This window comes from Daucus carota, chromosome 9, assembly GCF_001625215.2.
Source record: "Daucus carota subsp. sativus chromosome 9, DH1 v3.0, whole genome shotgun sequence".
NCBI classification, from domain to species: domain Eukaryota; kingdom Viridiplantae; phylum Streptophyta; class Magnoliopsida; order Apiales; family Apiaceae; genus Daucus; species Daucus carota.
In genome coordinates, this window is record NC_030389.2 from 27226542 (window position 1) to 27368916 (window position 142375).

The 142375-nt window shown below is 35.7% G+C and overlaps 16 protein-coding genes across 26 annotated transcripts; 6 read left to right on the plus strand and 10 right to left on the minus strand.

Annotated features, from left to right (window-relative positions):
• Positions 1-4034: 4034 nt before the first annotated feature.
• LOC108200583 (FT-interacting protein 3) lies at positions 4035-7161 on the plus strand. The gene is made up of 2 exons (XM_017368790.2): positions 4035-6846; positions 6999-7161. Exon 1 carries the CDS (start codon positions 4505-4507, stop codon positions 6809-6811), a length of 2307 nt encoding a protein of 768 aa, XP_017224279.1. The 5' UTR covers positions 4035-4504; the 3' UTR covers positions 6812-6846; positions 6999-7161.
• A 1941-nt stretch (positions 7162-9102) lies between these two features.
• On the plus strand, positions 9103-13054 carry LOC108200811 (serine carboxypeptidase-like 2). The gene is made up of 13 exons (XM_064083965.1): positions 9103-9343; positions 9446-9591; positions 9813-9889; positions 10082-10198; positions 10449-10551; positions 10645-10688; positions 10969-11070; positions 11162-11248; positions 11341-11481; positions 12021-12092; positions 12244-12362; positions 12534-12647; positions 12789-13054. The coding sequence occupies exons 1-13, from the start codon at positions 9210-9212 to the stop codon at positions 12937-12939; spliced, it is 1407 nt and encodes a 468-aa protein (XP_063940035.1). The 5' UTR covers positions 9103-9209; the 3' UTR covers positions 12940-13054.
• Positions 13055-14548: 1494 nt separating this feature from the next.
• Positions 14549-18042, minus strand: LOC108200321 (ETHYLENE INSENSITIVE 3-like 3 protein). 2 transcript variants are annotated; one of them, XM_017368433.2, is made up of 3 exons: positions 17877-18025; positions 15723-17663; positions 14549-14824 (listed from the first exon to the last, which is right to left on the minus strand). In XM_017368433.2, exons 1-2 carry the CDS (start codon positions 17903-17905, stop codon positions 15746-15748), a joined length of 1947 nt encoding a protein of 648 aa, XP_017223922.1. In that variant the 5' UTR covers positions 17906-18025; the 3' UTR covers positions 14549-14824; positions 15723-15745. The 2 variants fall into 2 exon arrangements, with proteins under 2 accessions (XP_017223922.1, XP_063940764.1); XM_064084694.1 differs by lacking the exon at positions 14549-14824 and having other exon boundaries at positions 15560-17663; positions 17877-18042.
• Positions 18043-30210: 12168 nt separating this feature from the next.
• LOC108203041 (putative pentatricopeptide repeat-containing protein At3g01580) lies at positions 30211-32708 on the plus strand. Its single transcript, XM_017371735.2, has one exon. It carries the CDS (start codon positions 30348-30350, stop codon positions 32397-32399), a length of 2052 nt encoding a protein of 683 aa, XP_017227224.1. The 5' UTR covers positions 30211-30347; the 3' UTR covers positions 32400-32708.
• Positions 32709-32823: 115 nt separating this feature from the next.
• On the minus strand, positions 32824-37352 carry LOC108203042 (uncharacterized). Its single transcript, XM_064084660.1, has 5 exons — positions 36830-37352; positions 34429-34712; positions 33676-33903; positions 33327-33423; positions 32824-33226 (listed from the first exon to the last, which is right to left on the minus strand). Exons 1-5 carry the CDS (start codon positions 37287-37289, stop codon positions 33144-33146), a joined length of 1152 nt encoding a protein of 383 aa, XP_063940730.1. The 5' UTR covers positions 37290-37352; the 3' UTR covers positions 32824-33143.
• A 4464-nt stretch (positions 37353-41816) lies between these two features.
• Positions 41817-43228, plus strand: LOC108201950 (DNA damage-repair/toleration protein DRT100). The gene has a single exon (XM_017370295.2). The coding sequence runs from the start codon at positions 41956-41958 to the stop codon at positions 43048-43050; it is 1095 nt and encodes a 364-aa protein (XP_017225784.1). The 5' UTR covers positions 41817-41955; the 3' UTR covers positions 43051-43228.
• Positions 43229-43555: 327 nt separating this feature from the next.
• On the minus strand, positions 43556-50303 carry LOC108202951 (uncharacterized). Of its 2 annotated transcripts, none has more exons than XM_017371591.2 (12): positions 49591-50303; positions 48767-48969; positions 48492-48689; positions 48085-48156; positions 47317-47412; positions 46846-46925; positions 46617-46692; positions 46105-46315; positions 45480-45676; positions 44850-44955; positions 44575-44664; positions 43556-44451 (listed from the first exon to the last, which is right to left on the minus strand). In XM_017371591.2, the coding sequence occupies exons 1-12, from the start codon at positions 50111-50113 to the stop codon at positions 43727-43729; spliced, it is 2577 nt and encodes an 858-aa protein (XP_017227080.1). In that variant the 5' UTR covers positions 50114-50303; the 3' UTR covers positions 43556-43726. The 2 variants fall into 2 exon arrangements, with proteins under 2 accessions (XP_017227080.1, XP_017227079.1); XM_017371590.2 differs by having other exon boundaries at positions 44850-44958; positions 49591-50243.
• Positions 50304-53433: 3130 nt separating this feature from the next.
• LOC108202475 (uncharacterized) lies at positions 53434-57977 on the minus strand. The gene is made up of 11 exons (XM_017370871.2): positions 57279-57977; positions 56799-57001; positions 56520-56717; positions 56331-56402; positions 56129-56224; positions 55970-56049; positions 55574-55860; positions 55111-55307; positions 54550-54655; positions 54312-54401; positions 53434-54197 (listed from the first exon to the last, which is right to left on the minus strand). The coding sequence occupies exons 1-11, from the start codon at positions 57829-57831 to the stop codon at positions 53467-53469; spliced, it is 2613 nt and encodes an 870-aa protein (XP_017226360.1). The 5' UTR covers positions 57832-57977; the 3' UTR covers positions 53434-53466.
• Positions 57978-59467: 1490 nt separating this feature from the next.
• LOC108202476 (pentatricopeptide repeat-containing protein At2g22410, mitochondrial) lies at positions 59468-63985 on the minus strand. Of its 6 annotated transcripts, XM_064085026.1 has the most exons (6): positions 61667-63984; positions 61446-61564; positions 61264-61366; positions 60665-60744; positions 60344-60578; positions 59468-60042 (listed from the first exon to the last, which is right to left on the minus strand). In XM_064085026.1, the coding sequence occupies exon 1, from the start codon at positions 63743-63745 to the stop codon at positions 61679-61681; it is 2067 nt and encodes a 688-aa protein (XP_063941096.1). In that variant the 5' UTR covers positions 63746-63984; the 3' UTR covers positions 59468-60042; positions 60344-60578; positions 60665-60744; positions 61264-61366; positions 61446-61564; positions 61667-61678. The 6 variants fall into 6 exon arrangements, with proteins under 6 accessions (XP_063941096.1, XP_063941097.1, XP_017226362.1 ...); XM_064085027.1 differs by lacking the exon at positions 60665-60744; XM_017370873.2 differs by having other exon boundaries at positions 60344-60744.
• A 267-nt stretch (positions 63986-64252) lies between these two features.
• Positions 64253-66122, minus strand: LOC108202479 (zinc transporter 5-like). The gene is made up of 3 exons (XM_017370881.2): positions 65159-66122; positions 64915-65064; positions 64253-64799 (listed from the first exon to the last, which is right to left on the minus strand). The coding sequence occupies exons 1-3, from the start codon at positions 65720-65722 to the stop codon at positions 64494-64496; spliced, it is 1020 nt and encodes a 339-aa protein (XP_017226370.1). The 5' UTR covers positions 65723-66122; the 3' UTR covers positions 64253-64493.
• A 1255-nt stretch (positions 66123-67377) lies between these two features.
• LOC108202477 (proline-rich extensin-like protein EPR1) lies at positions 67378-70954 on the minus strand. Its single transcript, XM_017370879.2, has one exon. The coding sequence runs from the start codon at positions 70639-70641 to the stop codon at positions 68755-68757; it is 1887 nt and encodes a 628-aa protein (XP_017226368.1). The 5' UTR covers positions 70642-70954; the 3' UTR covers positions 67378-68754.
• Positions 70955-71253: 299 nt separating this feature from the next.
• Positions 71254-78400, minus strand: LOC108202478 (1-acyl-sn-glycerol-3-phosphate acyltransferase 2). Of its 3 annotated transcripts, none has more exons than XM_064085029.1 (11): positions 78204-78398; positions 77401-77523; positions 76571-76610; positions 76397-76470; positions 76024-76083; positions 75376-75453; positions 75127-75285; positions 74137-74262; positions 72719-72811; positions 72052-72138; positions 71254-71908 (listed from the first exon to the last, which is right to left on the minus strand). In XM_064085029.1, the coding sequence occupies exons 1-11, from the start codon at positions 78276-78278 to the stop codon at positions 71747-71749; spliced, it is 1077 nt and encodes a 358-aa protein (XP_063941099.1). In that variant the 5' UTR covers positions 78279-78398; the 3' UTR covers positions 71254-71746. The 3 variants fall into 3 exon arrangements, with proteins under 3 accessions (XP_063941099.1, XP_017226369.1, XP_063941101.1); XM_017370880.2 differs by having other exon boundaries at positions 71254-71962; positions 78204-78392; XM_064085031.1 differs by having other exon boundaries at positions 71822-71967; positions 78204-78400.
• An 838-nt stretch (positions 78401-79238) lies between these two features.
• Positions 79239-85921, plus strand: LOC108202824 (polyadenylate-binding protein RBP47B'). 2 transcript variants are annotated; one of them, XM_017371375.2, is made up of 7 exons: positions 79239-80012; positions 80783-80862; positions 80929-81059; positions 82968-83064; positions 84184-84342; positions 85274-85365; positions 85594-85921. In XM_017371375.2, exons 1-7 carry the CDS (start codon positions 79328-79330, stop codon positions 85694-85696), a joined length of 1347 nt encoding a protein of 448 aa, XP_017226864.1. In that variant the 5' UTR covers positions 79239-79327; the 3' UTR covers positions 85697-85921. The 2 variants fall into 2 exon arrangements, with proteins under 2 accessions (XP_017226864.1, XP_017226865.1); XM_017371376.2 differs by having other exon boundaries at positions 80786-80862.
• A 3026-nt stretch (positions 85922-88947) lies between these two features.
• Positions 88948-100076, minus strand: LOC108202807 (uncharacterized). Its single transcript, XM_017371343.2, has 12 exons — positions 99646-100076; positions 97877-97947; positions 96831-96914; positions 96411-96704; positions 94902-95041; positions 93736-93823; positions 92868-93050; positions 91897-92058; positions 91327-91520; positions 90748-90898; positions 89980-90145; positions 88948-89459 (listed from the first exon to the last, which is right to left on the minus strand). Exons 1-12 carry the CDS (start codon positions 99980-99982, stop codon positions 89389-89391), a joined length of 1941 nt encoding a protein of 646 aa, XP_017226832.1. The 5' UTR covers positions 99983-100076; the 3' UTR covers positions 88948-89388.
• Positions 100077-105700: 5624 nt separating this feature from the next.
• LOC108201362 (PKS-NRPS hybrid synthetase cheA-like) lies at positions 105701-108004 on the plus strand. Its single transcript, XM_017369654.2, has 3 exons — positions 105701-106554; positions 106640-107783; positions 107873-108004. The coding sequence occupies exons 1-3, from the start codon at positions 105701-105703 to the stop codon at positions 108002-108004; spliced, it is 2130 nt and encodes a 709-aa protein (XP_017225143.2).
• Positions 108005-129011: 21007 nt separating this feature from the next.
• On the minus strand, positions 129012-136843 carry LOC135149543 (uncharacterized). The gene is made up of 3 exons (XM_064085286.1): positions 135388-136843; positions 134941-135060; positions 129012-129130 (listed from the first exon to the last, which is right to left on the minus strand). Exons 1-3 carry the CDS (start codon positions 136841-136843, stop codon positions 129012-129014), a joined length of 1695 nt encoding a protein of 564 aa, XP_063941356.1.
• Positions 136844-142375: the final 5532 nt, after the last annotated feature.

A 142375-nucleotide genomic window follows, 5' to 3' on the forward strand; every position in this document is an offset into this window, starting at 1 on the left:
CACAAGTGATGGGTTTACCTCTGTTGTGTAGGGTCATGGGGTTCAACCCTGATTCACCTACACAAGTATATAGATATACTCATTTGTAACGTATATAAGCTCAAATCATGAAAAAATATTAGAATTTACTTCCTGTTTATTAAAATATCATTTTTAAATGAATTAGGCAGTAAGGATTTTTCTAGTCCCTCTGCCAATTTCATTTCTTAATTTCGACTCGGTCTGATTTTTATTATTGCTTTTAATTAAAAAGGTTTCAAAACTAATGCTTCATTTATAAATGTCATTTAAAATTATTGTGATGTGGGAATAAGTGCATGTAAAGAAGGTGATATTTCAAAAACCGGAACCTTTTATTAATATTTTTATATTATGAGATATAATATAAAAAATAATATTTTTAGTGGGCATTTAAAAACGGTTTTCCCCCCTAAAAATATAAGCGATATAAAAATGCTTTTATCAATTGTGTACAAATAATTAGATCAAATATTTACTTAATTTTCAACGACAAAAACGTGGTCTTGTCACAAATATCAAAATTGTACAAATTGTTCTCAGAAATATGCTACAATCTTAATTATAACATTTGCTTTATCTGAAAACCAGGAGACTGCAATCTCATTTGTAATTTCGATTGTATATTCACAAATAATTATGAAATTATGAAATCATGAATATTACTCCCTCCATCCTTTTTTATCTGTCCATTTTGGAAAAAAAAAAAACATATACCAAAGAATAATTGATGGTATAAACTTTTTCATTAAATATCTCTAATTAATATCATCTTCGAACCAGGCACATATATATACACAAATCGAACCAAAACAAAAAACTAATTAAAAAAACACAAAACAAAAATCAATAAATCACAAAGAAGCAGCAGCAAGAGAGCGATAAAAGTCAAAAGAGCAACCACAAGAGAACAAGAACAAGAGCAAGAAAGTAATTAATTACTTGAGGAGAGAACTAGGGCTTCTTCGAAGCAACAAAAAGAGGTCGAGAATTAGGGCTTCGAGAGTAGTTTTTGGGATTCGACTACAGTGATTAGACTTTAAGAGCTTCAATTGAATAGGGTTTGAACAACTTCGGTTGATTAGGGTTTTAGCAGCTTTGATTGTGAGAAGTAAGAGAAAAGCGGGGAGAAGGGAGTGAGGGAGAGTTTAAATTTGAAGTGAATATTTGTCTGAATATTCAAGAACAGTGTGTTTAATTTGTCTGATTTTGGGGTTAAAAATATGGGGGGAATGAAAATTTGACTAAGGGGGGAAATATACGGGAAATATTTGGGGAGGGGGATAGAATAGGGTTGCCGCGCACTTTTTGTTTTTAATTCAAATAAGTTAGACATCGGATGTGATACTAAGTGATGTCAAAACTAACATCTACATCGGTGATTTTTGAACCGATGTTAATACACACTTTTACATCAGGGCCTAACTCGACCGATGTCTATACCCTGATGTCTATTCTACTAATTCTAGTAGTGAATACCCCTACTTTATGTCTTCAAAACATGAATTCAACCAAGTTTTAAATAAGTCAAGCCTTGAAAATTGAAATTATGGAGATATATTTGAAAAACTATCATTAAATAAGTTTTGAAAGTATAAACGGACAGATAAATAGGGACAAATTTTTACTTCCAAAGTGGACAGATAAATTGAAACGGAGGGAGTACTATATTAGTGCATTTTCCAAAACTTATTACTGTTGTTTGGAACAATGCCAAATACTGCATACTTCATCCAAACATGCCATATATACTTCAATTAAATTGATTAGCTAGAGCACAAACTTATATCTTGATCATCTCACATGATTCAAATAAATTTGAACCTAAGAACTTAGATATGTACTTTCACTAAAAAAAAAGAAGAAGATAAAACCGACACGTAATATTGATCGACAGTAGTGGCACGAGCTGGTAATGTAGGTCTCGGTTATGTACTACGCCAGTTAAAACCGACCAATGAGATGGTCGATTTTATACGTTAAACATGATCGATATGCCTAAATCCACTAAGACCAATTTTTTATGGATGTAATCGATCATTTCGTGGCTCGTGCGGTCCATTTAAAAAATGACTGCAGATCTCATAAATTCGGGAAGAATGCCCAGAACAACACAGGTCGAAGAAATGATCACAAAAATATTTTCAGTCTTAAACATCAGTTATTAACGCCTGAGATTTAAATCCCAGTTTATACCTGCCGATCTGTCGATTCTAGTTGGAGTTGATTGATTTTAAAAGATGGAAGAAAGTTCAGGTAATATATTTTTATTTAAAAAAAAAATACTCAATCGCTAATATTTTAATCGATTATAAGAAACTGAAGTATGAGTTAATTAAAACATGTGGACGGATCATAAAGATATATCTTAAAATTACATGAAAGTATCTTCAGTTGAAATAGAAATACTATAAAAGAAATACTATTGGGCACTTTGCATTTACGCTGGTTATCTATTAATTTTCAAACCAACCACACCAAACATCGTTCGTCCTCATTTATTTTCAATTTTCTTTGAAACCTAATTTAAAGATTTATAGAATGATGATAAATATGAACTGTAGGGATGTGTATTCAATACTACAAGTAAATGTGATGAGCCTAGTAGTTAGCTTTGGACCCATGAAAATCGAAAGACTAAAAATTGCTCGTTTATATATTTACCCTATACAAAATAATACAACACTTTGAGAGAAAGTAAACCATTCCCTCTCTTTACTTCACCCCCATTATTATTTTTGTCTTATTTTAAATTTCACAAGTTAAATTAATATTAATTTGACTCCGAATAAGATTTGTTTAATTTTAGTTTATAATTCATAAATAAAGTCCTAACTCCTAACATAAATGAACTCAAAACTATAGTATTTAATTAAAAAATTTATTGATTATTCCTATGGTTATATTCCCATAGACCTTTGCCGTATCTAAAAATCACATCTATTTACTAAAATTGATCATATAATTTTTAATTTACTTATATTAAATATAATTAGTGATACACATTATCACAAAAGCTAGATAAGTTTAGCATAATATTTTCTCCATCCCTCTCATTTCCTTATTCAAATTAATGAATTTGAGTGAAGGTGTGTAATTACTGAATACTGATTACATTCCAATCCTGCTCAGAGGCACCAGAATTGTTCAGAACCTGAAACATTCTGTACTTGGACTTATCTCTGACTAGCCAGTAGCTCAGAAACAGCATTCTCAACTTAATAAACAAGCAGTTACTTCCGAAAACAAGAAAGATCTTGGGATCTTGCTGCTCAAGTTATATTCATTGGCTAAATTATTGTTTGGTGGGTTGGACTCACCTAATCAAGCAAATTGCCACTGGAACTTGTCTATTCTTTGGGTCCAGTCCTGTTTTGCAGAGGAGATTGCTGCAACAAATATAAAACTTATAGTATTTCTTTATATTGACTTGAATAAGTGATGAAATTGACATGATTCAAATGTGTGGCTTTTAACAATTTTGCATTAACCCACTTAGGTAACATCTATGAAGGTGGTTGTAAAATTCTGGAAGAGGGCTCTCCTGTGGACCCTTTTCCCATGCTGAATGCTACTATGGCTTGGCTACAGAACAAAAATACTCTAATAGTAGAATTTAATGTAAAATACACTTACTACTGACTTCACATTTTGTTCTCTCATTACCCTTCTATAATTTGTGTGAGATCACCTCCATATTTGATGATCTTTTACGGCAGCTCGTCCAGAACATACGAATGCGGAAAAAAAGCGCTAGACGTGAAATATCCTAGGATAAAGCAATTTTCCGATGAATGATGCTATAGCACCCCATGATTTTTTCCGCTGAATGTATGTTACTGACACACGTATGTCAGGGACCATGACTCATCTTTTAGTTATATATCATGTACATGTATGGCAGAGTTTCTCTGATGTGAAGAACAAGTCCAAACCAAACTAAACAGTAAAATGAAGATAAAACCGGGTTAGGTTCATAACTTGTGCATGTGAATTTCCCCATAGATTCACAAAATCAAGACTATTTCTACTACTACTATAACCATGCAACTTCTTCAATAAATCTTCTAACATCCATCCTTTCCTCTCTACCTTTCCTTTTCTTCTCATAATTCAAACCAACTAACAACTACTCTATCTTCTCTCCTTTCACCTCACATTGTTTCTCTGTTTCTCTTTGCTTGTCTTTTGCTGTATTCTCATACATATTATTCGTAAAGGTTTCGCTGATATTTCATTGCTACTGTGATCACACAATCCTGTTAGAACCTCAGAGAGACCAAGCATAACATTTAAGACCATGTATAATTGAGAGATCAGTTTGAACCAGGACATAATTTGTTGATATTTTGAATTTTGTTTCTTCTTACAAATTGTTGCTGCAGACTAGCATTTCAGTGAAGTTGGAGTGATTTTTCTCTGACTCTTCTATTTCAATCTCTTTCGTTTTTAATTTTGTTTTGTGCTTAATTCAGTAATAAAGAAAATGCAGCGTCCTCCACAAAATGCTGAATTTGATCTCAAGGAGACCTCGCCAAAAATTGCTGGATCAGGGGTGATCACTGGTGATAAGCTCACATGTGCCTATGACCTTGTTGAGCAGATGCAATACCTCTATGTCCGTGTCGTGAAGGCCAAGGATCTACCAGGAAAAGATGTCACTGGTAGTTGTGATCCATATGTTGAAGTAAAGCTGGGAAACTACAAAGGAGTGACAAAGCATTTTGAAAAGAAACCAAACCCCGAGTGGGATTATGTGTTTGCCTTTTCGCAGGACAGGCTCCAGTCTTCGTTTGTTGAAGTAGTGGTGAAAGACAAGGATGTTGTTATAGATGACTTCATTGGGAGGATTCTGTTTGATCTTGTTGATGTTCCTAAGCGCGTGCCACCAGATAGTCCACTCGCGCCCCAATGGTATAGATTGGAAGATAAAAGAGGGCAAAAGATGAAGCATGGGGAGATCATGGTTGCTGTTTGGAAAGGAACTCAGGCTGATGAGGCCTTTCCTGATGCTTGGCATTCAGATGCAGCTAGTGTAGGTAGAGAAGGGATCACCAAGATTCGAGGGAAGGTTTATTTATCTCCTCGCCTTTGGTATGTACGCGTAAATGTTATTGAATGCCAAGATTTGCTTCCTAGTGACAAGGGTAAAGCCCCCGAGGCATCAGTTAAAGTCATTCTTGGAAATCAGGCTTTGAAGACCAGAATTTCTCCAGTCAAGGGTGTTAATCCAATGTGGAATGAGGACTTGGTTTTTGTAGCTGCAGAACCATTTGAGGAACCTTTGGTCATAACTGTGGAAGATAAGGCTAACAAAGACGATTTCATGGGGAAATGTGTGCTTCCTTTGACAAGTCTCCACAGGAGGCTTGACAATAAGGCTGTGCCTTCTAGGTGGCATAATCTTGAAAAATATGCAGTTGTTGAAGGTGAAAAGAAGGAGCTGAAATTCGCCAGTAGGATTCATCTGAGGCTGAGTTTGGATGGCGGATATCACGTTCTGGAAGAGTCCACTCACTATTGTAGTGACCTGAGGCCAACTTCAAAGCTGTTGTGGAAGTCCAGCATTGGCCTTTTAGAGCTGGGAATCATAAGTGCTACTGGACTTTCTCCTATGAAGACGAGGGATGGCAGAGCAACAACGGATGCCTTTTGTGTGGCTAAATATGGTCCGAAATGGGTAAGGACAAGGACTATTATAGACAGCTTTGGTCCAAAATGGAACGAGCAATACACATGGGAAGTTTTTGATCCATGTACTATGATCACAATTGGTGTGTTTGATAACGGACAATTACATGGAGGGGGAAAGGATTCAAGAATTGGGAAGGTCAGGATTCGGTTGTCAACTCTGGAGACAGAACGAGTCTATACACATTCTTATCCGCTTATTGTGTTGCAGCCCTCAGGAGTTAAGAAAATGGGAGAAGTTCAGTTGGCTGTGAGATTTTCATGCACTTCATATGTTAACATGTTGAGCAAATATTCACAGCCAATGCTGCCAAAAATGCACTATGTCCATCCCTTATCCGTCATCCAAATGGATATTTTGAGGCACCAAGCTACTCAAATAGTTTCAGTCAGGCTCAGTCGCGCTGAGCCTGCACTTAAAAAAGAAGTTGTAGAGTTTATGCTTGACGTGGGCTCACATATTTGGAGTGTCAGAAGAAGCAAAGCCAACTTCTTCAGGGTCATGAATGTCTTGAGCAGTGCTGTTGCAATTGGCAAATGGTTTGACAAGATTTGCAACTGGAAAAATCCTATAACAACGGTCTTGATTCACGTACTATTTGTAATTCTAGTTCTTTTTCCTGAACTGATACTCCCAACAACTTTTTTGTACCTTTTCTTCATCGGCTTGTGGAGGTACAGATGGAAGCCGAGGCATCCTCCCCATATGGATATACGTCTGTCACACGCTGATGCAGTTGGTTCTGATGAATTAGACGAAGAGTTTGACACGTTCCCTACTTCCAAAGGCTCAGATACGGTTAGAATGAGGTATGATCGGCTGAGGAGCATTGGAGGGAGGATTCAGACTGTGGTGGGAGACTTGGCAGCCCAGGGAGAGAGGCTGCAGGCTCTGCTGAATTGGAGAGATCCGAGGGCTTCTGCGTTGTTTGTTACGTTCTGTTTGATGGCTGCAATAGTGCTCTATGTTACGCCTTTCCAAGTGGTGGCGCTTCTGATGGGATTCTACGTGTTGAGGCATCCGAGATTTCGACAGAAGCTTCCTGCATTGCCTGCTAATTTCTTCCGGAGGCTGCCTGCGAAAACAGACTGCATGATATGAAGCAGAGTGGAATTCTGGTTTGTTTTACCCAAAATGTAACTCCCATTGTTGATTTTAATCTAATCAATTCGTGTACTCATTCTCATGATTTATTGTATTGTCTTATTTCTAGTCCATCCAGCTTTATTGTAGAGATATAATAATCATTTCTAGTCATCTTATGATTTTTCCTTTTCTTCTGCAACAGCAACCTTGAAGGCATGCAGCTCGAACCTTCCAAGAATTGTATTATATGAGGACACAACCTTGATGAAAAATAATATAAGCATATATGTGTAGCCTCTACGACGCCATTCATTGTTCTTCTTCTTTTTTCTTGGTTTGAATGCCATTCAATTCATAGATTGTCATGCTCCAAGAGTCAATTCAGTCATTTCTCATCTTTATTAGTGAGTTTATTATCAGAGGCAGGGACCTGTGCAGTCAGCCGCCCCAAAATTTCATTATTTTTTAAATATAAATCATTAAAATAAGAATAAAATATAAACTAATGTAATTAAGGATAATGACAATGGTTCAAGGCTCGGAATGGATCCCGCGATAAGTCTACTGGGGGCCATAGTATGTTCGAAAAAAGTTCCAATACGACTGAGGTGCGGTCAAGTTTGAGCTCTTAAACTAAGTGGAGCCTGTTCAAGACATGTATGAAGTCTTGACGAAATTCTAGCTAAGTGATGCCATAAACAATACGAGCATGGTTTATATTGAACAATTTACTCCTATTTTATTATATATATAATATATAATATTTAAACAATTAATTATAATATTATATATATATATATATATATCAGAATATAATATTCAAAATATTTCATAATTTCTCACATAATTGCTATTTTAAACTCCTTTCGTCCCTCTTAGTTTTCCATCAATCAAATTACAGGTTTTATTCAATCATCTTAAACACGTGGATAGTTAACAAAAAATATTATTTTATAAATAAATCAATATAATTAACATATTTTTTCCTATATAAACTAAATTTGACCATGAGATGAATAATATTAAAATAAGATAGAGTGAATATTAAGATTTTTTTTAAGAAAAATAGCTTACAGGTGCTCTCAGACTCCCACATCCTACTCTTATGAAGGATATCACGAAATAGAAATAATTGTGTATAAATTCTCGATTAACTATCAATTGATGATAATACAACACAAGGAAGGAATACAACGAAAAAAATCTGAACATTATTGTATTCCCATATGCGTTGAAGCAAAATGACGACATATATTTATCTTACACATGGAAAAGTTGAGTCATAAAATAAAAATACTCATATTTATACAAAATATACTTAATCAAACAATGAAAATTTAAATTAGAGCGTATAATCCAGGCTGTGGGTTTATTCTCGTTCGTCCTGCGGCACCAGATTTGATTCTGGTCATCCTGATAAATATTAGAACAAATACATATTCGTAAAGCATATAACCCTGAATTGTTAAAAAAATAAAATTATAGTAGAATATATTTTATACTTTTTCATTATAAGGAATTCTCATTTACCTTTCCAAAAAAGTTATTCAAATATTATACCACTTGTCATGTGTCCAAATAGGCATGTCAATGGATCGGGTTCGGATCGGATCAGCCTAAATCCATATCCATATCCATTTATTTTATCGGATTCGGATCGGATCGGGACCGGATTTTTTATAGGCCGATCCATATCCGGATCCATTAGGATCACGGATCACGGATCGGATATCCGGATCCATTTAGTTTTTTTACTTAGATTTAAAAATATTTTTTAAAAAAATCATGTAAGTGATTCTTAAAGGAAGGATAGGATGAAATGAGACGCCGTGATCGAAGTAGCTTCTTACATTTTTATTCTATTAATAATCACAAATTAAGAGGCAAAATACACAAAATAATAGAATTTTCAAGATACCAATACTATTTGTTATAACTTTACAACTTATTCATACTAGTTAATTAAACAATTAATCAAACACAATCACAACCCACGACTCACATAAATAATATCCATGGACTACTATAACTAAAAATAACTACTACAACTAAAAAAATATAATCATTTATTTATATTTATTATATATATTCTATCGGATCGGGTCATTAACGGATCCCATCACCTTAAATCCATATCCGCTCCATATATAATCGGATTTTTCTTATCGGATCAAATTTCGGATCGGATTTTTTTCTGATTAATCCATATCCGCTAAAAAGGCTCCGGATCGGATCGGATCGGGTCGGAGCTCCGCTCCGTTGACAGGCCTAGTCCAAACAATACGAACTTTTCGCACTTTTGTCCGCATATGATTCATTGTATGAAGCATCTGAGTCTGTGTGTTTGACTTGTGTCAGAAAAACAACTTACAAATACCAGAACATTATAGCACACTAGATTCTTGACAAAGTTATGGCGCTAAAACCTGGTTTTCAACTAGTAATGGCCCTGTTCACTACATATAACATCGTTGCTTCAGCCTCAAAATCAATAGTCAACGAACTTCCTGGTTTCCCTGCTCCCCTGCCCTTCAATCTTGAAACTGGGTATTTTTCTTTTGTGTTGTGTTTGCGAACCAGGATTCTGAAATAGTCGGGACCGGATGAATCATGTATAAATTTATAATTGTATGCTATATAATTTTGCAGATACGTCAAAGTTGACGGATTGAATGATGTGAATCTGTTCTACTATTTCATAGAGTCTGAAAATGATCCTTCTAAGGACCCTCTTGTGCTTTGGCTTAGTGGAGGCCCTGGTTGCTCTGGTTTTTCAGGCCTAGTTTATGAAATTGGTAATCAATTCTACCTATTGCAGTATTGCTCCATACTCTACTTTCTTTTTTCTATAATAATTATCTGTAATTTTAGAATTTAATTGAAATATAAGTCATTCTGGGAAAATTTTGTTTAGGATAGTAACAAATGTTCTGTAATTCGAAAGCAAATGATTATATTTTTGTCGAATAAGTGAACATATAGTATGTGTGTGATGTGTAGTTTCTAACGTTTGCAGGTCCACTACAATATGATTTTTCGAGTTTTGATGGAGGCTTACCATCACTCACCCTAAACCCGTACTCATGGACCAAGGTGCTATTGCTACCTGGTCTTCTTCTGTTTTACATTTTGGGTTACTAATTACTATAGAGCTTTCTCCAAAATTCAGATTGTGGGTTATGTATTGGATTATAAAGAGACATGCCCTATGTAATATGTTAATTTTATTGTAATGATGCTGTTAGTATAATAGGTTTTGTATTACCTGATTTGTTGATTATGCAGATTGCAAACATGCTCTTTTTAGATGCACCAGCAGGCACGGGATTTTCTTATGCAACTTCAGAGCCCTACAACTCTGATTCAAAGACAGCACAGGATACTGTCAAATTTCTGATAGAGGCAAGCTAGAATTTACAGATAAGAACGATATATTATCATAATTTCAGTGGAACAATTTAAAGAACTGGATGTATGTGTGTTCTAACAAGAAAGTTCGGATGTTCCTATCTTTTATTGACCAGTAACGTAGGCTACTGTTTGATGATTTGATGTCCATGTGAGAATAATATAATATATTTAAAAACCTGGGTTTGTGCAAATGTTTGAGATTGTTTTATGCATAAATGTGGAAAGTCTGTAATGTTTGCAGTGGTTACTGGATCACCCAAGATTTTCCAGAAACCCCCTTTATGTTGCCGGTGACTCCTATGCTGGAAAACTTGTGCCACTCGTTGTTCATGAAATAGCAAAAGGTGTTTTAATCTATCTAGTGATTGAGGATAGTAAATATCTTAAAATTTAGCTGTGTGATAAGTTATTAAAATTCCATAATGCTCATACTGCAGGTGATGAAGCATGTGATACACCATACCAGTCTCTACAGCTCCAAGTACTTTCTCTATTTCCTTGTATATTAATAGGATTCTGCAATAAGGGTATTGACAAGTAAAAAAATTTTAGCTTTTTCATTTATTGATGTTACAAGGAGTTGCATTCTGAGGGAATAACTCAATGCAGAAGTAGGAATGTGTAGTATTGCAGATATGCATGCTCCATATGCCTACTGTGTTGCACTTCTTTTTTTGTCAAATTCTAAGTCCAGATTTGCTAAACTGATATCTTTTGTGTTTTAAACTGTGAGCACTTGTATCATGAATTTTTGACAACAGGGATACATACTTGGCAACCCATTAGTTAATTATCAAACAGCAGTAAATTCAAAATTCATTTTTGTCCATCGAATGGGACTGATTTCAGATGAATACTACGAGGTAACAAAACCTTTATCTTTGTACATTTAGAACTATTTGATTGAACCATTTCTCAAACACTTAATGCAATGGTGAATTTTTGTGCCTGCAGTTGGCCAGAAAAAATTGCAATGGTGAATTTTTTTATGTGGACCCCGACAATGTTCCCTGTCTTAATGCAATTCAGCGTATCAAAGAGGTACCTAGGACAACAAAAAACTTTTCAATATTAGGCAAAAACGATTCTGATTTTTATTGCTAGCTGTGATCTTACTGTTTCTGATACTTTAGTGCATTTCAAAACTTGATCCTGAACATATTTTGGAAGTGAACTGTGGTGGTGATCAACCAGAGTCAGATGAGGTGCAATCAGATTACAGATTCAACGGAGACGTGCTCTTCCCATCATGGCATGATAAACCGTGGTGTCGAGTAATTTGCTTCTCCTTTTGTCTGTTTATTGCTTCTTTTCAACTCCCATAATGATTGAGTCTTGTCGGTATATAAATTTTTTGTCTTAATGTTTTTCATTTTCTGCAACGAGAAGGTTTTATCAAAATCTTGAGAAGATACTGAACGCACAAGAATTGATTGTGGAAGATTAATTAAAATGCATACTCGTATTACATGACACTAAAACACCAATTGTAGAACCATTTCATGCAATCTTACATTATTTCAACAGTTGAACCTTTAAAATGATCGGTCAAAACAATCTCTTCCCATTTTGCATTTGCAGACAAATGACATAAGTTTTCATGTTCCTGACCTTGGTCCTTAATATATTTCCTCTCTTCGGTTCCTGAAAGCTTCAGTAGAAAATTTTATTGTTTGATGGTGGAAAACGAAAACATTGCCATCATTATTTGTTGGCGACAAGTGCTATAGACAAGCATTGTTTGAAGTCCATTATACGACAGAATCTGACCTTGTAAGATATTTTAATATGGTAAATGCATATTTGTCTGCAGAAATACAGTTACCTGCTATCTTATGCTTGGGCAAATAATCCACATGTTCAAGAAGCCCTTCATGTTCGAAATGTAAGTTATACTTTACAGCATAATATTTTCCCCGGCTAAACAATTAGGCACTTCTCTTGTCGTGAATGTTTCAGTAAATGAAATAATAATTTGTTGCCTGCAGAGTATATTTCTATGTTTTAATTAAAGCATTATCTATTTGGAGTTTCAGGGCACAATAAGTAAATGGAAGAGGTGCTACAGGAACATACCTTATGTCAAAGATGTAACAGATGTATTAGAGTATCATTATGTCCTTACTAAGGAGAAATATCGAGTTCTAGCATACAGGTATGACCGAAAATTCCTATCTTCATTTAGTGAATTTACACTATATAAGTGCAGTCCGAATGCTTTGTTATCTGGCTAGTCAGAATGCTTCATTTGTTAGAGGCAAATTTTATTCAAGTTTCATAAGACTATTATCAAGTTCTTGTTAACGATGTAGTACAATTACTGCAGTGGTGATCATGACATGGTGATTCCATATATTGGTACAATAGGATGGATAAGATCTCTCAACCTGACTATGGATGAGAACTGGAGACCATGGTTTGTCGACGATGAAATTGCAGGGTAAGTTGTCCGAATTCCCATTTTCCATCTCTTCCTGCATCATTTATCAATTTGCTGAAAACAACTAGGGGCATGGCTTAATCGATTTTTCTTCATCCTAACTTCTGAGTTAATACAACAATTGTTCTCTGTGTTATGCAGATACACGGAGAAATATAAGCAACATGGATACAACATCACTTTCGCAACAGTTAAGGCGAGTACATTTTGTAATGAACCCGGAAAAAAAAAAAGGCTTGAAGATGACTCTATTTCAAAATTTAACTTATACTTGCTTCCCCTGCTTAATTAACTGCAGTAACAATATCAGCTTATATTATTGAAGTTTTCTTAACATATTTGATCCAACTAGTTTTCGCATTTGGTTATTTATAGGGAGGAGGTCACACAGCTCCGATGTACAGACCAAAGGAATGTCTGGCTATGGCTGCAAGGTGGCTATCCAACGTTCCATTGTAACTCATTCTATGCATACATGGCCATACCAGAATGCCCCCTTGGATACATTCTTCTCTGCTATGTGGAGCAGAGCACAGAAAACTTGCCATCTTCCCACAGAAATGATAAAGTGACCAAAATGGCAACATCCATGTGTTATGAGTTTCTTTGTACTACAAATAAAGCAATTGCTTAATTTTTTTTATTTTTCTTTGAGGGATGGTTGATTAATATAATACCCTGGATACAAAGACAAAGTTATTTTCCAGAGACTATTGGCTCACTTCTCCACAATTAGTACCACAAGAAATTAGTAGCTTTCAACGATATTATGTTTTAAATATAATATTATGAGAAAGATCAGAGAAGGGGTTAAATATTTTTTATATTTTTAAAATTTTTCTGATTGTATTTAAAAGTGGTGAATAGAATTACAGAAATATGAAACGAGAGCTTTTAAAAATTTCAGATGAATTTATTTTTCCACATCAGAGATTTTTATATTGAAAAACTCTTTTATATTTGAATAACACAGCTGTTTACTCTCTCCAGATGAATGGATACTTTCAAATGAACTACAGTACTTATATATCCTAAGTTTACAACCTTTTTTTGACATAAAATAAACTAGCTTTCTATCCTAAAAAAAAGGTGCATCCGTATTCTATTCTTTGTTTGCACATTCTTGAAAATATTTGTCTTGTTGACAGATTTTCTTTGTTAGACACGGCTATATTGTGTTCCTAAAAATGGCAGCCTTTGAGTTGTTTAATACTCCCTCCGTCCCAAAATCGTTGTCACATTTCTATTTTTATTGGTCAAATTGACTAAATTTTGACCAAAGATTATAAGTTAATCACTTATTATTTTAAAAAACTGAAAATTACATCTTAAAGTAGATTAAAAGTTATTTCCGATGACATAATTTTTTTATTTTACCAATTGATAAAATATTAATAAATTTCAGTCAAACTTTAGTCAATTTGACCAGCACAAAACCAAATGTGACAACTATTTTGGGACGGAGAGAGTATTACATTAAGTTAATAGATTATACTGACAACATGTGACAGTTATCTTTTTTTATTACATTAAGTTAATAGATTGTACACACAACTCATGTGACAGTGTGTCTTTTTTTCTTTGTTGTAGTTATCAACGATAAAACATACTATATTTAACAATTGATAAGTCAAAGTGATAGCCGCTAATATTCCATGACTTAGCTGTTGACAATAAAATATAAATTGTAAATAAATTTTGATAAAATCAAAATATATTATTATAAATACCAGAAATCATAACCTTGTGATCAATTTGCGACTGTTTTGAGTTCGGTGACATATATTGCTATATTGAGCCCACTTTAATGACTCACTTTTATTAACCCAAATGATATTAGTCATTCCAAATGGCGTAATAGTAAATTATAATCACTCCAATAATTTAGAAAATAATTCGAATATCTGGAGATAGTAATATTATTATTTCTTTTGGAGCTCACACATATAGCATGATTTAACAGTACATACAGGAAAATCAAACTGTATAAACTAGAACTGAGTCAATTTGGACAAGGTAATTACAGTGGACAGCAATAAGCCAGTAATTATCATTCACAAGCATATTTACCTAGAAGGCTTCAAACAGATATAAAATCTCTAGTATTCCGCACAGAGCTTGAAAATCAATAGAAAAATTGATGGAGATGCAACAGCCAGAAAACACCATTGTTGGTTCTGTAGAACCGCAAAACAAAACTTAAGTTATTCCTCCATTAATGTTCCTCCATGCAGTTTGGCATCCAACAAGAACAAGGTAACACCAAAAAACAGACCACTTTCCAAGTCAAAAGTCATTAAAATTCTAAGAGCATCTCCACCCATTGTACTCAAATTAATCAATTCTTGCATCAACTATTTTAATATTTCCAATCATCATTGATTAATGACATAAATTAACGAATTGATAGACTTTTACATTTTGCAATCAGCAGGTAAATGTCATTGCTCCATCAATCAAATTGATGACCAACGATATCACCAATACACAATTTTCTATGGAGTGTTTGACAAATTAAAGCCTTCAACATTACTCGAGGTATAAACAATCCCCGTTGCATGCATTCCCAAGTCCATCCATCCATTGATTTGTTTAATAAATCATTTTTTTGTCCATTGGTGCATAAACTCTAATGTAGTAAAAAGATAATCGTGTTCAAGATGACATATCAACTCAGTTGTTATGGATCTTGGGAATTTCCAGCATTTACCATAAATTACAGTCTTTCAATATATAAACAATATGTGAGACTAACAAAAAAACCAAAAAGAAAGGGTGAAAAACTATACATTCACCAAATTCTCATCAAGAGGTTCTCATTTTTTAGAACTTCCTGCAGTATACTGACAAAATAAATAACAGTTCATCCAACAGTTGGAAAGGGTTCAAGTCTCAGTCTCAGAAGGCATGTGTGTGTCAGTAATAAAAGTTTTTTAGTTAACAAAATGATAAATAACATAATCAATTTATTTATAGTTTTTTCAGAATAAAATAATTACAAAAACCAGTACAAGCTATTTTTTTAAAAAAATCAAAAAAAAAAGAAAAGAAAAGAAAAGGAGAGACAGTCTATACCATATAGGCAGATGCAGCAGCAATTAGGCCCCAAAGCAGTGCATAATTTCATCATCCAGTAAAAAGTCAAAATCTGGGTCATCTAAAGGATCCGTGTCTCCAATTCCAAGATTATATGTACTGTCGAATTCTGTAAAATCTAACGACAACGGGGGAGATCCATAATCACTCTGAACAGATCGACCTTGCTCATTGTCAAATGTATTATTTATATAATTGCTAAAATCATGTCCAGGTAATGCACCTCTACTTTCCTGTGATACTGGCATATTGACTCCAGAACTATTTGGCCTAGTATGAAATTCATTATATAGCATACGGGACTGCTGTTCAGCATTCCTAGCAGGAAGAGTGACTTGTGCATTTAGAAAATCATATGGTCGACCTTGAAGGAACACATTATTTTCAGCCTCAGGATGCAAAGAAGAATGAGGAGAGCCATAATGCAAATTATAACTCTGAGGCACATTAGGTAAAACAGATTCCTGACGTACTACATGCAATACGGATTCTTGAGGTCCTCGAGTGAATCGTTGATTATTAAGCTTCTGCCGTTGCATAACTGGATCCGGAACAGACCTGTCACTTGAAAATGTGTTTAATGTTGTTACATTAGCAGAAGTATGAACAAAGTGATTATTGTTCAACTCTAGCACTGGCAACCTGAACTCTCGACAAGTATCCTTGTTAGGAAGAATCAATTCTGCAACCATATTACTCTTTTGATGACTTGCATGCATATTTTGGGAAGCCAACTGTGCATCAGACTGATTCATGTCGGGTAAAGGGCTTTGATGCTCATCATCAGGCTCAGTTACTGGTAGCACAGGTTGTTGTACTGAAACATTTGGTTTTAAACGTCGTCTTTTTTTCTTAGGTTGCTCATCTGCTTGCTCTTTTCCCTGGAGTGGCGGGGAAATAATATGACAAGGAAGAGATGTTTCCACAATCATCAGCTGCTTTCTGCTTCCATCCTTGGATGAAACGGACCCTAAACAATCTTCAACACCCTCAACATCATAGTCGCTGTCACTACTGTTGGAAGGTCTATTCTTCTGACCACGACCACCTGAAGGTGTCTCACTGGTTGCAGATCCCCCATACTCACTACTAAGCTGGAGGATAAGGGATTCTTCTCTACTCAACACCCCCAACCAAATCGAGCTCTCCTTAGCAGTCATCTTATCCTGCAAACATTTTGACTGTCTGATGAGTCTCCTGATCTTTGCAAAATTAGGTGAGATATGCTTTATGACAGAGGTGAGCACCGCTACTTTCCACATCTTTTTCAAATCATGTGGCTTCTTATAAGGGGGTCTCTGACCCTTTGTCAACCCTAACCGCAGCCACCAATCTTCATTTCCAGATGGCCACCATGGTGGCGGTATGCCCTTCTCTAGTGGATACTTCCTCTGAGGCGGATCACAATGCTGCATCAAAGACGATAGAAGCGACCCCAAAGTGGCATCTTGCAAATCCTGTAAAACAGTTTTCGTATTTCCATTTTCAGAACCTACACCCTCAGCTTTTGCAAAACACTCGGCCTCATACTTAACTATAGCCGCAGGTCCATTCTTGTCAAACTTGACCTTCTCCTTCCACCAAGCTCTAATATTATCCGAAGCTCCGCTGACAGCCTTACCCTTCTCTGGAACAATCCCGTAAACAAACCCTCTCGCTTTGCAAACCTCCATAAGCTTCAACATATACTTCAAAATCCCATCTTGCGCTCTCGCCATTTTCTTACGTCGAGCCTGATCAGTGATCTGCTTATCCTTTCGGTGGTCCACAGCCTGCTGGGCCGCAAATTTGTGTCTCTGCTTGATCCTATCGAGCTTAATCCGGTCTTTCCACATCCGTCTCTCCAAATCTTCCGCTTCAATTTCTTCATCACTAACATCTTTATCCGCTATATTTGGACACCTCAACTCATCATCCCAACTGCATAAAGCATTAACCAAATTCGAATAAACTAGAAACCCATTTCAAGTCAACAAAATCCATGAAAACCCATATCCCCTTTAATTAAACAAGAATCTATAAAGCTTATATCAATCTAAGACCACATACACTGAATAAATAGGTATCAACTGAATTATTAGATACAAAATCAGTATATACATACAGAGAATTGTTAATAAGAGAGATAGGAACCTGATATCTGCAACAATTTCTTCTTCCATGAATTCGATTAGATGTAAACCCTAACTCAAAAAGAATAAACTAATTGCAGCAGCGACGGCCAGCGTATGCATATGCGTATGTTCGGAAACAAACACAAGAGGATACTGATAAAAAAGGAGATTTTGGGGCCGTTTCGCGTAACTTAAAAGAAGTTACTTATTGCTTTTAACTGATTTCTTGATTAAAAGTGATAAGTAATTCTATACTTATAAGTTGTTTAAGTGTTTGGATAAATTCATTGAAATTCACAACTTATTAGGTATAAAAATTGCTAAAATAATAATAAAATATTATAAACTATCTTTGAGAATGATCCTACACATCGTTGTGAAGTTAAATTTTAAAAAAAAAATAAGTCAAAAAAAAAAAGCTAGCATTTCTAACTTCCAAAACTCCAGCTTATAAGTCGCCAGAAGTGCTTATAATTTCTTTACCCAAACACTACGAAATAAGTAGAAGTTGACTTATAACCTAAAAGCTGGGCTTAAAAGCCCAGCCAAACACCCCCAAATATATTCAAACTTAAACTTTTTGTTTTAATTTTACCTAACAAATTCAAATACTAGCTCTCACAAGTCACAGCCTTCTAATTTGTATCAAAAATCTAAAATTATTCAGAATTTTTTTTTTGAAGAAAATTTTTTCAGTATTGTAAATTTTTTTGATATATTGAAAAATTTTGATTTGTTTTATATTTCATTAGTATATTGATAATTTAGGTTTTATTAAAAAAAATTCAATAAGTCATGGGTCGATAGTTTAATTAATTAATTTTGATTCCTGATTTTTTTCATCATTTTTTTTCTTAAAATAATGTTATTTATTTTTTAATAACTTTTTCATGTTTATAAAAATATAAAACTTAAATACAATTAATAATATTTAATCCCGCAACGTGTATATTTTTTTTAAAAACTTATTCTTAAAGATATAGTTGTGATAATATAAAATTTTTGTTTTTTGTTATTTTAAATGATGGTTAAAAGAGTATACTCTTAAAGATCACAAAATTTGAAATAAAATTATAGTTATGCATTATACAGTCGATAGCTCAAACTGGTTTTGATAAATTTTTGATGAAAGTTATATATATATTATATATATCAATTTCAACAAATCGCTTGTCTTTATAAAAATTAGATTAATCAGCGATATGATCTATTTTATATTTATTCGACTCAACTGTTTTTTAGATGACGTATAGTTTTTCATTAGTGAATTAATTTTTTTTCATAAAAAAAAAATACTACCCATAGTCTATGTGAATAATTTTTCTATACATGATGTTGCATATTTAGTAATACTCCTCCATCCAATTTTAAGTGTCATGTTTAACTTTTGAATGGTCAAACTAACCAAATTTAGCTGATATTTACACATATAATATAATTTTTAAAAATGAAAAATTTATATCATTATAAAGTACATACAATATACTATAAAATATAATTTTTAGGTTTTTAAAATAATAACGAATTTATTATAGGGATCTTTTTAAAAATACCCATCTGTAAAATTATTTTTTTAAAAATACTACCATCTTTTTCATTGTTTTTAAAAATACCTTTTCATAAAATTTTTTTTTCAAAAATACGATTTGCAACTTTTGCAACCTCATTTGCAACCTTGGGCGGCGCAGCCGTAAAAGTTGCAAATGAGTTTGCAAAAGTTGCAAATGAGGTTGCAAAAGTTGCAAATAAAAATGGAAAGTTGCAACTGTTGCAACTGCAATTGCAACTAGTTCAACTGAAAACTGTAAGTTGCAAAAGTTGCAAATGAGGTTGCAAAAGTTGCAAATGAGGTTGCAAAAGTTGCAAATGAGGTTGCAAATGAAGTTGCAATTGCAGTTGCAACTTTTGCAACTGCAGTTGCAACTTCATTTGCAACCTCAGTTGCAACTAAATGCAACTGAAAACTATATATAGTTGTAAATGAGGTTGCAAAAGTTGCAAATGAGGTTGCAACTGCAGTTGCAACTTTTGCAACCTCAGTTGCAACTAAATGCAACTGAGAACTGTAAGTAACTACAGATGTATGGTGTTCCCCTGACGGGGCCATTAGATTATAATAGAATCAACTGAATGCAACCATATGCAACTGAATACAACCATATGCAACCATATATGTAATTACAAATCCTGATTTCAAGTTCCAGTTTTCAAATGTCATTTTCGACCTCATTTTCGGAATCGAATATATATATATATATATATATATATATATATATATATATATATATATATATATATATATATATATATATATATATATATATATATATATAAACTAAATAGATATATAAACAGAATAAGCAAAATATAAATAGCATATCTCAACAAAAACCAGCCATGAAGGCGAATATAACTAACAAGATTTATATTTACTAAAATATTTTTCAATATATTTGGAAGTTACTTACAAGATTAGCAGAGCATATCTTGCTTGACAGGGTTCTCACTATTACAAATGTATTGTTCAAACTAAATACAAATGTAAGCTCTGTACTGGTTTCTCTCTTCCGACGCTTCAGACGCTTCAGCAAAGATGTGTTTACAGAACGAAAATATGAAAACTCTCTTACCAAATACAATCTGCCTTCTTCTGAAGTTCAGACCTCTTTAAATAACCAAAACTAGATCACTGTGGACACAAGCGTCCAAAATTGAATTATTACAAAGTAAATAGAAAATTATTTTTACAAAAGTAAAAATCACTTTTACTGTTCATGAATAGTAGAATTGCCTTTTCACTGTTTGTCTTCTTCTGCATTATCATATGGCAAAAGGATCTTGTGAATCTTGAAATAACTCGCTGTTATATGGATCATTATTGTTTATTGAATTTTGACTGGAGCCTGTCTCTTCTTTGTCGGAGGCATCTTCTTCAATATTGCTTACTCTCGCATTAATTACTTGAATCAAAGATTTCAATTCATCATTAGATAATTTACTGACTGAATCAAAATCCAAAGATGTTGAAGGACCAGAAGGACTACTACAATGTTCCTTTTCTTTGGAGATAGCTTTACTGATTTGAATTGGAGGGAATTCCTTCTGAACTTGACCAACAATTCGATTTACATCAAACTTATCCCACCATTTAATGAAAAATGTTCTGGAGACATGACTAATCTGACTATGTTGACTGATTATTGCTTCCGACTGCATTGTGGAAACAATTGTTGACTGAACTGGAGTCTTCAGGTTATATTGCCATTTTAAAATCCAAGGGATTTTATATTTGCTACAAAATTGAAGCAATATTGGGATACCTTCAGATTTAGGGTTTACTTTTTGTTTACTAAAATGGGTTATTTGGGCTTTAAGCTGATCTGGAATAATGGCATCTGAAGGGCCAAATCTAGACCACCAAAGGGTAAACCATAGAGGAATCTGACTTTTGAATTTATGATCAAATTGGATAAACCAGGAATGACTAAAAGTCTGATTCTGGTATAAGAATACTTTACTCCATGCTTCAATGTAGTCATAATAACAGAAATGGTTATTTTCTATTAAATGAAGATCTGAAGGATGATCACAGAATTCTGATTGAGAAATAATCTGTTTAATATACAGAGAATGATACAAAACTTTGGTATCATCTTTTCTGTCTAAAATGGGCTTGATTACTATGGAATCAGTTTGAATTAAAATGTCTTTATAATAGGATAATGACTTATATGGAGCAAATGGAATAAAATGCCAACCCTTAGGAAAGAACTGGGCAGCAAGTTTTACTGGATTATTTTTTGGTTCCATGAAATGTTCCACAAAAAATAAGTTTACTTCAAAATTAACAATGTAGTCTGAAGTAGAACTATATTGACTAAATATGGGTTTTTGGGATATTTTACTAGCAGCATTTGAAGGCCCAAAAGGGTCAAAAGCTGGAGGTTTACTAGCTAAGACTGAATTAAAAGGCCTGGGGACTTGGCCCAAAACCTGATATCTGTTTACTATGTCCACGGCTTGGACTGAGTTTACTGGATGGGGAACAATCGCTCCTCTGATAGAACTAGCATAACTAATTGGAGAAGATTTTCCTCTCCCTCTTGAATTACTGCCACCTCTAACACTCATTTTGACTCTCCTGTTTGTAAAAACTCTCTGGTTAGGAAATCAGGGATAGAATTTTCACTTCCTTTAATATACTCAATATCAAAATCAAAAATACTCAATAAAGCTTGCCATCGAGCAAAAATTTGTTTAGAAGCTATATTTTCAACATCTTTTTCTAAAATATATTTTGCTGACTTACAGTCTATTCTTACTAAGAATTTTTGATTTAAAATATCATTTTGGAATTTATTAATACATAAAACTAAACTTAAAATCTCTTTTTTAATAGTTGAATAACTTTTCTGAGTAATATTCCAAGCACCTGAGTGAAAACAAACAATTTGTTCACGGGAAGTAGGAGTTAATTTTTGTTTGAGGATTCCTCCAAATCCAATTTCAGAGGCATCTGTTTCAACAATTTTGAAAGCTAGAGGATTTGAAATACCAAGACAGGGTAAAGTTTTAACATATTTTTTAATATCTTGGACTATAGAAGTATGAATTGAAGTCCAAGGGGAAGGGTTACTTTGTAGACGTTCAAATAAGGGTTTGCATTGTTTCCTCAAATCTTTATAAAATTCTCCTATGTAATTAAGAGACCCTAAAAACCTTTGGAGTTGGGTTTTGTCTAGAATTTCATCTGGGAATTTATCTGCAAACTCAATAGCTCTGTCAATGGGTTTAATATGACCATATTGAATATTATGACCAAGAAATCTAACTTTGGTTTGGAATAGCGAGCATTTACTAGGAGAAAGAACTAACCCATTGGTTTTGATTGTTTTGAAAAAAGAATTCAAGTGTTTCCAATGTTCTTCAATTGAATTCGAATAAATAAGAACATCATCAATATAAACAATTGTGAAATGGCTGAACTGGTTTAGAATATCATTCATAATATTTTGGAACTCACTAGGGGCATTCTTAAGACCAAATGGCATAACACACCATTCAAAATGACCAAAAGGGGTGGTAAATGCTGTTTTATACCTATCTTCCTCAGCTATTTGAATTTGCCAAAATCCGCTTTTTAGATCAAATTTACTAAAGACTACTGCTTGACTTAACCTATTAATTAAATCTTTCTTTATAGGTAATGGATATCTAATCCATTCAATGACTTTGTTTAATGGCTTATAATTAATTACTAATCTAGGGACACCTCTTTCTTTTTCAGCATTTTTGTTAACATAAAATGCTGCACAAGACCAAGGGGACTTACTTTTCGTGATTAATCCTTTTTTTAATAAATCATTTATTTCTTGTTTACATAGTTCCATCTGTTCATGACTCATCTGGATAGGTCTAGCTTTAGTTGGTATTAAATGTTCTTTAAATTCTTTAGCATAAGGAATTTTAACAACATGCTTTTTTCTATGCCAAAAAGCATGGGGAACATCAGAACATACTTCTTTAATTAATATGTCATTAAAGATTTTTATTTTCTTTTGTAAATAATTATCTTTTAATTGTTCTTCAATTCTCTTATATCTAATTTCAGTTTTTAAATATTTTAAATGGTTTCTTTTATTATTTAATATATTAAGGGTTTTAGAAATTGATTGTTCTTGAATAATTTTTAAATCTCTTTCTCTAGGTTCAGTAGTAAATTTAAACGTTACTTTTTGTCCTAAATGACTACTTATTAGTCCTTTAGTAGTGGTTGTAAATGGGTATAATAAATATATAAACGGTCATCCTAAAATCAACTTATCAGTCATATTTTTTATTAAAACAAAGGACGTTTTGAAACATACGTTGTCTTGACAAATATGTACTTTAGATAATTTATATTTAATATCCATTTGACTACCATTAGCAGAGCTTAATCTTTCATTAGTTTTTTCATAATAACTAGTTGGGATTAACCCTTCTTGGATACAATTTAAATCAGCACCAGAATCAATTAAAGCTGGGAGTTCTATGGTGAATGATTTATTAATAACTAATTTAACATTGATATACCATTTTTGGATAGTGATATCCTTTAATCTTTTTAAAGAATGTCCTAGGCTTACTAGATTGTTTTCTGTATCATTTTTAGAAGCTTCCTCTCTTTCTTCTTCTGACGAAGAATCATGGATCTTTAAATTTGGTTTAATATCTTCAATTTCCTGTCTTAATTTAGGAATTTCTTGTTTTAAATTAAATATTTCTTTCTTTATATTATTAACTTCTTGATTTAAAATGGCTAAAGTAACTTCTTTAATAGGACTTTTAAATCTTTCAAGAGTTTTATTAAGACTAACCATTGGTTTTTCTAATTTTTTTATTATCTTTAAACTCTTTATTATCTATTAATAATATTTTGAGTTTATTTATGTATTGAGTCTTTAGTTCAGGATCTGTTATTTTACTAATTAACTCAATTAATAAACTTTGTTCTTCTTCTTCTTTAGTTAAAACATTTAATGTTTTATTTTTTGTTAAAACATTTACTGTTTTATTACAACAATCTTTATTGCAATTATCTTTACATCCTATGGTTATATTTGGTTCACTATTACTATTATCATCAGTATCACTAGTGTTGTGGGAAGGTATTCCAGAATAATTATCAGAACTATAATTATTCTCAATTCGCATTAAATTTAAAATTATATCAGTGTTCTCATCTGATATATTTAATTGGTTAAGTTTTTCTTTAACTCTACATTCATTTTTATAATGACCAAGTTTACCACAACCATGACATACTACTTTACTTTTGTCAAATTTTTTATTAAATTTAGGATGACTCTTAAAGTTTCTTTTCTTAAAAGTTTTTGGTTTTTTATAATACTCTAGATTATTTCTTTTATGACTTCTTGTTTTAATATGGTGCTTAGTTTTTCTAGAAGGTGCTATTGGTGGTAAGCCATATTGTTTACAAAAGGTTCCTAACTCATATTTAGCTTTATCCTTATCTTTATTAATTTGTTTATTGATCTTGGAATCAATGCACATTTTTAATCCTGTCTTTTGAATTTGACTTATTATATCACCATATGTTAAATTATCATAGTCAATGAATCCTAAGTTTTTACTTAATTCTTCTCTAATTTTGTGTGCAAAAAGATTTGGTAATCCATTAACAAATTTTTCTTTCCAGAAAGAATTATTACTGTCATCTCTCATCATTACTCTTGAGGTAAAAACATCTTTATACCATCTAAAATCACTTAAAGTAGGACAAGTTAAATTGCTTAACTGATCATGAATTCTTTCTGTGATATTACTAGGTGTTCCTATAAAATGTTTTATTATAGTGTATATTAATGTATTTATTCCATCAGGCGGTCCCATTCCTATATCTATGTCGAATATAGGATTCCCTTCATCATCTTTCTGAATAGCATATATAATACTATCTCTAGTTTCTGTAGTAAGATGCTTATCCCACCATGCTCTAATAGTTCCAGTAAATCCTCCGGCTAGGATTGCTACTATTTCTGGTTGTCCTAGGTTATTAAAAGATGTCAAATAACTATTAGCTACCATGGACATGTGATTTAGTTTTATTAATAATTCGTGTTCGCTAAGACCATCTATATTCCATTCGTAAGTTTGACTAGAGGAAACAGAAAATTGATTATCTAAATTTCTTTCTTCAAACTGTAGATCTGGGGGAGTTGGTCTAGAGTACCAATTTTTTGTTAAACTAGTTAGATTAGGATTTTTAAAACTTAATTTTTTAAATTGATTTTCAATGTTACTGATAATAGACTCATCACTATCACTACTATCTTCATTTCTTCCTAAAACCGCTACGATTTTAGTTTCTGGTTTATCTAATTTTTTAATTAACCTATCAATAGATTTTACCAGTTCTTGGTCTTTGTTGGGTAATCCCTTACCATATCTATTATTTGTTAAATTTAATAGAGGTTTTTCTAGTTTAATTTCTTGGTTTTGGATTAAAGTTTTATCTTCAAATTTTTCTTCAATTTTATCTAATTGTTTTCCTATGGTTATTAAACATTGATTAGTATAATTATTTTGTTCAATGATTTTCTTTTCTTCACTATTATTCCCATTAGATATTTTAAAGGGGGAAGCAGTAACAAAGTCATTTTTTACTGGAATAATTATGTTTTCTACAGGTGGATGGCTAGAAGTTACTTTTGATCTATCTTCTTTATTCCATTGAGTTTTAGTAATTACATTACACTTACCATAATATTTTTCATACCATATATAAAATGTAATATTTATTTTTTCTTTTATTATAAATTTTTTTCATTTATTAACTATTTTTTTCTCTGTCGTTATGATTGTGGTTATTCCTAAATTGGTGTCTTTTTTCTTTATTATTTTTTGAATTAAAATCTTCATTTAAATTTTCCCAATTAACAGTAAATTCTTTATTAATAACAAGAAGTTGGTTATTAGTTGGTTTTGGTTCAAAATCTGAATGTGTAGGAGATAAATTTTGTTCATCTTCTTCTATTACTTGACTGTTGGTAGAATAAAAAGGACAACTTGTTTGACCTTCATTTATTATACCTTTTGTTCTTATTTCTCTAAGTTTATGTTTACTTAATAGTTCTGAATCTTTCCTGGAGGCTGTTGATGAATCAACTAACTCTTCTAAGATTAGAGGTCTATTTGGATTATCAAAACTTATTCTAACTGTACCATCTAAATATTGTATAACATTTTCTAAATTCATTATATTATTATTTATTGGTCTTTGGGGTGTTTCATTTTCTAAAATCCATTGACTGGGGAGATTAATATCTTTCCAAAGGATTGTTTTTGGAACTTGAATATTAGCTTCACTAGTACTTCCTTGAATTAAAACAGTTTTATCTTTAGGACTTTTGTTTAAAGAATGAATATTTAAATCTGTTTTCATAGTTTTATAATGGATATTATATATTAAAGCTAAAGGTTGTGACCCTTCAATCATTTGGGTTATCTCTCCTGCAGTTTTAATATTTAGTGTTAAAGCTTTTAATAAATGGGGATCATTAAGACTTAAGGTAAAGTCAGGAAAGCAATTAAAGTGGATTGGTCCATTATGAATGCTAGATTCCATTATTCCTAATATACTAGGAACATAGTTTAAAAATCTCGCATCTCTTAAGCATAATAATATACTAGAATTAATACCTTTAATAGTTAATGGTTTTACTGCAACTTGAATTAATCCTATGTGAATATAATTGTAACCTTTTTTTCTATATTTTTTAATTATTTCTTTATCTAAGAGAGAACAATTTTCATGTTCTTTGTTAATAGCATAAATTCTTTCAACAGTTTTAACATTATAGTTTGTTTTAAAGTTATCAGTAAATGTTGACTCATAAATTTGTTTTGGATTAACACTAGGAATATTCCAATTTCCTAATTCTTGACTAATATTTTCATAACTATGTTCTTCCTGATTAATAAAATCTGGGATAGGAGGGATCGAAGACATAGATGACCTTGAGCTTACTGAAGAACTAGTTCTAAAAAGTTTATTCATTAAAATCTAGACTGAGCTTATTATCTTCTAATTTCAGTTTTTAAATGCATACCCTCTTACCTTAAGTAGGCTCATACCTATGTTTTAAATGCCCTTACCTAAACTGCTCACTCTCTTGAGACTTACAAAGGCTCCTGGCTATGACAAACAAGGTGGACTACAGCAAGATAGGTGACTAAAACTGGATTATAAGGATAATGAGATAGATCTGAAAATGACATTTGAAAACTGGAATTTGAAATCAGGTTGCAACACGGCTGGCGCCGCCTGTAGTTGCAAATGAGATTGCAAAAGTTGCAAACAGTATTTTCGAAATTTTTTTTTATGAAAAGGTATTTTTAAAAATAATTCTGGAAGGTAGTATTTTTGAAAACAATAAAAGAAAAGGTAGGTAGTTTTGTAGATTTTGGGATCTTTTTAAAAATACCCATCTGTAAAATTATTTTTTTAAAAATACTACCATCTTTTTCATTGTTTTTAAAAATACCTTTTCATAAAAAATTTTTTTCAAAAATACGATTTGCAACTTTTGCAACCTCATTTGCAACCTTGGGCGGCGCAGCCGTAAAAGTTGCAAATGAGGTTGCAAAAGTTGCAAATGAGGTTGCAAAAGTTGCAAATAAAAAGAGCTATTAACCAAAAAACCCAATCAACTTTTCATATTTTTGCTAAAAAAACCTTTAAACTTTTCTTTTCCCTAACAACCCTAATAAACTTTACTAAATTTATGAAAAAATTTAATCAGAGTTACTTATGGCTTACGTGGACTAATCATGATTAACACATCTTATGTAGCAACATGACTAAAATTAATCAAAAAACTAAAAAAAAGATATTTTTCTGAAGATTTAACTACAAGATCTAAGATAAATATAACTTAAGATTTTGATACAGACTTTCGTGGCCATGAATTTTAACAAGTAATCATGATGATTAAATAGCTTACTTGACAAATTATAACAATTCAAATTAATATATTAGAAGAAAAAACAAGGAGAAAAAAAATCAGACACCTGACAAGCACATCTTCACTTATTTTCATATTATTTTTTAAATCAAAATTATAATATATCATGCTATAAAATCATAATCCGCCAATTATCCTTAAGTAGAATATATATATATATATATATATATATATATATATATATATATATATATATATATATATATATATATATATATATATACACACATATGACTAGCTCGTAGAAGTTAGACAATATAAATTAAGTGTAAATAAATTATAAAACGGTCAAAATAATATATTCTTTGGTATAAACGATGAAAACACTTAGATCTTCCTTATAGCGTGGGTTTATGAAATTATAATATTATAAAATATTAAAGAAAAAATTATATTTATTAATGAATAGACAATATGTGGCACATATGTGTATAAAGAAATGCAAATTAAGGAAAGATACTTAACAATTAAGATTGATAAATTTAACCATGGTTTATTTTATATATTTTTATATAATTTAATAAAATTTATTGGGGTTGTTAATTAAATAAAAAGTTCAAAGGTTTTTTTGCCAAAAAAGGATAAGTTGATTGGGTTTTTTGGTGAATAGCTCCAAATAAAAATGGAAAGTTGCAACTGTTGCAACTAGTTCAACTGAAAACTGTAAGTTGCAAAAGTTGCAAATGAGGTTGCAAATGAAGTTGCAACTGCAGTTGCAACTTTTGCAACTGCAGTTGCAACTTCATTTGCAACCTCAGTTGCAACTAAATGCAACTGAAAATTATATATAGTTGTAAATGAGGTTGCAAAAGTCGCAAATGAGGTTGCAACTGCAGTTGCAACTTTTGCAACCTCAGTTGCAACTAAATGCAACTGAGAACTGTAAGTAACAACAGATGTATGGTGTGCCCCTGACGGGGCCATTAGATTATAATAGAATCAACTGAATGCAACCATATGCAACTGAATACAACCATATGCAACCATATATGCAATTACAAATCCTGATTTCAAGTTCCAGTTTTCAAATGTCATTTTCGACCTCATTTTCGGAATCGAATATATATATCCGAAAATGAGGTCGAAAATGACATTTGAAAACTGGAACTTGAAATCAGGTTGCAACACGGCTGGCGCCGCCTGTAGTTGCAAATGAGGTTGCAAAAGTTGCAAACAGTATTTTCGAAATTTTTTTTTTATGAAAAGGTATTTTTAAAAATAATTCTGGAAGGTAGTATTTTTGAAAACAATAAAAGAAAAGGTAGGTAGTTTTGTAGATTTCCCTTTATTCTTTATACTTGGTCAAAAATTAATCAATTTGACCATTAAAAATCAAAACAGGACACTTAAAATGAGATGGAGGGAGTATATATTTATTCATGGATTAAGCTATATATCCAACTTCAATTTTGTACCACTCTAAATAAAATTTTGTCATGGTCCACGAAGTATCCAAGCAGAAACGGATTTTTAGATTATGGCTAAAATTTTGACGTAATTCTCACGGATTTATACTATAGTCAAAGTTATTACTCCCTCCGTCCCACCCATTTCTTATCAAATGGGTTGGGCACGGAGGTTAAGAAATATGTATAAAGTAGTGGAAAAGAGGAAGAAAAGTGGGTAAAGTGGTGGGATCTATTGATTTTTAATGTATAAAATGAAGATAGTGAAGTAAAAGTAGTGTGAAAAAGAAAGAAAAGTGGAGAAGTGGCGGGACCCATTGACTATTTTTGGTAAGTTTTGAAATGTAAAGAATTGGATAGGACAACCAAAAAAGAAAGTGTAAAGAAACGGGTGGGACGGAGGGAGTAACAACTTATCCGTTAGGTGGTCCACTTCTCATCTAATTCAATTAATTTAAATCCTGTCAATCGTTTAATTTAACCATTTTTCATTTCAATGCAAAATATATTTTAAATTTGCCTGCCGCTTACAAATCCATTTTGTTGCAATAACATATGAAAGGATGTAGCAACCCCAGTTTCCTCACCAACTTGCATTCATTTATCATCAAAACTGGTTATCTTCACAGTTTCTATGCTGCGAGCAAGTTCACCGCATTTGATATGTTTGATGAATTGCCTCAGCCAACCTCAATTACATGGACCTCTATTTTAAGATGCTGTAACCGTGACAGACGCTTTAGACACACTTTATGTCTTTTCTCAATCATGGGCTTTTATCAAAAACCTCATCCTCTTGCAATTCTGTTGGCGTTGAAGGCTTGTGTTGGGTTGAATTCACTTAAGTTTGGCAAAATGATTCATGGGTTTGTCAAAAAAGATGATATTATTGATTCAAACTTGTTTGTTGGTTCGGGTTTGATTGATTTGTATTCGAAATTTGGAGTAATGACTGATGCTGTTAGAGTGTTTGAGGGATACCCGCAACCTGATGTTGTATTGTGGACGATGATTGTTACGGGGTATGAGCATAATGGTTGTCCACAGGAAGCTTTGGCATTTTTTGCCAGAATGGTGAATGTGGCGGGTGTTAGTCCAGACCAAGTCACGCTTATTAGCGTTCTTTCAGCCTGTGCTAAATTATTGTATTTGAAGGACGGAAGTAGTGTTCATGGAATGTTGATTAAAATGGGATTGGGTAATAGGTTATCGTTGGTTAATGCATTGTTAAATTTATATGCAAAGACTGGATCTTTGGATGATGCGGCTAGTTTATTTAGAATAATGGAAGAAAAGGATGTGATTTCATGGGGGGCTATGATTTCTTGTTATGCTCATAATGGTGCTGCTAAAGAAGCAGTGGATCTTTTTAATAGGATGATTTTTGAAAAGGTTGAACCAAATGAAGTCACTGTTATAAGTGCTTTACAGGCATGCGAAGCCAGTTGTAATTTGGAAGAGGGTAAGAAGATCCATCAGCTTGCTATTCAGAAAGGGTTGGAATTGGATATCTTAGTATCTACTGCATTGATTGATATGTACATGAATTGTTCTTCCCCTGATGAAGCAGTTGAACTTTTCTATAGAATGCCGGAAAAAGATGAGGTTGTATGGTCTGCATTGTTAAGTGGTTGTGTTCAAAATGGAAAGGCACACAAGTCGGTGGCTACCTTCCGCAATATGCTATCAGGTGGAGTTCAACCAGATGGTAATGTTATCGTGAAGATTCTTACAGCTTATTCCGAGTTGGGAATAATTCAGCAAACTTTATGCCTGCATGGCTATGTCATTAGAGCTGGCTATGAAAATAATTCTTTTGTTGAGGCTTCACTCATTGAATCCTACTCTAAGTGCGGTTCCCTGGACAATGCAATCAAGATTTTTGATAAAACAACCAGGAAAGATGTTGTTATATGGAGTTCGATGATTGCAGGTTACGGAGTTCATGGGCAAGGGAGGGAAGCACTAGATTTGTTTTATTTGATGGTCAATAACTCGTTAGTGAAACCTAATAATGTCACTTTCCTTTCAGTTCTATCTGCCTGTAGTCATGCAGGCTTAGTTGAAGAAGGGATTTGCTTATTTAATGCAATGGTTAATGAACATCAACTTACACCTGATTCAAATCATTATGCAATAGTTGTTGATCTTTTAGGCCGTACTGGAGAGTTGGAAAAGGCAATGGAAATTATTAACCTAATGCCAAAAGTTGAACCACATGTTTGGGGAGCTTTCCTTGGTGCTTGTACTATTCATCAGAAGACGGTATTGGGAGAGGTTGCTACAAGGAATCTCTTACAATTAGACTTTGAACATGCAGGGTATTACATTCTTATGTCAAATATATATGCTGCTGATGGAAAATGGGATAATGTGGCAGAAATTAGAAATTTGGTTAAACAAAAGAAAATGAAGAAGGTATCAGCTGTAAGTATAATTGAGGCTAACAGTGAGGTCCACAGTTTTGTCGCTGGAGATAGATCTCATCCCATGACCACGAATATATACATGTTGCTGAAAAAGTTGGAGTTAAATATGGGAGCAGAGGGCTATGTGCCTGATGCAGGAGTTTCAGTGCACCATACAGAGGATTTTGCATCATCTTGAAAGATAGGCACCCTTAACTATGAATAATTTTTCTATCTCGAGGTCCAGGGAATTGTCGTGTTGATATGAAGAACCTTTAGCTTATTTTTGAGGTGTACAACTAATGGCAATAGACTTGCTCAGATATCCTCAGTCATGGTATATACTAGATCACATGACAGCCTTTGTTTGAAGGGAGGATTCCAGAAGGTAAAAAACTCTTTCTAAAAGAATTTATTTGATGGTTCTAAGTTATTAAAAGATTGCTTGTGAATTCTATTTTTAGCATGCTTCAGCTAAGGGTTTTGTAGATTGGAAATGCTCTTAACTGTACGACATTGGACATTGAGCAGTTGTACCGATTTATCAGAGTTTAAGCAAATTTTTTAATGAATAAAAATTTGGAGTTTGATGGGATGTTAAACTTATTACTACCGATGCAATATAGAAAATAAATAGAACTCTTTTTATTTCAAGAGCAAACTCACGACTAGGCGGACTATACTACAAAGTACAAATTGATGCGTATCTACATACTGATGGAGAAAAGCACATGAAGAAACGCAAAAACCTTATACTTTCCAACTACAAAATCTTGAAACTGGAAGGAGTTATCTGCTGCCGTGTTTCTCTAAGGTCTGAGCTCCAGTCCATCCTTGCTACGGATACTGCTGTGACTGCTCTCGTTTGATTCGTCATATCTGAAAGGTGTTGCCTGTTTATCATCTGCACATTCGGTTGGAGGCATCAAGCTGAAGCCCTTAATTAGGGAACCAACTCCTTGATCCCATGAGAAGATGTGAATGTATATAGAAACCCTTGCATGGCGGTGTAATGAGAGCTTCTGGCTGAGGGAAACAGTATCATAGCATCGAATTGCTCCTGTTTGAGAAACTATCCACGGAAGGACTTTCTGATTAGATACTCTTGAAATCACTAGGAGTTTACCTGATCTGTTTGCTTCTTTGTACAGACTGCAGAGGCCTGACCGTGTTGAAGGGGCATCATCATCATCTTCAGCTACAGAAGATATGTATATAAAACCCTGTGGAACAAAACAAGCAAAGACAGTAAATTGCTGAGGTAAGATATATATATGTTCTATTGCAAGTACAGAAATAGGTTCACAAAGAAAACATAATAATGTGAGGAATAATTTATCAAGCAAAATATGATGATATGTGACAGTGGAAAGAGGAAATGTCCATGTTACATACTTGAATCTACTTTATCACTTGATTTGAATTTTGAGCATTACTAGGAGTTTGTGAAGGAAGATGGAAAAACAGTTACCGACCTCCTCCGTGCGACTGATTGCAAAGCCAAGCTTTGTGTCACTTTCTTTTATTTTGATTTCAATAGGCACTTCTCCTTCTTGAGGAGAATACCATAACCTAACTGCTCTAACTACACCGATGTCCACCCCGTGGTAATCCTCAAAGCCATACAAACTTGCATTAGCAAGGTTGGCTAGATCTGACAACGATCCAGTATTTACTGTAGAAGAAGCAGTCTCTCCAGAGATCTGTTTTTTAAAAAAAAATAGAAGACTACATAAGCATGATGACAAAAAATACTACAGTTAACTCCTTTGCACATTAAGATTTAGATTTGGCAGTTCTGCACAGGATAAAGATATACTTTCCTTTCATACTCTAGCTGTAACATAGAGACAGATTCTAACAGTAACGGTAAGCTTATTACACATTAGAGTTTTAATGTGAGTCAACTTTCAGCTATAGTTTCAAAGAGTCAAGCCAAAGTCAACTTGCTGATGGAACAAATGTTTATTGAGTAGAGCTGAATCACGTTTGGGTTGAGTTTGAGATTTTTTATGTATTATTATAATCAAGCACATTTTTGTAGTCAATATTATCGAGTTTCAGTCTAGCTCAAAAAAACTTTCTGAAATGTTGTTTACTGTAACATTTATGCAGCATACTCAGCTTAAAATGACAATATGCGTACGAAGTTTTTCATTCTCACTCATTCATTCATTTACTATTATTATCAAGGAATTTTTATGCAGGTTCCTAAATCGAAATTATACCTTTGTAAGTAGTGATTCAGTCTGGATGTTCATGAAAACAATAGGTACCCCTGAAGCCTGAGAGGAGGTTAGCCATGCATTTGATCTAGCAAGAGTGTCCTCCAAATCATTGTAGCGCGAAGGATTTCTATCTGAGGTTCTAGGAAGGAAGAGCATTGAAAGAAAAAAGCTCGAGTTTGGAACTTGTAGCTGCTCCAGCATTTTCCTTCCCCAAGGGTAAGCAACATGTCCATCTTGAAGTGGAGTCTTAGCTAATGCATCCACCATCCTAGAGTTCCTTGAAGCTGCATGAAATTTACTAGAGTAACATTGGTATATGTATGGAAGAATAGTTAACACGAAATATAAAACATTATAATATAGATATTTCAACCTTACAATATAAGTTACAAATTTAGTAAAGTTGGTTTTGAAGTGAAAATTCTGCAGGCGAGACTACAAACAACTAAAACAAAATAACATTACCGCAGGATCATCTTATATACTTATGGTTTATATCAAGGCTAAATGCTCTTTTAACTCTCCATGTTTGGGGTGTGTACCGATACGGTCTCAATATTTTAACTCGGCCGATTCAACCCTCCAAGTATGCGATATATTCCTATTAGCCTCCATACCAAAAAACAGTATATAACGAATAGACAACCATGACATTTCACACTCGTGAGAGTTAAAAGGACATTAAACATTGAGAGTTAAAAGGAACATCTAATATATTTTTTAGGGGTTAAAAGGAACATCTAATGTATTCTTTATGGGTTAAAAGAAACTAGCAAATTTCATCTTTAATAGTAATTGTCAAGTTTACCCTCCGTTATATACCGTTTTTTGGCTTCATCCCGGGATGAGAGCTAATCTGAACATATCGAATACTTGGAGGGTTGAATCGGCCGAGTTAAAATATTGAGAGCGAATTGGTACACACCTCCAAACATTGAGGGTTAAAAGGACATTAAGCCTTATATCAATCTTTGTTACTTCTATACTATGTTCTAAAACTCCCCGATTTATTGAAAAATTCCCGATTAGTTTCAATTACTTATTTCTACAACCATGCTTTTATATGAATACAGAATAGGATTTATCTTATCTTATCTGGATGCTTATCATCCAGAGATGCAGTTATATGATAATATGAATATTCATGGCAATAATATATGCAAGGGGAGGCAAGTGGGTGAGTGGTCAATTAGCATAATTGATTCAGAATTGTGATCATTCATCATATGCTAGGTTGATTATCAAGGACTTTGACAAAGTCAACTTAAATATTATCTTCAACAAAGGTTAACCAGCCAGCATTAGGCTGCTGTAGAATGTGTGATAAAACCTCACTATCAGGGAGACAGCCATTACACATAGGGTCTATCAGCCAAGAAAACAACAAATGAAAAATAGTCTGATAGGAAAAAACAAAACAAGAAGCCTATTACTGGACAAAATGGTATGCCACAAATGTGTGATATACAAAATTACACTGATATTAGAGAAAAATATAGCCCCCACATTTTTTAATATAACAATTTAATGCACTAGGTAAAAGCTTTTATTTCACTGCAGTTTTCAATCTTACTTCCACAAAGATCATTACAGTTAGGTGCGCCATATAAGTAAATCGTTTAAGGGGTCATATATATAGCCCATGTTTGTTTAGCAGGATCAACAGGCTTCTGCTTTTCCTGGCCCGCATGTGTATACTTTTAAAAAGATGAGAATACTAACTTTTCTTTCAGAGTTTCTACTTCTTTTCTAAACATTTTACTTATCTTATTTAATTTTCACTTCTAATTCACTTCTTTATTTTAAGTAAAGAATCATTTTTCGTAAGCTTGTCCAAACAGCCCCACAACGGCCCCACAGTATATTAAAACCAATAACTCCATTGCAAGTACAAAATCTTATTTTTTGCGCAGAAGTAGATAATCTAGAGTACTTTAGGATGCAGCAAAGATATATCAAAGGGAATACGAAGAATTAGTACTGGTAACATTCAGCATTATAGGGTGGATGGAATCGATCAGTGTAACTATAGTTATGTGACAAGTACATTTCATATAGTTGCATGTCAAATTGAATTTAATCATATAGTTAAGGCTCAATGCCCTTCTGGTCAGTTTACTGGAAAATGCCTCGTATACCACAATTTTTATAAAAAATATCCAAAATATCTGAGTTTTGAGAATGACCTGAAATATAACTATGAATGCCAGATAATCCAGTATTTTGATTTTTGGAAGAAAACATTTTACGTTTCGGTCTGAAAATCACTACAAAATGTAATATAATCTGACGTCTTAGACTAAAACGCTGTGTGAAACATTGCACGATCCCACATTTTGTATTACAAGTGATATTTGGTTCCATCTTTATATTCATAAACGCTATATAATTTGGAATTTACCTTGTAAATTGAAGCATTCTGCCTCCGTCCGATTAACAAACCCAACGGCATAACCAGGATCCCGTGTCGACCTCAACAAGTACTGTTTCCTCCCAGCAGACTCATTAGGCACAATACAACCCTCAAACTCAGCAAACTCATCCAACCCCCGTCGAACTCGCACCCTTATCGACGTGTCCCTGGACTTGTAACACTCATGTAAGATTTTCTGAACACCATTCCTTCCGTTCTTGAAAGGAGCTCGCACGGTGAGGTTGCCAACAGCGATGATCTCGACAATGTCTCCAGTGTGCAGAGTGTCAGCTGTCCATTCTTCGGCTTTGGAGTTGGTTTTAAAGCACTGGATGGAGACGAGTGGGGTGTTGTTGGGTGAGCTCAGTGGTGTTGATCGATGGGATGAAGCTGGGGAGGAGATTGAGGAGAATGAAGCGTTTGTTGGGCTTGAAACATCCATTATCATTTCATTGCTGTTTCTTCCTTTAGGCTTTTTTTTTTTTGCCGACAAACAAAGGATTTTATTAATACCAAGCGCAAACTCCCTATCAACTACAATCTTGTGAAACAAAAACGAACTAAATCGAATAGTCGTTTTGTTTTCAGATCGTTTAACAAGTAGAATATTCATATTTTTTGATCTAAAAAGTATTATAATGATATTTCGAGCAATCCAACCTACATCAGTTATGAAACTAATAGTATCGCAATTGACCTTCACATAAGCATCATCTGTAGCCAATGTTCAGAACTATCAGTCAAATCAACTGATCCTGGAGCACCAAACGTCTCCAAAACATGAACAATTATTTGTTGTGAAAGGTGAGCTCTTGCGGTATCCACCATTGTTCCAAAATCGATGCGAGTCTTATCGATCTCCCAAAATACCGTATAAATCTTTTTCAGATTGATAATCGAACGACACATCAAGACACATAAAAATACGAAAACATAAGATACTGACATCACAAAAAGATGGGCACACACTGACATCCCAAATCCCAAAAAGATGGGCACACACTGACATCCCAAAAAATATGGGTACACAACCTTGATAACAAGGTACTCAAACAAGATTAGATCTTGGTTTTTATTGAAAAACTAGTAATATAATAGAGGAGATGAGAGAGCGAAGGGGTTAATTGGTGAGAAGATGAAGATCTGGGAGGCGGAGAAGTGACGGTTGAAACCCTAAAGGAGTCGACTCTCAAAACGAGAGAGAAAAGAATACCCTTCCTTTAGGCTTTTACTCTCATACAAATATGTAAACGAACCAAGTCGAGTTTCTGCGAGTCGAGTTCGAGTTTTTGCTAAACGAGTCGAGCTTGATAGATAAGGTAAACGATCATTTTTTGTTGTTCGAACTCGAATTCGTTAAGAACCGAGTCGAGCTCGAGCTGGTCGCGAACAATTCGAGTCAAATCGAGTTCGAGTCGAGCCGTGCCGTTCGCGAAAATTTGATTTTTTTTTGAAAAAATAATTAATATTAAAAAAAAATTTAAAATATTTCTTGAAGATTCAACCACACAGATGTTGGGATATTCTTATTTTAATGATTTTACAAAAATATCACAAAACAAAAAATATATTTGATGTGAATTTTTAATAATCAACAAGTGAAATAACTAGTACTTTATATATGTCTGATCCTGAATTGATGTTATATTTTTTTCTCAAAAAAATTATTGACAATTTAACAGTAAGGATGTTAAGATCTAGTTATTTTAATGATATAAAAGAAAATATCAAAAATGAAAAAAATTATATTTCATTATCCATATTTTTTTTACACAATAAAAATTAAAAAATCATATATATTTTGTTTAACGAGTCGAGTTGAGTTCGAGTTTAACGAGCCGAGTCGAGCTCGAGTCAATTACAAGTCGAGCTCGAGTCGAACACTAGTAAAACTCGACTCGACTCGAGTTTCTTAACGATCAAATTTTTTTGTTCGAACTCGAGCTCGATAACGAACCGAGTCGAGCCGAGTCGAGCTTTAAACGAGTCGAGCCGAGTTTGTTCGCGAATAGTTCGGTTCGTTTACAGCCCTACAAATATATTTAGCGGCATGAGAAATCAAAGTAGGAGAGGGATAATAAAGAATCGGATTTTCTAATGTGTGACGATGTCATATATTAACAATTAATTTTATTTAGGTATTATATTTTTATTGGCTCGTATTCAGATAAACATGTATGTCTAAATTTTTTTGTCAATTGAAATATTTTATTTTATTCTGAATCCAAATATTTTATTTTATTAAAAAGTAGTGGTTAATTGATATATATAAACGTACTAGAAAGACTCTAATAACATATCGATCAATTTTAAAAAAACGGTTTGGCTAGTGTGTGCCCATGAGCACATGCTAAGCGCGGAAATTTTTATATTTGGGAGATTTTGATTGGTGTGGTTGGTGTATTTGCAGGGGGGTCCACCATTATCATGAGATAGGAGCCAATCAAAATGATCCAAGCACATAATTTTCCGCGCTTAGCATGTGCCCATGGGCACACCATAGAAAAACCGTTAAAAAAATTATGATTAATTTCTCATTAGTTTTTAAATATTATTATGTTAATTTATCAATAATATTCCAATTTAACAAAAAAAAAAATTCTATTTACTTAAAAATTTCTAATGAATTTTAAATTGAATAGTCAACTTATTTATGATTCCCGATTCGTGCATGGATACTGGATAATTATTGATGTGGACGAGGTAAGAATGTTAAAGTTGACTAGGTGTATCATGTATGTCTGAATTCTTTGTAAGGGTCTGCTAGCGGGTTGAGTCAATGAGTCGTCGCTTCTCTTGTATTTGACCACTATTCATTTCCACCAATTTGTTTATCCTGTAACTTTGGCCAAATGTAACCGATATGAGTATTTTGATAAAATAAAAGGAAGCCTCAAATGTCGATCAAGTTTATCGTCAACTCAAAAGTCAACCGAAAGCCAAAAAAATTAACAGTGACAACGCCATCCATCTTGAGGTCTCAAAGAATAATCACGGAGAGGAATCAAAGTAGACAAGTCAATGAACTAATGAAAATCAAGTAGATAGCTAACTGTTACTCTAGCTTCACATTCTACTTCTAGAAATAATTTGAATTAATAAGAGCCCAAACAAATATGTTCCTCCAATCACATAACAAAAATAACAAATCTGTATGGGGTTGGATTTTAGGTGTGTGAATATAAATAACAAAAAGATAAAAAATAAAAATGGATTAATTATCATGTAAGTAAGTGAGTCACTGCTTACAAAACTGACTCAACATTCATTTGAAATTTTTTATCAAAAATATTATTTTGTCGTTAATCGAAATTCTTAAATATATATTGAGTTCCACACAATTTTTTATGAAAGGAATTAATGAAAAATTTTGAATTATATTTTAGATTTTCAAAAATTTATCTACTATTTATTTTTATTCAAATAAATTGTTTTAATCAGCTACTAATCACAATTGTTCATCCATCTCACAATCCAACAGTGTATACAATAGTCTAAAAATATTATGCCGTTCACTGAGTCCAACTCTAATATCATATAATATAATTGTAAGCAAAAAGTTGCTAGTGACGAGCAAACCTATGAGTATCTCTTAAATACATATGATATGTTTTAATTATTGAAATGAATGCGCATATATAATTTTCAAAACAATTAAATTTTAACACAATATAATTGAAATACAAAATAATTAAATTTTATATTTTTCTAAAAAAGTTTTTCCATTGGTAATAGATAAAACTTGGTAACAAATTAAAATCAATTGAAAAAAGTATTTTTTTTTTATTTCAAAATTAAAAATATTGTACTGGGAGGTTGGGAAAGGGGTTAGGTTGTTCTGTTTCTACGACCGACGAGAGTAGTAAAAAAACGAAGTAATGAAATAACACTTCTCACTTCCAGCTTTGGAATCCAAAAAAAACCGCTGTAACTTTTTTGTCCGGCTCTTGAAGCGGGCTTCTCTTTAAAAAAAACTAGTACTTCTTCAATCCAAACACCGGCTATATCTACAGGGATGACACATCATTTTTTGAAAAGTTGCTAGTGACGAGCAAAGCTATGAGTAACTGTTAAATACATATGATATGTTTTAATTATTGAAATGAACGCGCATATATAACTCTCAAAATAGTTAAACTTTAACACAAAATAATTGAAATACAAAATAATTAAACTTGATATTTTTAAAAAAGTTTTTTCATTGGTAATAGATAGAACTTGTTAACAAATTAAAAAAGTATTTCTTTTGTTTATTTCAGAATTAAAAATATTGTAGAGGGAGGTTGGGGAAGAAGTGGTTAGATTGTTTTGTTTCTTACGATTGACGAGAGAAACACAAAAATGAAGTAAGAAAGTAGAACTTCTCACTCCCGGCTTTGGAATCCAAAAAACTGCTATGACTTTTTTGTCTAAAAAGATCTCGAGCTCTTGAAGCGGGCCGGTACTTTTTCAATCCAAACACCCATAATATCTATTTATTTGAAAAGTAATTGGGATATATTTTTGAGATCTTTAGTAATTTTTGAAATGGAATGGAATAGGCATGACACATATGAAATTTTTAAAAAATTTCATTCTTTACTCTATTTTATTCCCTACATCATATGCTAGATATCATCCTTTCCATTTGAGATGAAATGCTTCATTCTCTCTCATCCTCAATTTCTTCCCAAATCTTATCATAGCAATTTTGCACTCATTCAAATTTTTTCAAAACTTTCTTCCTCTGTTAGTTTCAAGTATTTTTTACTCATTTCATTGCATTCCATTCCATTCTCCCCAACCAAACACAACATTAGTAATTTTTGGAATGGAATGGAATAGGCATGACACAGGCAGTTGTTACCAGGTGAAACAATAAACTAAACGAACCCACTCACGAACCATCTCCTCGTCAATGGCACCTGCAGTGTAGCAGCGAAATGTGGCGCAAGTCTAGCAAACTCGCACGCTACATAATCAATAATCCCATGTTCTGCTGTTTCCCTAATTATCCAACCTCGCAGACTTCAATGATTCTTTTCAACTTCTCTGCCATTTTTTAATCTCAGATGACTTGCTATAAATCATGACATTCTTCACATTTTCACTATATCCTGGACTAAGTAAATCCAATGACTTCTCTGTTCTTCATAGCGGCTCTTTTTCTAGCTGCTGCAGCATCATTAGTTACTTGCTGCCCGCCTTCAGACAGGGCAGCATTGCTGGCCTTGAAAGCTTCCCTGCACGAACCATTCGTCGGGATTTTCAAGTCGTGGACGGGCAACGACTGCTGTCGTAACTGGTATGGAGTTACCTGCGACCCTAACAATGCTCGTGTGACATATATTAATCTTCGAGGCCAATCAGAAGATCCAATTTTCCACAAGGCTAACCGGACTGCTTACATGTCTGGAACTATTTCCCCTGCTTTGTGTCAATTAACTTGGCTCTCAAGCATTATTATTGCAGATTGGAAAGGCATTTCCGGCTTCATCCCGAACTGCATTTCGTATCTCCCAAATCTCCGAATACTCGACCTCTTCGGTAACAAACTGACCGGCCAGGTCCCCAGACACATCGGCCATCTCAAACGCCTCAAAATTTTAGATTTAGCCGACAATGAATTATCAGGTTGGTTGCCTAATTCGATATCAAATTTATCTTCTCTAACACATCTAGATCTCCGAAACAACCAGATTTCGGGTGCATTGCCCCGAAACCTAGGAAATCTCAGAATGATGAGCCGGGCCCTACTGAGCCGGAACCAGATCACCGGTCCCATCCCAAACTCCTTATCAAAAATCTACCGACTCTCCGAATTAGACCTCTCGTTGAATCAAATCTCGGGCTCCATCCCGCGGTCCCTCGGCAAAATGCGAGTCCTCGCAACACTAAATCTCGATGGAAATAAATTATCAGGGAAGATACCATCAAAATTACTACACTCAAGTGTGAGTATTTTGAATCTGAGCAAGAATTCCCTTGACGGTACCATTCCCGATGTGTTCGGACCGAGATCGTATTTGACATCAATAGATTTGTCGTACAATGAGTTGAAAGGTCCGATTCCGAAATCGATAAGTGATGCGAGTTACGTGGGGCATTTGGATGTGAGTCATAATCACTTGTGTGGGGCGATTCCGGCTGGGTCACCGTTTGATCGTCTTGATGCGTCGTCGTTTTCTAGCAACGATTGTCTGTGTGGGAAGCCGCTTAGAGCTTGTTAGACATTTTAAGTTGAAGCTAGCTAGCTCAAGAAGCGTGGATGTTTATGGATTACACATACATGGTAAATGATTAATTAGTTTAATTTATGTTTTGTTATTATTAGTGCATGCAGCTTGTTATGCTCGAATCTGTACCCATTTGGCCATTTTCTGTATCTGTGGATTCTGTTTTTATAAACTGGGGTAAGCAGGGTGTGCATTCGGTTTGGTTAACTAAAAATCAAACACAAAAATATAATAACGAATTATAATATTATTTGAATTTAAAATGAAAACATGAATTCGTGTGTTTTTCACCTGAAAACTTAATTATCACGCTACATTTCACATTAATTTCATTTTTTGGGATGAAACTCCTTATTTTTCTAAAGTCAGTTTATCTAGGTTTAAAATTCGAGTTTTAAGTCATTTTCGACTTAAATTAAAAAATATATTATTGTTTAATGAAATCAGAAATCGACTTGAAATAAAAAAATAAGTCAAAAATAAATTAAAAATCCAATAATTAGGCTCTGAATCTCTGGTGAATTATAGAACAGAAATATCACAATATATTAATTTTTTAACACAAACAATGCATGGACATTTAAGGATAATTGCCTTTGCCTACGAATTTAGCGTATGCTGAAAATGTGAATCAGTTGAAGCTCTCTTCATTCCCATCTAGTCAATAGTTCTAAGACTGAATGTCAAAATAAACAACATAGTTCTCATCTCTAATGGAATGTAATGGTTGCAAAACAAAGTTTCTTGACCTTCCTTTTGCAACAAAGCTGATGGGATCATACTTGCTTATTCCATCACTTATTGTGAAACTGGCTCCCTCATTGTATGAACTATCCCGAGACCGAGAAATACACTCAAGCTTCACATCAGCAAGCAGTTCAGGATCGCTATACACATAACAGCCTCGCAGACTGCCAGACTCCAAGGAAACTGAATTTTTTCTCCCGTCAAGTCCAGTTACTAAATGGAAAACTGAGGCACTACTACTGGAGAAATCTTCTATCCCGAGGCTTCCATCTTTGCCATGCGCTACAACTGTCCCAGGAAGATCAAACGGTTCTAACATGACCAATTTCCCAATAAAATCTTTTATACTTGAAGTTTTTGAGGAAGTTAACTCTTTCGGGATGATTCTAAATGTGGCATGGATAGAATGATTTGAGCCGGATTCAGGTGTTGTCTCCATTCTTAATGATTTGTCTGATTTAGCAATGACTGTGTTGGTGGATTCGTGCGACAGTGTAATCAAATGAGAGTTGTATTCAGCTGGAATAGGACTAATCCAGTCCGACACAGAATTTTCTGTTTTGATTTCCCTATCGCCACTGCTCAGACCAACAAGAAGATAGGGACCATACAAAATGGCACTATCTGAAGCATAAGCAGCCCTATCATCTGAAAATTAGTGTAAGTATGTCAATAATGAAAAAAAATAATGTTTTACATGTAATGTAATGAGGTATGATATCATCATATGGTTACTGTCACTATTCTGTTTTGTATAAAGCATAAGTGTACCTTTAATTGCTTCTGTTCTGATACTAATGGGTAGCTCTATAGCAATTTCATCATTAATGTTCCACTGTCGGGATATCTGTAGGAAGTTACCTACATCAAGGAGTGCCATGTTCAATAAATTTTGAAATTCATGTGATAGACAAAGTACTTATGACTGAAGACGCGCGAGGTTAATCACATTGCCAGAACCAGATAAATAAATAAAGAAATAAAATAGTCATGGCAGAAGTTGGCAGATGTGGATGGGGAAAAAAAGAAAGAGATATAAGCCACACCTGGATCTGGCAATGACAGTTCCTGGCCATTCAGTGCTGCCTTGGCACCGTTTGAATATGTCCATGGTGGTATTCTTAATTTTAAAGTTGATTTTCGACCTGAACCCTGCTAAAACCATAAAACTAAAAAGCTATTAAATAGAAGATACTTTTTCCTACATTAATTTTTGCTAATCCGGTCCACATTTAAGTTAGAAAACACACAACTACAGAAGTACATTAATGCAATGAGGAGGTAATCATGCGACCAATGACATAATCCATGATATCGATAGTATTTTATTTTGTTGAAGACATTGTCTAGGCTGTAATATGTACTATTAGCACACTGACAAGTCGTCAAAATGGCAACCATTTCAATCTGGTTTTGAGATCACCTACACTAATAGTAAGAGTGATATTTTTTAGGAATAGATCAATATGAACTTGTGAATGATGTTCTGAAAAGAAAGTGTTTTGGCATGTACCATTATCTATGGAGAAAATTTCCGAGTTAGCAAGCCTGAGAAAATCTTTAAGTTCATTTTGCACAAGTGTACTTTATCACATATACATATAACAATAGATTAAAACCAGGAACTACTGAGAATTCTAGCATGCTAGAAGTGGAACTATAAAGCCAAGTCATACCTCCTTTGACAATATTGATAGCTTTACATGGAGGCGATTATCCCATGAATTAACAGGCTCTACTTTTTGAGCAAGAGAGATCTTTCCAGAGTTCCAATCTAGCGAGCTTGATATATATTGGATGATATATATCCCTGGAACATCTCCCTCCTCTTCGAAGTAGATTGAATCTCCTAACTTTGAAAATGACTCAATTCCTGATTAAAGGGCGAAAAGGGTGAAAACTTGATACACGGACTGAAATGTAATCATGATGAGGCCGAGTATTAGTACTTAATGTAATGATGTCACACATAATTGACAAAACAGTGAAATAGTAATCTGTGAAAAAATTGCCAGTGTCACTGTTTTGTCAATTATGAGTGACATTAAGTATTAATACTCAGAGTAGCATATAAGATTGCAAGGGAAAAAGTGGGTAACCACAATTAAGCACAAAGAAAATGAATATGAACAGTGACTAAATTATTCCCTATAGGTGCATTAACATTAAAGAACAAACATAAGCCTGGCAAGAAAAAATAATTAAGAAAGAAAACTTGGTGACTTTTAATTAAAATGCTAGAGATAAATAAAAAAAATCTCTTCTTTTCCTTAAAATATTTTTATGAGTATTTTGTCAGACCTGTCCCATAGCAACACCAGAAGCTATCAAACTTTGTGCCCCATCCATGATAGCTTCTGGCCTTTGATTGTCCATGTCCAAGTGGTAGCATGTAGATCATCACTCCAGGTTCCCTTCCTCTTTGGATGCTCAAAACACCATTAGTGAGTGCGCGCTCGTAATAATCTGCATATGACATGTCTTTGGTCCATTTGAAAAGGTGGCGAGAGACCTGAGAAAATTAATAAGTCATTAGACACATAAACATCGAATAGTTTTAAATCGGTTATACTTTAACCATAGAAAAACTATCTGCACATTGCTGGTCTTGCGACAAATTGTTGCTTAGTATCAAATACTAAAAGTATTCATCATTGCATCTTCGTGCCCCCATCCCCTGACACCTAATAACTGATTTTCCTCTTAAAGCAGACACTTCTAAAAGAATATAAAATTGATAATACATAAGTCAAGAAGTACCAAAAGCATAGATCTCTCTGTTCTTCCTAGTATACGGAATTCCAAAGTAATACCTTAAGCATGTTATACGTTGTACAAGACTCCTCATTTTCTGTCTGCAGAGTGCTTGCTAAACGCTTTGGTTCACTCCTTTTACATGTAAAAGAATGGAGAAAAAAACATTAAGTATACAGTAGATTAAAGAATACTTAGATAATTGTAAATATGTAAGGTATGAAGTCTATACATGAGGGGAGAGCTTATATATGGTACGATCACAATGTGATTGCTATGCGGGCTTACCAGAACTCGGATACTGATGTCCCTCCAGTTGCATAGCTGTGTGAAGTATTTACAACATCCATGAAAAATTTGCCTATTTCCTGGCAGGCACAAAAACTTACATTTATGTTAATTTTAGTATTTATGCTCAGCAGATAATTACAGAATATGCTAAGGAATAATTTTAAGGAACTTGCAGAAGGTGCAGAATTTTAATTTTATAGATGACCCAAGTATTGTTTATTTTAGACAGAGGACTTAATTTAGAACTCTTAAAAAGATTTCTTCATCTATCATAACTGTTTTATGATATGATTCTTATTGCTACACTGAATTGAGTGTGATTCTGGGCTTTTGGTACCATATAAACTTTTCTATCAATCCCTATTGCTTCTTTCTCTTTGTTGTTCATATGAAGTCAAAGGCTAGCAGAATTAATTTATTTTTATATAGATATTGATGAGAGGGCAACCCAATAAAACATCATCTTACCTTATAAAGTGGATCACCAGTAACTTCATATCTCCTTTGAGAACCAATAACAATTGGAATATGTGTATTTGCATGGAAACCAGATATGTCATCAGCCTACAGCCAATTGAACAAGATTAAGCAAAGCCAGCAGTAAGACTACGTGCATAATTTGACTAAAAGCTAGAGGAAAATATTAATATCGACAATGAGATATTAGACCGAATTGTCTCAGATTTTTCTCCTGTGACTAACTAATAGGTATGTGCACAGCTTAGTGCAAACTTATTTTAATATACCATGTTGTACTATCCCGATATATGTTATGACAAAGAATCTTCTACCTGTGAACTCCTACCCGTGAAAAAAAAATAATTCCTGTCAATATTAAAGCATCATTATCACTTTAAATGATAAGACTGATCGTTTTCTATACTTCAACTAATTATCATATCTCCTCTCAAAGCCTGTAGTTAGTGTTAAGTTGGCAAGTGTCAGTTTATTCCTAAGGTCTAATATTTACCGAGGAGATACAAAATCAGTAGCCAGTGCGAAACAAAAAGAAATAAATATGTAAAATGAGGAACAGGGTAGCGAGGTAAATTTATACTATTAGAGTTTGAGAGACTTTAGACACTGAATGCTGTTTTTCATCAATAGACCAAGATATCAAGCACTTGTATCTAATGTGTAAATCTTAAAGGCAGGGAAGGGAACATACAAGATCAACAGTACAGAGTGTATATCATTAATCTAATAACAATCTCATATAGTCGTATCTATAACTACCTGTACTGCAAGGAGTCCTAAAAAGCAGGGTTTGTCAAAAAGATGAGCCAACAGCAAATGTTTTGGATCCCCCTGCGAAGAGCAAGGAAGAAGACAATGTTGAAACATATGTTAAGGTGTATCCGACAAACTTGATATGTAGAAAATCATTCACTTATATTTATAGGAGGAAGAACGAATGTTGAAAAATAGAGAGAAGAAATTTTCACTTAGTGTGTTACTTGGTTTTATTCATAATGGTGATTTATTCATTAGTTCATCAAGCAAATTCACTGGAACTTCTGCAATGTATCAGACGCTAATGCACTTTGAAGATTTATTAGGAAACATGACTGGACTGCTGAACAAGGTATGTCTTAATCCTTAAAAATTTTATGTATGTATTAATAGAATTAATATTTACTTACAGTTACGCTGTACAAGTTGTAAAGAACATCATTCATGCCTCCTGTTTCTTCGTTCAGCGATCGATAGTGTTGTTCAATGGTGTACTTTAATATCACATTTTGCACACGGTCGTAGAAATATTGAGCCATCCATGTCACCATTTTCAAAGCTTGAGCACTCTTACCAAATAAATACTGATCCAAAAGTCCTGCCATTATCTGTTAAAGAAATCACCAAAATAAGACTGAAGCCTAACAATTTTACTAGAGTTTCCGAAAAACAAGTCCTTATTGACCTTATGAATGGTGTAATACGGTGCCCACACAGGTTTTACAGCTTCAAAACGGTCAAATTGCTCTGAAGGGAATGCAGAAAGGTACCCAGTTCCCATTTTTTCTTGGCAGTCAGAAAGAGCAGAAATGACTGCAGACATTTTCTCTTTCAAAGTGTCATTGTGAGTGGCACTCCACATTTGTGCTGTGGCACTTAAGTAATGTCCTGCATTATTAAAAATAAAGCCTCGAAGTAAGATTAACACCCACAGTAAATGTAACTAAACATTACACTAGAAGTGCAGGCAATTATAGATAGTACTGGGAAGAAAATACAGCCATGTGACAACGATTCAAGAAACAGGGTTTAAAATTTAACATGAATAAATAGAATTCTAAGTTTAACATGGAAAAAACATATATATGAAAAAACACGTATTATAACTCCGGAAATTGCATTGAGTGTTTCAGAACATATTTTTGGAAAAGCCAGGAAACCTCATTAGCACAAGATAGTATATAATATGTATTAGGAAAAAATGTTAAAATAGATGATGGTGATGACCCCAACAGTGAAAGATTCTGTATAAAAATAAAGTACCAGGTCTGTTGGGGCATTAATATCTACTGTAAATTCTTTGCACAAAAATAAAAGGGTAATCATGTTAAATTGATAGCAAGGGTATAAAAGAAGAGCGGCTAATAAATGAACAAATAAATATATCTCTCAGGCCTTATCCAGAATCACTGAAGATAATACCAGATGCATATCATCTTGACATGAAACCAGAACCCCATTAACAAATTAAAAGTTCTGGAGGTTATAGAGTTTAAAAGCAGAACCAACCTACGAAATGTCCTCGAAGCTCGACATTCGGGGCCTCCCAACCTCCATAAGCATCACCTGGAGTTGGCAATCCCGCATTCTTCCTGAAGCTCCAAACAAGACTATCCACATCCAACAACAACAAATATTCCAAATTAGTCTGTTGAGCCTGCCCATGTATCGAACTGGGATCGAGCCTGACATTATCCAAAGGAACCTCCTTGAGAAATTCCCCAGCCACTTTGGAATTACCCGGATTCTTGATATTCCTATACAACATCATCCAACTATCTCTATGTTCCTCCTTGAAAATCTTCCTGGGAAGCAAACTAGCCCAAGCCGAAGTGTCGGTGGGAGTCAAATGGTAATGCGAAAACATTTCATCTTTCCATGTCTGGTTAGTGGACACTTGGAGCTGATACCTAAGACTATGTGATGATAACTCAGTAGGAATATTTGTACATTCCTTAGCAAAAGCAACATTGTACAACATAAGAAACATAAGAAACATAAAGAACACATGGAAAGTGCTTGACAAATCCATGAAACCAAGAGCATACAATCAACCAAAGTACAAACTTCACTTGACCTTATGAAAAAAATGATGACAACCAACTTTGTACAGCAATTAAAGCAGATAAAGAATGAGACAAGTCAAGTGAAAAATCTTTCAAGCCTTCCCGTGAAAGTCAAGGCTTGTTTTTAAGCAAACCATGCTTTGCTATCATAAATTCGATAGTTACAAATAGAATAAATATCATTTTAATTCTTCCGTCGTCTCATCTCGAGAATTTATTAGAACAGATGTTCATCTGTAAGGCTATAAACCATATTCGTCAAAAAAAATATCATATTAATTATTATTATTATCATGAGATAAATATAAGAAGCAATGAAACAGTAAAGGCAAGATGAAAATAAAATGAACCGTGATGAACTATGCAGAACATGGGCAATAATTGAGTGTGCATGTGTGTTTATAACTTACTCTAGGGAAATTAAGAAGTAGGTGAGGATATAGACGAAGAAGAATCACGGATGGGGTGTCATTATCTGGACAACTAGTTACAAGAGAGTGAAAGAGTCCAAATCACTTTGTCTTGATGCTTTGCTTTCCGCAGAGAAATCTTTACTTTCAACTCATCTCTTACCATTTTTCAACCTTGCTTTGCAATAAAAAGTAAAGATCGTTTACTATGAAATCTCTAATACCGACTATATTCGTCTCTTGGTGTTGTCAATGTAAATTGAGTGCCCGAATTGAACTACATAATTACAAATTTCACTATTTGAAGGTGGTTGAAGGTTGAGATGACCGGGTGTTAAGTCTACTCATCATGATTTGAAATATTAATGTCTCAAATACTACTCTCTGAAGAGAGTCGGCCGTCCCATCCTCCTCCAACTCTAATCATCTCCATCTCCGTCTCTATCACTTTTCTTTCCATCTCAATTCTCTATCCCATACTAATCTCAATTTCTATTATCCGCTTCTCCATCCACAAAACACAGTTTTTCTAGTTTTTTATTTTCTATCAATAAATATCATTTTTTGTTTTGTTTCTTCATCAAAAAAATCGAGTTTTGAATATTCCCTAAGAGTCGGCCGTTCCATCCTCCTCCAACCCTAATCGCCTCCATCTCCACCTCCACTTTTCTTCCCATCTCAATTCTCTCTCCCATGCTAATCTCAATTTCTATCATCCGCTTCTCCATCCACAAAATACAGTTTTTCTTATTTTTTAATTTTCTATCAATAAATATCATCTTTTGTTTTGTTTTTCATCAATAAAATCGAGTTTTGCACAAAACTTGAAAAACGATTTTTTCGTTTCCTTCCGTTTGAGTTATTGTTTTTGTGTGTTTGAGTATCTTGCTTTGTGCGATGTGTCTCGCTTTTTGCGATGTGTTGGTTGTGTGAGAGATCTGGAAATCTCACATCAACAACACTTTCGGCAGGTTTATAGTTGGGTGTGTTTGGAACGGTAGTGAATATCACATGTGCTCACCTTTCACAAAAAATATTTGTTCATGACATGAGGCCTCTAAACTCAATTTTTGCAACTGAGTACTCTGAACTTTGTACTATCTATGAAATTACTATGAGGGTCAATTGTGAAACTACTATTTTCAGTGGAGATGCAAGGTGGATTACTTGAAAAATAATTATTATCATTTTTATTTTTCAGAATATTTGTATTCAAGTAGTTAAGCAATCCGGAATCAAAACGACTAATTATTTAACTCGTTTATTTATTTTTCAACTTGGTTGCATGATTAAGTGTGTCCCAATTAAGTTTGTTTCAAAATATTAATGAAATCCGCTAATTTGGCAAAAAAAAGAATATATTCCTTAATCCACTTATTAACGCTGTATCATGTGTTTTAGGTTATGATAGCGCTATTACATATAGGGATCTTTTTAAAAATACCCATCTGTAAAATTAGTTTTTTAAAAATACTACCATCTTTTTCATTGTTTTTAAAAATACCTTTTCATAAAAAAAAAATTCAAAAATACGATTTGCAACTTTTGCAACCTCATTTGCAACCTTGGGCGGCGCAGCCGTAAAAGTTGCAAATGAGGTTGCAAAAGTTGCAAATAAAAATGAAAAGTTGCAACTGTTGCAACCTTGGGCGGCGCAGCCGTAAAAGTTGCAAATGAGGTTGCAAAAATTGCAAATGAGTTTGCAAAAGTTGCAAATGAGGTTGCAAAAGTTGCAAATAAAAATGGAAAGTTGCAACTGTTGCAACTGCAATTGCAACTAGTTCAACTGAAAACTGTAAGTTGCAAATGAGGTTGCAAATGAAGTTGCAACTGCAGTTGCAACTTTTGCAACTGCAGTTGCAACTTCATTTGCAACCTCAGTTGCAACTAAATGCAACTGAAAACTATATATAGTTGCAAATGAGGTTGCAAAAGTTGCAAATGAGGTTGCAACTGCAGTTGCAACTTTTGCAACCTCAGTTGCAACTAAATGCAACTGAAAACTGTAAGTAACAACAGATGTATGGTGTGCCCCTGGCGGGGCCATTAGATTACAATAGAATCAACTGAATGCAACCATATGCAACTGAATACAACCATATGCAACCATATATGCAATTACAAATCCTGATTTCAAGTTCCAGTTTTCAAATGTCATTTTCGACCTCATTTTCGGAATCGATATATATATATATATATATCGATTCCGAAAATGAGGTCGAAAATGACATTTGAAAACTGGAACTTGAAATCAGGTTGCAACACGGCTGGCGCCGCCTGTAGTTGCAAATGAGGTTGCAAAAGTTGCAAAAAGTATTTTTGAAAAAAAAATTTTATGAAAAAGTATTTTTAAAAATAATTCTGGAAGGTAGTATTTTTGAAAACAATAAAAGAAAAGGTAGGTAGTTTTGTAGATTTCCCTTACATATAATGGTGGCGTTAAAAAAACACGCTACTTGAAAACGCTAAATTATTTTAATAAATAATGTTTATGTTCATTTTTACAAATCTATTTTCTTCCACGTATGTTTTGTGACATCTGGAAATTTTTATCCAAGTATAGCAGGATTTATTGTCGAATTCAGTCTTAAATCTTGCAAAAATAAGATCTTATTTATGAAGAAAACTATTTAATTTTTTCATTTTAAAATAAATCCTTATTTTTTGTCAAATGACAAATACTTTAATATTTACATCAAAAAAATTATTTTAAAAATATATATTTTTTTAAATAAGAACTTATCTTTGTGGAACAAACCCATTATTCTTTAAAGCCAAATAAACCCGAAGCGGCCCAGCTCGAGGAATATCGGTCCAATTCAATAAATTAAATAAGAAAACAAATAAACAACATGCATCCAAATTTTTTTTTAAAGTAAATCACAATTTAACAGTTATATTGATCTGAATTAGATACTGAAATACACATTGTAATTTTCATCTCTAATGCTAAGTATTGGTTGCATAAGAAAGTTCCTTGTGCTCCCTTTGGCTGTAAAGCTAATAGGATCATATTTGCTAACTCCTTCTCTCACTCTAAAGCTAGCTGCCTCTTTGAACCTCTTGTCCAATGACTTTAAACAACACTTGAGCTTCACAGCTGCACCTATTTCATGCTCACTATACACAAAACAGCTCTTATGGCTGCTAGATTCTAACGAAACAGACCCTTCCTTGTAGTCCAGTCCCTCAACGAAACGAAAAACTGAGTAACTATGATCTGAGTCAGGTTGCACCTCAAGGTTCTCATTTTCGCCATTGTGCATAAGAACCATGCCTGGATGATCAAATGGCTCTAGCATAACTGCTCTCCCCATGATCTCTCTTGTCGTAAAATTGTTCAGGTATCTGTCCTTGGTGACAATTCTAAAAGTGGCATGGACGGAATGGTTTGCCCCTGGCTCAGGTAAATGATCTAGTACAATGCTGGTTTTATTTTTTTTGAGACTGAGTGTTGAGTCTTCAGACTCTCTGGTAAGCGAAATTAAATGTGAATTGTATTCAGCTGGAACTGGAGTCATCCATCCTGAGGGAGGATCAGCTGGTTTTGGATTTAGATGATAATCACCATCGCTCAAACCAACAAGAAGATACGGGCCATATAAAATTGCTTTGTCATGGGAATATTCAGGCCGATCATCTAGTAATCATCAAGACCTTGTCAGTTTTCTGCTATATCCTTTGCTTAGTTTTGTTTACGTTGGCTATAATAATCTAGATACTCATATATGCATGCATAAACAAAGAAATATACCTTTGATGGCCTCTGTTCGGATGCTCATTGGTAGTGTCAGAGAGATAATGTCATTAGTTCTCCACTTTCGAGTTACTGACAAGAAACTACCTGCTAGAAGTAAATATTGTGTTAACCTCTGAATTACCCAAAATACAGAAACAACTGTTTGTAATGTTTGTAGAGGGTATGTGATAATAAATTTCGCAATAGTTATAATATATATGCAAGAACACCACAGATAATAAGTGAATCACACCTGGACTAGGAAGAGGCAATTGTTTTTTATTCAATGTTGCCGTGGCACCATCTAAATATGTCCATATCGGCATTCTCAAGTTTAATGTTGACCGCTTGGCTTCTGTCTGCTTGAACCATAAAAGGAATTAGGAATTCATTCAAATTCAATGTCCAAAACCATGCTGTCTTAGAAAAAGATTCATATGCTATTCCGTGCTTAAATTCATATGCTGCTCTAATATAATCCGTGCCTGTTATTCGTGCATGTAGTAAGAGATCAAAGTGTGCAAATTATTTGTTTCAACTCTTTTCCGGTTCAGTAGATATATCTTAATCCTTCTAATTAGTCGGTTTTTCTTGCCTGTAACTGCAATTAGTATACGATTAGTCGGTTTTTCTTGCCTGTAACTGCAATTAGTCGGTTTTTCTTGCCTGTAACTGCAATTAGTATACGATGATATGGTGAATTCACATCCAGATGCCTTGTCCAATTTAGGTGGAAAATTGACAATGATAAAAGACAGAAGAAATGAGAAAAGGTTTCACTGGATAGAAAAGATTATCATCTGTTTGTACTTACCTGTCTTGGGGAAACCGTTAAGGTCACATGAAGGTGATTGTCCCATGATACAACAGGCATTACTTTTTGAACTAGCAAAACATCCCCAGATACCCAGTAAACTGAGCTTGATATGTACTGAATAACGTAAATGCCTGGAACTTGTCCCTCTTCTTCAAAGTATATCGAATCTCCTAACTTTGAGAATGATTCAATTCCTGATCAACAAAGTGGAAACACAAAATCCATAATGAATGTCATTCAAGTGATACATGACAACTACAAGAAATCCGCTAAGGACTTTCCCAAGAGAAAGACAAGCGACAATGCTACAACTACAACTTTACCAAATCTGCAGATTATTCTCACACGGGAATAAAAATGTCAGTCCATAAGTTTCAGATTTTTATGTAATGCCTATAAGAGTTATTAGAAAGATCCTATAATTTTTATCACGACAAAAGCTCCAAATAAAATGTGAAACCTGTTCCATAGCAGCACCAGAAACTATTATCCTTTGTTCCCCATCCATGCTGGCTTACCGCCTTGGACTGACCATGGCCTAATGGTAGTGTATAAATCATCACTCCAGGTTCTGTTCCTCTTTGAATACTGAGTACTCCATTTGTAAAAGCTCGTTCATAATAATCCGCGTACACTGTATCTTTAGTCCACCTAAATAAGTGGCGTGCAACCTTTAGCATATTATAGGTTGTACAAGACTCTTCAGTCTCAGTTTGTAGATAATTTGCTAAACGATTTGGTTCTTGCCTGTTCTCAGAGGAAGAAAAAAATTATCAATTAAGAGCTGCAGAAATGGATAAATAAACGCGAATCTTCAATATCTATTAGAAAAAACAAGCTGAAACAAAGTTGCTACCAGAACTCAGATTCTGATGTCCCTCCGGTGGCATATGCATGAGAAGAATTCACAACATCCAAAAAAAACCTCCCTATTTCCTGTGAATGATAAAATAAATTGTACATAGGCTGGAAATAACAAGAAACACAAAAGTGTGACTTAATGAACCCAACTTACCCTGTAAAGTGGATCGCCTGTAATTTCATATCTCTGTTGAGAACCGATGACAACTGGAATGTGTGTGTTTGAGTGAAACCCCGATATATCGTCAGCCTTAAGATGAAATGACACAGAATATATAAAGTCAGCTCAAACAAATAATCAAATAGATACAAATACTATGGAGCATAGAGTAAATATGTAAAATAGGGGTCTCTACCTGTACAGCAAGTATACCTAAAAAGCAGGGTTTGTCGAAGAGGTGAGCCAACAACAAATGCGAAGAATTTTTCTGCAAACCATTGCAAGACAAGGTAAGTTTATAAATTAATGAGGAAGATATACTTTCTTCATGCAACAAGTATTAAAACAAGAGGCAAATGAAAAAGGCATAACTGGGAAAACATACTGTTACGTCATAGAGTTTATACAGGACATCATTCATGCCACCCGTTTCTTCATTCAGTGACTGCCAGTGTCTCTCTACGGTGTACTTCAAAATCACATTTCTTACGCGATTGTAGAAGTAATCAGCCATCCATGTCACCATACCCAAAGCTCGAGCATCAGAAGCAAATAAATACTGATCTAACAGACCTGCCATTATCTGTTAAACTTTACAAATGAGGTAGGAGGTTAAATTAAACTAGCACTAATACCACGTCTGTTAAGAGTATGAGGCATGTACCTTGTGAATGGTGTAATATGGCGCCCACACAGGTTTTATAGCCTCAAATCGATCAAATAGTTCAGAAGGGAAAGCAGAAAGGTAGCCAGTTCCCATTTTGTTCTGACAGTCGAATAGAGCAAGAACCACCGCAGACATCTTCTCTTTCAGAGCGTCGTTGTGAGTACTAGCCCACATTTGTGCTGAAGCGCTCAAGAAATGTCCTGAATTTTGCCAGAATCTGGTCAATTGTACTCAGATTTTTATATAGTCAGTCTGATTATAAGTGACAAGTGCAGATTTATATCATGTCAATAAATCTTGAAAAGTAAAGCACAGCCATTACGGTGAATTAGGATTGATAAACTTACAAACATGGCAGCATTTAAGATTATATCAAAGAAAACAGACTAAACTAAATAATAAATACTAAAGCAGCTATACAAACTTCTGCAGAATATCATATCTTTATTAAAGTTGTAGTTACTAAAAAATACTAACCTACAAAGTGCCCTCGAATATCGATATTTGGGGCCTCCCAACCTCCATAAGGAGCACCTGGAGTTGGCAAATTAGCAGTCTTCCTAAAGCTCCAAACCAATCTATCAACATCCAACATCAACAAATAATCCAAGTTCGTCTGCTGAGCCCGGCCATGAATCGAGTCCCTGTCCAATCTCACATTATGCAACGACAATTCCTTGAGAAGAGAATGAGGAACACGGAATCCACTTGAACCAAGCATCTTCTCACGCATGGAATTCCAACCAAGTTCATCATCCCCCCTCAAAACCTTCCCAGGAATCACATTAGCCCAAGGAGAGCTATGATCAAGATAGTAAAGCGAAAACATCTCATTTACCCACGTCCGATTATTTGTTATTTGCAACTCATATCTAAGTGTGTGTGATGAAAGTGTGGGAAGAAAAGCATTAGTACACTCCTTGCTCACAACAAAATCACATGATATCAACAAATAAAGCATCAAATGTAGCACAAAACATAACATCAAGGTTCTGTTTCTGACAGGATTGTTGAAATCCAAGAAACCCATTATAACCTTGAATCAGAATCAAGGCACAGTGGTCATTAGACATGCAAGAACATAATAACACACATGCACAGATTGTAACTTGTTAAATAGCAATTGGTTTTGCAATATTATAATGGGCATGGTGAGTGAGAGTGTCTGGACCCATACAAAAAAGAAATGGACAAGAGTGTGTTGAAATGAGAAGTTCATACTCTTGAGTGATCCCTGTAAGATGGCGAAAGAGTAGGAGATAATAGGATGTGGAATCATTCTTCTTGCCATTTTGCTACGAAACTGCCCCAACAATGTAATCACTTACTCAACCCACGTATTACCCATTTAATTTAATGCTGAAATACATATTTTTCAAAAGTCTTAAATATTTAGATACGTTTCGAAAATATGTGACAAATTTTTGTCAAAAGTCTTGGATATTTTAAACAGATTTTTCAAACAAAAATTCTTTTAAATCGCATTTCTTGAAAAAATCACAAATAAATATTTTTATGGTTTGCAAAATTTTTAATTTATACATGGAGTTTAAAATAATTATTCTTTTTATTTAAAAATATGTTTGCAATATTTTTGGGAAGGAAACAAATTGTTTTATGAATTAGACATGTAACTAAATTGTTTATGGGAAAATGAATTTTTTTGTCATCCAACTATCAGTCTTTTTAGAAATCTAATACTCATCTTTTAATTGACTCATAATTAACACTGAACCAATTAAAATATTTGATTTTAATCACTCTGTTAATTTTCTAAACGGACGTTAACTATTTGTTCCGCATGGATGCAGTAGTACACATGGCTGGGAAAAAAAAGAAATATAAATTATATGGCTGACAATAAAAATAGATTTAATACACCGTTTAATATGTTCAACAGCCTAGGATTCTTCATAATTTAGAATTTTTTTCATACACAATCACTATTTCACTAATGAATAACACTTTCGTGAACACTATTCCATATTTCCCATTCATAAACTTCAATTTTAATATCGATTACTTATTAATCCCTTTGCTTGGAGCAGTGTTACAGAAATCGGTAATCGGACCAAATTGGTTGAGCTACCGATTCAGGATTAATAAAAAATCGAGAATTAATCGGAGTGAAAATCGGTTGTTTTTAATATTAAAATATTATATTTAATATTTAGTTATTATTATATTAGTTGTTGAATAACATATATATTTACTATATCATAAATTCTATGATTGTTCATATTTAAAATAATATTATATTTTATTTTAATAATTTATTATATATACTTTGATTGAGAAAATTTTATAAGAATTAATCGAGTTTCAAAAATCGGAGAATCATCATGAAGGTGAATCTGAGAAGAAACAAGGTATATGTTACTACAAGGGAGGTATACCAATTAGATTTACATGCATTTATAGTAGATCGTTTTAGAACCCTAATTTTTGAATTGCCCCGATCTCACTCTTTAGCAGTAGGTTTTATGCTTCAATATTTTCTTTTTTATTTTAACTCATTTATAAATCAGCAAGTCACATCAGCAAAATAGAACCACGCTGGCATTCCAATTTAACGGAACTTAACAGAGTGGTAAACTTCTATTGCTCATATAACGTTTGTGACAAAAATAAAAGGTGATAGGTTTCTAAAAAGAGCAATAGTTCAGTGACAAAAAAATTCATTTTCCCATTGTTTATTTTAAATTTGAAAAAATTAAATTACCAAAATGCCCCTAAAGCTTTTGTTTCTCTCTTCCGTTGCTGTGTTTTTCCTCCTCTCAGTATCGGGTTTTTTTCCTCTTTCCCTCGGTACTTTTTGTGCATGCAAAAAGGAAAAAAAAAACTCTATCTTTGATTTTGAAGTCGTGAATGTGATGCTCTTCCCATCCTCTCTCTTTTCATGGTTGTTCATGGTTGCTACTGAGCGGCGACGGACAGATGAGTTCAGGCGGCTGTGATTAGTGACAACGGTGTTAGTGAGTTCCGGTATACCGATGTTTATGAGTTGGTGCTAGCTTAGTTACATATAAATAGAAGCTACAAGCCTGTATAAGGCAGGACTCACGGCCGGAAACTCAAAAGGGCACTATCGGAGTTCAGCATTAAATCCAGTTCCTAATAATTAATGTTGGCTTACCACTTATCCAAAAACCAAAGATACTCATTGTGGCGAAGCAGGGGCAAAAGTTGTACGCAAACCTTACCACTGCGAAGCTGAGAGACAGTGTTTTTGCCGGGAGACCTGTCTTGAACAAAACAAAACAATAAGCAAGATACTTTCAATGTACCAAAAGCAGTAAGGGTAAAACTAAGTAGTAATAAGAGTAATATATAAGTAACGAGAGATAAAAGGAGTACAAAGAACAGTATATGAAATATACAAGACAAAATGTTGACAGTACTCAGTAGATATCCATCCCATAAAATCAGGGCATAAAATAAAAGAAATAATAGACAAATATCGGCCCCAATAGCCCATAGTAAAAAGCAAAAATTTTCATAATGAAATGACATAAGTGCATGCATCAATGCGTTAAGTGTACCAGGCTATCTTGGTGCTTTAGGTCACACTTTTATGCTTCTTCCTTTGTGTTTGGCTCCACATTAGTGTTCACTTCATTGTTGAAAGTGTGGGGTGGCTCTCAGATAATCTCATAGTCTGACCACTGAATATAGTCTCTTATCGATGTTTGGTGTAAGATAACTGACATTCACATTAAACTCACACACTTATTTAACAATGTCAGTAATCATTAACAGAATATCAATAAGTTTATCCTGCAGAAACACGACAAATAAATTAGGAGGGTGTAAAATGTTTCAAGACATGACAATTTACTCATGCAAAACCTCTTTGGTCTCACTTGTAGTTATTTGTATAAGTGTTTCAGTATACGGCTCTGTTTCTTTGTCAAACCGAGTAGAAGATGTATTTGCAGAGTGCCTACAATCAAACTATCAGATTAGAAGTAGAATTTGTATGTACTTACTAAATAAGTTGGTTCATGTGCAAGGTGCTTCATCCTTTATATTTGTGCATGAGAGTATTTATCCAAATATATCGATATGTATGTTTATCACTACGGACACCACTTTATATTCAGCTCCCTAAGATCATATATAATCAAGTCGTCCAAATTAATCCTACACAGATATTCAATCCTAACAAATTGAACCCTCTTTTTTCAACAAATTTAGTAGTTCATCGAAGAGCAAATATTTGCAATTAATGTACATCATTAGGCATATATAATAAAATTTAGAATCATATGTTGGGGCTTGCCGAACATGGTCTTTGATTTTTAAAAATTAAATTGCAAAACATAGCGCGAGAAAAATGGAAAAGATGTAGAACAAAACAATGAATCTATTCCAATTGGAAAAAGAACGAAGAAAAATTGGTCGGAAAACATTAATCAAGACAAAATCACCAACAAAATTCACTATGCAGTCAGATTCATACCACGTGCAGGACGGAGTATAAATACTCTCCTTTAGAGTTTAAGGGAGTGTATTTTTTTTTATATACTGATGAACTTGAGACCTGAAATTGATCGGTGGAGAACCTGAAATATGTCACTTTTATTTAGCGTTCACTTAAAAAATTAACCCGTACTGTAATTCCATGTTGAAAGTAATGAGTACCTTTTGCTTAGTATATTGCCATTTCAATTGTATGTCCACCCTTTCTGCAAAATTTAGATGGGAAAAATTCTTTTCAAGAAGGCCTTCGAGCAGTTGGCTATCGATCATTCCCACGGAGACTGTGAACACATGCACACAGAACATACACAAATATATAATGTGGCCAGAATGACATAAATGAAGTATAATACCTGAGTTTGGATAGCCTAGGGGTGACTTACAGGCTTCATAATTCAAATCAGATGGACAACATTTGAACTAAGGAGAATGTCATCTTCTGAAGGTGAATAGACATGTCCGACAAGCTCCAGATGGCTTGTTAACTGAGACAAACAATCATATATATGAGTTGCCTGCTGATGTGATTTGTCTCTAATCATAAACTCATACACATTCCCATCAATCTCAATTGAACTGCATCCTGGAACCTTATCCACTCTATTTTTCTTCATCAACTCCCTCGTCTCTCTAGCTCTCTCCCACATATTTGCTTCCCCATATATGTTAGCAAGCAAAACATAATTTCCACTGTCAAGTGGATCCATCTCAATAAGTTTAAAAGCAGCCCTTTCTCCAATTTCAACATTTTTATGAACTCGACAGGCAAATAGCAAAGCCCCCCAAACCACAGCATCTGCTTTCATTGGCATGTTCTTTATAAGCTCTTCGGCTTCTTTTAATAAACCAGCCCTACCAAGGAGGTCGACCATGCAAGAATAGTGCTTGAGTTTGGGCTTAATATTAAATTTTGAACTCATTTGGGTGAAAAGCATGCGTCCCTCGTCAACCAACCCTCCATGGCAACAAGCCGACAAGAGCCCTAGAAAGGTGACTGCATCTGGCTGCAAACCACAGTTAATCATCCATAGGAAATAAGATATGGCATCATGTGCATTACCATGAGTTGCGAAACCACCAATTATACAAGTCCAAGTTAATGAGTTTTTATCAGGCATCTCACTGAAAACCTGGAGTGCCTTGTCCATGTTGCCACATTTTACATACATGTCAACTAGTGCTGTGCCTAAGCTAACATTAACACAAAGTTTGTGTTTTGCAATGTAATGCTGAATCCAAATTCCAACCTCAAGAGCTCCCAGTTGTGAGCATGCAGATAAACAGTTAACCATAGTCACCTCATCCGGCTTAACATTCCTGGCCTGCATATTGTGAAACAGGTCTAATGCCTCTTTGCTACGATTAGCTTGAACGTAACCGCCTATCATTGCATTCCATGGAACCACATCCTTCTCTGGCATTTCATCAAAAAGTCTCTTAGCTGTATCAAGAATACCAAATTTAATATACCCCATAACCATAGTAGTCCATGACACGACAGTTCTCTTTTTCATCTTATTAAACATATCTTCCGCAGCACTAAGATCCCCACACTTTACATACATGTCGACAAGTGCATTAGCAAGAGACACAGTCAAATCAATATTCTTTTCCTCTATTAACCGATGAAACTCCACCCCACTATTCAAATCCTCCAACTGCGCACACGACGAGACAACCCCAAGCATGGTAACATCATCAGGCTGAATTCCCACCATCTCCATCTCCCTAAAAATCCTCACCGCATCCACCGCCTTCCCGTTTCGAGCATAACCATTAATCAACGAATTCCACGAAACCAAATCCCTCACACAACTTTCATCAAACACTTTACACGCAACACCCAGCTCCCCACAAGACACAAAAACATGAATCATGGCATTACGCACAAACAAATCGGAATCAAACCCCCATCTCAAAACCTGTCCAACAATCCCATACGCCACGGGAAGCCACAATAGCCTCGCACAGCACTTAAACAACAAAGGAAAAGTATAATGATCAGGCCTGCAAGCACTAGTTGCCAACATTAACTTATACAAAAAAAGGCCTTCTTTGACATCAAAATCTCTCTCTAAATGACCCCTAATAGTCACATTCCAAGAAAACACTTTAGACTGCGGTGTAAACATCAACAAATCTTTACAATAACGAATGCAACCAGCTTCAGACATGGCACAAAATGCAACTAAACGGCTTGCAGCCAGCCCATCTGAGATGAGCCCAGTAACAAGCATTTGGGATTGGATTAGTTTGAGAAGGGTCATTGAATTGCATTTTTCTAGGAGAGAGAGTAAAGGGGTGGAGTGGATGAAAGAGTGGGTTGTGTTCCAGTTGATGGGCTTCTCTTTGTGAGGTAAAAGTGGGCGATGAGAAGAAGAAGAATAATGTACATGATAAAGATGGGAGAGATGTGAATGATGTTTGTGTGTTTTGTTGCGAAGAGCTTTCAGACTCATCATTGAATCGAATAGTGTTTTGTGGCGGGATAAACTCAGAGACCGGGTTGGAGTTTGTGGAGTGGTTTACATATAAATTTACAAACCCTTTTTGAACTTGATTTTTCTTGTATATTTGGTGTCAGATTATGACAATGACACCACTTTTGTTACTTGCGCCTGAATCATGAGAAAAAGCGATCAAATCTGCTAAATCCACTCTTCCTAGTCTCATCTAGCTAATCTTTGAACATAAAAATTAAAAAGATTCTTATTCGCAAATTGCATAGGATAGATAACCTAAGATCAAATCATTAGCTCAAAATCTAAACACAATAATTTTACTATTGCTCTATAAATCATCTAAACTGATACCTACAATGCCTTGATTCAATTAGTCTATCATTTCTTAAATTCGTACAAAGAAATCATCCACCAGATTAACAGATATTTCAGCAATTGAGTGACATGTTATATTTCTAGATTGGTACACAATAACAACTACATTTTATCTAGATGGGAGATTGTACATACTAGAAAATCCGATTCATATGTTAGTAACTTCAAATCAGTCCAACACATTACTTGCTAGTAGAGTAGATACATAGATTTCACAATAAAACGCTCTGTCTTGATATTGATCATCTCTTCTACTGCCACAGGAGTGTAACTTGACAAGTACTAAACTCTTTCCATTCAAGTAAGATGAATAGGAGTTTATAAATATCTATAAATTGATCATAAGTACAACTGTTGAGCATGTAACCAAAATTTAGGCCCATTTGGCTAGAAGAGACATACAACCAGCACCGAGAAGAAGGGAAACATTAGCTCCCAATCGTAGCTTTCCATCGTTTTGTAATTTGGGGCTCATGAAATCAACAGCAAGTAGATCTACCAGTGCCATATATATCAATATACCTGCTGATGCTGCATTAAAGCAGCCCTCAACAATCAAGGCTGTCGTACTATTCTCGTCGTAACTATTTGCTATCCCTAATCCAATACAAATCCCAACCGGTGTTGTCAGCGAAAAAAACAATGCCATGACAGCTACTGCTCGAGACTTGAATTTCGCCTGCATCAATTCCGTAGATATTTTAAATAATATTTCACTTATATACATCATTCAAAATACTTTTAATAGAGTCCGCGAGTATTATAGATGATAAAGAGAGTGCATAGAGAGCGACCTGAGTGATGCATCCGCCTAGGCCCATGCCCTCAAAAAATTGATGGAAAGTGAGTGCAGCCACCAGGGGTTTGATTGTTTCGGGACTCTCCGAAGCACCCAATGATATTCCAATTATCACCGAGTGCACAAGTATTCCCAGTTCCAGTACCTTCAATATACATAACATTTAACGGAATCAGTATCTCGAGAGAGTTGTAGTTGAAACTATATTACACATAACAAATACAAATATTTGTACATACTTGTGATACCACGCATTGTCGAATAAGCTGTTGGGAGGCCTCTGAAGCCATACCTCCGTGAACATGGCCATGCACGTGAGTCCCCGAGTCCTCCACATCGCCAACAGCAGCTTGAGCTTTATTAGACAAATGTGATTCGCTATAATAAGAAGTCGCATAACTATCAATCATCAGAGTCCCGATTGCTGCAACCATGGCAATAAATCCCGTAAACGGGAATTTCCCCCAGGGATTTTGATCTAAACACGGAGATGTTAAATTCTCAAAGGCGTCCGGAAGCACATGTATAAACCCGGTTGCCAAAATCACACCAGCAGCAAAAGCCTTAACGAGAAAAAACAAATTCTTCTCCGGGTTCAAAGCCGGAATTATTTTCCCTAGAAACGGAATACAAACACCGATCGCACTCGCACCAAGTATCGAAGCTATAGCAACTATCTTATACTTGAGAGCTAGATTCTTGTCACGCACCTCTGCTTCGGAATCACATGTACATTCGGCTAAAATTAAATTCGGAATCATAAGCAATACAAAAGAGAATAAAACAAAGTGATGAGGTGACATGATGAGAAAATTTAAAATTTAAGAAGAGAAGGCGGGAGAAGTGTAGAACAACAACAAGGCCGAATAATGTTTATATAGGCCTTGTTTCTTTCTCTTTCTTTGCTCCTAAGTAGGAATAGGATTATTCGTCTTGCTCTTTTGTTTAAAAACTTGTTCACTTCCATTTCGACTAGGATTATATTATTCTTGTACTATTATAAGAAGACTTTTATATTAATTATAATTTTGTTATTAAATAATTCAATATTGATTAGGACAATCTTATATAATTTTATACTTTTTTTGACAAATATGGCTTATATAGCCTTACAAGTGAGTATCTGTTCTAAGATATTCTCGAGATGAGCCAGGGTCGAACCCAAGACCTGGGACGACAGAGGATAAGCCCTTAACCACTGGGCTATCCAACCGTGCTCATATAATTTTATACTTAATAACAATAATTATAAATACTAAATTACGAACTATACCCGGACATGTTTCACACGGTTAAAAACTAGTATCTATATTCCCTCTGTCCCATTTAATTCTATATGTTTCTTTTTAACTGCTCGACACGCATTTCAATGCTCTTATAAAATATAGTTCCGTAACTTATTTTTGAGATTTTCTTTTTCTGTATAAAAATATAACATCCAAACTTTAATTCAGAAAAGAAAAATTTTAAAAATAAATTGCACAATTACACTTTGCTGGAGCATTAAAGTCCGTGTCGCGTCTCCGTCCCCCAATATATACTACTCAGGGGGACGGAGGGAGTAGGACGGAGGAAGTATATTATTAGGTATTTTTTGTTACTATCTTTCAAAACTCCAAACTCATTTTTATATTGCTAGATATTTTATTGCAAATCATTGTCCAATATTAATGACATATAGCATAGTTCCGAAAGTCATCGATTTGACTATTCATTATCTAGGTAATCTGTCGATTAGATTTTTTTAATTTGATTAACCATTACATATTTTTTAAAATTAATACTCCCTCCCTCCGTCCCTCCCATTTCTTTACACTTTCCTTTTTGGGATGTCTCATCCAATTCTTTACATTTCAAAACTTACCCAAAATAGTCAATGGGTCCCACCACTTCTTCACTTTTCTTTCCTTTTCACACTACTTTTACTCCACTATTTTCTTTTTATACATTAAAAATCAATGAGTACCACCATTTCACCTACTTTTCTTTCTCTTTTCCACTACTTTATACATATTTCTTAATCTCCGTGCCCAACCCAAACGATAAGAAATGGGAGGGACGGAGGGAGTATAACATATATATTGAATAATTAAATATCATTATATTATTTTTCCGATTAGTGATTAATCACTACATAATGGTTACACCGATTAATTCCAATTTCCAGAAATCTCATTAGATCTAATGGCACTGATGAACTGTTCTGGTCAATCATTGTAGATCCTTGTTTGTGCAACTAACCACTTGTTTGTGGAAAATCCTTGTAGAAGAGCTTGGACGAAACAACAAATTTTGCGCCTGAATCATGGAAAAAAGCGATCAAATCTGCTAAATCCACTCTTCCTAGTCTCATCATCTATACCAAAACTTTGAACATAAAATATTCATAATGCAAAACATATCAACTGCGAACTCTCTTTCGCAAATTGGATAGCATGGATAACCTAAGATCATATCATTAAGTCGAAATTCAAACACAATAATTTTAATTTTGCTCTATAAATCGTCTAAACTGATACCTACAGTGCCTTGATTCAATTACTCTATCATTTCTTAAATTCGTACAAAGAAATCATCATCCACGAAATCCAACAGATTAACAGATATTTCAGCAATTGAGTGACATATGTTATATTACAACACCTGTTGTATTTCTAGATCGGTACACACTGACAACTACTTTTTATCTAGGTAGAAGATTTTTGTACAGCCTAGAAAATCCGATTCAGATATTAGTAGGACATCGAATCAATCGAACACATTACTAGCTAGTAGAGTAGATGCATAGATTACACAACGATATGCTGTGTCTTGATACGGATCATCTCTTCTACTGCCACAGAAGTGTAACAAACAACGAAACAAGAGCCAAAGTAGCACTGCAGACAGGGAAGGTGGCTGCAGACTGCATTGATACCGGTGTTGGCGCCGGAGCAAAATCCATATCTTGAGCTGCTGTGAGGGAAAGATAAGCCACCGCAACAAAGAAGAAGAGCAAAGTCCTGGTCATCTCCATCCCTCGGTAATAATTATGTAGATTATTTGCAGAGACTAAAAAAGAGAGCAGATAACACAAGAGTTGTGTTTGGCTATGAGATTTAAGGATGGGTAGAATTGATGATATTTATGGAGGCAAAGTTTGTAGAAGCATTGCACTGGAATTGCAGATTGTGACGTTTTGTTAATGGGGCCTGTTCACGGGCATTATGGACGTTGGTTTGAGAAGTGACCACCGGCCACTTTGTTTTTGAATAAAAGAGATGGTGGCCGTTGAGAGCTGTCCCCGATCATAATTACTCTTAAATATTGGTTGGTATACATTCTTGTCGTCAATTCTGATGATCAATCGTATTCATGAAATCGAATTCCAGATATTTCGAATCCAAAAGCAATTCTAACAGTACAGATTAGTCAATTTTATTGATATTGTAATTGGGCTCCCCGGTTAAAATGAAGATTCACAGGACAAGTAAAGCAGTTGCGGAAGAACCTATTACATGAAAGTCTTCATGTATGCCACTAGTTAAAATATCTTAATATTTATCAAGTGCCTAATGCATGAATTTTTTATCCAGTGACTTAGTTTCTTTTGAATGGAAATTTTATTAACAATGGAGACTTAAACTATAAGTCTATAACTATATATTGTGGGTGCAAGTGAATTTATTAAAATCAGTCCAAGGATTATGAAATTTTTTGTTAAATAATGCAAGAATGAGAATTAAGTAAGAATGCGAAACTTTCACAAGGTTGAGCATATATTCAACTGAAATAAAGCACATTCGCTACAAATAAGATGGTAGCACTCATCGTAGACAACTAGCTAGAACATGGTCTAAAGATATGGAAAAGGAGAAGATGGTGGCGGTGGTGGTGATAAATACGCGTAAGCTGGTGGAGGAGAAAAGACAGGAGGTGGCGGAGATGAACGACATAGTGCATGATGGTGATGGTGGCGATGGTGGTGGCGATGGTGGTGGCGGTGATGGCGGTGGTGAGAGTGATGGTGGGGTGGTGACAAAGGTGATGGAGGTAATGGTGAAGGAGGTGGTGGGGATATGTAGGCGTAAGGGGATGGAGACGGTTGTGTAGGAGGTGCTTTAGTAGGGGAAATTGATGGAGAATTTGGAGGAGGGTCACTAGTTGGAGTAGAAGGTGATGGTGGTGGTGTAAGGCATGCATTGTTTGATGGCGATGGAGAAATTGAAGGTGGGGAATTAGAGGTGTAAGGAGATGGAGGAGGTGTCATGGGAGAGATTGATGGAAAAGGTTGTGGCGAAGGAGTAGGTGATGGAGAAACTGAAGGTGGAGATTTATGAACATGAGGTGAGGAAGGTGGAGGTGGTGATACATATGAATAAGGAGTCTTAGTCTTTGGTGGTAGTGTTCCATAAGGCGGAGGACTGCTTATTGGTGGCGTTGGTTTAAGAGGTGACCCCAGAGGGGGTAAATATAGAGGGGGAGGTGATTGTCGAGGAGGAACAGAAGGTGATGATGATGGTGGTACTGAAAAAGGTGATGGTAAAGGGGATAAATATAGAGGAGGTGAAGGTGGAGCTGGTGGTGATAGTGAAGGAGGCGACAATTGAGGAGTAGGGGGTGATAGTAATGGTGGTATTGAAAGAGGTGATGGCAAAGGGTATAAATATAAAGGAGGTGAAGGTGATGTTGGTGGTGATATGGGTGGAGGTGACCGTTGAGGAGGAGATGACGGCAAAGGGGGTAAATATATAGGAGGTGAAGGTGGTGGTGATAGTAGGGGAGATGACGATTTAGGAGGAGCGGGAGGTGATAGTAATGGTGGTACTGAAAAAGGTGATGGTAAAGGGGGTGAATATAGAGGAGGCGAAGGTGGTGAGGGAGGCGATATTTTAGGAGGAGTGAAAGGTGATAATAATGGGGGTACTGGAATAGGTGGCGGCAAAATGGGTATATATAGAGGAGGTGAAGGTGGTGAGGGAGGCGACAGTTTAGGAGGAGGTGATAGTAATGGTGGTATTGGAGGAGGTCGCAGCAAAGGGGGTAAATATAGAGGAGGTGAAGGTGGTGGTGATAGCGGGGAAATTGACCGTTGAGGAGCGGGAGGTGATAATAATGGTGGTACTAAAAAGGGTGATGGCAAAGGGGTTAAATATAAAGGAGGTGAAGGTGGTGACAGTAAGGGAGGCGACAGTTTAGGAGGAGTGGGAGGTAATAGTAATGGTGGTATTGGAGGAGGTCGCAACAAAGGGGGTAAATATGGAGGAGGTGAAGGTGGTGGTGATAGCGGGGAAAATGACCGTCGAGGAGCGGGAGGTGATAATAATGGTGGTACTGAAAAGGGTGATGGCAAAGGGGTTAAATATAAAGGAGGTGAAGGTGGTAACAGTAAGGGAGGCGACAGTTTAGGAGGAGTGGGAGGTAATAGTAATGGTGGTACTTGAGGAGGTCGCGGCAAAGGGGGTAAATATAGAGGAGGTGAAGGTGGTGGTGATAGCAGGGGAGATGACGGTTGAGGAGGAGCGGGAGGTGATAGTATTGGTGGTTGAGGGGGTGAGAATGATGGTAAATTTGGTGGTGAAACATAGCTAAAAGGTGGCGGAGTAGAAGGCAAGGGTGCAGATAGAGATGGTGGTGGCGGTGGAGATACATAACTATAAGGTTTTGTCTCTGCAGCTGCATAAGTAGCTAACACACATCCTGCAACTGCATAACATACCCAAGTTGCCCAAAATGTGCCCATCTTTTATCTCAAACGTAGCTGTATATTAGTTTCTTGCGTAAGAGAATCCACCAATCTGTATATATATAGTTATATACAGTAGTGCACTAATGCATGGTCTATACACTTATGATTGTACACTAATCATGCATCTAACATAAAATTACAACACAATTCCATTGTAAGATCTCGTGTTTAGTGTTTACTAGATTTTCTTATCATAGATTTGAAGTAGGTTGATAATGTTAGAATTTTGAGGAGAAGAAAAGACTCTGGCCAGCTTGTACAACTGCTCTTAGCAGTCCAAACAGGAAATCAGATCAATAATGATATTGCATTTTCCAGGTTTTTATTACCTCTGTTGGGTTTGATCCTCAAGTACGGCCAGCACCAATCAACAAAATATCATTTTTGGTACAAGAAACATTTCTTTTCTTGCACGTGAATTAGACAACTGATTTGGAAATGAAAGTTTTACACTGGTTTGAATTTAAATGTAGATATTTAGCGGTTACCCCAAAAACACTGGGTAATCAACCGGAAATACTCTTAAAAATCATTCTTCTTTCAAATTGCAGTCGAAAGTATGGTTTTTCAGTATAGAGGTTGTGGAACTTCTAAAAAACTCTAACAAATCAAACAGAGTAATGATATAACTCGAATAAGTTATGCATAGCTAGTACAATACCTTGTTTTCCTTCTCCATCTAAATAATAATTATTAAATCAAGCAGAAATACTGAAAGAAGTCGTTTAAGCCTATTTTATGTGTGTGTCGGGGATGCTGGGGCTGCTTACATGTATATGAGAAGTAGGAGTAGGATACAGAAGTAATACAAAGATAAATTATAAGCATTCCCTCAGGTAATCTTCCACAATTGCACTGAACTTGTTCAGAAGCAGCATAAGAATCACCAAGTCAATATTCTCTCTTAATTTCACATCATATCATGAAATTAATTTTCTCCCTTTATGCATAACTTGAAATGTTTCTGAATTTTATGAAGGCAATAATCACGAGTGTCCGAATCATGCATTTGAAGGATCCTTTAGACAATTTTTTTACCAACAGAATATATTTTTAAGTTCTTGAGCACACATGAAGCAGATGACTCCAGTAGGATGGCTCACTTGGGAAGAAGTGAAACTCTTAAAGTTTCCGGCTGATTTACTATAGGAGGGGTAGAATATTCTGACCTGGTAGAATGAATGAGGATCTGCACCGAGAGCATGACAACTGCTATAAATATTGCTAATAGTGCCAATCCTCCCCAAGAAAATGTACACCACTGTATGAGTTTGACAACACCAAATGTGATAAGACAGTACCAGAACATCACAACCTGCTCTTCAACATGGAGCTCAAATGATCGGTGACATAGAGGAAAACAAATACACAAGCTCATAGAAATTATAATGAAAAGAAACTTACTAGCAAAGATTTCATGGGTCGACCAATTTGCTGACGATCCTTGCCATTGAATGTCTCCCTTCTAAGGTGTAGCTCCAATGAAGTATCCTGACAATGTGAAGGAAGTTAACACGCAACTATTATGCTTTAGTACCTGAACCTTTTACTGTAAGAATCATAAACTCATTCACACATTAAGTCCAAAATTCCTATTCTCATTCACATATGCAATGCTTAAATGAAACTTAAACACAGTGTCTACACTCTCGAAGATTAAAATTTCAAACATCAATCATTATTCCTGAAACTTCAATCCCTAGATAAATTCAAACTCTTGAAGTCCCACCACAAAATCCCTCTCACAATGAGTATTTGGTGACCGTTGGGCTTCAAAATGTTCAATTTTGTAGAAAATTTAGGGTTTTAAGAACAACTGCTTAAATTGGAGGATCCAATAAGCAACTGATAGATTCCAGTTATGCAGTGAGCACAATAAGATGCTACCTGTTTTCTTAGGATGCATGGCCATTCTATGGCAATTATAACAGATCAAATAGATTACAGTAAAGAGGCACTACCCTAGTGACCATTCCATTCGTAGATCTACTTCAAGGTACATCATTGACTTGAGACTTGAGAGTTGACCATGGAATCTGTTTTAAAGAAATTTATGTTAAGTCATTTATACCTTTTCCACAAATATGTCTTTGCACCATTGTGAAATGCCACCATCTGTTGCTGGTAATTCATCCATCGGATGTCGCTTGATGTGCACATGTACCTAGGAGCATATTGAACACATTAGATTTGATAATCTAATAAAAATTAACAAAGAAAGGTAAAAAGAGAGATGTTGGCAGTCAAAAAGGCACGCGAACCATTACACATAAAAATTGAAGCAGAAAAAAAAAACAATAGTTTCTAGTTAGAAGCATAGTTTTACATAAAATCTTCTGCAGAAAACAATACAAGCTTAATACTGATGGCGATACATAAATTTATTATTGTGGGGAACCTGAAAAAAAAGGTTTGATATTTATTTTTAACAGAAAATTAATGATTCCTACAAAACTTTATAATTGATAGATCGTATAGTTTGGACAACAAAACCTCAAGATTTAATTTAATATACATATGTAAATTTTATAAAATAATATATGATATTTAAAATTATTATTCATTCCATTAACTTGGACATACCCCCTCCCGGGGCAGCCAATATAGACTATTATTATCAACTAACATATATTTTAGATTTAGTTGAGCAATTTATAAATGCTATGCAACACTAACAAATTGGAATAAAGAAATTTGATATTGTTTGAATGTTGATGAAGCTTGCATAGAGTTGTCATAGTAAAGCAGCAGCTGTTTGTGATTTACCTCTTTCTTTCTTTCTTTCCTTTTTTTTAGTTTTCTTAAACAAGCATGGTTTGCTTTTCAATTGGTATCAGATTTTGTAAAGTTACTTAAACACAATCCGGCTTCTGCATTCTATTACAAGTTTATTTATGCATGCATTGACCAGGAAATTGATAGGGAAAAGAACATATATGATAAAGGTTTATTTGATGCTAGTACAATAAAACCAAGATTGTATTGTGTTTGTGATATTATAATAGTAATAGTAATAATAGTAATAATAATAATAATAATAATAATAATAATAATAATAATAATAATAATAATTATTATTATTATTATTATTATTATTATTGTCTTTAACAAACAGTACGTGAGTACAACTATTTCATCTGTGCGTGGGATTGGGGCGGACGAGGGACCTCCGTGAGTACAATTATTTCATCTGTGCGTGGGATTGGGGCGGACGAAGGACCTCAAAAATGTTAATAGCTTAGGTACCGCGGGGCGGGGGGAGCCTAAAAACCTTAAGAACTGTCATGTATCGGTTAGATATCAGTTACTATAAGTTGCAAAACTGTTAGATATCAGTAAAACTTGTATCAGTTCATTTTCTGGACAAACTTTTTTGAGTACTTTGGAAATGATTCCTGCAGGCTCCGCCACTGGATACCATACATATAGTGTAAAAGAACTTGTTAGCATTATCGAAGTCAGCAGGCTTAAATGTTATCACTGGCTTACCGCAAAAGATTGTCCACTAATAATTCTTGACATTGTTGGCCGTGGTTCTTTTTTGGGAACAGCTATAGTGATATTGTAAATTGCTGGGACAAATGAACGCAGGTTCTTTACTGCAGAGACAAAACCCTGAAATCAACACCACGATCAAAGTAAATATAGAAATGCTTTAAATGATGACAAAAACATGACACTAGTATCAAAAGACAAAGCTACTAACAACACAAAATATGAGAATCCAAACCAATTGGAATGTACAAACCAAGTTTATTGTAAGTAGAGTAAAGGAACACGTGAATTTTGCATTGTATAGTTAGTCAAGAACTATTGATTAGTAGTGCATGTTTCAGCACCTTTGGCTAAGAAAAAAAAAAAAGGACAACTAGTTATACATTTTTAAGAGGCAACCTTCAAGGAGAACTATTACTACCTAGTGAAATATATCTATTTAGAGCTAATACTTCCAGATATTGTTGTACAAATAGAAATATTCCTCTAAATTTAAAAACAAACATATCGAAACAGGTCTGAAAAATGCCTGTCTCTTTTAGCTTTCTCTCTATAAATGCAAAAACAGGCATGTTTGCAGATAAGGTATAATTAATTAACTAAAAAACTTTTGTTGGAGAAATCAGAACATTCCTAATTATAGGCAACTTAATAATTTGTCAAGAATTTAAGAATTGTATCTCAGCACCCTTGGCTAAGACAATAACAAGTATAGGGAAGTGAGTTCAGATTATTGCAGCTTTTAACTAGGTACACTTTGTTTAAAAGCTAACCTTCAAGGAGACATTTAATTACCAAGAAATGTAAATCTATTAAGTGCTAATAAAGCAGATATAGCAGCATAAATAGAAATCCTCTCTAATTTTGAGACCAACAAATCAGAACAAATTAAGTAAGTGTGTGTCTGTACAGTCTCTTTCTCTCCACTAATTCGTACACAGGCATGTCGTAAGACGATAAGCCATAAGAAACTAAGTAAACAACCTTTGTTCGAGGAATCAGAACATTCCTTGGTATAGGCAACCCTGCTGCAGAAGCATACTCTTGTGATGCTTCAAGTTTGGCCTGTGTAAAGCGTGTACCCTCAGGAAGAAGAGCCATCCAAAAAGGCCTTGGATAATGACGTAGCTGCTGAAGTCCTGACTGCATTATGATAACCCCAAAAGAAAAGGATGTTTATTAGACAGTAAATTTCATTCTAGATTTATGTATAACAGGGTTGAAGCTAATGACCTTCAATGTGTTCTCATCGCTGGCCCAATTTCTTTCCAAGAAAATATATTCAGAAAAGTACATTGACCAGCCAATGACCTGCATCACAGATACTTCATTATTCCCCTATTCAATATATATCAGATGCCATCCTAACAAGTGGTGAGTTTTAAGTTTTAATTGAATGTACACGTGTTGAAGTAAGATAGTGCTCTATACCAAAACTTACAGTCAATACAGTTGTGCAATGTGTTGTGTTTGTGTATCATAACAATCTACAAGAGAGAAGAAATCTTTAACACCAAATAAATGTAGTGGTGGATGTAATTCAATTTGGTCTTCTTCTTAAAATTAGGCTTTCCAGTACAGTGACATTTCAGGTTTAGGTTTTTGATACATTTATCAAATTTCAATTGAACAAAAGCAACAACTAAGTAAAATTCAAACAAAAAACTTAACGAAATATCAGTCCTAAACAGCATATAATTGCATGACAATATCAAAGAGTGTAAGAATATTATAGTATTAAAACTGAGAGATATATGATATCAACTACATTAACATATGGTTGTGGCTTCCTGAGATATTTTTCCTTTTTCTTTTTACCAAATTTGATCAGTAAAGGTTGGTCATCTCAACCGGATTAATAATTAGATAAGAGAAACTTACAGGGAGGTATCTTGATGATTTTTTGGATACAGCCAAAGCGCTACCTAGGCAACCAGATCGCTGTCAGCAAAACCAGTATTAGTTTGTGAATAAAGTATGTGCGAAAAAGACAAATTTTTAATAAAAAAAACACTGTTACTAGAATAAAGATGCTGTGCATTCTATTCAGTTAGTCGAATATGAATTATAATCTAACTCGAGGGGTAGCAAGAGTCAGGATCAGGAGATAGACATCCAGCACAAATGTGGAAGCTCTTTTGTTATATATCAGAATAATGTCAAAGCCTTTAAATTGAACCCAATCTATACGACAATAATTTATTGCAATTTTCAAGTCCTACTTGAAGACTAAATAATCTACAAAGATATGCACCTGAGCTAGAATCCATCCAACCAGCCAGTCAATGTCGCTCCTATGATTACAAATAACGAGAGCATGTTCTTTACCTAAAAATACTTTGTTATAAGTTCATATGACAAATGATGTAACCTTGTATCCAAAAAAAAAAAAATAGTTTTGAGTAGAAAGATAATCAGGCATGCTCACCCAGTAATTGAAAAGATTCAGAGTCCATAAACAGCTCAACCTGCAAGTGATTTAGTCAGAAAGAGGAACATTTGTTCAATAAATGCCAATTTACTAGGATGCCAAGTAATCACCATACTTTCCTAACTTCCGTATTGCCAATGAAATGCTTTGTAAAGATCACAAATTACCAGAAAAAGATGTAAGAGGACCAGACACATTAAACCATCGTGTATCCTCTATTCTGGTAATACTGGGAGAAATCACCCCCTTTTTTGCTAAATCAAATTAACCCATTTTTATTCTCATTTATTTGAAGTTACCACAAATTTGCTTATATTTCCATCAAATTTATTATTTCTGGAAATACATGTATTAGTATATAATATAAAAAAGTAATAGCATAAGAGCCTTCATATAAATAGAAGTCTCTTTTCTAGAGTCGGCTTATCAGTTATTAGCCTGAGCAATAAACGGTTGCTATTTGCATTAGTTAGATTTCACTACCTGCAATCAGACACAACTTAGGTTGTATCAAGTGAAGCAGCTGGTTTGCGTATGTAGTTTAAGTCCCAGGGCTCCCTATTTATTTAGCTTTCATTCTGTTCTTTTTTGAGCGCGGCAATAATGAAATGAGTCATATATTGCATCAATCTAGTGAGTCATTGAAAGTCTTGAAAAAATTTATAAATTGAGTGCTGAAATTCAGACTGTTTAAAAATCGAATAAAAATCTTTAAATTCAGATAAGAATTCAGAAAGACCACATGCATTGTGAAGCAAAATTTATGAATTTACTGCTCAAGTTTGCAGTATGATGCCAATTACAATTTGATACAGTGAAGCTAATACCTTCACATTTGCCCACCAATCTGCAAGCCATATGACTTCAAGCCACAGCATCTCTGTGACGTATATGTTGATTATTCTGTACACTCTCTTTGAAAATGGCCGAACTAGAAGGAAGAAAATCGCCTGAAAGAAAAAGTAAGCAAAAGATATATATATGACGGCACAAAAGTCCATATTTCAGTATCCAAAAAAAGTTTGGACTTGATGATATAAAGAAATAGAGTCTAAGATATAAACTGCCAGCATATCAACTGGAAAAATCAAAATGTAGTAATAGTGGACGACTTGATAAGTCCCTCATATAGAATAATTACTCAAATTAACCATTAAAAATACAAGCAAGAGCGGTAAATTCAACTGGAAAGACAACATTCCCAACGCCATTCACGTTTTCATCTCTCCCAGCCACTCGTGCATATGTATCAATCATTGGTTTGATTCTACAGTTGAGTTATCGAAACAATGCAACTAAATTCTACAATTTGTCACTATATTAATAATTAAGACAGAGGCTAGGTGATCAATTGATTGTAATAACTCACCAATACATCATTAAAATTAAAACCACATTGAATTTGGAATAAATTCATTCTCTAGAACAAACAAAAATTCAAGACTCATTTATAAGTTGTCACTTGTTGGCATTATTATATATATTGATAATTTATCAAAAAAAAACCTTTGCATGTCCTGTTTACAGAAAATTTAAATTATATTGCTTTGCAATCATAAGTATATTGAACAAAATGTAAGATATGAATTGCTGCATGTAAGATGTAAGAATAAAAAAGAAAGATGAAAACCTGAAGTGAGTTGACAATGAGGCCAGAAACAAGGAGGAGAAGTCCGAGAGGAAGAATCACGAAAACGGGGGCCATTATCTTTACACACAGAATGATTGTTGAAAATGGGATCTACAAAGGAAAACTTTAAACAGTGGAACAGGATTTTTAATAAAATGGGATTCACGACTTCTTAATTTAATCATCATCATTGTAAATTTAGTTGTGATTTTAATGGGAACTTTGGAAACCTAACATCACATGAGATGTATTTGAAGTCCAAATCATATAATATTATATTTCTCGTAAAGTCATAATACTATATTGTGTAGCATTTTAATTTTATAATCTAATGTTATATAAAATATTGTTTTAGCATAATATACGAGATTATATTTTTAGAATGCAGAATATTTTAATTTCAATTTAATATCCAAAAATTTTCTCAACTATATAAAAAATATCGCTTAAACCTTGTGTTTTTTTAGCATAATACCCCCTCTCTCGACAAGTTTTTTACATTATCTTTTTACACATTTCAATACTTTTATAAAATATAATTTCATGATATCCTTCTAAAAGGTATTTTTCTGAATAAAAGTTTAACGCTTAAATTTTTATTCAAAAAATAAAAATATTAAAAACGTTTTGAAATTATATTTTGCAAGAGTGTCCCAGGTCGAAACTTACGGCAAAAGGGGTGTATAGACCTAATTTATAACATAATTTTTTTACGATGCTCGGGAGCATGAGTGTGTAGCAGCCTAAGTGAATTAGTTGAGATGGACGCAAGCTGGCCCGACACCGGTTTAAGGAAAATAAAAAAAATTGTACATTTAAATTTAAAAAATTGATATGTATGAGCCTCTGTTCTAAAAGTTAGCTCGCCGAACTGATTAAATCTCCGATTAATCACTGATTAATCCAATTAATCCCCGATCAATTCAATTAATCACCGATTAATCCCTGTTCTGTGACTTCACCGATTAAGTCCGATTCCCGCTTTTTACAACACTAGGTCACCCTTTTATTTAATGGTCCTTGCTTGCCTGCCCTAAGAATAAAAACAGACAGAGCGAGAGGGGGGAAAGAAATTTGGGGGAGTTTGCAGAGAAAAACAGCGCAGTAGAATCAATAGATTAACAATGGAGAATCAACAACAGCAACAGCAATGGATGATGAGCGCACAGGCCAGCATAACCGCCACTCCCACAGTCACCTACTCTTCCCTCCCGTATCACCAGCCCACCACTCACGAAGAAGTCCGCACTCTCTGGATCGGCGATTTGCCCTACTGGGCCGACGAGTCTTATCTCAACTCCTGGTTCTCTCCCGCCGCCCAATTGCTCTCTATCAAAGTAATTCGCAACAAACTCACGGGTCAACCCGAAGGTTATGGCTTCGTCGAGTTTCCGTCTCACGCTATCGCGGAGCGGATTCTGCAGACGTACAATGCGGCTCAAATCCCCGGGACTGAATTGACTTTTAGGTTGAATTGGGCGTCTTTTGGGATTGGGGATAAGAGGCCTGAAGCGGGGCCTGAGCATTCGATTTTTGTGGGGGATTTGGCGCCTGAGGTTACGGATTTGTTGTTGCAGGAGACGTTTGCGGCGCAGTATCCGTCGGTTAGGGGTGCTAAGGTTGTTACTGATCCGGCGACTGGCCGGTCTAAGGGATATGGGTTTGTTAAATTTGCGGATGAGAATGAGAGGAATCGGTCCATGACGGAAATGAATGGGGTTTATTGTTCTACGAGGCCTATGCGGATTAGTGCAGCTACGCCTAAGAAGACTCCGGGATTTCAACAGCCGTATGCAGGAGCAGTTAAAGGTCTACTTTCTTCTTTCAATTCTTAGTTGCCTAGTTTCTTGTATTAATAAGCATTGCACCATGTCTTCTAAAGCTGCCCACAGCTCACTCCATCTGCACCACCCACGTCAGTCGTCACACTGTGATCTAGTTAAGTTAGATCAAAACTTACATGATTCGGAAACCCCAATTCCTTACTGCATAAACACAGTTCTGTATGATAATCAAAATTATGATATTACATCTTGTTTGCTTTGATGTAACCTAACTATGTACTGTAGCTACATTCTAACTATAAAAAGTTTTAAGTTCACCAAAATTAACAATATGACCTTTTGTTTTATAATGCCCAACCAAGCTATCACTTTGATTTCCTCAAAACTTTTCATCGTAGTTTAGTTCCATGGTAGTGCAAGATAGCTCTGTCCACAAAGTTTTGCGAAATAAATGAGGCCTTTAACTAGGGTATCAGACGCTCAATAACGAGAGTAATACTTTATAGCCAATTGTAGATCAATATTAGTGATCTTTTTTTAAGTACTATTTGTATTATAGGAACTACGACAATGTATTAGGTAACATATACCGTTGACTTTGCTGATTTTTCCTATGCTGTGCAAGGTTTCCTGTAAAGTAATAGAACATATTTGAATACCTGAATAATATCTACCTAGCAGGAAAATATAAGAAAATTGGTCTCAGCAATCAGTTGTTTTGCCTAGGCTGTTTATCACAAGTTTTTCACTTTGTTCTGTCTAAAATCAGTGCTAAACAATGACGTTATCTTTCAGCAGCCGTGTATCCAGCTACAGTTTACCCTGCGGCGGTGCAGCAGGCAGTCCCAGCAGATAATGATATTAACAACACCACGGTAAGTTGATAACTCGACACTTGATTCTATAGCTTTACTATTTTCCTCACTATCATTTCAATGCAGATTTTTATTGGCAACTTGGACCCAAATGTCACGGAAGATGAATTGAAGCAAATATTTCGGCAGCTTGGCGAAATTAGCTATGTCAGAATACCTGCAACCAAAGGATGTGGGTTTGTGCAGTTTGTGTCTAGGTGTGTTTGGCATGTGAAAAAGATAAATTCTATACTTTGCAGCTAAACATTAAATGTAATCCATCCCCAGTTGAATTAGATTGCCTCCCTTTATCTGCTCCAGTTTCTTTCATATGAATCTTTGTGGTTTCTTTCCTTCTTCTAATTATTTTTATGCTTCGCCGCTTGGGTGTACAACCACTATTTCTGTGATATATGGACTGGCATACAGTACATGTTCTTTTCTTTTAAATCCTGTTATTGTGGGATGGACCATTGATTTCCTCTGATAAATCACTGCAGGCAAGCAATTCCTACCAAACGAAACATGTTAAGTAATATGTTATACACTGGTTGAGTGGACAGTAGAAGTTTTTTTTTACTAATTCGACAGAAGATAGATTATATACCATGAGAGTACGTATAGAGACTATATAACCTACAGCTGACACACACACACTATGCTTTTTATCTCGTACTAGCTTACGACATGTGTGATGCACGGATCTTTAATTAATAAACTTTTTGTTTAATATTTATTCAAAAAAAAGTTATGTTTTTTAATAGCTATGTAAAACACACAAATAAATAAATAAATAAATAAATATATATATATATATATATATATATATATATATATATATATATATATATATATATATATATATATATATATATGGTCGCGTTCTAGTAGAAATCAATATTAGCCTAGAAAGTTCAGATCAGTCGCATTTTTGTAAATATAACATATAAAGCTGGGCCTGTAAAACTATATAATATAATATATATATATATAGACACACACACACACACACACACATATAGTTTCTATCTCAATTAAACACACAGTCTTCACTATATATCCTCATCTGTATCATCACCTTGTCATCGCCAGTTTTACCTCCAGCCACCACAAAAACCTCCACTTGTCTTACTAATGGATCAATTCTTTTGATCTTTCAGTGAATTTCAAGCAATTAAAAAGTTTAAACATTTATACTCAATAGATGTGAACCATAAACATATATCTACTTATAACAAATAAGCTAATTATATATGACATGCTGGTGATGATTAATGGAGACTCTTGGTCGGCTGACCAAATAACTTTTGCATTAATTTTTTTTTCTTTTAATCAGAGAAATCTTTGTTTATCACTATCACATGTTTCTACATTCTGTTTGTCCTTTTTGGCGAAGGATGAAGGAGATTACTGCGACAAAGGAAGTCCAGAAATGTTGATTGAGAGAGAAGTAAAAAAGAAAAAGAAAATGATTTTAAGGGAGCAAAGACTTTGTGGCTGTCTTTGCTTCCAGATTAGAAAGAGAGGATGGTGCTAGAGGAAAAAATTATAAAGAAAAATAAAAAAGATTCCCCGAGAATTTGTGACAGTGATTCTTTGATTGTTTTAAGAGAGGCAGTAGTGATGATTAATGGAGATTCTTGGTTGGGCTGGAGGAGGTGAAAAGGGGGATAAGAGGATGAAGTTGTTAAAAGTAGGGGACAGGAACGCCCAATGCATATACACATATTATACATCATATCTACTAGCCTTTTTATATTCGTATCCTTAAATTTTTATTTTTATTTTAAACTCAACTTCTGCTTAATCTTTTTAGATATTTAGAAGCACATTATATATAATTCGAACCTTAACCATGGGTAGAATTTTGCTTAAGATTTTTCTTGCGCTTACAGTATATAAACCAATACCTAGTAGTATTCATACGATTATCTTGGTAGTATGTGGTTTTGGTGTTCAAATAGAACACTTTTCTTTGATTTTTGATTTGTTTAGTTCTCCCCCTCAGTGTTATTATGTCGTTATCTATGATGTTTGCAGTTATTTATTACCATCAGCTTTTTGTATGAAATTCTTATGTCGTAACAGTTTTTGACTCATCATGTTGCTTGATGGGTTTTGGACAGAGCATCTGCTGAAGAAGCAATACAAAGGATGCAGGGTACTGTGATTGGCCAACAAGTAGTCCGAATTTCTTGGGGCAGGAGCCCTTCATCTAAACAGGTGAATCTTTGATTACCGTTATTTTTCTGGTGCTGTTAAGACATGAAATTGAAATACTGAAACCATACAAAGACTTAGGTTTGATTATGATGCCTTCTGTTGTGTTATCAAGGCAGTTACTTTAGCTGCCTTGCATAATTTGTTAGAGCACACTCAAGGATCATCATTATTTTAATAACTACTGTAGCTCGTATAATAATTTTGTTCAAGGCTACGTGTGTAATATCCGGGGACATGTTATAATGCACTTGTTTTTGTGTAATATTCTTGAAGTATATTGTGTTTTTGTGATCATATATGTGCATGAAACGTTTTGATCCTGGTAATTAATATAAAAGAAAACTATACCTTTTACACTTGCATGATCTTATCTGTATGTCTATATATTTGTATACAGGCATATATTGCATGACAATAGTCCCCTAATGTTAGTCCTTCCAAAGTTATGCGAGAGAACCGGTAATTAAACATAAAACTTGGCCTGGGGGATTGTCATACTGATAAAGGCTAGTGACTACAAGGGTGTTTGTTTGTAAGTCGGGGAATGAAAGTGATTCTCGACTGTAAGGGGAAAATGTGTGTGTGTGTGTGTGTGTCTGTGTGTGTCTACTAAGTTATAAAGAAGAAAGTGGCTTGAAGTTTAAAACAACAGATTAAAGTCAAAAGTTGGTAGGAGGTAGTTTTTGAACAAATTGTTTATTTTTGTAATATTTTTGATAAAGTTTGATATCATCATTCACATGTCGAACTTGTAATTTTTGTTTAGTTTTACATTTTTTACAACTCAGAAGTTACACATAATGATAAAATTTCCCAACAGATACGAACTTAAAAACTTTAAGTTTTCACTTAAAGTAACATTAAGTGAAGTAATTTTTTAATTTTGCCATAACAGGCTCGTACCATTGGTTCGACTTCATGGTGCTCACAATACTGATATTATTATATGATCTGTTACCATTAACCTTCAACCCCCTATATGTTATTTCCTAAAGTAAATTCTATACCATAAGATGCTGGGTATGAAGCAAAGGCAGAAGTAGCATTTTGTGAAGCTCATATACTCAATTCGACATGTCAAAAATCAAAGCTCTGACTTGATATGTTACTACGTGATAGGATCAACCTGGAGCATGGGGTGTGCAGGGGGATCCAAATCAATGGGGGGCTTATTATGGTTATGGTCAAGGTTATGAATCCTATGCTTATGGAACAACTCAGGATCAGTCAACTTATGCATATGGTACATATCCGGGTTATTCGCAGTACCCTCAGCAGGTAAGACATTTCTCATGTTCATTGAATGCCCTCAAATTTGGACAAAATGAATGTTCTCGTAGTTGACCTCCAAGTAGTATTAGGAGTAGTTTCTGCTTTGGACAACACATTGCATGATAGTCGAGTGTAATATATTACATGAAGGGGCAAGTACATGTGCATTGTGTAACCCTTCAAGGCTCAAGCATATAGATTGTACTGGTCTCATGCATTTTGTCATGAAAATAATCAGCAGGATGAGCCACATGCAAACTGTTTCGACATTGTTTCCTAGTTTTTAAAATATCGGTATGCAGGGAATGAGCGTTGTTCAGTTTTGTATTTTGGAGTTTAATACTTTTTTCTGTACTATCTTGATATCCAATCTTATCATTTGCACGCATCAAGTTGTGCCACGAGTAGCATGTGTCATATTTTCTTACAGATTCTGTGGCCGGATAGTGAACAATATTGTTATTATTTAGAAAGAGACGGGCATCTTGAAAATGTTGATGCACCAAAATTCTGACTTCTTGCATGTCACTCATAGTATTAATGCAAACTTTAAAGTGGGGGTGCACCATGTTATTGGCTTCTTAGTTGTTCTCTTGTTATATGAAGCAATATAAACAGGATGCGTACGTTTGGTTGAGGTTTAGTGAACACACATATATAATTCTCCTGTTGAGTTTCGCTCTTTCTGTTATATAGAATTCTGAAGTCTATGGGAATAGGTTCCTCTCCAGTGGTATATTACTGTAACTGTAGAATCTCAGCTGTGATTACAAATATACTTGTATAGCTCAAAGGAGAACCAGTATTAAGTTCACATTATGAACTTTGTAGTCTGTAATATTGTACAACTGCAGTGTTTATGTGAGATGATATATAGGGCGTCCCTACGAGAAATTTTTATCGTAAAGCTGATAATATCTGCATAATATGTTTGCAGGCAGAAGTGAATCAAGATATTGCTGTTGTTGTCCCGCCCGTTGAACAAAGAGAGGAACTAGATGACCCTTTGGCCACTCCTGATGTTGACAAGTACTATTATTCTTAAAATATGTGTCCCTGAATGTCTTTTAATTTTGTCCAATTCATCTTTTATTGGAGTGCTTTCATATTTAAAATTAATGCTCAATCACTACATACGGCGTCTTGTTTGTTAAAAAAATGACAATCAGGAAAGCTGTTACATCCCGCTTTACTAATAATTATCAAAAAGTAAAATATATCTTATAACTGAAAATGGTGTATCCTTCTTTCTTTCAGGTTAAATGCGGCTTACCTTGCTGTTCATGGAAGAGCGATTTTAGGTCACCCCTTATGGCAGAGAACATCTACTTTTTCAAAACAAGCTCAGACATCAAACTGAACTCGTAATCAATTGAGAAAAAAGAAACTGGTACCGTGGATCTGCAGTTTTTTGAACTGAAGGAGGGACAACTGACATCACGTGCGAATTTAGCTTCTCTTGTGTTAGATATATCATTTTTAGATTAATTTAGAGTCTGGCCTATTCACATTGAGCTTTTCTTAGAACTTGTGAATCCAAAATTCAGATTTATGTGCTCAGGTTTGTATCTTCTTTCTTGGACAAGTGAATTTCACCGGTCACAAAGAAAAATTACAAAGTACTAGGGTACCCCTAGGATGGCAACACAAAAGTGAAGCAAGATTTAAATTCACTAATCAGAAAACAAGATCAAAACTAGAGTTGGTAGTCACGTTTTGACCTTCTGACTTCTGGGTTTAAAATTGCCATCTCCACTCTTGCACTGTTGCACAGTGATTGAACAGTAGTATACTAATTACTCCCTCTGGCTCTGTCCCTTTTTATATGACCCTTATTTCTTTTTGGGACGTTCCAAAAAGAATGAATATATCATACTTACTATTTTTGAACACTACTTTACACTATTACACCCATTACTTTCTTCCACTATCTCCCTTAGAGCATCTCCAAGGGGCTCTCTAAATAAGCTCTTAACTTCAAATTTAAAGAGCAAAGCAAAAATTAGAGCTCCAATGGGCTCTTAGAAGCTCTTTAAAAATTTAAGAGCTTATCATCTCTCCTCTCTTTTAAAGAGCATGTAAGAGCTCTTAACTTTTTTTTCATGAATATAATATTGATTTCTCTCCAACTTTACCTCCAACATTTCTCTCTTTTTACTATTCTCTCTCATTTATATGAATAAAATATGAATAAGGAGCAAGTATAAAGAGGAGCATTGGAGTTGAAATCTTTTTCAATGTCTTAACTCACTAGGAGCCAAATATTATATTATATTTTAAAGAGTGATTTAAGAGCACCATTGGAGATGCTCTTATATAATAATATAAATACTATTACACTCACTATTTTCCTCCACTATCTCAAATCTATTATTAAATATTGATATGTCTCACCACTTTACACACTTTTCAACTAAATTTACTACCTTTTTCTTTATCTTCGTGAAAGTCAAACCAGCTCATTCATTTTGGGACGGAGAGAGTAGTAAACATGAACACCGAACAGAGTAGGGTGACGGCCATGTGAGTCACTATTTTTAGTGAAATAGCCCTGAAAGTAACGAATTAAAATAATGGCCTTGACTGGCACTTCAAAACGCCACTTCAACGAACGTTTTGAGCAAAACATCACTGCGTGTCGCGTTTAGCGGACTGAAAAGACAAAATGCAACTTCGTCTCAGGTTTCCATTGTGACCTTCAAATGGGCTGGGCTGTGAGACGTGACTTAATATCACGTTTTTACTTCTAAAACGTGAGTTGAAATCAAGTTCTAATTTTGTTGCAGACTCAAAACGTGGGTTCGTCCCGTTTTGAGTGAATTTTTTTTTTTTAAAAAATTAGTTTAATTTCAATTATAAATAAATCATTCTAAAACCTAAATATGAACCTTAAAATATTAAAAATTATTAATCAATAATTTTAAGATTAAATTTTAAATTTGGTTCCTCGGCCAATTTAATATACAGTACGAATTAATTATTCTAAAACCCAAACCTAAACCCTAAATGTTAACTATTGTAAATTTATTTATTCTGCCGGTTTCTCGGCTTGAGGGGCTTCGGCCCTTCAGCCTCGCATTAATTAGGGTTTAGGCTCGAGGGAGTAGGGCCTACCGGCCCTACACCCTCAATCCTAAACCTTAACGTTCAGCCAATTAATTTACAGTATGAATTAATCATTCTGCAACCCAAACCTAAACACTAAATGTTAACGATTGTAAATTTATTTATTCCGCCGGTTTCTCGGTTTCAGGACCTTCAGCCCTTCAGCCTCGCATTAATTAGGGTTTAGGCTCGAGGGAGTACCCTCAATCCTAAACCCTAACCGTCGGTCAATTTAATTTCAAGTATAAATAAATAACTCTAAAAATCAAAATATAAACCCTAAAATGTAACTAATGTTAAGTTTTTTATATTAAACAATATTGTTAACGTAACTTGTGGTTATGTTTTGATTCTAGTGTCAATGGAAAACGTCACTGCGTGTGACGTTTTGATGAAAGAATAATAATGTGATTTTGAGTTGCGTTATAGAGTGCCAGTGGAGCCATTTTTCTGGGTAGTGACATTCAAGGCATTAGAGCAAGTCCAACAGTGCCCTAGTTGGAGCCCTAAATATAATATAAAAAATTATATCCTAGTAGTTTAGGACATATTCTACTAATTTCAACTCCAACAATGTGTCTTATTTTCACTATATGTTTAATATTTTAGTATTAAAAGTTCACTTTCATCATTAAAACATAATATAAAATAGAGAGAGAAAGACAGTGTTGGTAAGAATTTATTATAAAATATGGAATAGGGCAAGGAGATAGAGTGCCTCAAAAATAAGGTTTAAATGAGTTACCCCAGTGATATAGGGCATCATTAGGACATTGTTGGATTAAGTTTTTTCATCAAATACCCTATATTATGACTTAGGACACTAAATAGGGCAGCTGTATGTAGTCAAATTGTGCCCGTGAGGGCCTTTTCTCATACTGACAAATGGATGCTAATCATACATTCCCTTCTGTATATATGTAAAGGAGGTTCTGGGGAGGCAGTGAAATATCAATAAACGTTAAAGTAATAAACTTTTTCGGTCCAATGGATATTATATATTTCTCTAGATAAAATAATTTTTTCATGATTCCTGTGCTACTATTATAAAGAGTTTAATCATATACTGTATCGCAAAACAAAAGTTCTTATTTCTAAATAGCTTTTGTTGTTAAATAAAAAATTTATTACATATTTTTATTTAAAAATTTTAAGAAATAATAATTTGACTGGATTGAAAATTTTCTAAAGATACATGTCAAAAGTAGGAATATCATTACGTCATACATTTTAAACCAGATTAACTTATAAAAATTATTAAAAAATGGGATTTTATATTATAGCCATCATTTTCATTAAAATATTTCATCTGCCTATCCAATCTCCACAAAAACTCATTTTAAACACTAAAAACATTATAAATATCACAAGGCTAAATCTAGAAAATTTATTGATATAAAATTTTGGTCACAACATGTGAACATGAGATGTGCTACATGTGACCTATATACTAATCTTATGAAAAAAGGTACTAAAAATCATATAATTTTGAATACTAATCTCGACTGAATATGAAAAATGCTTTAACTGCTAATCTTCACCAAATATCAAACGAAATCATTAGCAAAAAAATTAGAATTGGACTACAGAAATTTCCGACTAGCTAAAAACTGAATTGGACTAGGAAAATTTCCAACTGCTAATCAGGTATCATTCTATACAATATAGGGCCAGATGATAGAACTATAAGTTACTATCTGAGAATATAGGCATTGCCTTTATGTTTATGCAATTCGGTGTGCCTGATCATTTTGTTTAAAAATGTAGCTTTGGCCCCTCGTCATGGGTTATGGTTGTACTCATCAGCCATCCGATCCTCAAATTTGCTTGATATCTTACTGAAGTTGTTCATAATGGTGACATTCTCAAAGAGGGCGCTCTTTAACTTCCACAATGTATTCCAACTTTCAATCATCAATCAAGACCAGAATTTGAGATACCATTGATTTATGTAGCTGCCACTAAACTTCTGTCATAGGTTGGAAGATTCACCCGTGTCTTCGTTGCAGAACCCCCACCTGATTTTACAATTAGACATTAGTGAAATGTAAGTATTTTATGTGATCTAATATTCAACAGTAGGTGCCAATAAAACAGTAAATTCAACGTGGAAATTATGGAATTAATAGCGGACGGGAAATGACTATGCATTGAAGAATGGTGATATTAACCATTTTCAATTGTTACAAGACAACATAAAACGGAAAACCATGCATGGTGCTCTTTAGCTGGGTTATATATGGAAGTCCAAAATGACTGCAAATGTGTTTGTTTATTGTCATTACAATGCCAGGAAATACTTGCAGGAAACGCTTTATTGTATATATTTTTAAGGGCATGCTCGCGAATTTTTTAAGGAGGGAAGTAAAGGGATGTAAAGGTGCTTTCACTTGCATTCCATTTTTGGAGTGAAACTCTACTAAGGGAGTTTTTTAACATTGAATCCCTTAGGTTGGAGGTTCCGTCAACTTTCAAGAAAGTGGCGATAAAATGAGAAAACACGTGTACTTAAAACACACATCAATCCATCTTACTCACCATTATTCCTTTCAGATTTTTTTCTGCTGCGCCACAAAAGGCGAATAGGCGTGCCAGGAAATCCTGCATCTGTCCGAAGCTGCTTCTCCATATAACGCCGGTATGTCTCAGGAAAAAGTTTTGCATCATTAACAAAGAATACAAATGTCGGTGGTCTAATTGCTGCCTGCAAAGGTTAGATAAAACACAGTTAACATTGGCGCGAGAATAGTGCACAGCTTCTCAGTTATAACTTGAACAAAAATAAGTGTGATTTAGACCAATTTTATCTGTATATGATACATAAGATATTAAGATGCACAATTTGATATCAAGACAAAAAAAAAAGTACAGCATGAATATTTTAATTAAATTCAGCATGATAAGATGGCAAGTTTGAGGATACAGATGAAAATCGTCAGTGTGACAAATTTTAAGAAATTGGTCATAGGGCAATCTACACAACTACGCACAATTATGTATGGAGTGCTACAAGCAATCACAAAAAAGATGGGAATATATTTTTCAGCAACAAAATTTTCCTTGCCTAATATTTTTTTCGAAAATTGTTTTTTCCAAAACAAACTGGGGCCTTGGTTGCGTCTTAATTTACAATAATTTTAATTGATATGCTGCTTCCAAATATGCTACACATCCAGCTTTAATTGACATGTTAATTATAAAAATTTAAGTACTAAACATATTCTAAAAAGTACCAATTGTTAATAAGAAGTGTCATACTTTCTCAGTTGAGAAAATAGCAATGAACCATTGTTCCTTAAAATGTACCTGTGTGCAATAGAAAACACGTCCTCTTCTCCCACCTCGGGTCCTTGGAGGGGACTTGAATGCGAGAGCCTCCTGGACGACTTGATTTAGGATGGCGGTAGTTAGCCTTCTTGATCTTTCCTTCTCAACTGCACTAGCAGCAACAATAATTCTGTATAACACAAGGGATTAATATGTCATTTTCCACTTTATATCTCCCAAGTGATCCACAAAATCATGTGCTATATCGAAATCACCAACTGCGACCTCAAGGAAAATATAGACCCCCAAGTATACTAAAAATTATCAAAACTGTAAGGATGGCTATATGTATATATTACATAGGAAACTTCTCAGAGCCGGAAAAAAAACAAAGATAGGATCTGTATTTGTAAAATATTGTTTCGCTGCATCAACATTCTGATATTCTAAAGACAACAGATCATTTAAGAGAGAAAATCTACAAAACTATCTAGGTAAAGCCAATTACGAGTGCACTCAAGTCATATGATGGCTAATTAGATTCATCTCACTGCGGTTAGGAGCATGGGATCAATAATAGATAATAATTAGCCAAGATTGAACACCACAAAAACATACTTTTCAACACTACGCCCAACTATTGCAGTTGAATAAACTATAGGTGCCCAGTTAAGAAGACGGAGCTTCTCCCTAACATCCTGCTCATAGTACTTGGTAGTTTCCTGATTCTTGTTTGGGACTGTATCCCACTTGTTCACGACAATCAAGCAACCCTTACCTTCTCTTTCTATCCTTTCAGCAATCTTGAAATCCTAGAAAATTTGGCAAAAATTGCAGATCATAAATAATAATCTGGCGAAGAGTTTCAGATTTCCATGTAGTAACTTTCAGAGTCACATCTTTAAAAAAGTGATAAATAACATCGCACACCCAAAAATTTAGTTTTGAGGTTTGATCATAACAATAGTTGGCGAGAAATAAGATAATTTTATGCATTTTATGTATTAAGGAAGAAAAATGGCAAGTTACTTTTAGTGCAGAAAGACATTAAGTGTACTCAAGAATATATTTAAATTCTCTGAAACAACTTTAACCAGGTCTATAGATCTGGACTGGATGCCTGTTTGACTTGGCAGAAACAAATTAGCCATCTAAAACCTCAACTACATAATACACGGGAGAAACTACCTGCTCAGTTATACAAGCGAGAGCTTCTATTACAAGAGCCACGACATCAGAACGCCGAACAGCGCGAAATGCTCGGTTCACAGATAAAGCTTCTGTCGTGCTACCAGAAGATGCCACTGCTGCCCTCCTCCTAATTCCTGCTGTATCAATAAGTTTGAATTTCTGCGTAACAAAAAAACCTATTTTTTAAAACAAAGCCTGATGCAAAACAAGATCTCTGAATAAAATACTAACAAGTATGCAGCTTTTCACTGATTTGAAGTACAAGAGCTAGCCAAACATGAACAGAGATGTACAATAACATCTTCTAAGAAAAAACTTAGCTTTCTAAAGCAGTTTGACAAGAATCCAGATAAAGAATTGTGATTAAGAAGAATTGATTCCTAACCATTTCAGTGTATACTCCGTACAATTGCAATAAAGGTCGAACATCGAAACTATTTAGAGCTTGATATGATGCTTATCCCTAATTTTAATACCAATCATAGACTCCATCTCCCCAAAGCTTAGTATCCAAGGGTTAATTGATCAGTTGCACTCAGTTACTGGTAATATCTTCCTTGTGGTTTTTGACTGGTGAAAAACAATCCACCAGATGCAGGAGAGCATGAAGATGGGGGACAAAAATTCTTCTGAAGAAACATATGCAAAGATAAGTTACCCAACTCGATACATATACAGTGTCTGTTCCGACATAGAGTCCCAAAGATGAAAGGTTACTAAAAGCTAAAAGAGGACACTTGATCATTCCTAAATTTCTTCAAATCTGTACCTCTAAAAGGAAAAAAGCGTCAACGAAATTTACAGATACCGAGTACACTGTATGAATATTGGTCTTTACAGATGCCTAGCAAGTATTATCATTACTCGCTATTGAGTCCATACCAATATAAGTATATAACACTGTTCATGAATAGGAATCAGAAACTTTCACAAGACACATAACAAAGAAGAAATAGTGTTGGTCAGACCTGTCCATCAGGGCCAGTAAATTCTGTATCAATAGCATCTCGCGTCGTTCCACTAACTGGACTAACAATTGTTCTGTTCTCTCCAACCAAAGCATTTAAGATGCTACTTTTGCCAACATTAGGTCGGCCAACAATAGCGATTGCGGGAACATAATTTTCTTCTTCAGCTAGACTTTCTGGGTCCTGTAGACAATTAAAAATTAATAGTTATTTTCTTTTTCAATTGGACTGAATCATAACATGGCATGCCCGAAAAACTTATTCTTTAGCTACGTAAACAGTTTTAAAACTAGCAATCTCACATCAGGCAAGAAACTACTAAAGAAAAAGAATTTAAATCATCCCGTTCAATACAGCAAACGATATTTTCCAATTCAACTCAGCTTTTATAAAAATCCTGCCTTCCTAAATGATGCAATGTTTAAAGTGATACGCATATAATCAGCCTCCTTTCCAAAACGTCGAAATTTATGTAGTGTGTCTGTGAGTGCACAAGAACCCCCCCCCCCCCCCCCCCCAACCCCCCCACCCACAAAGGGTGTCACAAAAACAACAATCATTATTACAGGAGGATAGTCCATCGAAATTTGAAACTCGGCAACTTAGCGTACAAATGTCTTTTCATATTTATCTGGTATTATATTTATGAAAGTTGTTCCCTTAATCTTGTTTACAAAATCACAAACTTGTATACATGCCACCTTAACGAAGATTCAACAGTTATTAAGTGGTGTTGCATCAACTTAACTATTTTCATCTGCCTGCCCTAAACTAAGAATTCTAAAGAGCAGCAATGATCAAATTATTAATTGATCACTGATCAAAACAAAATATTATACTTCTTTTGCAACTTGGAAATATGGGGTACCTCAGTTTTTATCAGTCCTGAACAAACAAGATCAAGAAGTTCTCCGGTTCCTGTTCCAGATACAGCAGATATTGGAAGTGGAGTGAACCTAATCAGGTATAGCAGACGTGAAAGCACATCTCATCAAATTCAATATAGTTTCGATAAAGGATATGATTTACTTGTTAATACATCAATCCCAGTCTGGTTCTGAATACATATACTTATACTATGTATACACCCAACACACAAATCAGAGAACAAGAGGCATATCCCAGGTGAATATGCATGCTAAATGTTACTCCCTCTGTCCCATAATAAGAGTCGCTTTGACTTTTTACACGTAATTTGAGGTGTAAATAAAAACATACCTCTACATATTATTTTTCAAATTTTCTTTTTCTAAATAAAAATTTAACATCTATATTCTTATTCAGAAAAAGAAAATTTGAAAAATAATATGTAGAGGTATTTTTTTTACCTCAAATTACGTGTAAAAAGTCAAAGCGACTATTATCATGTGACGGAGGGAGTACTATGGTGCATTCCAGTTCATAAAAATCACGTCCAAGGAGTTTCTCTATGAATGCCCCTTTAAATCATAAACTTCTATTATTTGTTAAACAGTGATATGATATTTAAGTACTTATAAGCTATGCTACTCCGACTCTTCTGTTTAGGTAGCGGTAGCCATACCCGTATCCGGCACTTGGACACTACCGTGTCGGACCCTTTGACTGAAATGTGAACACCTAGACCAACTTCTAGACGACATATAAGTTGAATATACAATGCAAACCAAAAACTGAGCAGAAAGAAAGAAGAAAAAGTAGAAAACAAGCAGAGAAGATCCCTAATTTACAATTTTTTTAATATAATATTTTTTTTAGTCTAAATTTGAATGGTACTTTTCGTTAAGATATCAACTTAACATGATTATTTATTAATGTATTATGCCGTGTTCCCATACCCGTGACAAAACATAGGACAGTGCAATTTTGGATTTTTCGAGTATGACACTCGAATATGTGTCCATCTCACACTTCGTACCCGAATCAGAGTAACATAGCTTATAAGTCACAATACGTATAATGATCATTAACTAATGACATTTGAACCAAAAGAACAAGAAGTTACCAAATAAATATTTATCCAGATAAAAGAGGATTGAGGAATAAATGACTCACCCCAATGACCAAAACTCTGATGCTTGCATGACTCCTTTTTTTGGAGATTCACATTTGTTAACAGCGAGAATGACATACTTGTCAGAATAGTTCTTACGAAGCCAGTCCCCTATCTCCTCATCAGCTGCTGTTAGACCTGCCTGTTCAGAGTAGATTATTATGGCTGGGTACGCATGAGTCAAAGAGACTTACCAACCACATACAGAGGAACAATAAGCGTAGTACTGAAATAAATTGTTACCATCTTTCAATAATAAGACAGAATTATTGCACATAGCAAAAGGCAAACCACTAGAATATATGAATAAGTAGAATCCCATTTAGCAAGGGGAGGCAATATATTATGCAACAAACACAATAGTTAAAGCCTAAAGGCGGTGATATAATTATAGTACAACTGCTACAACATAGTAGACAATAACATTGAAAACAATTAGGCATTATGAAAAGGATAATAGATGATCCGGTATTGCTATATGGTCTAAAAAGTTGTCTGCCTACATACGCGGGATATCCACAGACCCATACTTGAAGAATTTGTGACACTGTTGACAAAAGAAAACTTGGATGTCTCACAGCTATACATAAAAGGCAGTGTCTCAAGATCTTGTACAGATTCCAGCCCTGCAGTCCAAATATTTTGGTAATACTCGCTCTCACTCCACCCTGATCTATACTATATTAATATTTGACCTTGCTCTACCATCATCGATATAACTTTAATATCAAGAATGGGTGCGTCTCCTTAGAGCTTCAAAATAGATTCCACAAAAAACATCTACACCTTCCTTCTTGGTGATAATGTTAACATTGTCTAAGGAAATAACACCAAGCTAAGGTTTTTTCCTTTCTTATTGCGGTTTGTTCCAGAATTGGATAGAAAAGATGGATTATGTTCCGCTTTTCTTACTACCCTAACTTGACACTGAAGTCAGTCTAATGCAAATATTTTAGTTAGCAAAAAGAAAAAAAGAAATAACACCAATTACTTTATTGACTGCCAAGTTTCTCTAATAATTGATTGCTTAGTAAGTGGTGGTGTTACTTATAGATCCTGCACATCCAATACATCCTTCACTAACAGTATCATGCAATGCTATAATATATTTTATATTTTATTATATTTATCATATCCTACAAATATTCAGCCTAAGGGATAATATGCTGCGATATGGTCCATGGTCGTCAATACCATATTAGAATTTGAAGAATGGCCAAGGATTTGAATCCCAGAACATACACAATTTATTTCCTTAATCCTCATGAAGATAGGATGCATGGGTCATAAGCTAGTATCTTTAATACTGATCAGATCAAACATCTTTAGCAGTTCAAATACAGGAGCTATTAACTGTTTTGTCCTAAAAATTTGGACCTCCTGTGTATTATAAGGATCAATTTTACATAAAAATATTAGATGATCATTTCATGAACTGGAGAACCACATGGTCGGCCAAGAAAATACGAAGCTTACATGAACTAAGGACAATTAGTCATATAAGACCATACCTGACCATCTACAACAAATATGATGACTGATGACTCTTCTACAGCTACAGTGGCCTGTCTTTCGATCATTGACGGCATCCTGGCAACAGCAGCCTCCCTGGATGCAAGTGGAATCCCCTCCATGCCAATGGTTGTTGAAATTGCTAAGTCCTTCATAACATCAGTCTGCAACTTCGAAACTGTGAGAACACCTCCAGTATCTATTACTAGGAATTCATAATCTCCCCAAAAAGATCTACCATACAAACGATCCCTCGTAACTCCAGGTTCGTCAACTACAATGGCCTTGTTTCCCTTCATAGAGCAAAGGTGGTACTTACTGATACAACTATATTTAAGGTACATGTGGGTGTGTGCATCTTAGTGTCTAATTCTTGAAGATTAAATAATTATATTAGAAGTGTTTAGTAAATTCAATACCCCAACAAGTCGGTTAAACAGTGCTGATTTGCCCACATTTGGCCTTCCAACAATTGCAACCTTCGGAAGAAGATGATCTGGGATCTGAATAAACATTGAAGGAGGTCAGGATCACAAAAATAGATCGACATAATCTTTACTACATTTACTTAAATATAACTATATAATTATAGAATAGCATTAACAGAGAAGAAGAAGCAGCAGTTGCATTGCTCAAAGTGAGATTAAACAGAGCTTCTCAGAGTAGCATATAATCCTCAGCAGTAACACAAGCCTGCGACTAAGAAGATTATACATAACTATATTCTAAATACTACCATTTAACATCTATTAAAGGGACAATATCATATTTATACATATATTTTACATTCATCACAAAGTTTAATTTAATGCTATAATTAAATACACTTAAATTAAGGATGTCTGATTTATGTATGGGGACTAAAAATTCAACACATTTCACAATCATACTAGATGTATGCCTAAGCTGATAGCAAAATGGGGTGTTTCAGCTAACGAGAATATTATACTATATTTAAAGCACGACTATTTTTCAGAGTATGGGTGTGCTCCTCTTATGAATTCCAAATCATGATAAGTCTTATTTCTAATTATCTCCAACTATAAAAAGAGAACATAGTTTTCAGTGTACAAGGGTGCTCCTCTTATGAATTCCAAATCATGATAAGTCTTATTTCTAATTATCTCTAACTATAACAAGAGAACATTATTTTTACACATCATGCATATGTTATTGTTATAAGATAGTTTTACTTTCTTTTGTCCTTATTATATTTATAGCAAAAGCATAGATATCGAAAAGTGATTAAGGCATAATAATGCTTTTCACAAGTAAATCAGAAGATGAAACATGAAAATTTGTATAAAGCATTCGATACAAATTCATTGCATCTAGCCTGTTCGCCGGGGGGGGGGGGGGGGGGGTGTTCTCATTATTAACTAATCACAAATTGTTAGAAGCTTAAACTGCCCACTAATGTCGTGGCTTAAATTATGTTAATGGGCAAAGAAAGAAGCTGACTAACATTTTTAGTGGTGGTATCTCTACGTCTTTTTTGCCTAGCGCGAGTTTCCTTCTGATCACTTGTTCCATCATCTGATATCATAACAAGATTGTCAACTCAATAAGTTATGCACACAACGACAAAATATATCGCAAGTCTTTTTAGGTCACAGTCTTACAGATATATAGTCCTTCCAAAAAAGACTGTGCCATCATGTCCAAATTTCATATAAAAAATCAATCAAAACTTAAGTGCAAATTAACGGTGAAACATAGGCTAAATCATGAAAACATGTTGAAAGTTTAAAAAGAAGTTCTTGATTGAAACACATACTGAACAAGATATGGTACTAGATTGACCATCAGGACAGTCAAAATTATCATAAACCATTATAATTAAGAGATAATATAAATATAATGTGAAGAGACTTAAAGAGTTAAAGTAACTGTTAGTTAGCAAGTGGAGGAGATAGTCCTAATAAACAGAATAACTAATGAAGTAGCCACAATCGGATGCAGAGAAAGTTGGAAAAAAAAAAACGCAAGTATGATCCTTAGTAATTATAGGTGTCCACGAGAGCTTTTACATGTATATATAGGGGGGATCAAAGCCAGCAATAATTATGTTGTAATACGATTCATGAGATCTCTATAATTATTTAAGTTTTAAAGTTCATGATAGAAATTGAAAAGAAATTCAAGTTCAAGAAAGACATCATATTCAAAATTGGGATGAGTAAGCTTGCAGGTGTGAAAGAAATCTGGACAATAAAAAAATACGGCAAACTCTATTCTAAAAACTGATGCAGGACAGTATGAGCAAGTCCAAGAGTGTCCTAGTTGGAGCCCTAAATATAATATAAAAAATTATGTCCTAGTAGTTTAGGACATATTCTACCAACTTCAACTCCAACAATGTGCCTTATTTTCACTATATGTTTAATATTTTATTATTAAAAGTTCACTTTCATCATTAAAACATAATATAAAGTAGAGAGAGAAAGAGAGAGAGTGTTGGTAGGAATTTATTATAAAATATGGGATAGGGCAAGGAGAGAGTGCCTCAAAAATAGAGCTTGAAGGGGTTGTCCTAGTGATATAAGGCATCACTAGGACATTGTTGGAGCAACCTTTTTTATCAAATGCCCTAAATTTTAACTTAGGACATGATAATATAAAGCTTCTCTTGGACTTGCTCTAAGAACAAGTTTTAGCGCACAAATTATATAAATCCGAGAATAATCGATAGTATATTATTCCCAATAAAAGTATATAATCAAGTGTGTGTCAACCAGGTATATACCTGGAATGAAAACCCTAAGAGATAAAGCCCGAAACAAACGGGCAACAATAAATAAGACACAATCTAACAGTGCCTGATAAAATATATGGTTGCTCCGGCCTGGCGCATATAAATCTGCATGTTACTCGATAACATAGTCCACAAACAGTGCGAGATAGAAAAGTTATGACGAATAACACATTGACCGGTGCTTGTCATCAATTCACTATGTGCTTTAGCCTTTAAGTTAAGTTGTAACCACTAACCAGAATCTCTCTCTCTCTCTCTCTCTCTCGCCCCCCCCCCCCCCCCCTCCCTGGCTTTCAGTATGTGCTTTAAGTTATGTTGTAACCACCAACCAAAGTCTCTCTCTCTCTCTCGCCCGCCCTCCCCCTCCCTCCCTCCCTCCCTCCCTCCCTCTATCTTTATCTCTATCAGGTTGGCAGTATTTATAAGTGAATAATAAAAGTCAAGTAAAAGAAGAAGAAAGCATAAAATGATGAAGGTACCAATTAACAAATTTTGGGAGAGAGAGAGGGAGTAGTCTCTAGCAATCCTCTGGGCTTCTTGTTCCAGAGCTTCATATTCCAAATCATCAAACTCATCTTCAACCAATGATTCTCCTTCTCCTTCTTCTTCCCCTTCTCCTTCTCCTTCCACGGCGGTGGAGCTCCGGCGAAAAGAAGGGCGGTGGGTAGAGAGAGAGAAGGAGAGAGATGAAGAATGGGAGAGAGAAGTAGTACAGGGGAGTGAAATGGGTAGTGAGAGAAGACGAGAGGAAGGTGTAGTAGAATTCAAGGAGGAATGGAGAACAAGAGATGATAAAGCAACCCCAGTAGTTGACATTGTCGTCTCTCCCAGGGACTTGAATCAATTGGAGGGAGACTCGCACTTTTTTATTATCCTCTCCTGACCTCTTTTTGACGCCTTCAACCTTCCCAATTGCAAGTGAAATTGTAAAAAAGCCTCCGTATTACAGATTTACAGTTTGGATGCCAATTGAATAATGAATTACTTACACATGAATTACTTACACTAGAGGCCGTTTGTTTGTTACTTTAAAAAAAAAAGTGAAGTAGAAATTAAAAATTAATTAAAACTTATAAGTGATTAAAGTTTTTGGGAAAAAAATAGAAGTTATGAAACAAAAGATAGGAGTCCTCTCTTTTTATAGGTGCTTCTCGATTTTTTTACACAAATAGTACGAATAAGTGCTTCTAACTTAAAATTTCAGAATGGGAAGCCCCGCCCAAACACCCACTTAATATTAATATTTAGTCTATATTTTTATATGGACCTTTTTAATTTTAACTTCAAAATGGATAAAATAATAGTATATAGTAGGTGTTTGGCGGGGCTATTAAGCCCCGCTTCTGGACTTTTAAGTTGGAAGCACTTATTCGTACCGTTTGTGTAAAAAGTCGAGAAGCAATTATAAAAAGCTACGATTCTTAGCTTTTGTTTCATGACTTGTACTTTTTTGCCATACACTTTAATCACTTATAAGTCTTAACTAACTTTACTATGGACTTATCTTATTCAGACTTCATAAAATAAGGTTAATTCGCATCATTGCATTATCTAGTTTTATGATTGTTAGGGTATTTAATTGTTTTTTATGAACCTCCTTATTTGGATAGAAAAGTATAAAGTTTTCCCAAAGGCAGGATAACATCTATACTATATTATAATAAACCAACATGGGTATAATTTGTAGTACAAGGTTTTAGTTATATTTTTTTGGTTTGATACTCTCCTTTTGATACTACAAGTTTACAAATATGGAGTCTGTTATTTTTTTGGTTTGGTACTCTCCTTTTGGTACTACAACTCTACAAATGTGGAGTCTATTAGTATTATATTGTTAAACAATTTCAAATACTAAAAACACTCATAACAATTTATTATCATATAATATTTCATTAAAAAAATTATAATAATGTTATAAATAAAATTATAAATATACAATTTTGAATATCTTTTTTTAACAAGAACCTTCATATAACTTTTTTTAACTTTAAAGTGTTCTATTTCAATATAAACATGAACCATTACATAACCCTTTCTAACTCTAATCTTAAAAGTTATTGTTGTAAAAAAAAATCAAGATTACAAAATTACGTTGGAATTCGATTGATTAGATGAATCTTTCAAAGGTATTACACGATGGGGTATGTTTGGAAAAGATTTGAATTTTCTAATTTTTTTTATTTTTAAATCTACGTGTATAAATTCAGATTAAATGTACTAAAATTCTGACACACACACATATATTTATTAGGATTTGTCCATTTTCAAGTAATCGGGAGAAAATATAGTCAGTTGAATAATATAATTTAATTAAAATTCAATCCATTAATACTAAAACACTAATAAAATGAAGTGAAAATTTAAATTATAAATAATGAATTACGAATTATATACTCGTCCGTGCTTCGCATAGGTTAAAGGCTAGTAACGTTAATTCATAAAATTACGTTTTTTAATGTTAGGATTTCGAAGGGCGTTTGGTTCGGTGTATTAAAAAACTAGTATGAGTCTGAAATCAACCAAACTTATATCTCGTGTTTGGTTGGACTTTTTTTTATCGGTATACTTAGAATCACTAGATTATTAGATTTTGAACCCAAACCGAAAGATGGGTATGAGTATCATAGTGATTTTGTTTTTTATTCTTCGGAAAGATATTAATAATAATAAACAAATATTTATATGTACAAATAAATGTTCTTAATGATGATAAAAAAAATATTATGATTTTTTATTTGATAAAATAAAATAATTTATCAAATAACATAATTATATTTAAAATTAAATAGATTCATTTCAACACTCAACCGACGTGATATCGGAAGTAATATATTAACCATACCACCCTTACCCAATTCATGTTTCAATCCCATACCGCTTAACGAAACAAACAACCCCTAATTGTTTTTAGGGTTAATTATCAATTAGGTCACTTTTTACGCTAGAAAATATCAAGTGGATCACTCGAAAATTTTTGGTCTCATTCGAATAACTAAATTCATAAAAAATATCAAATAGATATCTCTAATATCTTTTCGAGAAGTAAACTTTATTTTTCATTGAGTTTCACACATTTTTCTTGACTGTTAGTATAATCAAATGGAAGCTTATGAATTCTAGTATTTATGATAATATATTCAGATTTTAATAAATTTAATTACCTTTTTTTAATTTTACAATTATTTTGTTTAATTTAAATCAAATAAATAGTAAAACAATTTCTTAAAATCTGAATATATTATCATAAATACTGGAATTCATAGCCTTTCATTTGATTTACTAACAGTCAAGAAAATGTGTAGAACTCAATGAAAAATAAAATTTACTTCTCGAAAAGATATTAGAGGTACATATTTGTAATTTTTTATGACTTTAATTATTCAAATGAGACCAAAATTTTCCGAGTGATCCACTTGATATTTTTTAACGTAAAAAGTGACATAGTTAATAATTAACCCATTGTTTTTCCATAAGCCTCCTTATTTGGGCAAACAAATATGCGATATAATGTTTGTGTGTTTTTAAAGAATTATAAACGTTAAATCATGTGTTGTTACAAAATGATATCTGGAATCATATTTTTCAAACATGATGTTTAAATTTTTATTTTTTCAAATTGTGATACAAAGAACAAACATCATATTATTTTTTTTAAACTACAAATATCATGTTATTTTAATTATAACTTAAGACGAAGAAATTATTATTTTTTTTTGACTAATATGACGTTTTTAACTATAACTTAAGGCGAAGAAATTATTATTATTATTTTGACTAATATAACATATAACCTTACAATTTAAATATACTGTCTTAAGATATTCTTCAAAGTGAGACAAAGTTGAACCTTTAAAGTGAGACAAAGTTGAACGAGCCGAACCAACCTAGGATAAACCGTTCACCACTGAACTATCCAATCTCGAAGAAATTATTGATCATAGTTGCTAAATACAGTTCATTTTTGCTTTGTGCAGTTCACAGAGATTACAAGTATACCCTTGCTAGATTAATAAATGCAGCCCTAGTTTTCTGTGCAGGTTAACAGGTGCAGTCCTAGTTTTTTGTGTAGATGAACAGGATTAATCCACGCAATCAATACATACCTGCACCAACTAACTAATACAATTAATCATCTTTTTTCAATCTTTAACTGATGCATGAATATTGTTTAATACATACATTCTTTTTATTTTATTCTAATCAATAATACATGCATGTTAATATATTCATGCATGTTAATAAATAGATTTGATCATACATATTCTATCTTTTCTATATAAAAAGAACTCATAAATTTCATTATTTTTGTTAACATATCAAGCATACACTATACTAACATATATATACAAACACTACGTACGGGTTAAAGGTGGCTATATTTTTCATACATCCTGAAGGTCGGAGGCTTATACTTTAGAACTACACATCGAGAAGCTCGCATCTTGTTGATGCTTGTCTATCTTGATTAAGGTACTAGTTCAGCATATATTATATTAATATAAGTTTTTTATATTACATAGATTGTTTACTAATAAAGTGATTCTGTTCTTTCGTGTTTACAGACAAATTGTTTCTATAATTATGGATGAAAAAGATGAAAAAGAAGATTATTCTAAAAAAGAAGAAAAAGAAGATTATTCTGTAAGTTTTACCTAATCATCTATTAATATATGTTAGATTATATTTAAATGTTGCTTATTCATTCTCAATTATAATCAAAAATAACTTAAAAACTTCTGAAGCTATATTAGGCCATATTTCATTTTCTTATATTATAACCTTTAGCTCGCCTAGGACTTTTAATATAACATGCAGTTGACCTAGAATATTTAATATGTATTAAAAATTTAGAAAGATAATTTTTATATATAATATTTATTCATATAATTTTTATTTGATTTTATATATAATTTTTATTATTAAAATATTTCACTTTATATATAATTAATCCACCTCTTTAATTTTTTATCGACCGGTTTAATTTTTTTTTTTTATTTTGTTCATTCTCATTTAATCACAACAATTTAAAATTTTGAAACTATATAACATAAAATATTAAAAAGTTGACACTAGTGTTTGACATAATATTTTAGTCAAATAAAAAATACTTGAGTTTTTTTATAATATAACCTTTAGTTGACGTAAAATCTTTAATATGTATTTCGAATTTAGAAAGTTAATTAGTATATATAATATTTATTTATATAATTTTTATTTGACTTTATATATAATTTTATCATTAAAATATTTGACTTTATATATAATGTTATCCACCTCTTTAATTTTTTATCGATGTGTTTAATTTTTTTATTTTGTTCATTCTCATTTAATCAAAACAAATTAAAATCACAATAACATAAAATATTAAAAACTTAACACTTGTGTTTGCATTAAAATATTAGTCAAAATAAAATACTTGAGTTTTTTATAATATAACTTTTAGGTGGCCTAGAATCTTTAATATGTATTAAAATTTAGAAAGATAATTTGTAAATCAAGTAGTACTGTTTCTTTATATTGAATGTTTGTGTGCACCTATAGTAGCTCTTGTGTATGTACATCATTAAAAAAAATATATATATGCTTAGAATATCAACTTATAGTATATAACATAAGCATCTTAGCCTAATCTCTCTAATAAAACTTTTGCAGTAGTCTCTCTCGAACAAATATATGCAATAGTAGTCTCAAACACACACACATATTTATTTTTGTTCATTCTTATTTAATCAAAACAAATTAAAATCACAATAACATAAAATATTAAAAACTTAACACTAGTGTTTGCTTTAAAATTTTAGTCAAAATAAAATACTTGAGTTTTTTATAATATAACTTTTAGGTGGTCTAGAATCTTTAATATGTATTAAAATTTAGAAAGATAATTTGTAAATCAAGTAGTACTGTTTCTTTATATTGAATGTTTGTGTGCAGTACCTGCAGTAGCTCTTGTGCATGGACATCATTAAAGAAAAAAATATGCTTAGAATATCAACTTATAATATATAATATTAGCATCTTAGCCTGATCTCTCTAATAAAACTTTTACAGTAGTCTCTCTCGAACAAATATATGCAATAGTAGTCTCAAACACACATACACCTGAATATTTATGTTATTATTGAAAATTGCAGGATGTATATTTTAATATTGATTCGAGCCCATTAGTGAATGTTGCTCACTTATTCGAGACAGATAAGTCATTTAATAGTCAACATGACTTGGAAACATATGTTAAAGATGTCGGGAAGAATAATAATATTGGCATAGTTGTTATTTCTTCTAGAGGAGGCCTAAGGCAAAGGACTGGGTGATGCCATTGTGTATCTCGGTTGTGAACGATCCTTACTTTATCGTAAACACAAAGATAATCAGAATAAACCTGAAGTTAAGAAGCGTATTACTGGAACTAAAAGGTGTAATTGTCCATTTCGTCTCAAGGGTAGGGAAAATTCAGGTGGAACATGGAACTTGTTTGTGATTGACGGGAATCACAATCACAACTTCCCTTCATATAAAGTGGGTCGTTCAATAATGAGCAGATTGTCTGAGGATGAGAAGATTAAAGTAAAGGAGATGACTCGAGCTCATGTGCCTCCCTCTCAGATTTTGATTTCTATAAAGAATGAAAATAAAGAGAATCTAACGACAATGAAACAAATGTACAACTACAGGCAAGCAATAAGAAAAGAGGATATGGAAGGTCGATCGGTTGTTCAACAACTTTTGAGTTGTTTGAGTAAAGAATCTTATTTCTACTCATATAGAGCTTCATGCACTACTGACATGGTTACTGATTTGTTTTTTTCAAATAAAAAGGCAGCTCAACTTCTGCGTCAGTTTTATTACGTGCTAATTATGGATTGCACATACAAGACAAATAAGTATAAAATGCCATTGCTACAGATAGTTGGATGTGTTCCAACCGGGAGAAATTTTGTTGTTGGATTGACATTCTTACAAGATGAGAAGAAAGACAGTTTTGAGTGGGCCCTTCGAAATGCAAGACTTCTTTTCGATCCAAATCATCTTCCAGAAGTCATCATAACCGATAGAGAATATGCCTTGATTCATGCAGTTGATGATGTCTTTTCTAGCAGTTATCATATGTTGTGCACACGGCATATCGCTAAAAATGTGGAAGCTAGGGCAAGAAATGAGACTAAGAATCATTTGTTTGCGCTTGGAGTTGTTGGTAATCGGAACAGAATGGTTTATGCTGAAACAGAAGCAGAATTTGAAGAAAGACTACAACATTTTAAAACGACTTATGTCAAACGTCCAAATCTACTCATGTACGTCGAAAATACATGGTTGTTTCATGTAAAAAAATTTGTGCACGCTTATACAAATAAGGTGTTGCACTTTGCAAATCGCACCACAAACAGGTATTAATTTTTCTTTACTATTATTTTGATTTTCGTAATCATAATATTTTATTGCGTTGTTTTCACTTGTTTTCTTTAACTATAGGGTTGAGAGTGCCCATAATGCGTTAAAGAGATTTTTGAAGACCTCGACAGGGAGCTTGGACACAATTTGGACAAGAGTGCATGCATTTTTAGAACTTCAAGAGAATGAAATTAAAGCTAGCTTTGTCAGATCTGCAAATAAAGATCTCCATATAACGGTGTTACATCTTCTGACTCAGTTGACCGGTAAAGTTTCTCATTTGGCCATTAAAAAGATTATGAATGAATATAATTGTCATGGAGTAGACAGTAACCCCGACACTTGTGGTTGTTATTTGCGAACTTCACACGGCCTCCCATGTGCACATGAGATGAGGTTATTAGATGAAGAAGGGAGGGGAATCAAGTTAAATAGCGTTCATGTGTTCTGGAGAACTCTTCATATGGAGGGTAGTACTTATTCTTCTGATGATCACCACACTCAATTTGAAGATGATGATAACACTTTGTGGTCTTATTTTTCTATAATGATGAAACAATCATCGGAGGTGAAGAAAATGTACATATCTCAACTAGAGAAGATGCTACATCCAAAAACAAATGTATTGGAAGAGCCTTCACATGATCGAAAAAGTAAAGGTCGCCCGACAACTAGAGGTTCCACAAAAAGAGATCCTTCATACTTTGAGCATGTTGAGAAAAAATTTCCAGCTTCTAAATCAGGTAATAAGCGTAAAGCTTCCACGAAGGAAGAACCTATTCCTTCAGAAATTCCAAAATTTCTTTTGACTTATATTCATGAATACGTAATTGTTTCTGCGGACGGTAATTGTGGATATAGATCTGTAGCTCATCAGATTTATGGGTCAGAGGACCAGTGGAGAAGAGTACGTACAGATCTGTATGATTTCATTGAGAGACGTTTAGATTTTTGGGCGAGAGTGTGGATCAAAAGTATAGATGAAGCATGGACTACATTACATAAGATTAACTATTGTGAAAGTTCGTGTCCAAGACAATATTGGATGTCTATGGATCAAATGGGTCCAGCAATTGCAACTATGTATAATGTGATTTTAGTTGTTTTAGACCAGATACAAATCGGTACTTTGACATATTTGCCATTGTATGCTCCAGAAGGCTCTACTAACCCGGAGAAATTAATTTGTGTTACATTTCTACGCAAATTTGATCACTTTGTTTCGGTATGTATATATATCCCTATGTAATATCTATCATGACTGAATTATTAACTCATATTATACTCTCCTAATATTGTATTCATTATTTTCAGGTCTCTTTGATCAATAATTGTCCAGTTCTGGCGATTGTTGGGTTTTGGTTCAAATTACATGAAGACTCTGTCAATGGATGGGATGCCCCTCTAAAAGCTAGAGTCGATGAATGGAACTTAATTCGTGGCTAAAAGTTTTATTTGTGTTTAATAGTGAATATTGTCACGTATTTTAATGTATTTTTAAATACATTGTTAAATATGAATTATTAATATGAATTATAAATGCATTTTAATGTGTTAAATGTTTCTTGTAAGTGAAAGGGATTTTTAATAATTTTTCTTGTAATATTAATTATTTTTCTTGTAATTAAATATTACTCTTGCACACAATTTTAAAATATATTGAATATTTATAAAAGTGAATGATTTTTTAATAGTCAATAATTATATTAATTCACAATAGTAAATATGCAAAACTAATTAGATTATTAAAAATATGATAATCATATTTTATAATATATTTTTGAAAAAAATACATGTTTTAGAATTAAAGCCTAAACATTTTAAAACTTAAAATTAAAAATGTTAGAAACTGTTGAAATATACACATCAATGCTGTGTAGCCTGTAGCGGAGTGGTGGACTGTGTAAATACTCCTGTAAACCTACCGAGACACTGACACATTGTAATCAACAAAGTACATTTATTAGGGTTTACACATTTAATAGGGTTAAAGGTTATACTTGTAATTTCTACGAACTGCACAGAGTAAAAATGAACTGTATTTAGCAACACCCTTATTGATAACACATTTTGGACAAGAGATATGTATGTGTTGAATATGGAAACGAACGATGGGACCACTCCAGACACAGCTAGTGGCATGGGAAGCAACCACTGTTATGGCAAATCCACCCTGAAGTCCAAACGTTAAAGCTACTGGCCACCACTATTCCGGGAAATCGACTCCAAACTTTTACAACTAGTACTAGCTTTCAGCTCAGGATAGTGGTACACAACTGTCACAAACACACACGAAATCCCCTTAAAGCCCCCTTTGATTTCATCTTTAAATCAAGCATTCAACTCCCCCAAAATCTCGCACACTCCACTGAAAACAGCCCGGCCTCTGCAAGATCTTCGATTAAATTCTGGTAAACGCGGCTGATAATAAGCAGCGAGACCCCAAAATAGACTCGGTCAAGGTCGTCATCGATGTCGGTAACACTTTAATTACTGTGTATAATAATGGCTATGGAGTCCCCTTCGTGATCCACAAGGAGGAGCAGTGTATGTGCCTGAATTGATCTTCGGACACTTGTTGACCAGGCCAGTAGTAATAATGATGATAATGAGAAGAAAACCACCGGGGGAGGAATGACTATGGGACTAAGCGGGCTAATATTTTCTCGACGGAGTTTGTTATCGAGACGACGGATGAGAATAGGTTGAAGAAGTATAAGCAGGTATGGTGGTGACTGCTTTTGGCTCGGTTGATTTGGTTTTTGTTTAGTTAGGACTTTTATTTTGGTTGATTTGTTTGATTAGGGCTTTTCGCTTTTGTGTCGATTGAGTTCTTTTTTTTGTTTAGTTATGTTTTTTTTTTGTCGATTTGGTTTATCTTTTTCTAGTCACGGCTATTGTGCTAATTGATTTATGTTTTGTTTATTTAGGAGTTTTATGTTGATTGATTTATTCTTTTGTTTAATTAGGGTTTTAGTTGCAACATCTTTGAATCACGTCAATATCGAGAACATTAGGTTAATTTTACTATATGTGGTGATTTGATATTTTAATGTTATGATGGTTTTCAGGATTCAGTATAAATTCTCATTTCGGACGGGTGGATTGAAATGTACAGGTGTTCTCAAAGAGTATGGGAAAGAAATTAGAACCCAATGTAATAGAGTGCAAGGAATCTGATATTTGGACCATGGTTTCAGTTAAGCCTGATTTAGCCAAATTTAATGACTCATTTGGAAGATGATGTTGTTGCCCTGACGAAGAAACGAGTGGTAAATATAGCAGGGTGTCTTGGGAGGTCTGTGAAGGTGGAATTAAATGGTGAGTGAGTTTCAGTAAAATCTTTCACTGATTATATTGATCTGTATCTTGAATCGGCTAACAAGGACAAAAAAGATCTCCTTCCCAGGTTAGTTTCTTGGAAATTCCCTAGTTATTGATGTTTTTTCATTTTGGATTGCTTATTTGACTGAATAATATGCAGATTTGTCTACGATTCCAGATTTGATATTGGCTCCCACCAGCTTCATTGGCATCTTCTAGTTTGGGAATGTCATCACTCGACGACGAAAGACCTAAAGACAACTGATGATTCTAAAAAGGGACGAGTGATTGGCATTCCTAAATAGGTAGATGCTAATGAAGTGGTAGGAGCCAATCTCGAAACGGCACCCAAATTTTGGCAGAAGGAGATTCAGCTAAGAGTCTTGCAGTAAGTTTTATCCGTCTTGCTTGGAGTTGTGACTCTTGGTACTTTACATGTATGAACTCTGATAATACGGTTTACATATAGATGGCTGGTCTTTCTGTTGTGGGGTGAGATCATTATTGTGTATTTCCTTTAAGAGGTAAGCTGCTTAATGTGAGAGAAGCAACCCATAAGAAGATAATGGAGGATGCTGAAATTTAGAATATCAAGAAGATACTTGGACTCCAGCATGGTAAAGCATATGACGATGTCACCACACACAAATTTAAATTTAGCAAATGGATAATAAACAAACTTCAGCATTGTCATATTCTCATTTATCATTATCAAACAGTTAATATATAAAAATTTTAGTGACGGGTAATATTTTCAAAAGATAATTTACCTGGTCAGTCATTATCATCAGATGATAATGGCTGACCAGGTAAATTACCTTTTGAAAATTTTATTTATTGACTGTTTGATAATGATAAATGAGAAAATGACAATGCTGAAGTTTGTTTATTATCCATTTGCTAAATTCAAATTTGTGTGTGGTCACGATCATGATGGTTCCTACATCAAAGGGCTCTTGATCAATTTCATTCATTCTGGCCATCATAGCTAAAAGTTCCAGATCTCATGATAGAATTTATCACCCTAATTGTGAAGGTTTGCAGCTTACACCGAAACTGGATAAACAACCATATTTACGTATTAATTGCCAAATTTGTGAACGATTTCTCCATCTTGCTTAATTATAATATGTGTTCTACAAATCTCTCTGTACAGGCTACCAAAAATGAAAAAGTCTTGTCATTCTATACGATTCCTGAGTATGAAAGTTGGAAGGAAAGATTGGGGGATGCTCTAGGTGGCTGGACAATAAATACTACTAGGTTTGTTTATTTAAATTACAATGCATGTACGACAGCGACAATTTAAGGGTTGATTGACAATGTATTACTGTTGTACTAGGGGCTGTATTTTAAGGACCTTGGAACACACAAGAAGGATTTTAAATGGGTCGATGATGATGGTGATGCAATTTTGACCTTGCCTTTAGTAAGAAAAACTAAATCATTTGACACTATGTACTTTGTTTTTATCATTGAAGAATATATTTTACACAATTGAAGTCTTTTAACAATGCAATTTTGAGCCAATTAATATGTTTCACCAAGCAGTTATTGTATATCAAACCCAATAGTGACAAGGCTTTAACAAGAAAGGAAAACTTCCTCCCCAAGGGTCACTGAGTTGTAAAGACTTTGTTTGAATTTACTTAAAAATGTCGTATCGCTTTAAGATGTCTATGCACATCACTATATGGAACAAATGTACTGATGCCTCCAACTTGCCTGTCTGCCATTTCTAAGAGATAAAATGACGTTGCGTTAAAAGATTGAAGAACAGAAATAAGCGTTACGTGTGTGTCCTTGTCAAGCAATGGAAGTACCTAATCAGACAACTTGGTGGCGGCAGCCAAGCCATTCTCAAATTTAGTAGCAAGATCGCGAACTGAAAGGCGCTTTTGTTGTTCCAGCAACTGAGCAGTCTCGTGTGCAACAAATTCTTTCATTGATAATACCTTAAGATCTTCCTTCCCCTCAACGAGTCCGGATCCTCTGTCCCCTTTTTGTGTCTCCTTATTATACCCCAACGATCTGGAAACCGACTAGAAGCAAAAATAACATCGGCCGAAACTGGTGGAACTGCTTCCTTTCTCATTGAACCTCCAAAATTGCGACCGACCGTAGTCATTTTATATTAGTGTCACCACTTCTGCCAAAAAACACTACATTAATTAGAAGCAAATTTTTATTAATGAATAAACATCAATGTAATTCAAGTTACAAATAAAAAAGGGAAATAGTTATTATGGCCAAAATTGGCCACTGAACTTAGAGAAAAGGCGCGCCCTTCTCGGTGTGATTCTGAGGGCGCGACATTATAATGCGGGGGTGTTTGGATGCGGACATCCGATGAGACAAGAGGACGAAGACCTAGGGCGCGCCCTCAGGGGTCGCGTCCATATGTAAATATATTGTGTGAGAGGATGATGAGTGAGTCTCAATGACGACCCTTCCGAGGGATACGAAGATCTACCCTTCCGAGGGATATGAAGACCTACCCTTCCGAGGGACATGAAGACTAGTGCCAGGCTCATCTGGAAGTTATCAGGCTCATCTGGTAGTTCCCGGGTTACGTCCGGGCGTGATCTATTATCCCCAATCCTGCTATCTGCCGGGTTGTCCTCGTGCGGGGGCTTGGGGTGATCACGATTGTAGAAGGCCCTCAGGGGTGACATGAAGGCCGATCATATGTCTGGGTCCTGTATTCTGGTGAGTTAGCCCTCATTGGGGGACTGAGACGATCGTGTAACTTGGCTCCTCAACGGTCTTACCTCTTAGTGAGAACCTTCGCTAGGGGGTAAGGGCGCGTCCCTACACCTCAAGGAATTTGTCACGGCTCTACCAGACGTTTCCTCCATGCTACGAAAAGTAGCGGTTAGTGTCATCTCTCGTAGTGGGGATGATGCCGTATCCGTGATGTACTTGGACTAGGAGTCTGAGGTAGTTGGCCTCAAGGCTTAATTCTAACTGGAGTAGAACTCTAAGTGATAAGTCACCGGCTTAAGGTTGGTCTTATCCCCAAGAGGCCTAGTCTTGATCAAACTAGGAGTCTTGGTTCAATAGAACTAAGTATGGCTTGATCCCCTATAAATATAGGGGTACGTAGGCACATTAGGGGATCATGAGTTGAGAGCACGTGAGACCAACTCAAAACCCTAATCTCAACCACCCCCTAAAACACACAACCACCGCGCTCCGACAGCTAAAACCACCGTCCCAGATCTTGATTCCGGCCATTGTTATAGATCTAAAAATGGGGGTGAGCGATTCGTGCTTTGGACTGGTCTCGATGCGAGATGCCTACGTATCTTCTGCGGGGAGAAGAATCAAGTCCAAAACGTAGTTCTAGCTATGAGGGGTTGAGCCCTTTATATAGGCGCTTCGGAGTCAGAAGTGGGACGGAAGTACGATTCCGCGTATCAGACTTCTTATTGAAGTATGCCTCGAGGCAAGAGGTAAGATAGAACTCTTATCCTCTTGCTGTTGACGTTATCCGAACTTCTGATTATTTATCTGTTAGAATCAGATGTATTATAGAACTTGTACTCGTAACTGGACCTTCAATTGGGCCTTTATTAATTTAAAAGCATCCGGCCTTGTTTAACTGGGCTTCAGTATTCTCGGGCTTTTAATATCCAATAATTAAATATTATTTCTGACCCATATCATTTGCCCCCCAACTTTTGATAAGTTTTGTAGAAACTTTTCAAAAGTTGCTGAGACCTAATCGGCTTTCTGAGCTTCGTACGTCATGCGAGAAGGCTAACTTCTGCCAATTCCTATCACCCAAGGTCTGAAGTTCCATAAATAGCGCAAGGATCTCACCGATCTCGACTACTTTGAAACAATCCGAGAGATGACTTGAATTGACTGTAGAGTAAAGATAGCTCTGTTTCGTATCCTTCGGGATCGTACTTCATTTTCGATTGGAGTACCGGAAGACACGAGTCTTTCTTTTGACCTTTCGGGTTGTTTCCACGATACTACGAGTCAACAAGTATTTTCAAAGTTACGTTTGTAATGGTACTTTCGAGTACTTTCGTATTTTTCCAGGGCTAAACTCAAATTAATTGAAATTTTTATGATTAAATTTCAATCTTCTAGGATTTTTCTAGCCTTTAAAGAATTTTCAAAATAATTTTTCTAGAATTAACTCTCAACTTTATTCTATTTTCCAGATTTTTGGAATCAATTCCAATTTTTGGATTTTTCAGAATTAAAGAATTAAACAATTCTTTAATTGATCAAACCATCTGCGAACCAGATATGTCCCCTGGGCGTGCCTTGCCACGCCAAGGAGACGTGTTTAACACCACGCCGAGGAGACATGTCTCCTGGGCGTGGTTGCAGTAAGCCATCCAAGGCTGATGAGTGAGATGCTCCTTTGGCGTGCCTAGGCTCGCCAAGAAGACATATTATCTGCCACGCCAAGGAGACGTGTCTCTTAGGCGTGGATAAGATAAGCCTGCCGTGGCTGACATGTATGATGCTTCCTTGGCGTGCTTAGCCACGCCAAGGAGGCATGTTATATACCACGCCTAGGAGATGTGTCTCCTGGGCGTGCGTGGTCGATGCCTGTCTTAGTTCCTCAAGTTGATGCTCTCTTGGCGTGTGTGGGCACGCCAAGGAGACATGTTTACCCAGGGTGTCTCCTGGGCGTGGTTGATCAAGTCCTTTCATGGCTGATCGAGGTGATGCTTCCTGGGCGTGCTTTGGCACGCCAAGGAGACGTATTTGCTAACTATCCAGAAGACCTGTCTCCTGGACGTGTGTTATCTTAGCCTATCACAGGTTGAAGAAGTTGTTGTTCCATGGGCGTGCTATGCGTCGCCTAGGAGGTATAGTTTTCCATACGAGCCAAGGATACTTAGTCACTTTATGACCTTAGTGAAATTATTATTTATTTATTATTTTTCAAATAAACGATGTTTTTTCTCAACAAGCGAATGTGCCCTAGGCGTTGCATGCCCCGCCTAGGAGACATGGTAGGTGCCAAGCGTAGGCGACATACTTGGGAGGTCTGACGTGTTATAGGCTGTGGGCCTTAGTCTATAAACTTGTCAGGCCTATATTGTGTATTATTCCTTTATTTTTGTGGTCGTCTCCCAGAATTCTCGAGATCCTTCTGGAAGAGGTTCGAATTATTCAAAATCATGGGCTTCCCGCCTGTGATACAGGTTTGTGACCGGCCCAAAGCCCATGTTACCGGTTGTAACCTGTTTATTTTAGGGTTTACCGGCAAGTGAACGGGTTGAGAGTTTCCTATATAATGAGTGACTTGAGATTTCATTTCTCATTTCACACAACAGTTTCCAAATTTTAAGAGCCACAAACCCTCCCAAACACTCTCAAAATCCTCTAGTTTTTCGGCGAATATTTAGGCGTATCTCCGGCAATCTTCAAACTTTTTCCAGATTCCGGCCGACATTCAAGGCATTTTCCAGTTTTCCGGGCGATCTTCAAAGATTTCCCAGGTTCCGATTCATCTTCATCTCCTCTTCATCAGTTTCTGGGTTTCAAACCTTCATCCGAAGAAGATCAATGGCTGATTCTGCATCATCACAGCAATCCCAGCAATCTCAAGTTTCTCAGCCTCCGGCCACTAATGCTCGTGTTCGAGGTAAAAAATCCCTCGTCCATGCTAGCGTTGTTTCATTACGTGATTTACTTAGCGAGTTTGGTCAGGCTTTTCCCAACCTTCACCATCTTGAAGCATATAATCATCCATCTAAATACAAACAAAAGGACGTAGATATCATGGCTAAGTTATTCGGGATAGAGCATCCGTATAGGGCCGTGGCTCCAGGCCCAAATGATAGGGCTTGCTACCCTAGGCCTGGGGCCATTAGGGTTTATAAAGAAATGTTTTATGCGGGCTTTAGGCTTCCCCCTCCCATGTTTGTTTATAGGCTGTTGGCCGAAGCCCGGGTGTGTCCAACCCAACTCCAGCCCAATGGCTGGAGGTTTATTTACTGTTTTTTAGTTCAGTGTAAAAAACATAACTTAGAGCCCAGTGTGGCCGTATTTAGATATCTGTTTAAGTTTGTTAACGCACCAAACGATGAGGGCTGGGTCAAAATCCAGTATAGGACTAAGGGTCGCAGCATTTTTATATCGGACTCGGCCCCTGACTCTTTCCCTCGTTGGAAGGGTCAATGGTTTTACTTATATATGGAGGGGGCCGATTGGGCCGATTATTTTTATTCTCACTTTAGCCGGGCCGAGGATGGGACCATGAGGTCCCTTAAACTAGGGGTCGAAGAGAGAGCAGCTATAAAGATTTTGACCGAGGATTGCCTCCAACACACTTCGCTGCTTATTTCTGAGGCCTCGCTCCAAAGTCACGGGCTAAGTGATTTGGGCCCTGAGGGTAAGCCCACCATGATTTCAAATTTTGACTTGTCTCTTAACATATTTACATTTTGCGAATACTTATGACATTTGCTTATTTGTCCTGCAGCTCAAGCCGCTCTTGGGAGCATTTTCAAGAAGCGGGAAACAGCCGCTTCCCAGACGGTGGTGGCCGAGGTGCCTCGGGAAAAGAGGGCACGAAAGGAGGGGAAGTCCCCTATTATCGAGAAGGTTCCAACCTTCCTCACTCCTCGGTCCGTGCCCGTCGAGGAGGACCCAAGCCCCTACGTCGTGGAGTGGGGGCTTCTCAAAAAGGATACTGTGGTCGGAGATTCTCGGGCAGCTGCTGAGTGGTCCCGGAGCGTGATTACACCCCGGGATCGAGCCCATGTGGTGGAGTCGAGCGAGGACCTCCAGATTGAGCTTTTGGGGGCCCAAGCCGTGGCAACGGTAAGCCCATTTTTCGTATCACATTGTTTTCAAGTCTTTTCCTTAGACAAATTTTCTAACTGCAAACTTTTTGCAGGTCAATACATACCTCCAGGCTGCGGTCCACAACCTCAAAGCGGTTAGGGCCGAGAAGTCGATCGCGGAACGCGACCGCGACCGTTACTTCGATGCCTCGACTGCTAACTTTGAGCAGTTTCGGAGGGTGGAGGCCGAATTGGTGGCCGAACAGGAGAAGGTCCGCACTCTGGAGGCGGAGTTGGCCCGGGTTCGTCGGGAAGCGGTGGAGGACTTCAAAAAGTCCAAGGAGTTCGAGGATATCTTGGCGGCGGAGTTCGACTCCTCCTTTCCCGAGACTTTCAAGTCTTGTTGGGAGAGGATCATAGATGAGCTCGGTTCCCAAATCGAGGGAGTCACCTTGGAGCGATTCCCCGTTCCAAAGCTTCCCGGGGAGGAGACTCCTTCCCCGATGGTGGTCGAGGATCTCGGGGATTCGCACCCTGTGGACTCCCAACCTTTGGAGATTCCAACCAAGACTCTGATGATCCAAGGTTCCAACTTGGACGGGATGGACCTCGGGGAAGGCGGGGAGGCCCAAGACGTAGCCCAGGACGAGGCCCAGGAGAAGGAAGCCCGGGGACCAGAAGCCCAGGACGGGGAAAAGGTCCTGGAAGACGAGTTCGATGATGGTCTTCCTTAGGCTAGGTTCTTTTTGGGCCCTGCGCGGCTTATCTTTTGTAATTATCTAATTATTCGGATATTTATACCCTTCGGGGTTTTAACTTTTATATTTAAATTCTCTTTTGTCTCGCCCTTTAATCTCGCGTATTTAGCATTCTTTACTTAGAATACTTTTCGTAAGATTTCAGTTAATTCAAATCTCAGAGTAATCCTTGGGATTTTCATCTTTAATCGATGAGTCAGAGTAATTCTTACTTAGAATTTTTAAACTCCGAAACTGACTATTTTGAATCCAAACTTAGGAGTTTTATATTCAATGTGTAAGCTCGATCAGAATTTGTGAACCTTCATCGAACAAATCACAAGTACAAGCAAAAGTTACTTGGGTGAACAAACTAGATAATCCTCAGGACTTTATTATTATAGTAAAAGAAATAACTATTTCTGGAAATCAACTATATGGCAGTGGTCAACATGACCTTATTTTCGTGGTAACTACTAACTTCTGTTATCACAGAGTAGACATTAAATATAATATATCTTTAAGTTGGTCGCATGCCAACTTCTAGGGACTTCAACTCCTTCCAAGGTTTGAAGCTTGTATGAGCCATGGCCTGTGACAGTCTTAACTTGGTAGGGGCCTTCCCAATTTGGAGCCATCTTGCCTTTGGGACCTACCCCTGAAGCCTCAATTTTTCTCAGTACCAGATCTCCTTCCCTGAAATATCGCTCCTTAACCCGTAGGTTATAGTAATAGGAAGCTCGTTTCTGGTTTTCCACAATCTTAGCATGAGCTTCGTCACGAATCTCATCGATCATATCAAGCGCAAGTCTCATACCTTCTTCGTTGGCTTCTGGCTCATACTGCTGGACCCTGGAGGATGTATGAGTGATCTTAAGTGGCACCACTGCCTCGGCTCCATAAGCTAGCTGAAAGGGGGTTGCCCCAGTTGAAACCTTGCAAGTTGTTCGATACGCCCATAGTATGGGGAGTATCTCATCGGCCCACGATCCCTGGGCTTTCTCAACTCTTTTCTTCAGTCCATCAAGAATTATCCTATTGGCCACCTCAGCTTGTCCATTAGCTTGAGGATGGGCAACTGAGGTGAAGCGTAGCTCAATCGAGTAATCCTCGCAATATCCTCTAAACTCAGCATTATTGAACTGAGTCCCATTGTCGGTAACCATGACTCGAGGTATTCCGTACCTGCAGATAATGTTCTCCCACATGAATTGAGCAACTTGCTTGGTGGTTATCTTGGCCAACGGCTTGGCTTCAATCCATTTGGTGAAATAATCAATCGCAACCAATAGAAACTTTCTCTGCGCGCTAGCAAGTGGAAACGGTCCAAGAATGTCCATCCCCCACATTGCAAAGGGGATAGGAGTATTGATAGATGTCAGCATCTCAGGTGGCTGTCGTACAACAGGTGCGAACCTTTGGCAGCGGTCACACTTCTTCACGTAATCCTGAGCATGTTTCAGCATATCAGGCCAATAAAATCCAAGACGAGTGACTTTATGAGCCAAAGCCCTTCCTCCAAGGTGTTGGCCACATACACCTTCATGTACCTCCCTCAGGGCTTCTTGAGCCTCATCAGGCCTCAGACATCTCAAGTAAGGGATCACAAACGATTTTCTATATAAGATTCCCTCAATGAGTACATATTTAAGGGCCCTTACCTGTAACTTTCGTGCTTCATCAGCATTAGGTGGCAGATGTCCGCTTCGTAAGTACAACTTAATTTCATCCATCCAAGTGGCCCCTATGTCAATGGGGGCAACTAACTTTGCTTCGATACTCGGGGTTCTCAAAACCTGATAGTAAACGCTTCCTGAGCATACCTCATCGTCGGAAGATGCAAATTGTGACAGGGCATCAGCCTTGGTGTTCTCCTCCCTTGGCACATACTCTACCAAGCATTCTTCGAATAGTGCCATCTGGGTCTTTACAATCCTTAGATATTTTAGCATAGTCTCCTCACGGGCTTCAAACTCACCATTCACTTGGAAGACTACGAGCTTTGAGTCACCACAGACCTTCAAATTCTTTACCCTCAAGGTTCTGGCTAGGCCAAGCCCAGCTATCAATGCCTCATACTCTGCCTCATTATTGGTGGTTGTGAAAGGCATATGTTCAGCCTATTTGTAATTAAAGAGGTACCAACTCAACTCTGATAAGAAAGCAAGGTAAATAGCAAGTACTGTTGAAGGAATCCGTACGAAGAACGTCAAGTGATTTATTGAAATTATATGTCTGAAGAATTTCAGGATGATGCTGCACACCACTGGAAGAAGTTCATTAATATGTTCAAGCCTCAGTGTACAAATAATCTTTTGTAGCACGTCCAGAAGTCCAGAAGGTATAAAGTTTTAATACTTTATTTATTCAGAAGATTCCATACTATTGTTACCAATGAAGAAGAACTACGAAGACAAAGAATCGACGAACAAGCCACATCTCAAATGTTTATTTGATAAAGAATATTTAATTCAGCTAGATACAGATGAACCAGACAGTACATTTGTGTGTCAGCTACTTCAATTAAGTATTCTGCATCAACTACAAGTGGCAGTTCAATCAAGACAAAGATCTACAAAGTTTAATCAAGCCTGAAGTCTCTGCTGATGAAGATATACATTTTATAAGTATTTATTTAATTATCTCACTAATCAAAATAATTAAATTAGTTGTATAATTTATTTATTAAATTGATTCATCTTCGAATTAATTTAATTTATGAATTTATATAATTAATATAATTAAGTGGGTAATTATCTAATATTTGTTTAATTATTAAAACTGTTTTAATACATCAAATAGCTCGGTATGACATTATAAAAGAATGTCATACCGTGCTCTGCTACAAGGCTTCCTCTGATTTGTCTGAAAAAGCCATACCGTGGCTGTTTGTGTGAGTAGATCATTCGGTATGACTTTATCTTGATAAGTCATACCGTTTGCTCTCAACAGACATAACCTGGCATGACATGGAATGTCATACCGTGTGCTGTGTTCAGACAAGTCACTGGTATGACTTAATTAAGTCATACCGTGTCATCCATTCAGGCTTTGGCAGTTGTGTGTATGACTTGCATGATTATGACTTAAATAAGTCATACCGAAGTGTTCTACATGGCTTTGGAGGTGTAAGTCATACCGAATGACTTAATGACCAAGTTTAAAATGTCATACCGTGCCTATGCAGTATGACATTGCTTAGTTAAGTCATTCCTTTCTTGTTTTAGGGCATGGCTTTGTGTAACAATGTCATATCTTCCTTTGTAATGTCATTCCTAAGCTTAAAAGTCATTCCTTTCAATGTCATACCTAGTTCAATGTGCTTGCCTATAAATATGGCTTCACTTCTTCATTTCCAAGTGTTCATTGCATTGTAAAAGCTTTCAAGTTGTTTGTAACTTGCAATTGTTATATCCACAGTTTTCTGTGCTTTGATCACTCGATTGTTTTAATCACTAAGTTAGAATACATCCTGTCGAATTTATTCTACGAACTTTAGTGGACATTAAAACGAACCTTATTAATTATATAACGACTTAAAACATTGTTATATTAATTAATTAAAATCTGATTAACAAGTTTAATTCAAATCAGATTATTCCGCCGCGATTTTTAGTGACGATTGTATTCAACCCCCCCTTCTACAATCGTTTCAGGACCTAACAATTGGTATCAGAGCGGTTGATACCATTTTTCCGTATCAGATCCTATACACACTCTGTAACGTCCAAATATTTTTTATTCGAATTAATTTTATTCCAAAAATTAATTCTGATTTAAAATATTTCTCTTTCAAAAATCCAAATCTCATCCAAACACTATTCACTTCAAATCCTTAAATATGAGTACACAAAAGATCAGTAGCATCAAAATCCCACCGTTCAGCCAGGAACACTTTGGCCTATGGAAGAGGCACATGTTCCTATTCCTCCGCACCGCGAACAGAAAATACATTGGGATTTTAGACAAGGGTGTTACTACTCCGATGAAGGTCATATTAGCACACGAAGAGGATGGTGTGTTGATACCTCATCAGGTCATTCCAAAAGAACTCTCTGAGTACACAGATGAAGAGAGTGATCAGATGAACTTAGATGATGCTCTTCAACTAATCTTGGTTGAATCTCTAAATCCAGTGATGTACAATGCTGTTGTAAATTGTACGAACGCCAAACAAATCTGGGATACATTAGAGATTATCAATGAAGGCTCAGAGGAAGTTAGGGAAAACAAGAAAGAGATACTGATGGCTCAGTATGAACAGTTTGGTTCTCATCCCGGTGAAGGGATTTCAGAAGTATTTATCAGACTTAATAATTTGATAAATAATTTAAATCTAAATGGGAAATTCTACGACAAGAAAGAGGTCAACATGAAGTTTCTCTTAACCCTTCCTGAACATCTGGAACACAGAATCACTGCCATCAGGGAAAGCCGAGATCTGAATGAGATTTCTCTGGAAAGACTCTACGGAGTTTTGAAAACTTATGAACTGGAGCAAGTTCAGAGTAAACAGAGATATGGCTGGGGTAAAACACAGAACCAATCGAGAGCTCTAGTTGTTGAGTCACCTATACCGGAAGAAAAGAAGGATGTTGTTGTTCCTTCTAAAACCACTCAGGAGTTTGTTGTACCTGAGATGGGTCAGACTGCTTCTTCCAGTGGTGACGAAGAGTTCTATACAATGGAAGAGCTGGAACTGTTAGAAGATCAATCTCTATCCCTGTTTGCCAAGAAGTTTGGAAACATGAGATTCCGGAAGAACCCTTCCTATAAATACAAACCTACTGTTAGTAAGTTTCAGAAGGGAGGCTATTCATCTTCAACAAGCAAAGGAGGATACAAGACTGGGATGGTGGACAGAAGTAAATTTAAATGTTTCAACTGTGGTGAACCTGGACACTTTGCAACTGAGTGCAAGCAGCCCAAGGTTCAAGGAAAGAGAAAGGATTCGTATGATGAGCTGAAGCAGAAGTATGATGCACTGGTTAGAAAGCATCATGGTACTTCTGGAAGTCAAAGCTTCAAGAGCAAATCATATCTGGCAGAAGGCAAAAGCTGGGATGATACAGATAGTGATGAAGAGGAGCAGCTAGGGAATGTTGCTTTCATGGCTACTACTGGATCATCTTCACCTCCTCCTGCTGGAAGCTTTCAGGTAGATCCTAAATGCCCTAAACTTTTTATGCAATTAGGACTTGAAAGAGATGATGCTATTAAAAGGTTGAAAGCTGCCAATCTTAAAATTGATACTTTAGTCTTAGATATTCATGCTTATAAAATGAATGAGATGAAAGTATTAAAACCTAAAATAGAACAATTGACTATGGATTTAGGATTTCAATGTGCTAAAGTCAAAGTTCTAGAGAAAGGTGAGATTGCGTTAAGACTTCAGCTAGACGAAGAGAAAGTGAAATGTAAAGCCTTTAAGGATGCCTCCATGATAGTCAAAGAACTTAATGATAAACAAGAGATCAAGAGAACTGTTGGAATAGGCTTTGACTATAACAAATCTGTAGGTAAGGCTAGTAACATTACTCCCTTTAAGAAGAGTGCAAAGGAGAGAGGAATTCCTTTTGTTTTGAAAGATTCCCCTCAACCTTTGTTTAAGGCCTCTGAAGCTGAACCTCTGTTAGAAACTCCTGTTGTCATTAACTATGAACTCAAACAGGAAGACCTTAAAATGAAAGAGAGTAATGAGAAGAAAGATGAGATCCCGACATCACTGAAACCAATCAAAGTGAAAGGCAATGTTAGGTTGCCTAAAGCTGGTTTAGGTGTCAACTCTGAAAGAACCAAATTCAACAAGCCTAATAGTTTTGTGAACAGTAAGAACAGAGATAACAGATGTCATTCTACTGAGAACTTTAAAACTGTTAACAAAGTTAGAGTAGAATCTGTTGACGTTCCTACTGTGATGACTGATATTCCTGTTGCTCCTACTTTTGATGCATGTCATAAATACTGTGGTGTTGATAATTGTATGACTTGTGCTTTCAATTTGATGTCTGCATATTTTAAAAATTTGCATGCTAAAAATGAAAACACATCACCTAGACAACACACAAACAACAAGCATGCTAGATCAAAGACTGCTAGTCCTTCTCACAAGAGAAAGGAGACTTATGTTCCAAAGCCTAAAACCAAGGTTTATAAGGCTGTTGTTAAGGAAGTAAGTTCAGTCAAATCTGAACCAAGTATCAGTCCAAAAGGCTCTGTTGTTACACCTGATAGAAATCAGTTCTTTAAGTTTGCTGGACCCAATCAAGTGTGGGTCCCAAAGAATGTTTAATCAAGTATGTCTTTTGTAGGGTGCCAGTGGAATTGTTCGTGTTACCTGGGTGCTTGACAGTGGAGCGTCAATGCACATGACTGGCAATAAATCCCTGCTGGAGGACATAAGAGAAGGAGCTGGCCCTACAGTCAGTTTTGCTGATAATAGCAAAGGTCGTACTGTGGGATATGGCAAGTACAAAATTGGAAGGATCATCATAGAAGATATTGCAATAGTTGAAGGACTTCAACATAATCTCCTGAGTGTCAGTCAATTCTGTGACAAAGGATATTATGTTCATTTTGAAAAGGAGATATGTATCATTAAACATATCAAGGATAAGCGTCCTTCACTATGTGGCATAAGGAAAGGCAATATATTCGTAGCTGATTTATCTTCAGGACCAGGAAACGAAGTTCATTGTTTCTACGCCAAAGCGTCTGCTGAAGATAGTTGGTTATGGCATAAGAAGCTCTCACACCTCAACTTCAAAACCATGAACTCTCTAGTCAAGAGAGATCTAGTGAGAGGTTTGCCTTCCCTGGAATTCTCATCTGATGATCTTTGTGAAGCTTGTCAGAAAGGAAAAGCGAAGAGAGCATCCCACAAAGGCAAAACCATCAATACCATTACAGATCCACTTCATTTGTTGCATATGGATCTGTTTGGCCCTGTGAATGTTGCATCCATTGATGGAGGAAGATATGCCTTAGTTATTGTGGATGACTTCTCAAAATTTACTTGGGTTTACTTTCTGGTTTCTAAGGATGAAACCCCGTTGACAGTGATTGATCATATAAAGTCAGTTGAATTAGAAAAGGGTGTGCCAGTAAAAGCTGTAAGGTCAGATAATGGCACTGAATTCAAGAATCAAACTCTAATCAACTTTTACTCTGAAAAGGGAATTAGAAGGCAGTATTCAGCACCAAGGACTCCACAGCAGAATGGAGTCGTCGAGAGAAAGAATCGTACACTGATTGAAGCTGCAAGGACTATGATTGCTGAATCAAAGCTTCCACTGTACTTTTGGGCTGAAGCTGTGTCTACTGCCTGCTATACCCAGAATAGAACTTTGATCAACAAGGATCATATGAAAACTCCATTTCATTTGTATAAAGACAAGAAACCATACGTCAAACATCTTCATGTCTTTGGAGCCAAGTGTTTTGTTCTCAAGGATGGTGAAGAGAACTTGAACAAGTTTGAGCCAAAGGCATCTGAAGCAATTTTTGTTGGTTATACAAATAATGCTTATAGAGTTTTTGTAATTGATACTCTGTCAGTGAAAGTTAGTGTCAATGTAACATTTGATGACACTAAACTACCAAGTTTACAATCTGCTGATCCATCTGAATCTCTGAAGTTTGATAACTATCCAGATTCTGATTCAGATGATGATGTGCCACCTGAGGTTGCAACAGGTGATGACAACAATGATAATGATCCAGGCAATGGTGGAGGAAATGGCAATAATGCTGGAGATTCCACTAATGCTAGTGGTGGATCATCAAGTCAACCTGGCAACAGCTCAGGGGGAGCTGGTGGATCAACTAGTCATACACATCAGCCTAATGATGATACTGCTGAATCATCAAGGACACAACTTCCAAGGGAAAGGATTTGGAGCAGAGATCATCCCTTTGATCTGATTATTGGTGATCCTGATGTTGGTGTAAGGACTAGAAGTGCTACGACAAATGAATGTTTATTTTCTGGATTTCTATCTCAACTAGAACCAAAGAAAATAGAAGAAGCACTTGCTGATCCTGATTGGGTTCTTGCCATGCAAGAAGAACTCAATCAATTTGAGAGACAAGAAGTCTGGGCCCTGGTTCCAAGACCAAAAGGAAAATCTACCATTGGAGCTAGATGGGTCTTCCGTAACAAGTTAGATGGTGATGGCATTGTTGTAAGAAACAAAGCCAGACTGGTTGCAAAAGGTTATTCTCAGGAAGAAGGAATTGACTACGATGAAACCTATGCTCCAGTTGCTCGTCTTGAAGCCATCAGAATATTTCTTGCATTTGCTGCACATTCCAACTTCAGAGTTTATCAAATGGATGTGAAAAGTGCATTTCTGAATGGAAAGCTGGAAGAAGAAGTATATCTGGAACAGCCCCCTGGCTTTGAAAATCCAGAATTTGCTGATTTTGTGTACTTCCTATTCAAAGCTGTCTATGGGCTTAAGCAATCACCAAGGACATGGTATGACACCCTCTCTGAATTTTTGATTGAAAATAAATTTACTAGAGGTGTCATAGACAAAACTCTCTTTTACAAATTGCATGATAATGATATGATATTTGTTCAAATATATGTTGATGATATTATATTTGGTTCTACTAACGACAACTTGTGCAAGAGATTTGCTAAGTTAATGCAGAGTAACTATGAGATGAGTATGATGGGTGAACTGTCTTACTTCCTTGGTCTTCAAGTAAGCCAAAAGGAAGATGGAATATTCATTTGCCAATCAAAGTATGTCAGAGATCTTCTAAGAAAGTACAATCTAGAAGACTCTTCTCCGGCAAAGACACCCATGGCCACTGCCACAAAGCTTGACCAGGATAAATCTGGTAAGAAAGTTGATATCACAAGCTATCGAGGTATGATTGGCTCCTTACTTTATCTTACTGCAAGCAGACCAGATATCATGTTTGCAACATGTTTATGTGCTAGGTTTCAAGCTGATCCTAAGGAATCACATCTTATAGCCGTCAAAAGAATCTTTAGATATCTTAAGGGTACACCTGGTTTAGGTATTTGGTACCCTAAGAATACTGGTTTTGACTTAACCGGCTATACAGATTCTGATTATGCAGGTTGCAGGATTGACAGAAAGAGTACGTCTGGAAGTTGTCAATTTCTAGGACGTCGATTGGTTTCCTGGTACAGCAAGAAGCAACACTCAGTGTCTACTTCTACTGCTGAAGCTGAGTACATAGCTGCTGGCAGTTGCTGTGCTCAGATTCTCTGGATCAGAAACCAATTAAATGATTATGGTATTTCTGTCGACAAAATTCCAATATTTTGTGACAACACCAGTGCCATAGCCATTTCAAACAATCCAGTGCAACACTCCAGGACCAAGCACATAGATATCAGGTATCATTTCATTCGAGAACATGTCATGAATGGTACTGTGGTGTTACATTTCGTACCCACAGCTGATCAGATTGCAGACATCTTCACGAAACCACTTGATGAATCCACTTTCTCTAAGTTGGTTTGTGAGCTAGGGATGTTAAATATGCCATGATTCTCTTTGTATATATTTTATATGTATTTTACATATTATTATATATTTTTGTGAATTTTCTGTGTAATTATATCTATTTTATTAGATTTTATATAATTGTTTGTAAATTATCTGATAATTTTATGTGTAATTATGCATGTTCATATCTGTCTCTATAATTTTCTAAGTGCTGCATTCTCCCCTGTAATATTCTCCATGCATTTAGATAATTATATGTATTTATTTTGTATTTTTCAAAATTAATTAAGCATAAATATTTGTTTTTAAGTTAATTCATTTTACTGAATTAAAGTTAAATTCATAAGTATTTATATTTAATTAAAGTTGAATTTTACAAAATATATGTGTAATATTTTATATATTATGTGTATTAGATTTTTGATTAATGTGCAAAAGGTTTTATTGTTTCAAAAATAATCAAAAATCATATTTTGTATTTCGTTTTTATATATATATAATCTGTTTTGTAGCTCGGTATGACATTTTTAGATAATGTCATACCGGCTGGCTTACTGCATACACCTCTCAAACGGTATGACATTTTGAATATGTCATACCGAATTAACATTCGGCCTTATGTGGTTATGCGGTATGACTTTTCGGAAATGCCATACCGAACATCCCAGAATGGCATTCTAGGAAACTCGGTATGACATTACCTTAGAAAGTCATACCGACTTTACAAAACCCATATGACTTTACTCATGTAAGTCATACCTTACTCTAACTTCATCTTCTTCACACCTGTTACACGCATATACACACGACATTGTTCCAAGCTTCGAGTTTTTCAAGTTTTTGCTTCAAATAACTTGCTGGTTACTTATTTCAAGCCTAAAGAGCTTGCTGGTTACTGATTAATCAAGGAAACAAGTCGAATCGCTGCCCATTTTTCGCTGAGTTTCGAACCGAGTTCGACCGAGTCAAGGCGTTTCTGACCGATTCTTAACGATTTGTGACCGGGTTTGTAACTATTTGGCCGTGGATTATCAATACTGATCAAGTTGTAGTGGATTGGGTGCACTGATTTTGAAACCCCTTTTCTTGGAATTCGAATTTAGGGTTTCCATAGCTTAATTTGGGGATTTTTGTACTAAGTGGAGCTTAAGACTTTGTTTGGGGACCTTACTTAGCCATTTTAAATTAAATTAAGTTTTAATTCGAATTTAACCCTTTAATTCGAATTATTAATTAATTTAATTAATTGATATTTAATTATTAATTGAAATTTGTGAGAAATTTGAAAATTATTGTTTTATTTGAAAAAATTCTCACTTAATTCAATTTGTAATTTTAAAAATGGCCGGTCGTTTTGTTATCGAGGAGACTAATTTAAATGGATTTTTCGACCCCGAGGCCAGTTTGGCTCGTTTTAGACCGTGGGTCCGATTTCTGAATAGCCAGTCGCTCGTCAGCACTGCTATTACAGCTCATGCAGATCTCCAGATACAGCCTATTCAGGACTTCTACACGACAGCCCTGAACACTACTTTGTTGGATAATCATCGGATTTCTGGAGATGTACACAGAGGACGTACGATTACTGTCAGCACTGATGATGTTAATAGGATTTTGGGGTTTCCCAGGGATAATTTTGTTGAACTCCCTACCGAAGCTGAACTCTCCAATTTCTTCGAGACAATCTTATATCAGGGAGAAATCAATTTGCCTAGAATGTTGAAAGGCAATCTGAAGCCTGAGTGGGATCTTTTCTTCGACACTTTGGCTAAAGTGTTTGCTCCTACCACTCGCAAGAACTTTAATGTAATAACCTCGCTGCTTCAGAAGATTGGGTTCAGCATTGTTTATAATCGTCGGATTAACTTTGGAAAGCTTATTCTTCAAGCCATTCTTTCCAAGTTAGGGCCCCTAAGGAACAGATCTGTTGAACAGAACGCGAAGGTTGCATGCTTTTATCCTCGCTTCATCATGTTGTTTCTGAATGACAAGATGACTGACGCTGAGAAGGAACACTACTCCAACTCTCCTGTGGCACAAGTTCCTCGTGCCTGCACCAAACTTATGACTCAGTTGGATAACAAGAATAAATTTGCTAATGTTCCACTAATCACCACTCCTCACTTGCTCCAAATGTTCAATGCTCCTCTTCAACCATATCAAATGCAAGTGGCTCATCCACCTCAACCTCAACAATCTCAAGAAGCACAATCTTCACACCACTCATCCAACCAATCATCATATCACTCCTCCATCCTTCAAACAGAACAATCTAACCCTTCATTTGAAGATCAAACTTTGGATTATGATCTCTTCGAGCATCAACCATCTTCATCTGAACCTCTCCCACACCAAACACAATCCCAAATCATCCCACAAACACAATCTACCTCACAACCCCTACCCTCTGACTCTCCTATCAACCCAGAGCTGCAGTCCTTCCGTCAGGACCTACAGGTAGCTCAGGTACTTTCTAACTTATCATCTAATTTTAATGTTGATACGTCAGATTATCGTTGTGATCTTGTTTGTGACATGGATTTTGTTTTCCAGCCTACCAGCAATGAACCTGAAAACACACAGGTTCATAACCTAGCTGAAGATTCTCTTCAACAAATATTCGTTTCTCCAAACACATCAACCAACACTTCAATGCAACCTGTTCGTAAAGTTGCGAGGAAACGGAGTTCGAGTAGTTTGATGAATAAACCCACAGCTCTGTCTCCCTCAAAGAAGCAAAGGGTGGAAACCTTGGAGACACCTGTAGCCTCATCTGTACCTTCCCAACAAGGCTCAGATTTTGATATGGCAGATAAGCAGTCTCTGGACCCATTCTCTCTACAGGATGTGGCCATTGAAATTGACCGTCCGGCCGCGGTAACTTGTACAGAGTCAAGCACTGCGCTAGCACTCACGCTAGTGCCAACCCAAACAGATACACAGGTTACTATGTTTACTGAGTGCACAGATTTTCAAAATCAATGTCTTATTTATGAAAACTTTGCTGATCTCCCTTTCTTTTCTGATCAGGCGGAACTTGGCAGCGTGCAAGTTAATCTGCCCTCACAGGCTTCCGGAGGACAATTTGTTCCTCCACTACCTTTGAACCCATCTCAGGGGACATTGGTAGTATATACAGGTACAGCGGGAAGAGTGAATGAACTGAGTGATGTAAGGCAAACACCGAGCAATACACATGCACGTGAGGCTAGTGAAACAGCTTTGAGTGTACGTGAGGTGAGTGCACACACTGACCCGGCTCTGTTTGAGGAACAAATGGCTAAGTTAAGAGCTGAATTAGCCAGAATGATTGCTGAGAATGAAAAGCTCAAGGGTGCACAGTTGGTGACCCTACAACAGAAAACTGAGGAGAGGCCATCCAGTTCGTATAGGGATGAGCTTAAAGAAGAAATCCATGACTTGGCTGTTGAAATGAGGTCTAATCATGAACTTTACATGTCCAAATTTGAGACCATCGACAGCAAGTTAGATCAACTCCTCAGAAACTCCAACAAGTCTGATGATCAACCCTCTGGAGAGGATCCCTCAACTAAGGGGGAGAATAGAGACAAAGGTGACAGGGATGATAGAGGCAATAGCTCAAATCAAAGCAACAAGGGAAATACCACTTCTGGATCTGCTCCTGACAAAGAAACTCATAAGTCTAAAGGCAAAGAACAGTTACATCAGTCCGACAATGTTTTCAATTCTGATAGTTATGATGACTATCCACAGGATATGGATGATGATGACATCTTCGATGCTACCTATCGTCAAGCAGAAGAAGAAGAAGGTATATTTGATGAGGGTTATTTGTTTCAGGAAGAAGAACCTGTTGACCTAGAACATGAGGAGAATGTCCGGAAGTTCAAAGCTGAAAATGAAGCTAGAAAGCGTAAGCTTCGTGATTTCCAAAAACTTCTAGAGGACAAGTTGATCACAGAAGAACAAATCAAGATCGAGAAACAGAAAATCTATGATGCTGCAATCAAGCAGAAGAATCTTGATATAAGGAGGAAAGAAGGAAAAAGCTGGGACATTGCAAGAAGAATCTTTAATGGACCTCAAAGGGAGCCTTTCGACGACAACAAGTTCTTATCTCTGATCTATGATCTTAGAGAGGTAAACCCTGACGAGGATGTCTTTATGCATGCCTTTGCTTTAGAATTGAACTATGTGACAGTGGGGGTCAACAATTTGCTTGAGCAATGGGAGCTAATTGTCTATACACAGAGGAATGGTTCTTTCAGACTATCTGTCGAATCTCTGAAATCATTCTCTGTATCTGAGCTCTGGGTGCTTCGGAATAAGGTAAAGCGCAGCTCCAACCTGAATGAACTTCTTCGTGACAAACTGCTGGAACAAACTGTACTCAACAGTCCTCAGGTTGTCAGGAATCCTTACTGTATTAAGTTCGTTCACAAGGAGATCTTCAGCACTGTCTATCTCAACGAAGAAGCCTTGCCAAAGTATCCAGCTAAACAACTTGCTCTTGTCTCCACTCTGTTAAGAACCAAGGGCTTTGCTTCTAAAGCTAAGTCTGATGCTGATGATGTGATTTTTGCTCACTGCACTCGAAATAATGTTGCTCAGTATTTTCGAAGGATGAAACATGTTACAAAATCTCAGCCATCAGACTTCCGCGAAGACCCTGTGGATTTGGAAGTGCTACATCAACTGGCTCTGGCAAAGGAACGAATGAAGCGTGGTGAATCCACTACATCTGAAGTGCCAACCAGGGAAGAACCATCAACTCCTATCCTTCACACTTCTGATATCGAAGAAGGAGAAGTTGATCTTTAGATTCATTAGGGATTTGTAATATATGTTCAGTAAGAACATCCTTTTGTAATCTAATGTAATCTTTTGAATTCTGGTCAATGTTTAATGAAATACCAGAAACTTTTTGCTATTTACAATTCATGTTCAATCCTTTGTCTTATCAGTTAGTTGAGTTATCCTCTCGATAATTTGCATGTTATGTTAACAAACAAATAGGGGGAGATTGAAAGGCATATGTTCAGCCTATTTGTAATTAAAGAGGTACCAACTCAACTCTGATAAGAAAGCAAGGTAAATAGCAAGTACTGTTGAAGGAATCCGTACGAAGAACGTCAAGTGATTTATTGAAATTATATGTCTGAAGAATTTCAGGATGATGCTGCACACCACTGGAAGAAGTTCATTAATATGTTCAAGCCTCAGTGTACAAATAATCTTTTGTAGCACGTCCAGAAGTCCAGAAGGTATAAAGTTTTAATACTTTATTTATTCAGAAGATTCCATACTATTGTTACCAATGAAGAAGAACTACGAAGACAAAGAATCGACGAACAAGCCACATCTCAAATGTTTATTTGATAAAGAATATTTAATTCAGCTAGATACAGATGAACCAGACAGTACATTTGTGTGTCAGCTACTTCAATTAAGTATTCTGCATCAACTACAAGTGGCAGTTCAATCAAGACAAAGATCTACAAAGTTTAATCAAGCCTGAAGTCTCTGCTGATGAAGATATACATTTTATAAGTATTTATTTAATTATCTCACTAATCAAAATAATTAAATTAGTTGTATAATTTATTTATTAAATTGATTCATCTTCGAATTAATTTAATTTATGAATTTATATAATTAATATAATTAAGTGGGTAATTATCTAATATTTGTTTAATTATTAAAACTGTTTTAATACATCAAATAGCTCGGTATGACATTATAAAAGAATGTCATACCGTGCTCTGCTACAAGGCTTCCTCTGATTTGTCTGAAAAAGCCATACCGTGGCTGTTTGTGTGAGTAGATCATTCGGTATGACTTTATCTTGATAAGTCATACCGTTTGCTCTCAACAGACATAACCTGGCATGACATGGAATGTCATACCGTGTGCTGTGTTCAGACAAGTCACTGGTATGACTTAATTAAGTCATACCGTGTCATCCATTCAGGCTTTGGCAGTTGTGTGTATGACTTGCATGATTATGACTTAAATAAGTCATACCGAAGTGTTCTACATGGCTTTGGAGGTGTAAGTCATACCGAATGACTTAATGACCAAGTTTAAAATGTCATACCGTGCCTATGCAGTATGACATTGCTTAGTTAAGTCATTCCTTTCTTGTTTTAGGGCATGGCTTTGTGTAACAATGTCATATCTTCCTTTGTAATGTCATTCCTAAGCTTAAAAGTCATTCCTTTCAATGTCATACCTAGTTCAATGTGCTTGCCTATAAATATGGCTTCACTTCTTCATTTCCAAGTGTTCATTGCATTGTAAAAGCTTTCAAGTTGTTTGTAACTTGCAATTGTTATATCCACAGTTTTCTGTGCTTTGATCACTCGATTGTTTTAATCACTAAGTTAGAATACATCCTGTCGAATTTATTCTACGAACTTTAGTGGACATTAAAACGAACCTTATTAATTATATAACGACTTAAAACATTGTTATATTAATTAATTAAAATCTGATTAACAAGTTTAATTCAAATCAGATTATTCCGCCGCGATTTTTAGTGACGATTGTATTCAACCCCCCCTTCTACAATCGTTTCAGGACCTAACAGGTTGGAAAGTCTAGCTTAATAGCATATTCCACAGTAAAGCCATCAGGGCTTTGGAGCACAAGTCCTGCACCACTACCTTTTGTTTTCGAAGCTCCGTCAAAAAATAGTAGCCAATATTCTTTAGGTTTTTCTTCCTTAGTAGGTTCTTCTACCTTGTCTCCTTGCCCCCCGACTTCCTGGTTGCTAATGGTGCATTCAACTAGGAAGTCAGCTAAGGCCTGAGCTTTAATCGCCGTTCGAGGTTTGTATCGGATATCAAATTCTCCAAGCTCAATGGCCCACTTGATCAATCTTCCACTAGCCTTAGGGCTATGTATGACATTCCGGAGAGGTTGGTCTGTCAGGACTTCTATCTTATGAGACTGAAAGTAAGGCCTCAACTTCCTTGAGGCCGTAATCATGGCCAAAGCAAACTTTTCGATCACTGAGTAATTGAGCTCCGCTCCATGCAGAACCTTGCTCACATAATATACTGGTTTCTGGACTTTGGATTCCTCCCGAACCAAGACGGCACTTAGCGCTTGTTCCGAGACAGCTAAGTATACATATAGGGTTTCGCCCTCCACGGGTTTCGATAAGAGTGGTGGTTCTGCCATATATTTCTTTAGATGTTCGAAGGCCACTTGGCTCTCATCCGTCCACTCAAAGTTCTTTACCTTCTTTAATGCTTTGAAGAAAGGCAAGCACTTGTCTCCTGACTTGGATACAAACCTTCCCAAAGCTGCAATTCTTCCTGTCAGTTTCTGAACATCCCTTACATTCTTTGGGGGTTCCATATCTAGGATAGCTTTTATCTTGTCGGGGTTGGCTTCAATACCACGCTTTGAGACCATTAAACCCAGGAACTTCCCAGAACCGACCCCAAAGGCACACTTAGCTGGGTTTAACATCATCTTATGCATCCTCAGGACTTCAAAGGCCTCTCTAAGGTGTTCAAGGTGATCCGCTTTGTTCAAGCTTTTCACCAACATATCGTCTACGTACACCTCCATAGTCTTTCCAATCAGATGTTTAAACATCTTGTTTGCAAGGCGTTGATACGTTGCTCCTGCATTCTTAAGTCCAAAGGCCATAACCAAATAACAAAATACACCAAAGTCAGTGATAAACGATACCTTGGGTACATCGTCCTTGTCCATCCGGATCTGATTATATCCGCTGAAGCCATCCATGAAGCTCAGCATCTCATGTCCAGCGGTGGCATCTATTAACGTGTCTATCCTTGGAAGAGGGAAACAATCCTTGGGACAAGCATCATTCAGATCAGTGAAGTCTACACACATCCTCCACTTTCCATTGGCCTTCTTGACCATAACAGGGTTCGCCAACCATTCTGGAAATTGTATCTCTTCGATAAAACCTGCTTCCAACAACTTATCGACCTCCTGTTTAATGGCTTCCTGCCTTTCAGGGGCGAAGTTCCTTTTCTTCTGTTTAATAGGCTTCCTCTCGGGGTTTACATTCAACTTATGTGTTATGAATGAGGGGTCGATACCTGGCATATCAGCCGCTGTCCAAGCGAAAACATCACGGTTGTTCCTTAAGAACCTCACAAACTCTTGTTTCAAATCTTCCTGGAGTAATGCTCCGACATAAGTGACCTTTTCAGGTTCTTCTGTATACAATTGGATAGGAACCAAATCTTCGGCAGGCTTGCCTCTCCTTTCTTCCTCTTCTCGGACATCAAGGTCCTCTATGGGTAATACTTGCCCCCCGGCTCCTCCAGATCTTAATGCCCCAATATAACAACTTCGGGCCATTTTCTGATCTCCTAATTCTTCCCCAATTCCGTTCCTAGTCGGGAATTTGATCTTCATGTGGTAAGTAGATGGGATTGCTTTAAAAGCATGTATTCCAGTCCTCCCAAGGATGGCATTATAAGTTGATGAGGCTTTCACGACCAAGAAATTTACCATGCACGTGGCTTGTCTGGGTTCGGTACCCATAGTTACCGGAAGTTGGATCATGCCTTCAATTTTGGTTTCCACATTGTTGAAGCCATATATAGGCATGTCTGAGGGTGTTAACTGAGTATCAGAATACCCCATCTTTTCATAAGCATCATAGAACAAGATATCCACCGAAGCTCCATTATCAACAAGCACTCTCTTTACGGATGAATTTCCAATCACTGGGGTAATTACTAAAGGATCGTCATGAGGAAATTTTACTTTTTCAAGGTCGACATTGTCGAATGCTAGAGCATAATCGATCTTTGCCCGCTTCGGAGGTTCTCCAACTATATTCATCACTTCCCTTGCATAAGCCTTTCTTGAATTGCTTGAAGTGCCTGCAGCCGTAGGTCCTCCGGAGATTACATTAATAACAGGCCCTCGAGGCTGAGTTCTTTTGTCATCGTTGTCTCTTCCACGGTTATCACTGTCTCGATGATTCTTGTCTCCATCCTTGGTAAATTTGGATAACTTGCCTCTTCGGATCAAGAACTCAATCTCATCCTTCAACTGCCGGCAATCATCGGTCTTATGTCCTGTGTCTTTGTGGAATCGACAATATAAATCCTTGTTACGTTTCTCCGGATCGGTCCTTATAGGCTTCGGCCATCTAACACTTTCGTCCTTCTCAATCTCCAACAGGATTTGACTCCTCGGGGCGTTAAGCCTGGCATACTCAGTAAACCTCGGTCCCATCTTCTTTTTAGCAGGCGATTTTTCCTCATCTTCCTTCCGGGAGTACTTATTCTCAGCATTATACTCCGTATCATTCCCACGCTTCTTGAAGTTGGTATTCGGTCCCTGATTGTTCTGGGATTTTCTCAAACTTTCCTCCGCCTTTATATACTTCCCGGCTCTTTCTTGTAAATCATTCATATTGTCTGGAGCCCTCTTGGCTAGGGACCGGCGAAAATTGTCATCAGTGGTGCCTTGTTGGAGGGCAATCATGGCTACCTTCTGATCAAGGTCTGGGACCTTCAAGGCTTCTTTGGTAAAACGATTCATATACTCCCGCAGTGTTTCATTCTTACCTTGATGCAAATTCATCAGTGAGGCGGAGCTCTTGGCATGTGTTTTGCTTCCAACAAATTGCCCTATGAAGGCCCTGCTCAAGTCAGCGAAACAGGAGATAGAATTGGGGGGGAGACGACTATACCAGTGTTGAGCCATTCCACTTAAGGTTTGAGGAAAAGCGCGACACTTGATTGCTTCGGTGACGGGCTGGAGTAGCAGAGCGTTCATGAAGGTTCGAACATGATTAGCGGGATCACCCGTACCATCATAAGCTTTGATGGTTGGGAGCTTGAATTTTCGGGAAATCCTTGCACCCATGATTTCTTGCGTAAAAGGGGGAACCGGATTATCAGGATCGCCTGCTGGTAACAAGTGAATTTGATTCATCACGGTTTGACGAGGGATTTCATCCCTAGATTCTGGGGGTTGCATCCTTGCCTGGTCTCTTTTTAACCGCGCGATTTCCTCTTCATGGGCCCGGATCCTTTCCTCATAGGTTATTGGCCCCCGGGGCTCATTAGTTTCTTGCCTGTGGCGGCGTCGACGGTGCCGAGTATGATCGGTTTCTCTCCTCCTTCGAGGGGGGGTATCACGTTCTTGCTCCGACTCCGAGGAGTCGTAATCAGTTACGTGCACATAGTCATCACCCGTGCCTCCACGAGTGGTTGTCGTGACGGTTGAGTAATGCGTGCCGGCGTCGGTGACGGTTGCGATTACTCGAGTTAGAGGGGGCAGCGAGCCAAAAGTCAGGGGAGTAGTAGTTTGAGCAATGGTCGTACCAAGCGGGAGGGTGGTAGTTACAGGGGTTGATTCAGTCGAGACCCCGGTGGTGGTTCGACTGCGTGGAACATGGATTTCAGAACGTGGTCCGGTTGGGTTCGTCATGGTTGTTGTTGTCTTCCCACAGACGGCGCCAAATGTTATAGATCTAAAAATGGGGGTGAGCGATTCGTGCTTTGGACTGGTCTCGATGCGAGATGCCTACGTATCTTCTGCGGGGAGAAGAATCAAGTCCAAAACGTAGTTCTAGCTATGAGGGGTTGAGCCCTTTATATAGGCGCTTCGGAGTCAGAAGTGGGACGGAAGTACGATTCCGCGTATCAGACTTCTTATCGAAGTATGCCTCGAGGCAAGAGGTAAGATAGAACTCTTATCCTCTTGCTGTTGACGTTATCCGAACTTCTGATTATTTATCTGTTAGAATCAGATGTATTATAGAACTTGTACTCGTAACTGGACCTTCAATTGGGCCTTTATTAATTTAAAAGTATCCGGCCTTGTTTAACTGGGCTTCAGTATTCTCGGGCTTTTAATATCCAATAATTAAATATTATTTCTGACCCATATCAGCCATGAACCTCATCTTTGTTGATTACCAAATTCCTCTATCAACAAATTGGCGCTAGAAGGAGGGGAATTCAGATCTACATCTTAGGAGGAGAGATGTTAAACCAAATCAAAAATTTTTAAAATACTTTCCGATGATGAACAGTGAGATTATACATACAGTTTTATCGGAGTTATAAATTATGTGCGCACTTGGGTCGCAGCGGATGTGAGTGCTTTGATTTAAAACTACTGGAATACATAAAGCAAGGCGGAGGCAACAAATCAGTGAATAGAATTGGTTGCTGGTTTGACTAGCAACCTTGTACAGACTCCCGGGAACGAACGACGATGCTGTTGTTGATTCTGAGCTTGGTCCGCACCCGCCTGGCTAACCGAAAGCTAAGTTTCTTGTTTTTTATTTTTTTATATATTTATTTAATATATTTTTATATTCTTATTTTTATTATTTTATATAATATATATGTATATTCTTATTTTTATTATTTTATATAATATATTTTTATATTCTTGTTTCTATTATTTTATATAGTATGTACTTTCTTTGTTTTTATTACTTTATATAGTACGTACTTTCTTTTCTTTCGTTATTTAATATAATATATATACTTTTCTTTTCTATTATTACTTTTTATAGTATATAAGGTATAGGTATATTTGGCATGCATTAGTATATTTCAATTAAAAAAAAAAGAAATTCTCAAGTATATTAATATTTTTTATTTTTGCATGGCCTTTGTGTCGTAGGGTAAAAATAGTTTCACATATATATTGTCATTAACTTGTGTTTAAGTTGACAGGGGAGACCGAAGTGAATATCTATATTAATATATGGATTAGATAGCATAGTAAGCTAAAAGGAGATTACTGCATGATTAGAGTTCAATGGGAGTATGGCCTACGTGGAAGTGGACAACAAGTACGATGAAGATCAGAGTCGAAGAAAGAAAAAATTGAGATAAATCTTTTCTTCAAATTTAATTTTATGCACAATATTGTTTATGTTTTTCGTGATTTATTATGTGATATATTCATATTATTTAATACTATAAAGTTAGATTGATATAAGTGCAGGTACATGATGATTCGCACGTTCAACAAAAAGATAAGTATTTTTCATTTTTATTTATAATTTTCATCTGGTTTATATATTCTTGTCATGCATATATTCGTTCTTGGATATATATGTTTTAAATTTGAATATTTTATGCATAATCGAATTACAAATCCTATCAAATATAGATTATTTTTATTGTTATTATGTGTTGTGTATTTCTATCCTAATATTTTATTTTAGTGAGCTAGTTTTAGACAGGGAAAGAACTTCAAGAATTTCTTAAGGCGCGCACAGATAAGCCCATATGAATGAGAACGTGCCCTCTCGAAAAGATTTTTTGGAAACAGCGTTTGACTTGCCAAGATGCACCATAAGGTAATATTTAATATTTATGTCTGTTGTTGTTTAAATTTGTGCAGGATGAAAATAATACAAAAGAATAAGGACTTGGATATTTATCAGACATGTCTCTCCCTAACAGGGCACGTCACCAGGTAAGTAAATAAAACTTTTATTATTTTTTACTAATCAATTTTTTGTATATGGAAAGTTTTATGCAGGCACCTTTGGAATTCTCGAAAGGCGCGCCTCCCCCTGACAGGGCGCGCTTCTGGTTAAATTTTTTTACATCACTTTCACATGTTATTACTTATAAGTTTGTCGTGTTTAAGCCTTTTGCAGGAAGGAGTTCGCATCCTTAGAAGTCTCGAAGGATTTCTGAAGTGGCGCGCCCTCCCCTGAGTGAATGCTTCAAGGTTCACGAGAGGCGTATCTTGTGGGCCTAACCACATGTGGTGATATGAAAGAAAAAGTTACGGGCGGGGAGTTATTCAAATGGAACCTAGCTTGAAAAGTTATAAAGGGTGCGCGCCTTCCCCTGACTGGACGCGGCTTCAGGTAAATACTAAATCCCTTCAGTATTTGGTTCTCTAGGACTACTGCATGTATAAAGCTGCAGGTATTGTGGTGTTCGACTACCTCGATGAGGAATACGCCTCTTCGCCGTGCCGAATAGTCGCGCCTTCCTCTAACAGGGCGCGCCTTCAGGTACGAAGTTTTATATTATGCTCTGTCTACATAAGCTTTTACAGAAAATCAAAACGATGAGCTCGTCTCTCATGGAGAGAAGGGGCGCGCCATATCCAACTAGTATTTTCGAGATAGATGGTGTTCCTTCTATCGGTTCCCTATTATGGGCGCGCCCCTCAACATTGTGAAAACAAAAGGAGTCAAAAGGTTGCGCGCCTTCCCCTAGCAGGGTGCGTCATGAGGTAACACTGACCATCACTATTTTTGTTAAAGAAGTCATATGTATGTTATATGATTATGTGCAGGTCAAGTCCAACATCCTAGAGGAGCTGTCTGTCTTGATTAGGACGCGCCCTCCGTTCTATAGGAACGTAGCATGATACCTGCAAGATCTCTAATCATGATACACTTAAGGCCTTTCAAAGGTCTACCTAATTATCCATGACCAGCTTTGGGTACTTGGAATTTTAACCATCCATGATACGCTCTGGATGTCATCCACGATCTACTCTGGATGCTATGATTATTTACATATCCATGATACGCTCTGGATACTGTATTTACGCATCCATGATATGCTCTGGATAACACTTTATACTATTAATTCCCCATTGAGATATGAGCTCTGGGACCCGTGCGATGCACCGGAGTTTTTTAAACCACGATAAGATTCGTGATGCCCCATATGGGATGATGTATGGACTGGGGAGTGGTTCTTTTGATCTTCCTACATAAGCAAGTGATTCATACGTGAAAAAGTAAGGCTGCCCGCTGCTTAACTCTTGGAAAAGATCAAAAGAGCCCACATTACAAGTAAGGCTGCGCCATAGGCTGCGCCCTCTACTTATACAGTTGTTGGAAGAAAAGAAATATTGCAAGTAAGGCAGCGCCATCAGTCGCGCCCTCTGCTTACGAAAAGATGAAAAAAGGGGTCATGTTATAACAAGGTGGCGCCATTCTGTAAGTCGCGCCTTATATTTACTATTCCCAGGTACCATGGACACACTAAGGCTGAAAAACAGCCACAAACCTTCGCACAACGAAGGCGCGCCCTTCTTTTGTTGTGGTTCATTGGCGCGAATGTTATGATTAAATGTGTCCTTTGAAAGGAATAAGCAGAGCTGCGCCACTGTCAACGACAGATAGGCCGCGCCCCCTGTTTTCTTTTATCTACATAAAGATTGCTCATTACTTATAAACGCATCATAAAGACGCGCCAGCCTCATGCTTAGCTGCTTTGCTAAATGATCGAAGATACCGACATTATATACTTGCAAGGCCTGTGCACAGCCTGCATCTTGAAATGTCGAGGAATACAAGTGGCTTACGTCGCGTCTCTATGTGCGGACGCGCCCTCGGAAGAGGTTATGTGACATGGTATAAAAATTCCCTTGATATCTTTAATATCAAGAGAATTTGGGGAGTACTTGTTATGGCCAAAATTGGCCACCGAACTTAGAGAAAAGGCGCGCCCTTCTCGGTGTGATTCTCAGGGCGCGAACTTATAATGCGGGGGTGTTTGGCTGCGGACATCCGATGAGACAAGAGGACGAAGACCTAGGACGCGCTCTCAGGGGTCGCGTCCATATGTAAATATATTGTATGAGAGGATGATGAGTGAGTCTCAATGATGACCCTTCCGAGGGATACGAAGATCTACCCTTCCGAGGGATATGAAGACCTACCCTTCCGAGGGACATGAAGACTAGTGCCAGGCTCATCTGGAAGTTTCAGGCTCATCTGGTAGTTCCCGGGTTACGTCCGGGCGTGATCTATAATCCCCAATCCTGCTATCTGTCGGGTTGTCCTCGTGCGGGGGCTTGGGGTGATCACGATTGTAGAAGGCCCTCAGGGGTGACATGAAGGCCGATCATATGTCTGGGTCCTGTATTCTGGTGAGTTAGCCCTCATTGGGGGACTGAGACGATCGTGTAACTTGGCTCCTCAACGGTCTTACCTCTTAGTGAGAACCTTCGCTAGGGGGTAAGGGCGCGTCCCTACACCTCAAGGAATTGGTCACGGCTCTACCAGACGTCTCCTCCATGCTACGAAAAGTAGCGGTTAGTGTCATCTCTCGTAGTGGGGATGATGCCGTATCCGTGATATACTTGGACTAGGAGTCTGAGGTAGTTGGCCTCAAGGCTTAATTCTAACTGGATAAAACACACGACCACCGCGCTCCGGCAGCTAAAACCATCGTCCCAGATCTTGATTCCGGTCATGAACCTCATCTTTGTTGATTACCAAATTCCTTTGTCAACAATAGTGAAATTGAATTTCCAACTACATCACAACTCACAAACCCAAATTTTAAGCAGCCATGTATAAAAGAAACAATTAAACAGATCAGTCAGTAGAATTCAAGAAAATGAGTTATACGAAAAAGTAATTGCTACCCACAACACATTTTTCGTCTGTTTGCCTTCTCTTGCTTGATATATTGGCATTTATAAGAGAGATGTTGTTGGTGAAATTCAGGTTGTGATAGGAAAAAAGGAAGAAGAAAACCAGCAGCAGTAAATGGCTGCTAA

Bases quoted from the DNA above. Each gene is read 5' to 3' on its own strand.
- LOC108201362 (XM_017369654.2), top strand. From the start codon at position 105,701: ATGAGCAGATTGTCTGAGGATGAGAAGATTAAAGTAAAGGAGATGACT. The intron at 106,555-106,639 runs GTATTAATTTTT...CTTTAACTATAG, and splicing joins GCAAATCGCACCACAAACAG to GGTTGAGAGTGCCCATAATG. The intron at 107,784-107,872 runs GTATGTATATAT...CATTATTTTCAG, and splicing joins AATTTGATCACTTTGTTTCG to GTCTCTTTGATCAATAATTG.
- LOC108202477 (XM_017370879.2), bottom strand. From the start codon at position 70,641: ATGGGCACATTTTGGGCAACTTGGGTATGTTATGCAGTTGCAGGATGT.
- LOC108201950 (XM_017370295.2), top strand. From the start codon at position 41,956: ATGACTTCTCTGTTCTTCATAGCGGCTCTTTTTCTAGCTGCTGCAGCA.
- LOC108202475 (XM_017370871.2), bottom strand. From the start codon at position 57,831: ATGGGTTTCTTGGATTTCAACAATCCTGTCAGAAACAGAACCTTGATG. The intron at 56,225-56,330 runs GTAGAGACCCCT...TTTCATCTTAAG, and splicing joins TAGGTATACTTGCTGTACAG to GCTGACGATATATCGGGGTT. The intron at 54,198-54,311 runs GTATATTTCTTT...GATGATTACTAG, and splicing joins CCGAACAGAGGCCATCAAAG to ATGATCGGCCTGAATATTCC.
- LOC108202824 (XM_017371375.2), top strand. From the start codon at position 79,328: ATGGAGAATCAACAACAGCAACAGCAATGGATGATGAGCGCACAGGCC. The intron at 80,863-80,928 runs GTAAGTTGATAA...ATTTCAATGCAG, and splicing joins ATGATATTAACAACACCACG to ATTTTTATTGGCAACTTGGA. The intron at 85,366-85,593 runs GTACTATTATTC...TCTTTCTTTCAG, and splicing joins GCCACTCCTGATGTTGACAA to GTTAAATGCGGCTTACCTTG.
- LOC108202476 (XM_064085028.1), bottom strand. From the start codon at position 63,745: ATGATGAGTCTGAAAGCTCTTCGCAACAAAACACACAAACATCATTCA.
- LOC108200583 (XM_017368790.2), top strand. From the start codon at position 4,505: ATGCAGCGTCCTCCACAAAATGCTGAATTTGATCTCAAGGAGACCTCG.
- LOC108200321 (XM_017368433.2), bottom strand. From the start codon at position 17,905: ATGGAAGAAGAAATTGTTGCAGATATCAG. The intron at 17,664-17,876 runs GTTCCTATCTCT...TGCTTTATGCAG, and splicing joins GAAATTGTTGCAGATATCAG to TTGGGATGATGAGTTGAGGT.
- LOC108200811 (XM_064083965.1), top strand. From the start codon at position 9,210: ATGGCGCTAAAACCTGGTTTTCAACTAGTAATGGCCCTGTTCACTACA. The intron at 10,689-10,968 runs GTACTTTCTCTA...TTTTGACAACAG, and splicing joins ACCAGTCTCTACAGCTCCAA to GGATACATACTTGGCAACCC. The intron at 11,482-12,020 runs GTAATTTGCTTC...ATTTGTCTGCAG, and splicing joins ATGATAAACCGTGGTGTCGA to AAATACAGTTACCTGCTATC.
- LOC108202478 (XM_017370880.2), bottom strand. From the start codon at position 78,278: ATGGCCCCCGTTTTCGTGATTCTTCCTCTCGGACTTCTCCTCCTTGTT. The intron at 72,812-74,136 runs GTAAGCCAGTGA...ATATGCTCCTAG, and splicing joins TTAGTGGACAATCTTTTGCG to GTACATGTGCACATCAAGCG. The intron at 71,963-72,051 runs GTAAGTTTCTTT...GTTGAAGAGCAG, and splicing joins GACCCATGAAATCTTTGCTA to GTTGTGATGTTCTGGTACTG.
- LOC108203041 (XM_017371735.2), top strand. From the start codon at position 30,348: ATGAAAGGATGTAGCAACCCCAGTTTCCTCACCAACTTGCATTCATTT.
- LOC135149543 (XM_064085286.1), bottom strand. From the start codon at position 136,843: ATGCAACCCCCAGAATCTAGGGATGAAATCCCTCGTCAAACCGTGATG. The intron at 135,061-135,387 runs GTACCGAACCCA...AATTGTATACAG, and splicing joins CCAACTTCCGGTAACTATGG to AAGAACCTGAAAAGGTCACT. The intron at 129,131-134,940 runs GTATCGACCCCT...TTCTGTTTGAAG, and splicing joins GACAGCGGCTGATATGCCAG to GATGGAGGAGTGATATGATG.
- LOC108202479 (XM_017370881.2), bottom strand. From the start codon at position 65,722: ATGTCACCTCATCACTTTGTTTTATTCTCTTTTGTATTGCTTATGATT. The intron at 65,065-65,158 runs GTATGTACAAAT...TGTATATTGAAG, and splicing joins GACAATGCGTGGTATCACAA to GTACTGGAACTGGGAATACT. The intron at 64,800-64,914 runs GTCGCTCTCTAT...GAATTGATGCAG, and splicing joins TAGGCGGATGCATCACTCAG to GCGAAATTCAAGTCTCGAGC.
- LOC108203042 (XM_064084660.1), bottom strand. From the start codon at position 37,289: ATGATAATGGATGTTTCAAGCCCAACAAACGCTTCATTCTCCTCAATC. The intron at 33,904-34,428 runs GTATAATTTCGA...TTTAAAAAACAG, and splicing joins CTGAATCACTACTTACAAAG to ATCTCTGGAGAGACTGCTTC. The intron at 33,424-33,675 runs GTCGGTAACTGT...TTTGTTCCACAG, and splicing joins CAATCAGTCGCACGGAGGAG to GGTTTTATATACATATCTTC.
- LOC108202951 (XM_017371590.2), bottom strand. From the start codon at position 50,113: ATGGATTTGTCAAGCACTTTCCATGTGTTCTTTATGTTTCTTATGTTT. The intron at 48,690-48,766 runs GTCAATAAGGAC...TTTCTTTAACAG, and splicing joins CGTATTACACCATTCATAAG to ATAATGGCAGGACTTTTGGA. The intron at 45,677-46,104 runs GTCTGACAAAAT...CCCTTTAATCAG, and splicing joins CTGGTGTTGCTATGGGACAG to GAATTGAGTCATTTTCAAAG.
- LOC108202807 (XM_017371343.2), bottom strand. From the start codon at position 99,982: ATGTCAACTACTGGGGTTGCTTTATCATCTCTTGTTCTCCATTCCTCC. The intron at 97,948-99,645 runs GTACCTTCATCA...TTATGATATCAG, and splicing joins CTCCCAAAATTTGTTAATTG to ATGATGGAACAAGTGATCAG. The intron at 93,051-93,735 runs GTACCCCATATT...AATTGTCTACAG, and splicing joins CAGGACTGATAAAAACTGAG to GACCCAGAAAGTCTAGCTGA.